The 144,179-nt window shown below is 36.5% G+C and overlaps 6 protein-coding genes and 1 long non-coding RNA gene across 11 annotated transcripts; 5 read left to right on the top strand and 2 right to left on the bottom strand.

The window, feature by feature from the left end:
• Positions 1-3,474: 3,474 nt before the first annotated feature.
• Positions 3,475-16,046, top strand: gng2 (guanine nucleotide binding protein (G protein), gamma 2). Of its 2 annotated transcripts, none has more exons than XM_058794934.1 (4): positions 3,475-3,638; positions 10,886-10,967; positions 14,927-15,039; positions 15,156-16,046. In XM_058794934.1, the coding sequence occupies exons 3-4, from the start codon at positions 14,953-14,955 to the stop codon at positions 15,282-15,284; spliced, it is 216 nt and encodes a 71-aa protein (XP_058650917.1). In that variant the 5' UTR covers positions 3,475-3,638; positions 10,886-10,967; positions 14,927-14,952; the 3' UTR covers positions 15,285-16,046. The 2 variants fall into 2 exon arrangements, with proteins under 2 accessions (XP_058650917.1, XP_058650916.1); XM_058794933.1 differs by lacking the exon at positions 3,475-3,638 and adding an exon at positions 3,759-3,911.
• A 3,754-nt stretch (positions 16,047-19,800) lies between these two features.
• gabra2a (gamma-aminobutyric acid type A receptor subunit alpha2a) lies at positions 19,801-36,792 on the top strand. The gene is made up of 10 exons (XM_058796533.1): positions 19,801-20,096; positions 20,507-20,591; positions 21,837-21,952; positions 22,878-22,945; positions 28,331-28,551; positions 29,784-29,866; positions 29,963-30,106; positions 30,200-30,352; positions 34,058-34,260; positions 35,171-36,792. The coding sequence occupies exons 2-10, from the start codon at positions 20,521-20,523 to the stop codon at positions 35,465-35,467; spliced, it is 1,356 nt and encodes a 451-aa protein (XP_058652516.1). The 5' UTR covers positions 19,801-20,096; positions 20,507-20,520; the 3' UTR covers positions 35,468-36,792.
• An 8,310-nt stretch (positions 36,793-45,102) lies between these two features.
• On the top strand, positions 45,103-54,835 carry gabrg1 (gamma-aminobutyric acid type A receptor subunit gamma1). The gene is made up of 9 exons (XM_058795212.1): positions 45,103-45,569; positions 47,745-47,905; positions 49,326-49,393; positions 49,580-49,800; positions 50,073-50,155; positions 50,613-50,750; positions 51,418-51,570; positions 51,724-51,923; positions 54,127-54,835. The coding sequence occupies exons 1-9, from the start codon at positions 45,499-45,501 to the stop codon at positions 54,400-54,402; spliced, it is 1,371 nt and encodes a 456-aa protein (XP_058651195.1). The 5' UTR covers positions 45,103-45,498; the 3' UTR covers positions 54,403-54,835.
• Positions 54,836-80,316: 25,481 nt separating this feature from the next.
• Positions 80,317-108,161, top strand: gabrb1 (gamma-aminobutyric acid type A receptor subunit beta1). Of its 3 annotated transcripts, none has more exons than XM_058795211.1 (10): positions 80,317-81,016; positions 81,356-81,447; positions 81,571-81,638; positions 91,108-91,328; positions 97,602-97,684; positions 102,349-102,483; positions 103,228-103,380; positions 103,522-103,772; positions 104,975-105,208; positions 106,592-108,161. In XM_058795211.1, exons 1-10 carry the CDS (start codon positions 80,913-80,915, stop codon positions 106,637-106,639), a joined length of 1,389 nt encoding a protein of 462 aa, XP_058651194.1. In that variant the 5' UTR covers positions 80,317-80,912; the 3' UTR covers positions 106,640-108,161. The 3 variants fall into 3 exon arrangements, with proteins under 3 accessions (XP_058651194.1, XP_058651193.1, XP_058651192.1); XM_058795210.1 differs by having other exon boundaries at positions 104,975-105,360; XM_058795209.1 differs by having other exon boundaries at positions 104,975-108,161.
• Positions 108,162-108,310: 149 nt separating this feature from the next.
• commd8 (COMM domain containing 8) lies at positions 108,311-112,208 on the bottom strand. Of its 2 annotated transcripts, none has more exons than XM_058795215.1 (6): positions 112,069-112,208; positions 111,275-111,422; positions 109,957-110,112; positions 109,693-109,845; positions 109,421-109,576; positions 108,311-108,711 (listed from the first exon to the last, which is right to left on the bottom strand). In XM_058795215.1, exons 2-6 carry the CDS (start codon positions 111,386-111,388, stop codon positions 108,691-108,693), a joined length of 600 nt encoding a protein of 199 aa, XP_058651198.1. In that variant the 5' UTR covers positions 111,389-111,422; positions 112,069-112,208; the 3' UTR covers positions 108,311-108,690. The 2 variants fall into 2 exon arrangements, with proteins under 2 accessions (XP_058651198.1, XP_058651196.1); XM_058795213.1 differs by having other exon boundaries at positions 111,824-112,094.
• atp10d (ATPase phospholipid transporting 10D) lies at positions 111,960-137,675 on the top strand. Its single transcript, XM_058795208.1, has 23 exons — positions 111,960-112,099; positions 114,483-114,846; positions 114,942-115,136; positions 120,132-120,336; positions 120,889-120,974; positions 121,232-121,338; positions 121,438-121,569; positions 121,675-121,787; positions 122,535-122,787; positions 123,707-123,921; positions 124,092-124,268; positions 125,646-126,279; positions 127,890-127,987; positions 128,111-128,237; positions 128,330-128,514; positions 129,622-129,889; positions 129,980-130,056; positions 132,361-132,486; positions 132,584-132,784; positions 132,895-132,975; positions 133,080-133,184; positions 134,337-134,524; positions 136,178-137,675. The coding sequence occupies exons 2-23, from the start codon at positions 114,557-114,559 to the stop codon at positions 136,404-136,406; spliced, it is 4,092 nt and encodes a 1,363-aa protein (XP_058651191.1). The 5' UTR covers positions 111,960-112,099; positions 114,483-114,556; the 3' UTR covers positions 136,407-137,675.
• Positions 137,676-138,165: 490 nt separating this feature from the next.
• Positions 138,166-142,146, bottom strand: LOC131552629 (uncharacterized). Its single transcript, XR_009274022.1, has 5 exons — positions 142,033-142,146; positions 141,885-141,948; positions 141,338-141,407; positions 140,278-140,448; positions 138,166-138,689 (listed from the first exon to the last, which is right to left on the bottom strand). It is a non-coding gene; the product is annotated as an uncharacterized LOC131552629 (long non-coding RNA).
• Positions 142,147-144,179: the final 2,033 nt, after the last annotated feature.

The raw sequence follows: 144,179 nt of genomic DNA, 5'->3' as shown, positions 1-144,179 counted from the left end.
TTTTCTTTTTTTTAAATCTTTCACTGTAGGCCAATAGAGTTTTGCTCAGTTAAAAAGAATCTGGGTCAGTAATTGCTGTTTCTCCCATCATATGTTATGCTTAACTTTCTCTTTCTAGCTAGTAAATTAGCATTTATTTTCCAGGTAGAAATGCTGTGGGCTCCATTTTTTGCTGTTAGCCACTAGATGGCGCCATTAAATATTAGTTTGCCTTTGGTGTCCACCGCTTACCTTCCCCTTTCGTAAACTACTAATTTAACAAAATGTATATTTTGTTCTTGTCACTCTTTTAAAGTTTCACTGTTTTTATGTTAATGCTTATGTTATTGAAGCTGCTTCTCAAAGACCCATGTTCAGTTTTTAGATCTAACCTCAGAATTGTGAGATGTAAACAGAATATTCTTGTTAATAATTGTTTTTGTCTCCCTGGTAACTATCAATATGTGCAGTATGTCATCTTTTTCTTATACTTTTGGTGTGTCGTGAATTTTGTTCCTCACAGACATTTAAGAGCAGACACCAATGGCCTTAATAATGAACTGTTTCAAGAGAATGTCTGTATGAGCATTCAAAAGGTCACTGCATCATCTTGAGGGTTTTGTTTGAGTAAGCAGTGTTTGTGGGTTGCTTTAGAAAAAAAACAAATTGCTCAGCATCGTTCACCCGCAATTATACAGTCTCTTAGTACAGCTGTCTGTCCCACTGTGGGTGGACGGCAGCAATTACAATGAACATTTTCAGGCAGAAGAAAATGCTGCTCTGTGCTGTGCTGTCCTCCTTCTATTCCTCCTTTATTCCTCGCAGCTACCCGACTGTACTGAAAATCATTCATCCACTACCACTGTTGCCATGGCAACAAGAGGGGAAATCCATTTCATCAGCCTCTTCGTCACACTGCCTCCTTCCATCCCTTCTCTCTCTCCCTCTCGATCCCATTCCCTCCCTGCCATCATTTTCTTTATCTCTCTGTGCCATCTCTTGTTAGTCTTCTTTCTTCCTGTCTTAGTAAGAGGGAGGACAGGCAGCAGAGGATGCAGCACCTTCCTCAATAAACAGAGCACAGCTATATGGCATCAAGCTGTTATGATAATTCAAATTCTGCTTTGTTTTTGGTTGAATCATACTGTGTCATCTGTTGTATTGACCGCAGTATTTCTAGTCTTTGTGACACTTTTGTACTAAGTACTAGTTAATAATCATGTGACAAATCTATAGCTCTTTGCACATCTGAATATTTCGCAATGCAGTCTGTATTTAGTAAAGGTATAATTGCAGTTTAATTACAATGATTATGCGTTTATAACCTTTTTAGATTTTCATTATAATATTTTATATTGTCTTATAATATTTTATTTGACTAAGTGGACAATCTGCAAAGAGCATATTTCACTAGATTTATGAGTGACAAATAAACTTTACTTTTTCAAAAGAAACATACATTCCCGTTCAAAAGTTTGGGGACAGTAAGATTTTTTTTTTTTTTTGTCTTTTTAAGAAATTAATGCATGTATGCAGGAAGGATGCATTAAATTGCTCTAGACATTTATTATGTTGATAATAAAAACTAAATGTTTCTTAAGCAGCAAATCAGTACATTAGAATGATTTCTGAAGGATCATGTGACACTGAAAACTGGAGTAACGATGCTGTAAATTCAGCTTTGCTTTCACAGGAATAAATTACATGTTAAAATATATTCAAATTATTTGAATTTGTAATATTATTTCACACTATTACTGTTTTTACTTTCTATTTGTCCACTAGGAACATTACAAGCAATCATGTCAAATTCAGCCTTTGTTGAATGCACAAACAAAACATCTGTATAAATGATTGATTACCATCTTTGTGCAGGGAGCTTGTGTTGAGATCAGGGTGAGCGTGGCTTCACTGACATCCTCATGGTAATCCCATGGGGCAGTGGGGCAGGCCAGCAGCTACTGGAGATACCAGATGGCCTCAAATTAGAATTGAAATCATGCACACTCACACACATACACATATTCTCGCTCAGTCTCAGACGCATCTTAAACTCTAAATAATAATTTGTTATTTCACTGAACGCAGCCTTTCGTGATGATGTTGATGGATGGGAGTATTAATGTAATTATGTTTTAGTGAGTAATCCGAAGGGTTAACTCTGTGAGATGATTCCATTAGTACACATAATGAATCTCTGTAATCAGATCACTGATAAATTAATCACATTATATTCCTCTAAAGCTGATCGGCCCAACAAATGCTCTACTCTGCTCACAACAGCTGACCAAAAATCACTCCACTTTTAACTGACATTTTGTTTTTAAATTATTATACCCATCCATCTACTGAAAAAGTATCTTTCTTAAAGCATGAATCAAAATATACTGCACATCCCCACAAAAATATTGAGCAGCACAACTGTTTTCAACATCGATAATAATAAGAAATGTTTCTTGAGCAGTAAATCAGCATATCAGAATGATTTCTTAAGGATCATGTGACACTGAAGACTGGAGCAATGGGTGCTGAAAATTCAGCTTTGCCATCAAAGGAATAAATTATATTTTAAAAAGTATTCAAATAGAATACAATTATTTTAAACTGTAATATTTCATAATATTGCCATCTTGGTAAGAGACTTCATTAAAAAAAAAACATTTAAAAAAACATAATGGCTCCAAACAAAAAAAAAGTTTAAACTAAGAAATAAAAATTAGAGAAAAAAAAGTGAAATACAGACAAATTGCAAACCCACAATTATGAAAAATAAAGTTATAAATGAGATATAAAGTTGTGAGATATGAATTTAATTTAATTTAATTTTATTTTATTTTTACTCAGAGGCAAATGCAAGGGTCCATAGAAAAGAACAGCTCAGACCATTATGCATTTCCATGCTGGTTTAACCCAGAAAATACTGGTTTAATGCTATTCTAGCTGCAGGGCCAGCATTCTCACCGGTGAATAGTCTGTTGAACCAGCATTGACTTTGGCTGAACAAGGAAGCCAAGCACATCAAACTAGTTAGGAACATTGGTGACTAGCACAGCAGCATCCCAACGCTGAAGACCAGCATCCAAAACACAACATATGATGGTGACCTGCAATGCTCAGCTTGCAATTAGCCTATTGGGATCTCAAAGTGCCAAACCTAAGCTCAGTGATCTCAAGAGACACACCAGACAGAGTAACTGTTTTACTTTTCAAATATAGACTAACAACAGCTACACACACATCTGTAATCCTCTAACACCTTATCACCTCAACCTCCACTGCAACCGTGTGTATGTGTGTGTTTACTGAAGGGTTGCCAGTTGCAATTCCTTTTTTAATCTTCTGTTGCTCTAATATCGTGAGACTGAAGATTAAGCTTTTGATTACAGGAGCTCGGGCTGTGTGTGTGTATGAGTGCACAATGACTCTAAGAGGGAGGGTTTCTCTCTCTCTTTCTTTCTTTTAGACACACATACACATGCTTTGGGGGAGGGGCAGTTGTGGATATTTATCTGTGTTCCTTGTCAGCTCGGTGCAAGAACCTCTGTGCTGAAGTGCACATGCATGCACAGGAGCCAAAGAGCAGAGAGCAGAAACAACACACTTCTGCACATCAGCACTGACTCAAAGCCATGGAAATGGTCTGACTGGGGAGGCAGCAGGTAAATAATCTCATTTTTCTTTTTAAACAATGTCTTTGTGAGTGTTTGGGAGCAAGAGGAAGTGGCTTTCAGCTGGCTTCCTGAGCGATTCCACTAGTTGATGGGCGGAGCGAGAGGAAGGCTGTCAGCTGGGGTGGTGTAGCAGGCGGCGAGTGCGTGCGTGTGTGTGTGTGTGTGTGTGTGTGGGTGCCAGAGTGTCAGAACAAGGAGTGTATGTGTGGTACTGTTACATACAGCTCTTGTGTCATTGAAGATTATACACACATTGAGAAGGTGAGTGGAGAATCTTTTCATGAGCTCATTTCCATCAGAAAGACAAGAGGTTTGTGTAGACAGGCATGAAGATGTGTCAGTGGGGCAAGCTGTCTAAATAAAATCATATGTTACTATTTGGAAAAAATGAAAAACTGTTTTATCATATACGTGTGTGTTTGCTTGTGTTTTCAGTGCACACCTGCACTAGATTATTGTCAGTTTTTTTTTTTCTGCTGTGTGGATGGGTGTGTTTGTTCTATCTGAGTAGTCTTGCATGGACATAAAGCTTGTCCACAGCCGTTTGCTTGTGTGTCAGTCTAAATCTCTGCTCTGGGGACAAATATGTTTGCTTGTGTTTCACCAGAGGATGTGTTTGTTAGCATGTAGTGGGGATTTGTAATTTACGTGGTGTAATGTAGAACAGAAATGCCTTTTTTGGTCAGGTGTGCGTATAAGGAGCACTGAGCATCTGTTTGGGGTAAATGCTGCCGGAGATGGGGGGATGAAAGTGGAGGAGAGTATGGGGGAGGGGAGGGAGAAGATGCTGGAGAGAGAAGAGAGTGATGGAGAAAGGGCAGAGAAGGAGAGAGGGGGTTGAATATTTGAGAGGAATCCCCCAGGAGTCCCCAGAGTATTGTGATGATGACTCTAGAACAGTGCTCGTTCTTGCGGAAGGTTCCGCTCAACAGTACGGCAAACTGAGCTCTGGTTAGCACTCCATATATAACTCACATACATTAAACAGTGTTCACTGCATGGAATGATTCTTGTTAGAGCATAGAACTTTAGTAGTATCTTGTTAGATGGCACAGGATAGAGGAGATACATATTGAATTTATGTGTCATACTTGATGCTTCCTGGTTTGGTGGGTCCTTCTTTATTTTAATTTAGTTATTTTTTTATTAAGGCAATCTGGATAAACTCGTATTATGTAATGTTGAACCTTTATCATGAAGATATCAGTAGTTAATAAGTTAATAGTCAGGCCATTAGATTAGTACTTGCCCTGCCCAAACTTTTTACTTGCCACACCACAAAACATTTGCTACATATCACACACACACACACACACACACATACACATGTCTGGTTTGCTATCCTTGTGGGGACTCTCCATAGGCATAATGGTTTTTCTACTGTACAGACCGTATATTCTATTGCCCTACACCTAAACCTACCCCTTACAGGAAACTTTCTGCACTTTTAGATTTTCAAAAAACTTAATTCTGTGTGATTTATTAGCTTGTTTATCCGTGGGGACCTCAATTTAGGTCCCCACCGTGACACAAGTCCCCATGAGTCTGTGTGTATTCAGGTTTAAGTCCCCACCTGAATAGAAAAACAGGTACACACACACACACACACACACGCATTCTCTCTCTCTCTCTCTCTCACTCTCTCTCCCATATGTGGTTTATGGGTTTTTATACTGTATATTCTATCCCCCTACCCTTACCCTAACCCTACACCTAAACCTACCACTTACAGAAAACTATTGGCACTAGTATGTTTTGTAGGCCATTCGGTTTAAGAGGACACAGGAACTCATGTCAGTATACACATTTCCTCATAAACCATATATACCAGAAAACACACACACACACACCTACATATGCGTGTGGATATATGTTGTAAACTGTTAATGGTGCAAAATATGATCATTTTAAGACTAGTAAAATGTCATATTGTACATAAACTATATTAGCCTCCTTGACTAATATATTAAGCTATATTACTCGCATTCAAATAATCAAAATTCACGCCACACAAAACCAATGTTTTAATTAAAACAATAATTGATTTATCCATGTATTTATTAGTATGTGTGTGTGTGTATGTGTGTGGGAACACAAATACAAGTGTTTGCCCTCAATAAACTGGTCCCACTTTATATTAGGTGGCTTAACTACTATGTCCTTACATAAAAATAAGTACAGTGTACTTCTTGTGTTCATATTGTATTGCCAAACACTTGCTGCTATTGAGGTGGGATACATGTAATGTTAGGGACAGGTTTGGTGGTATGGGTAGGTTTAAGGGTGGGTTAAGGTGTAAGGGATGGGTCAACAGTGTAATTATAAATGTAATTACAGAAATTAATTACAGTATAGATGCAGGTATTTTTTAAAATATTTGTACATTGTAAAAACATGTATGTACACAATAAGTGCATTGTATCAAATTATTAATTTAAATGTAAGTACATAGTAGTTAAGGCCACCTAATATAAAATGAGGGCCAATAAACTCCTAATTACCACATACTGATAGTAAATAGTTGTTATGGTATACATGCTTAGACATTAGGTATGGTTAAGGGATCTAGATTATGGCCATTCTGAAGTAGGCTTTAATATGTGCTTTATAAGTAATAATAAACAGCTAGTATGCTAGTAATATGCATACTAATAAGCAACTAATTAATAGTGATTGTTCCCTAATCTAAAGTTTTTTTTCTTTTTTTTTTTTTAAGTTTTATATACGACATATTCCATACATCTGTATAAATATCTTCTAAGATCTAATTATATATTTTTTTCAGTGTTTCCTTGGGTTGTTGGGGATAGACTGAACTTAGAAAATGTAAAAAGTATTGTCTCTGTACATATGATTATATTTATTCTATATTACATATATATAGAAGACATAAAAACACATGTACAGTATATGACCAAAAAAATTTAGCTTAGTGATATTTTCCAAACAACCTGAGCCATCTTTATTGCTGAGCCCTGTGTTTATGATATGTTCTTCTGAAGTATGTGTGTGATTTTGTAAAGAATAAGAACATTACTACGCATAAGTGTTTTTGTTCAAAGAGAAAGAATAGGGGGTGGAGAGGCCCTTGAATAGATGTGAATAATATAAGAGCAACCCCAGCACACATCTTGTTCACTGTTGAGAGTGGGTGGATCTGGTGCTGTCTGGCGTGTGTATTGGTGCGGGTGTGTGTATAAGTATGAACAGCTGTGAGAGACAATGGTCTTTGTTAAAAGCCAAACTAAATTTCTTCCATGTATTATTTTTCCACTTTTTCCTAAGAAGCATAACCAAACTTTTGTCCTTTTACTCCATTCTAAGAGAGACAGTGAGGGAATGTGTGGACAGAGAGACAGAGGGAGAGATTCTCATGAAGGAGAAAATGACTTCATGCTCTGTTTGTAGACTCAGCCTCTCTGACTAATACTCACACCAGGCATCTTTTCTCCACCTTGTTTCAGACTACAACTGAAAGTTGTTTGCTGTCGTGTTTTTATATGAGTGTGTGCCTGTGTGTGCTACATTGGGGGAAAAAATCTGACAAAATCTCACTATGTGGAACTCCTTACAGGTAAAAAATCATGCAAATGATTTAATTATATATATATATTAAACATTAAAACACAACACAAATATATACCTTAGAATAAAAATCTACATGTTTACTTTATATAAAAAATAAGAATGTTTGTAATATGAAGTTGAAGTTTTCAGTGAAACTGAAGATTCTGAATTAGTGATTAATGCGGTATGGCAAGGGAAAAGCCTTGTATTTGTTGATAAGGGGACATCAAGAACTCTGTGTGAGTACATTTTAGTATATACACATGACTTTGTTGAAAGTAGAGAATACAGCCCCGGATGTTTGGAATATTGTTAACTCTCCGGGAACCTTGGGTGTTGTTCTTGGCTAAGTGGCAGATTCTGCAGGAAGTCATTTGACAAACAAGCTCCTGTTTCATTAAAAACCACACATCTTGATAATTATGAATGATCTCATCCTTTATCTAAATCAATTTTAATTTAGATTTATAATGTTTTATGACCTATTTGAATATTGTATGAAGGTTAGCCTATTGCTAAATTCATAGAGAATTGCCAGTAGCTTTTCTAACTCATAACACGTGAGGGGAAGCTAGTCTTATGTTTATAAGACTGAAGCTTACATGAGAACAGCCTGTTTTTTACAGTCTGATAAGCCACCCGGACACCACAGGAAATCAACCATTTTTTTTACTGATATTTCAGAGTCACAGACATTTCATATTTAAACGTGAAGGGTGGTAGCTTGTATCAAATTTACGTGGGAGGTTTTTGAGACTGCAGGATGTGCTGATCGAATCTCTAGTGTGTGGCAGATGTTAGAAACAGAGTGACAGGCATGGTTTGAGTCTTGAGATCTGGTGTCAGGGTCGGTGCCTACTAGGGGACCCCTGAAGTGAAACCAGAAAAGCATTATAAATCGGTCTCTTCACTCACATTCAGACACACACTCTCTGTATCTGTGGCTCAGTGGATAAATTATTAAACTGACTAGTGTCTGCTGAGGCCTGGCGCAAATGTTGCAACATAGGTTCACTGGAAAAATGGGACTCTATCTTCATTGTTGTAAAACTCCAAAAGGCAATTCACTGCAGTTTACAGCTGAAATGAACACTAGTGGCAGTTAAAAACCATGCACCTTTATTCCTTTTCAGATAGTTTTTTACTATTAAGTTTGTTTGCAGGTGCAGATTATTAAAGGCTTATTTTACTAGAATGTCATCTCAAAAACACTTTGTTAGTGTAAGATTTGTAAACTAATATATTTTGCATCACATAACCAGCTCCGTATGCATGGCTTACCTTACTTAGTAAATGCGATCAGTAGCTCACCTGGTACAGCTTTGCCCTTATGGTGTGGATTACTTAAACACAAGTCCCGTAAAACATGAGTTACAATAAAAGAACGTAAAGAGTTTGTCAAAACCAGCTAAAGCATTAACCATGTGTGATTTATCTAAATTTGGTGCAATGTCAACATGACATAAATGCACATTAATTAATGCACATAATGCTCTTAATGCACATTCTTGGGCTTTATTGTGTTTTTATAATCTTTCATCAAAATCACTTGTTATTTAGGCCATGCAGACTATTGGATAATGTTAAACAATATAAATATCTAAGCATTTTTAAAAATGTGCATTTATTGAAGTATCTAAATGTAAGCCCACTTTTTACAATTCAGTCAATTCACCAATTCACAATGAATAAAATCAAGGTCTGCTCTACATTCCTTCTTGTTGAATATCCTGTTTCACAAGGAAATGTGCCACATTACAGAAGTAAAATTGGTTGTGAACACAATTAGCCTAACATTGAATGTAATGCTGGTGGTGGGGTTGGCCAAGCAATAGTTGAAAACATTTGAAATCTTCTTACAAAAGCCTGATATTGTTTTGGGTCTTATATAGTTAAGGTGGTTTTGTTGGTTTAAGATGTTCTCTCTACCTGTCCAACAGGCAAACTAAGACAAGCAAACCAGTTTAAGATGTTTTCAATTTGGCATGAAATGGAAATTCATCATACCTATTTTCTAAATGTGATTCATTGATCTAATTGTGACCTTGTAATCCCCCCCCCCCCCTCCCCCCGAATTATTTAGTCCACCTTTCTTACAGTTGACTGCAAGCTGGCATTCAGATCTCCCTCCATCCAATCAATAACCAATGAATTTGAACCAAGTTTTTTGCTTTTGATAATTTCATTCGGATACACATCACAGTACTGAAGAATAATTTTTTTCCATTACATCATGGCTCAAATATGTTTTTTTTTTCAGCAGGGTTATGGATACAAATTATGCACAAGTTGAATAAGTTTAAGTATTAGCACCCTGTCATTTATGTGATATTCACCACCATTAAACATTAGAGACCAAAATCATTCATAAATTATTTTCATATGGTTATTTATTAAGATTATTATTTTTTTCTTTGTTGTCAAGAGACATTAGACAGCTAAACCATTTAGAAAAAATATAAGTAGGCCCTACGCCTTTGCACAAGCAGTGAGCTGGTGGCTTTGTCCTGTGAGTAGGTGGATATGTGACTGGTGTTTTATATTAAATTGTGAGGCTACTTCTCTTGTTCCTCATTCCTGCGTTATCATAGTCATTTCACCTTCAGTAAAACTATGTGCGAGAGTTCGTTCAGTTCAAAAACAAAGTATTACAGCAATAGGGTGACTCAGTTCCTACCAACTTGTGGTGGACCCTGATGTTGTTTAAATATTTTGGTGGTGCTGTCCACTGAAACAGAAGAGACGTGGAGAGATTAAATGTTGCTGGAACGTTCTGTGTGGAAGTGATTCACAATAGTGGAATTCCCTGCTGCTGCAGAGCTGCTCTAGCAAAGTAATTGGCCCATTTATCACATTGACATAGACAGACAGAGGAAGAGAAACGAGGAAGGTGGGGTAGAAATACAGGAAGGCCAATCTGTACTCTGAAAAGTTCTTTTTAACTCTGCTGTATCTTTACAAAAAAAAATCATAGCGATCAACTAAATGTGTTATCATCACACTCGTGTCAGTTGTTCAGTTGTTTTTGTTCTGATAGTGCAGCCTGGGCTTTTGTATAGGCGCATAAGATAAACTTCATTCAGGTCTGGAATGTTTCTCAGTGCAAACAGTCTGGGAAAGGTGTGACATTCTAAACCCCTCGACCAGCACATGCTCACACACACACACACACACACACACACACACACACACACACACACATGTTCGTTTTTTGTGAAAAGTGGGGACTCTCCATAGGCGTAATGGTTTTTATACTGTACTTACTGTATGTGCTATTGCCCTACACCAACCCTACATCTAACCTACCCCTTACAGGAGACTGTGCATTTCAACTTTCCCCAAAAAAACCTAATTCTGTGTGATTTATAAGCGTTTTGAAAAGTGGGGACATGGGTCAATGTCCTGAAAAGTCACCTTCACCTTGTAATACCTATGTCATACCTTTGTCATTATACAAATCTATGTCCTGACTTTTCACAAAAACGCGCACACACACATACAGACACACACACACACACACACACACACACACACACACATACACACACACACACACACACACACGCACACTCACACTCACTCACTCACACATGCACACAAATGGCCTTGAGCTGCAGCCGGGATATAGAACATATGGACTCTAACTGCATGGCTTCCTTTCTCAACAGAGGCTGAAGACACACCAGAGGAGGCCAACTCACTTTTGAAGGCCAACAAAACAGGCAGAAGGCAAGAAGAGTAAAAAATAAGGTGAGGAAAATATGTAAAAAGAGAAAAGGAGAAACAAACGCACTCCTAACACCCACTGTATGCAGTGCTAAAAAATATTACTAATCTACAAGTGTAACAGAGCATTACTTGCTATCAGACAGCTGCACTGATAAGTTTGTGGGTTTATCAATGATCATGCCATTTTTCAAATTTCATAGCACTATGTATTTTTTTTGCGGTAAAGCCGAGGGCGTCCATTTTCACATGCTGCAGTTCTTCTTTAGAATGTTCCATTAAGAGGAAGCTTTTCTGCCCAGGGAGACTCGATACTACACCTTGATTATTCTTGTTGTGTTGCATTATAACAGACTCTTCAAATGGCCCCTGCAGTGGCACTTCCATTTCCCTGCTGGCCTTCCTGCCCCTGTAGAAATGTGGCAGGGTTGGGTAAATGGCACACATATGGCCCTCTCTCTGGGGATAGAGACTAAATGAGCTCCCCCTGTACGTCTTCAAATATACATGCTGCTTTATAGACCCCTAACAGATTAACAGATCAGTCTTCTGATGGACAAATCAATAGAGATACTGAAAGAGAGTGCTTGAAGTTACAAACAGTGAAGATTGGCTATTGCATAGATCGGCTCACTTTAATTTTCATTGTGAAGGACCCCCAAATATGTTGAGGGACTCCACGAGGGACTGTCTTCCTAAAATATAAAGGCAGCCATTTATAATGTGCAAACATCATTTAAACACGGTTTTATAAAGAAAAGTTGACCTATAATTATATAAACACCCCTTTATATTGTACTACATATTATACTAAATTAACTCGTTGTTTGAAGCAAATTGTTAAAATGTAATCTTGAGTTAAATTGACAACAAATCTTGTTTATTTTTTTTCCTCCTCGGTAGAGTAATATTAGATGTATAATCCTGAAAGGAGACATTTTTAATCAAATTCAATTTATGGAGTTTTATAGAGATTAGAAAATTTGATGGAGATTTTTTTCCACAAAATGATATGCAGATTTATATATTATTATATTTATTATATATTATTTCCTGTTAAAAACTAGAGCTGTCAGTAGAATAAAATAATTGCAATATTTTCCATGAGTTCTGACTTTAGGCATTGAGTAATATTCAGGAATTTTAAAAGAAATCTCTAAATAATTTGAAGTTAACCTTGTTGCTATTAGAATTATATTAGTTTGAATTATATTGAATTATAAAAAAGTTTTTCTTTTGACCCTTTTTTTTTTTTTTTACAGATACTTTTTTTTTTATTAGTGAAATGCAATGCAGATATATTTATTTCCTGTTATAAACTATGACTGTTAATAGAATAAAATAGACTTGACTTACAGGGATAGTTCACCAAAAATTAATTACTCACTCTCGTGTCATACAGTTACATTTATTTTGTAATTAAATGATGTAATTCCATTACATGTACATAGTTACTCCCCAAGACTGGTTGCAGTAAAGGGTTAATTGGCGATAGATGGCTCATCACGTTCCACACGGACTGCACATCTGCAGGCTCTACACTCTTAAAGTTACTGGCACTATTCTTTTTCCTATCGCTGACATTCTCCTTCAGTCTCCTGTGTCTTAATCCCCCCTCTCTCTGACCCCCTATAAGGTAAAGTTCTGAGCTCCCGGAAGACGAATAGAGACTGTAATCTAAAATGGCTTTTAAACACAGACTCCACCCTGGATTTGTGTCGATGTTCCTTGTCTGGCTGTAAATGTCTCTTTAGGCCTGATTTGCAGAGCTAGGCAGTGTGCTGAAGCTGTCCCCTCTCTGAACTCTTCAGATGTATGGGGTCCCCCGTCTAACGTTGCCTTTGGTGAGCTCCATCCTTGATTTTAGGAGTGGAACATTTCATTGCTGTCAGATTGCTCTGTATCTCAGTTGCCTAGCAACTGAGGTCCATTGCTAAGATGCCTGGGATGGTCACTAGGTTTAATGAAACAGTCTTTGCGACGGATTACCAGGAGCTGAGGATGAAGATGCTGCTCTTTTCAGAAAAACGTTTTTACTGGAGTCGGGTTTCTCATACAAAATGCGTCGTCTTTAACTAAACATAATTGTATTTATTCCCTTGTTTATCTAATGATGTTATTTTCAGTGGCATACAACATGACGCATTAACGGCTGAATCATAATGTAATCATATCGGGAAATAGAATTGTAGATAATATGATCAAAGTGAGGACATTATCCATAAACATTTGGATGTCAAGTTACTGACTACATTTGCAAGCTTTATTGGTTTACAAGTGGAAAGTTAATAGGCCGTGATGAAACTGTTTCCTTCAGGCCAAGTTGGAGTTTCCTCTCATTTTCAATTTCATTAATGACTAAACCTTGAATATTGAATTAGATTCACATTATAAACACTCAAGGGAAGGTGTGTCTTGTGTAGTAGTAATAGAGGAGTAAATATGTGGAGTAAATAATGCTGGATGTTGTTTAAGGAAGTTTCCGGGTTGGGCTCATTACCTAGAGTTGGTAACCTAGAATGAGGTCAGTATGACAGCTGATAGTCTAGCGACCCCTGCTGTTTGCTCTCAGCAGCAGGCCTTTGTGTTTAACCTCTCGGCAGGAGAGCCGGCTGAGATTAAAAACTCTGATACACCACAGACCTTTGAGCTCACAGTCATGACAGGTGTGTCGCAGTGTGCTATCAATACCCATATGGCAGAGCCACATGAATATGAAAGAAGCACACACACACACACGCATTTGCTTTTTTATGTTGTGGTGGCCTGGTGGGGACTATCCATTGATGTCTATCGGTTTTATACTAAACTAATTATATTTTATACTTCCTACTCCTTCATATTCATAGATTACATTGGAATTAAATTACGTATCGCTAACTGAACAACTGTGAGGGAAGCAAAAACCAAAAAAAACCAAAAGATTTATATGGCTTTTTTTGCTATTAACCGTGTTGTGGCCTTCTGTGAGAGACTTTAAATTATTGTGTAGTTTTTAGAGTCTAAATAGGTCAAAGAAGACAATGTGGTAAGAAGTGAGGTACAGTATCAGTTCTTTTGATGCTGTTCTCCAGCATGGGATGATCGTATGAAGGTGTCCCCACCCTTCCTTTGTCAACAGATTCAGACCAGTAGCAAACCATGACTTACCAGCCTAAACATTGATCTGTCACTGTACTGCCATAATACTCTAGAGCAAGGATTTCTGAATTATTATATTTATTTATTTATTTGATGGTATTGAAATACAATGACCCCTTCTGAGGGAATCATTGTCTTAAGAATATATTAAAATATGCTGTGAAAAAACATCATTTACAGTGCTTAACAAATTTATTAGACCACCACCACCCAATGTAAGGTTTTTGCAACAGCTGCCCTAAACTATAACAGTGAATACCAAAACAATTTTTTATGTTTCATTAATGGTTAATCCACCAGTGTATGTAAGCTCTTTAGTCACAGTAGTGTTTCTAAATCTAAAATATAATTATTGTTGTTATCCATGAGTTTCTGAATGTACTGTTTTACAAGAAAAGCAGAAAAAATAATAAAGCACTTTATTAATTTTTATTTTTTTATTCAGACACTTATTTACAGTCAATAGCAACAGATACAGTGTAAAATAAAATAAAAACAATGCCAGAAGCTGTTATCAAGGCCAAAGGAGGATTTTATTTTATTTTTTATTTTTTATTTTTTTACACACAGACCCCCTAGAACCAATTTACAGAAATGACACCTAAAAAATGTTGTCTATGTAGGCCGCTTGAGGCCCACTGGGGGTCCTGAACCCTTTTTTGAAAACCCTTGCATTAGAGAGCGTTACAACTGTTTTTCTCAAATCAAATTGTTGAAAGATAATGCACACTGGCACATAACTAAACACATAGTTCCTCCTTATCAATTTTTACATTTCTTAATCTTTTATCCATATACGTCAAGTCAAATTTGCTGAATTTGTTCTTCCATGTGTGTTACAGTGCAGCAGGCCTCAACCGGCAGCCTCATGGCCACCAACAACACTGCTAGCATTGCTCAGGCTCGCAAACTGGTGGAGCAGCTCAAGATGGAGGCCAATATTGACAGGATAAAGGTAAGAAGAATATCAACACATCATTTCATCCAGATTAAACATATTAACTTGGTTAGGAGTGAAAATGAGTGAGCATTGTTTGGTGACTGTTTGTGATTTTTATGAATCAACATCAGGTCTCCAAAGCAGCAGCAGATCTGACATCGTACTGCGAAGCCCACGCTAAAGAGGATCCCCTGCTCTCCCCCGTGCCTGCGTCCGAGAACCCCTTCAGGGAGAAGAAGTTCTTCTGTGCCATCCTGTAACCAGCGCTGCCCAGCCATGGACTCGCCTGCTCCCTCTGGGATACACTCATGGACATAAAACATGATCTTTTACAAGGGCTGGAGAGATGCAGTGGAGAACCCTTAAATTCTCTCAGCTCTCTACGAGCCCCAATTAAAGCCACTGACTCCACCTAGTGGCCTTGAGATCCAAAGCTGAGCATAGTTACAAGAATCTGTTGAAATTCGGGAGGGAGTGCAGCAAAAAACAGGAGTGACTGTCATTGTAGCAGATCAGCCAGAATGTGTTGTGAAAATATTCAAGTATTCAAAGGTTTCTGTGGTTCTGATGAAGTATTCAAATATTTTTCTTTATTGATTTTTAGTGGGCTGTGATCTGATCACTGATCTTAGAACCAATGGGTTACTCAAGTTGCTGTGTTATTTCTTTATTTTCTTTTTAATGATCTTGTTTTGCTATATGCCTACCATTTAGGTAGCTTTCTGTAGCCATTTGTGGGTACAACAAAAAATGTTTCTTTTTTAATTTAATGAATGACAGTTTAGTGAACTTTTCTAATGAATTCACGCTTGGACAAATATTCCTAAAATGAAATACTTATCTTTTAGATGCTGATAAAAATATTCGTCTGTACAGCAAACAAAGTTTCTTTCTTTTTTTGGTCTTAAGCATAGTTCTCTTTTTACTCTTTGTACAAAAATGTTAGCAAGTTGAGCTGTGTTGTGCTATATGTTTTGAATATTTGTGGTGAAATCAATAATAACTGCATGAAGCCTGACAAAGTGCTGTCTTTTTTCTTTCAAACTGTTACCACCAATCAAATTAAATCCCCCCCCCCCCCCCACAAAAAAAACAGAAACATCAGTTTTTCTTAAATTGATCAAATGTTTACCTTCTCTGTTAATCATGGTTTGTTATTTCTTGCCCATGGAGGAGCCCTTGTTTCATAACAAAGGTTATGATAAGGCTGTTCATTCTAAATAATAATAATAAAAAATAATAATACAAAAACAGTAAAAAAATAAATATATAAATAATTATTTATATTATTTATATTTATATATAAATATTATTTATAATAATATTTAAATGAATAATATATATTTTTTAAATAATAAAAAAATAATAATAATAACTACTGTTTATATACACTGCTGTTAAAAAGTTTGGGATCAGTAAGATTTTTATGTTTTTAATGCAGTCTTTTATGCTCTTCAAGACTGGATTTATTTGATCAAAATACAGAAAAAACAGTAATATTGTGAAATATTATTGCAATTTCTAACACTGGTTTCCTATTTTAATATACTTTAAAATATAATTTATTTCTCTGACGCAACACTGAATTTTCATCAGCCATTGCTCCAGTCTTCAGTGTCACATGATCCTTCAGAAATAATTCTAATATGCTGATCTATTATCAGTGTTGAAACTATTATACTGCTTAATATTTTTCGATACTTTTTTCTTTGATAAATAAATAGTTAAATAGTCAAAAGTTAAATAGTCAAAATATAAACCTTTTATAACAATATAAGTCACTATTGATAAAAGTCAATAAGTAAACATTAGGCAAATACATAAATACACATTGACAAAATACTGCATAAATAAAGACAGCATGACATAAGCACATTCGATCAGAAAATTCCCTTTATTGCTGTTCTCTGCTTTCTGTCATTAATGCATCACTCGGATGTAGGCTATATTTATCCTTGCATCTGATTAATCAGTGATCAGGCACATACAGTGACATGGTGACTCAGAGCCTGACCCAGACACCTACACAAACACAAACATTTTTAGGGAAATAACGAACTCATCACGTCAGCTTCCTGCAAATGCGTCTCGCGGTGTGTGATGTATTGCCATGGAGACCGTGCTGACGACAGTCTGCTAACACATGCAGGTATGAGAGACTCACTTCTCTGTTCTACACAAAATAAGATCAAATGTCCAGGCGATTGCTTCTCCATGTGTGCCAAACATTACACTTACCGGGGGTTATTTGTGATGTTTCAGGTGCATACATAAATAGGCCTACTTGTTCTCTGTGTTTTTCTGAATCCCCTCTTTTGCTTTTCAACAATCAGTCAAATAAATATGATTATACAGATTTTTTACTCACATGAAACACTAAATGTAGACATTATTTATTTATGGTCCCACTTTATATTAGGTGGCCTTAACTACAATGTACTTACATTTGAATTAATCATTTGGTACAATGCACTTATTGTGTACATACATGTTTTTACATTGTACTTGTATTTTTAAAAATACCTATATGTAATTACATCTGTAATTAATTTCAGTAATTACATTTATAATTACACCCCTTACACCTTAACCCACCCTTAAACCTACCCATACCACCAAACCTGTCCCTAACATTACATGTATCCCACCTCAATAGCAGCAATGGTGTTTTGCATTTAAAGTATGAACACAATAAGTACATTGTACTTATTTTTTGATGTAAGTACATAGTAGTTAAGGCCACCTAATATAAAGTATGACCTTATTTATTTATTAAAATGTTTTCCTTTATTAATTTACTTAATGCATGTCTTATGGCATAGGCCTATCTACTGAAGAAACCCTCTTTAGAGCTACTTTATGTGTTTAACAAAAGAAATTCTGATTCTGGTTTTAATTCTATTCCCGCGGAAGCACATTCTGTCCTGGGCAGCAGGTGGCAGTATAATCTCACAGTTTCTTGGGTTTGGCCCGATGGAGGTCATTAACATACTTCACTCATGCAGGTAATCTTTTGGAACCTACAATGGCATTAAAAAGCTTTTGTGCCTCTAAAGGGGGTAAAAATAAATAAATGTATCCTATTACAAATACATATTCCCCTGTTTATCTGTGGTTGTGAAATAAACCTACATTTTTTAAAAATCATTCTGGCCTGTGTATAAAGTCACAAATTAACACTTGAGAATGTCAATATATTGCAACCAATATGGTTTGGTCTTGAAAGATAGAATAGGCACTTATTTGTAACAATATGTTGTCTGTTCTTTGGTTTAGAATATGATTTTTTTCAGGGTCTTACAGTTCACTTATTAAAAAAAAAAAAAAGTTTCCCAAGAGTATCCTGAGTTTAAAGCAATAGCTTGTTTTTCTGAAAATTTGCTCACCCTCAGGCCATCCAAGATGTAGACGAGTTTGTTTTGAAATGATTGTTTCTTACACACAGCTTTTCACTTCACAACACGTTAATTGATAGACTGCAGTTGGGTTGTGGATTATTGTGATGTCTTTATCTGCTGTTGGTCTCTCATTCTGATGGCACTGATTCACCGCAGAGGATCCATGGTGAGCAAGTGAAAAAATGCTAAATTTCTCTAATTCTGTTCTGATGAAGAAGCAATCTCATATATATGGGATGACCTGAGTAAATTTGAAACCAAAGAGCACAGTGCTGAAAGACTACTGGGCTACAGCTCCACAGGTAACCTGTTATACATCCATCCTAAACTGGCAACTCCAGGAGAAACAGGATAATTTTGAGCAATATAGGAAAATGTTCATATGAGCTGAAGTTTTATGAAAAGACTGAGACTAAACGATATGGGCGATAACAAAAAATGCACGTTATCTTTCTCTCAGTAATCAGTGAGCTGTGTGTATGTGTTTGTCTGTAGACACATACAGGTTTAAGTATGCTGTATATATGCATCTTATGTGCTTGGGTCTTGCCATATTGCTTATGTTCCCTGTCAGTGTTTAGCTTTCTGTACATTCTGCCTGAACAGCTTGTCTGGATCTCTGGCCATAAATTTCATATGTCAGAAAATGTCAACAAAATAAGATTGATAGTTCCTTCTTAGAGTATTATCCATGGCAACAGACACAATTAAATGATAAATAAAGCTGTTTATGTGTGTAAACAGACAAGTAAAAATACTGTACATATAGGCCTAAGTTTTTCTATAACAAGTTAATAGCTTTAATGTTGGCTGCTTGTTGGTTTTCATAAACAAGAATTGCTTATTTGGTCCTGCACTTGTCTACATTGTAAACCGCTTTGACAGAATGTTTTTTACATTATAATTTGATAAGGACTAAATGGATGCAAGAACCTTATCTTCAGAAGTGAAGTAATTGAGGGGATTATGTTGGACTGAACCGAGACATGATAGAGATGTCTTCCACACTTCAAATGTGGTCTCTATAGATTGTGATTACCTGTACATATATAAAGTAAATTGTATTCAGCAAGTACACATGAATTTGATAAAATATAATGTTATAATGTTTATGACATTTTTCCAAAATACTATCTTTTTTTTTTTTTTTTTAAAGAAACAAAGTCATGCAGGTCTGGAACGACATAAGGGTGATAAATTATGATAGAATTTATTTATTACTATTATTTATTTAACCCAACAGGTGGAATAAATGAAACTGATGTGTAGTCCATATGTCCATGCGCTCTCCAGTGGGCAAAAGTGTGAGCTGTGCTGGCTCTAGGACCCGGTGTCCTCTTGCGTCTTTTGGCTACTTGATGCTCTCCGGGCTCACGCCTAGGCTATATGGATTTCATACAAGCCGCTTCAACTCTCACATGAGCAGCTTAGGCTATACAGACGGATTGTGTGTCTTGGTGACCAGGGGACGCCTGTGGATTGTTTCCGGAAAGATTCATAGAAGAAGGCATATCTCACTTGTCAGTAAACTCACGTGCCAGTCTATATGCCTCTGCTCGCGCCCTGGGAGTTTCCGTGAATCTACGGATGAGACGCCTCTGGAAGCTTGAGCTCGAGGGGCACAACTTTTATTATTTCTTTGTCTCAAAGGAGCTGCGCTTTGGTGAAACGAAGGTAATTTGTTGTGTATTTTACATTTTTGTTTGGTTTTGTAAATTATCGATCAGTTTCCTGGGGCTGTGAACATTTTGAACATCTAAACTTAGCCGAAGAGACAGCGACAGTTTTAGGCATGATTCTTCTTCTGTTTGGACAGTTTTAATTGATCTCCTTTAAAATTTAAAGACACTGTAGGTATGGCTGTTACATTTGCAACAGTTTCAAAATGTAAAACTTTTGAAACACAAAGGCTCGCTGTCTGGCTCCAGTTTATGACCATTAGTGCGCGCTCTGGAAATATGCGTGCGCGCAAACGCAAAACGCTTACAAGCAGAAATAAATGTCACTGGAAGTTTTTCCTTGATTCATTCTCATATAAATAATTTTTAAGACTGACTTGAAGACTGAAATAACTTCTTTGGCAGGGAATAACTCAACAATGAATCGGCTGTGGGGTCATTCGCATGGATTTCTAATCTACCTGTTTTTGCTAGCTTTATGGCGTGCATGGTAAGCAAAACAAAATACTCTTTTTTTTTTTTTTCTCAAGGGAGCGCGCGGTTTTTTCAAGATAAAGCCCAATAAAGGTGTGGTTATTATAACCGCTCTCTCCCTCTTTTTTGTGCTTTCAGTCAAAAAGCTTTATTGGTATGATCGTCTCCATTTACAATATTACCAAAAATAAACAGTACCTATTAAAATAGGCATAAATAAATAGCCTAGTGTGAAGTTAATATCACATCACCCAAAAATCTAATTCTGTCATCATTTACTCACCCTCATGTTGTTCCAAATATGTATACTTTCTTTTCATTTGGAGAAATGTCGTTTATGTTTTATGTCCATACAATGGAAGTCAATGGTCACCAATACTGTTTGGTTACCAACATTTCTCAAAAAATCTTGCACAGAAGAACATCAATCATACATGTTTGGAAGGACATGAGGGTGAGTAAATGATGACAGAATTTTTATTTTTAGGTGAGCTGTCCCTTATATACACAATTAAATCACGATTTAAAGGAATGTCCTGAGTTCAGTGCAGTTAATCTTAATAGACAGCATGTTGAATCACCACTACAGATACTCATTTTGATAATATTTAAAGCACAAATCATAATTAAGGCAACTTGGAATAAAAGTAAACAAGACAATAGGCAACCAATGCACACAGTTTTTTCCATAAGTGTATTTTATATACATATAGGTTAGACTAATGTGATAAAATCAACAGAAATATGAGTAAAATATTTCTGCACACTGACACCACTTGCATTGTGTCTTACACTAACCCTGATATCGTAATGAGAAACTCAGTTATTTTTTAAAATATTACTTTGATTGATTCTGTGGTAACTGACATTGAAAATACTTGTGACTGACCTTCATTTATACTGAACATTTCTGTAATGCTAGTCAGTTGCAACTACATTATGACAGTTTGCCAATTTCAACTTTTTTTTTTTTTTTTGAAAAAGTCAATATTTTCGTACATACTTATGGTCACAAAATAAATAATTACAAAAAAAAGCAAATTATACAAACTTATATGTTAATATGCACGCACCTAGACGGAATCAGTTTGCTAAGATGAGGTCTCAGGTGTTTTGGTACAGCTGTCATGTTTGTGCTTTTACCAGATGGTCGTCCTCTCATAACTTAATGGGACAAGGTTTGTAGAGAACAGCTTTCTCTGCATGCAACTCTGTATATGTTTATGTAACAGACTTTTGAGATGCCAGATGTATCTTGTAGTTCTGAGACAGATGTATCCGGCTCAGATGCCTTTAAAAACAACATTACCCTCTTCACACGGATCTTGGACCGACTGCTTGATGGCTACGACAACAGGCTGAGACCTGGTCTTGGAGGTAAGAACGCCTAGGAATTAGTGCTGTGTCACATTTCCCGAAGTTGATATTACAGTTATATGCACTTTATGATGTATTAATAAACAAAATGACTATGATTGTGTTGTTTCTGTTTAGGAATTTCATAAATAGCAGAACAAGAAAAAAAATAATGGCTGAATTCAGTAAAATATGTCATTATGTATAAAACATTTAAGTGTCTCATTGTTTATGTGCATTGTCACTGATTTTACTACTGATAAACTAATTATAACGAGGTGTTGATGACCTGAGAAATTTCGAGCCACGCCTGACTGAATAAGCCAGCAATCTCATCTCCACTTAACAATCAACAGCCCCTGCCTGTGTAGTCTGTCAGTGTTAATATGTATTTATGTGGCCCTTGTTATTGTTTGGAAGCTCTGAGCTTGGCAATATAAAAGACATCATGGATCGAGCGACGCCCACCATGAGGCAAATAGATTTCTTGCGAGCGTTTCCTTTTTGAGATTTAGAGAGACTAGCACACAAAAACGCATTCACAGGAGTCAGTGGATATGCGGTCGAGCCAAGAGCCAGAATGAAGTGTTGCCATGGTTCCACTAAAGATAAGCTAAAGTAATGGTGCACTCAGATGTGAAAAAATTGTCATCTTTTTTTCACCTCTATGTCATTTGAACCTCAAATTAGTTTCCCTTCATGTGTGAAACACAAAGGAGATCTCAGGCAGAATATCCGAGCTTCCGTTTTCTATCCAGGAAAGTGGATGCTGATTTATCAAGCTTAAAAAAACACCGTCATAAAAGTACACATGACTCATCTGCTATATTCCAAGTCTTCAGTAGTTTTATGTGTGGCGCAGGCTGAAATTTAAGTTGTTCACAACCATGTAGCACATTATAATTGAGTAAACTTATTTGGAGTTTCCTTTTGCTGTGTAACATAGATCGAGTGACGGAGGTGAAGACCAATATCTATGTGACCAGTTTTGGACCAGTATCAGATACGGACATGGTAAGACATTCCTCTTCTCACGTCAGATGATTTGTGTGCTGTATAGTGAGAGTCAAATACTGTTTATCAGAAATATTTTATATTTTCCTGTTGGAAAATATAAATCTGTTTATATCTCATTTTTTCTCCTTTTATACCACATTATCTCTCTCCCTCAATACTTGTTTTCCATCTGTTGTCTATTCATAGCATTTGGTACCTGCTGCTGACTAAAAGCTTTTCTCAGTACTCTTCTTTTCCCCCACTTCACACTGTCTGCTCTCAAATATTTAGAATAGAGAAAAAGATGGAAGAAAAGGGATTTTTCATTCATTCATTCATTCATTCATTATGTATCATCTTTTACTGGCCAGTGGTGTGTTTTCTAAACCCCACTGAACACTCTCATTACCCTGTACTTGAAAAATCTCTGTTCGTAAAGAACGTATTATGTCAGGACGATCATCACACTGGGTATTTCTGTCATGTTTTTTTTGGGTGCTCTTGGGAAATCATGATTCTTGAATCTGCAATGTATCTCCAGTTCTCCAGTCACCACCTGTGATGAGTAACCTGTCAGACTCTAGTGAGAGATTTGCATTATTTTGTAAATAATATCAAACACAACACTGCTCTATTACTTTATACATGTTTCCACAGTATTAATTTGTGAAAGTTGTGCATCCTATATAATGTTTAAATGTACGGTACCATTCAAAAGTAAGTGGTCAGTAAGATAAGTCTCTTACACTCATCAAGGCTGCATTTATTTGATCAAAAACATAATAAAACAGAAATATTGTTAACTAGTATTACAAGTTCAAATACCTGTTTTCTATTATTTCAGTATGTTTTATAATATATTAATACATTTTAATATATTTTAAAATGTAATTTGTTCCTGTGATAGCAAGGCTGAATTGATTTTAGATCAAAAGAGCTAAGATTTTAGACTGAAGTAAAGGCCCACTGCTATGATTGGCTAACAGTTGTATAAGTTTGACAGTACATCCTTCATAGATGAACGCTGCTGTCATTTGGATCAAAAACGCATAAATACTCATATCAAATGATGTGTGAAAAGAGACAAAACAATAGTGACCACGTAATAAAAACAGTGAAACTTGAGTGTTGTGACATTACTGTCGGATCAAATATAGTTGGCGCAGCCTCGTCTTTAAGTTTTAATCTTTCTGAAAATCCTGCATCAAATTGTGCCTTGTTTGTAAACTAATCCAGGGTAAAATTAAGTGTACAAAGGACCAAGTTCACGGTGACGCTGTGACACTTGCCTCTCTCGTCATTTACCCTCTACATGCGTGAATCGGTGGGCGGGGCTAAACAGGCAGTGATGTAGAAGCACGCGTTGATCTTCTTCTGCAGAGGCAGTGTTTATCCACACTTTTATGTCATAAATTGGCACATTCCACAAGCTGTCGTTTTTGGCAGACTGGCTTCAATATAAGCTCATTTTAGACTAACGAGAAAGTTTTGAGTTCTGAAACTTACAGAATGTTTTTAATTGCACAATTACCTCTTATATATCAAACGATCAAGAGAATTTTGATTTCTCAGTTCACGAGAAACTTTTGAACGGCAGTGTATTTTACTGTAAAGAAAAAAAAAAGTTTTCTCAGTTAACCTAAAATGTACATCATTTAGTCAAGGGTCAAATCAAATATAAATAGCACATTAAAGTTAAAAGTTACACACTTTTTTGTGTGTGCGCTGTACAGGTATGGTAAGAATGTTTTTGCTCAGTTGGCCGAAATAACTGCCCAATAGAGAAAAGTTTTGCTCAGCAAGAAAAACAATTAGAGGGAACATTGGCTGTAACTGATCCTGATATGGTCACAGATATACTAAATCTTCAGTATTATATCTAGTGTTGTTTCACATAAATCTTGCTTTTTGCCCTCTTTCTTTTGAATGATCAGTCTTTAGTTTTAGTGTTCCACAATTTAATGTTCCTTTGAACATTATACTATGGAGGATCACCGAAGCAGGTTATTTTTATCAGTCTTACTATGCCACTCCCTTCAGGCCATGTGGATATGATATGACAGAATGGAAAGTGACAAGCATTGTCTTTTTGCTTGAGGAGTTCGGGACTCCTGCATAATGTAGGGTAATGTTCAGGCCCGGTGCTGGGGGCGGGAGGGGGGTTTGATTTGTCAGAAAGAATTCTCAGAAAGAATTTGTGCCCTCTCAGTTTTCTTAACGAACGTATTTATTTAAACCATTCATGGATGATTAAGTGCCCCCTGTCAACAAGCTTGGCCCCTTTGGCCCCCTAAATTTAGAATCATATCACACCAAACAATTTGGGGTGAAATGCAGTTTGTCCTCTAAACTATATATATATATATATATATATATATATATATATATATATATATATATATATATATATATATATGAAAAACCCACCAGCTGCTAAATTCAAATCTGCGTTTGCTGGCTGGCACAGAGCCAGAGACACACACGTTTTTAAAGCACTGCGCATTATAACCAATCATATACGATTCTGTTGAGTTTATGAACGCAATGACCAATCAGGGGAGTTCAGATGAGTCACCGTTAAAACACGCTGTTTCGTCACCGCGCGCGCTGGCTGACTGAATTTTCTGGCTAATTCTTTCATCAGAAACAACGAAGTGAAGATGTACGAATGTAAGTAAGATATTAATTTCACAGTGTAAACTGCTTTAGAGATTATTATGTGAGTTTTTGAGAGTGCTTGAACTCGCTGGATTGAAGTGAAAATGTTTTTTGATAATGCAAATGTTCTTTGCTCTCTTTTTGTACAATGAAAGTGTTAGGCTAATTAACTTACAAAGTTTTTATTAAATTCACATTAAATACAAGGTCAGTCGTATTAAAAATATTTTATGGTATGATACCTATATCTGGTACTTAAGTAAAATGGGACTTGTATTGGTTTTACTGAAAACTGTAATGGACCCTGTTGGTCTCTGTTGGTAATTGGTTGCCGGGTGGCTTGTTAAAACTAATAAATCTTAAAGGAATATGTCCCAAAACACACTACAGAAAACCATTTTTAATGGTTTTAATGGTTAAAAGTTGATGGTTTGTGATGTTTGTAATGGTATTTGTAGTGGAAACCAATACAATTTTCTGAGATGGTTTTATTGTTTTTTTTTCTTTTCAGTAGGGACATAAGCCTATATCAGTTATACAGTGGTATTGTGGCTTCTGTGTCACATGACAAGCATGCCCCGACCCTGACTTGAGTTACTGTGGTCTAGAACCGCCCCTGCTTTCCATCCTCTCCTTGCTGAACCTGTTCGAAAGTGAAAGTGAAATTGGAAAAAATAGTGCGCATACGAAAGCCATTGCACGCTTTCGCGAGTGTCAGCAAAAGTGTCCTGAAATGTAAATGCCCCCCCGACTGCGGTGCCCTGGCGCCGGCCCTGGTAATGTTGCAAGATGTTAGCAAGAATATCAAATGACCAGGCAAGCTTTCCTGAAAGTTTGTTTGAGATGAAGGTTTTAGATTTTATAATAGTACTGGAATTAACTTAGTATGGACCCCATAATAGGTTTGTTCCTACAGTATGATTGTGACATTGTGAAAACTGATGGAAGATAGATAGAAGAATGAGAAGGAAATGAAGCATTACAGATGGGCTCTGTGAGTGCTGGGGAGCCCTGGCGCTCCAGTGACAGCATGTACTGTCACACAATATTATCTTTCCTGTATGAGTGTGGGAGTGAATAAGTATTATCTCTTACGTACATAACATTGTGTTTTCTGTCTCTGTGCTGCCATGGAAACTGGATGCCCGCCTTCACCCCGGGGGTCGGCGCATGGCAGCGCAGTGCCCGAGGGATTGGGATATAATGCAGTGATGTGAAGCGCTTCTGACACTTTGCCACTTTCTATTACTATAGAGACGAAGATGAAACACACATTATACACAGACAATGAACATATTGAGTGAACTGAAAAGTTGCTGGCACTTACTGAAGGAGCCCATTCAGTCTTACTTTTAATACTTTCCTTTTAGCTGTCTTTGAAAGGTTTACAGTGACATCCAAAGTTCTGAGACCACATTGAATATCTGAGATTTAAAATCAAATTCCAATTGCATTTGTACAAACTTCACTCTAAAAACAATTCTGTAGTTTTTACAAAATAATTATGGCAGCTGTGGTTGCCAGAATAATTTTGTAAAAAATACAGAAAAACTGTAAACACATTTACGGCCCAAAACTGTACATTTTACAGTATAAAACTGTACTGTATTTACAAACAAGACAATTTGAATGTAAACCAGTAAATTCAACAACGCACACTGTTATTAAAATCTGTTTTGAACCTTTAACATACTGACAACCACCATAATAATGCAGGTGGTAAAAGAGAAAGCCACATGAAGAATCAAAGATCATCACAAGTAGCTTCGCCACAAGCAGAAGTGTATACTAATACATAGAAGGTGCGCAGAGTCATTTATGCAAACACAAAACACCATCATGGTAACACACATGATACTTAAATAATGCAATGAATTTTCATTAAACAACATAAAGCCCAAATGTACATAACTGATAACAAAAACTATTAAAAAAACATGATTATTTAAACAAAATACTTTCAAATGTGGAGTGTCACGCAGGGAATTCTGGGAATATCAGTTTACAGTTTTTGACTGTAAATTATACATTGATTTGTTCTTTTTTACTTCTAAAAACTGTACAATTAACAGCATTTGAAATTACATACTGTGAAATTACATGAAATGTCTAGTTAGGTCTTTTACAGTTTTTCCCTGTATATTGTACGGAAACTTACTGTTAACCTTTTATATTTAAATAATTAAAATGTATTTAAAATGTAATTTATTTAAAATTTATTTAAAAACATTAAAATGTAATTTATTGTTGTGATGGCAAACCTGAATTTTCAGCAGCCGTTATTTCATTATCACATGATCCCTCAGAAATCATTCTAATATGCTGATTTTCTGCACAAGAAACATTTCTTATTATTGTGAATGTTGAAAACAACTTAATATTTTTGTGGAAACTTTGATACAATTTTATCAGGATTCTTTGATGAATAGAAAGCTAAAAAATAGAAATCTTTTGTAACATTATAAATGTCTGTACTGTCTCTTTTGATCAATTAAATGCATCGATGATGAATGAAATCTTTGTTTTAATAAATTAAACTCATACCTGATAACATATTTTTTAATAAAACATACAATTGAAATAGACTAACAGCAGAATTAGCATTTAGACCTTGGATCCCACATTGAATGAAAACATATTTTCTGTGTCATGTACTGTATATATTGTCTGATGCACACATCAGCACTGAAGAATGTCTTGCACTCTTGCACTCTCATCTCCCCTGATATGTCACTCCGTTCTCAGGAATACACAGTGGATGTGTTTTTCCGTCAGCACTGGACAGACGAGCGGCTGAAGTTTAACGGGCCAATGAACATCCTGCGTCTCAACAACCTGATGGCCAGTAAAATCTGGACTCCAGACACTTTCTTTCACAACGGCAAGAAATCTGTGGCTCACAACATGACCATGCCTAACAAACTACTGCGGATTATGGAGAACGGCACTCTACTGTACACCATGAGGTACCCCTGAACTAGAGTCATCAAAATAATTACATGATATGCTGATTAATTCATCAAACTATTCACAATCAATCACATATATCAATATTTGTTAAGAAAAGTCCCCATAATCAAGATAATAGAAAGACATTACAAAAAGTGGCTTTAGAAGTCAAAATATGATTGTGTAGCCTAGTGAACCAAACTGAGAGACCATTTTGAAGGCTCAGGAAAACTTTGCAGGTGTTTTGAGTTGATTAGCTGATTGGCGTGTCACCATATTCTAATTTGCCACGCCGAATTGAGGCAGTAATTAAAGCAAAAGGAGCCCCTACCAAATATTGAGTACATATACAGTAAATGAACATACTTTCCAGAAGGCCAACAATTCACTAAAAATGTTTTTTTATTGGTCTTATGAAGTATTCTAATTTGTTGAGATAGTGAATTGGTGGGTTTTTGTTAAATGTGAGCCAAAATCATCAAAATTATAAGAACCAAAGACTTAAACTACTTCAGTCTGTGTGCATTGAATTTATTTAATACACGAGTTTCACAATTTGAGTTGAATTACTGAAATAAATGAACTTTTCCACGACATTCTAATTAATTGAGATGCACCTGTATATTATACACACACATATAAACATAATATGTATTATATATAAATATATACATGTATACATGCATGTATTTGTATACACATAATAAATATACAAAGTACACACACATGTATTATGTAAACACAAACATTTTGGGTTCCATTAATCGCAATTGATTGTTTGACAGTCAAAACTAATTTGTTTTTAATGTTTTTGACATCTGTTATGCTCATCATGGTTGAATTTATTTGATCAAAAATACAATAAAACAACAATATTGTGAAATATTATAATTTAAAATAGCTTTCTATTTTAATATATTTTAAAATGTAAATTATTTCTTTGAATTTGCAGAAGATATCACTCATTTATTTGAAATAGACATTTTTGTAACATTATAAATGTCTTTACTGTCACATTGGATCAGTTTAATGCATCCTTGCTGAATGGAAGTATTTATTTCTTCAAAAAAATCGTATATGTTGTATAATTAACGGTAAGCTTGAATTGCTCTGATGGTGTGAAAATTCCTTTTTATACATTTTATGATTTTCATAACTAAATGTACTAAATTTGATGAATTAAATTGACAGCCCTAGTAAGAACATAATTTTGAGGGGTGACTGTTGTATAATGTTTGTATTTGTGCAGGTTGACAGTGCAAGCCGAATGCCCAATGCATCTTGAGGACTTTCCAATGGACTTCCATTCATGTCCGCTTAAATTTGGCAGCTGTAAGCAAAAATGCTAATCATTTGCTTTATTTCCCATGATGCTTAGTGTCTGTCTATTCTGTGGGTTTTATTAAAATATATTGTGTTTGTGTGTAGATGCTTACACTCTGACAGAGGTGACGTATGTTTGGACACGTGATGCCACCTTATCGGTGGAAGTAGCTCCAGATGGATCTAGACTTAACCAGTATGACTTAACGGGACAGACTGTTGGCAAGGAAACCATCAAGTCCAGTACTGGTAAGACATTCGCAAGCAGTCACAAAATGATCTGGATCTATATGCTCCTATCCTTTGTTCTTCCCTCTCTCATGTTTCTTTCCTGCTGTGTAGGTGAATATACAGTGATGACTGCCCATTTCCATCTGAAGAGGAAGATTGGGTACTTTGTGATCCAGACGTACCTGCCTTGCATAATGACCGTCATCTTATCCCAAGTCTCTTTTTGGCTCAACCGAGAGTCTGTCCCCGCACGTACAGTTTTTGGTGGGTGAGCATGTGTTGTGTAATCAGAACATAATGTGGAAAGATTTTTAATTCAGTTTACTACGGCACATATTTATTTGTTGGCTGTGTGCATCTTTTTGATGGAAAATCATGTTAGCATGCTGATTTTGTTGTTCTGATTAAATTACTGATGCAGTCATGGATAAAGCTGATGTAGAACATGTACATTTTTTTATTTTCTCTGGCAATTTCAATTTCCTTCTGAACTCCAGGGATGAATTTGAAATGGCTGCGAGCAAAGGCAAACAGCTATAAAAATTGGCCTCCGTGTGTATTTCTGTGTTTTTGTAGGTGAAAAATTTGCCCAGTTATGTGCATGAATGTGTGTATTTTTGTTCATTCAGAGGGAGGAAGTCTTGGCATCCAAAATCACATTTAAATTAAACACAGACTCGCAGGGGGAATTCGCTAAGAATGAAACGCTGATAGCGTCTTTTATTCACACGCTTTGTTGTTTTAGTGGCCAATTCACTAAAGGAATTATGCAAATGAGGTAAACACTCATGAATTGCTGAACGTAATTTGCACACCACAATTCTACATCTTGCATCAGTGCTCAGTTGCAGGGGGGATGCAGTAAACTACCCGTGTATGGTACACTTTACTGGGACTGTACAACATCACTCCACCACTGTGATTCTGGCACCTACTGTAAATTGGCTCTTTAAAATGCTGGTTATATGATCATTTGGTCATCATTTGATTAGTTAATGCTGCCATGATGAAATTTAAAAAAAATCACAATGGCAAAATTGAATTATGCATGGTGCAGCGCAAGTACCAGCACAGATAGCAAATGGCTGAAACAGATTGCATGTTTATTTATTTGCAGGAAAACATTTGAAAATAAAGAAATTGTGTTGTGGTTTTACAGTTGTAAACTCTATATATTTTTTTATTTTATAGTGTAAGTACAGGTGCATCTCAATAAATTAGAATGTTGTGGAAAAGTTCATTTATTTCAGTAATTCAACTCAAATTGTGAAACTCGTGTATTAAATAAATTCAATGCACATAGACTGAAGTAGTTTAAGTCTTTGGTTCTTTTAATTGTGATGATTTTGGCTCACATTTAACAAAAACCCACCAATTCACTATCTCAACAAATTAGAATATGGTGACATGCCAATCAGCTAATCAACTCAAAACACCTGCAAAGGTTTCCTGAGCTTTCAAAATGGTCTCTCAGTTTGGTTTCAACATTTCAACATTCATTGCCAAAGAAGCTGGCTGTTCACAGAGTGCTGTATCCAAGCATGTTAACAGAAAGTTGAGTGGAAGGAAAAAGTGTGGAAGAAAAAGATGCACAACCAACCGAGAGAAGCCTTATGAGGATTGTCAAGCAAAATTGATTCAAGAATTTGGGTGAACTTCACAAGGAATGGACTGAGGCTGGGGTCAAGGCATCAAGAGCCACCACACACAGACGTGTCAAGGAATTTGACTACAGTTGTCGTATTCCTCTTGTTAAGCCACTCCTGAACCACAGACAACATCAGAGGCGTCTTACCTGGGCTAAGGAGAAGAAGAACTGAACTGTTGCCCAGTGGTCCAAAGTCCTCTTTTCAGATGAGAGCAAGTTTTGTATTTCATTTGGAAACCAAGAGTCTGGAGGAAGGGTGGAGAAGCTCATAGCCCAAGTTGCTTGAAGTCCAGTTCAGTCCAATTTTGGAGCACTTCAAGCTTCCTTCTGCTGACCAGCTTTTTAAAGATGCTGATTTCATTTTCCAGCAGGATTTGGCACCTGCCCACACTGCCAAAAGCACCAATAGTTGGTTAAATGACCATGGTGTTGGTGTGCTTGACTGGCCAGCAGACTTACCAGACCTGAACCCCACAGAGAATCTATGGGGTAAAATGAGAAACAAGAGACCAAAAAATGCAGATGAGCTGAAGGCCACTGTCAAAGAAACCTGGGCTTCCATACCACCTCAACAGTGCCACAAACTGATCACCTCCATGCCACGCCGAATTGAGGCAGTAATTAAAGCAAAAGGAGCCCCTACCAAGTATTGAGTACACATACAGTAAATAAACATACTTTCCAGAAGGCCAACAATTCACTAAAAATGTTTTTTTATTGGTCTTATGAAGTATTCTAATTTGTTGAGATAGTGAATTGGTGGGTTTTTGTTAAATGTGAGCCAAAATCATCACAATTAAAAGAACCAAAGACTTAAACTACTTCAGTCTGTGCGCATTGAATTTATTTAATATACGAGTTTCACAATTTGAGTTGAATTACTGAAATAAATGAACTTTTCCACGACATTCTAATTTATTGAGATGCACCTGTATAACACTATTACAATATCTCTCTCTCACTGTGACTGAATTTATTTATTTAAAAATATAATAATAACAATATTGTGAATACTATTAGAATTTAAAATAACTGTTTTGTATTTTAATGTATTTTAAAATGTAATCTATTAAAGGAGCCATTATCCATTTATTTGAAATAAAAATCTTACATAAGATTTAATGCATCCTTGCTAAATGAAAGTATTAATTTCTTTAAAAAAAATCTTACTGACAACAAACTTTTATTTTATAGTATAATAACATTACATAATATTACACATAATTCATACAAATTATTACGGTAACACTTTACAATAAGGTTCATTAGTTAACATTAGTTAACAACATTAGTTAACATTAACTAAGAATGAACAATACTTCTACAGCATTTCTTAATCTCAGTTAATGTTAATTTCAGCATTTACTAATGCATTATTAAAATCACAAGTTGTGTTTGTTAACATTAGTTAATGCACTGTGAGCTAACATGAACTAACAATGAACAACTCTATTTTTATTAACTAACGTTAACAAAGATGAATAAATAGTGTAATAAATGTATTGATCATTGTTTGTTCATGTTAGTTAATACATTAACTAATGTTAACAAATGACACCTTATTGTAAAGTGTTACCATTATTACTATATTATAGTTGTCACGGTGCTGCTACTGTGTTGGAACGAGGAGAACATTCTTGTAATGAGTAAACTCAAAATTTCTTCCCCAAATCATTCTGCCATAATGGTATGTATTGCATTTAAACAGATCTTCAGAGTAAAAAGTCATTGTGTTGTGTATAAAGTATAACTATAAAAGTCAATTTTGTCATTATTTTTATTTTCCTTGCAGATGCACTCCTGTATAAAATCACCCCAGTCATTCTAGAATGATTAACTTTTTCCAAACAGAGCTATTCAAATCATTTAGTGAAAATTCCTTTATTTATCAAACTGAAAGAAATGTCTTGAGTCGATTGAAAAGATAAAAGTGAGATAAAGAAAAGAATAGCATTTTTGTGCATTTTCCTATGTTTTCTCCCTAATATCTCTTATAATGATGAATATATTTGGATTGATTTATTTTCCCAGAGGAAGCAAAAATTCATTAAAATTGTTTACAAAAAACAGAAGATCATCTATATAAAATGAGGACAGGAGGTCCACTTAGGGCATATGACTGACTGCTGAAATGAACACAACTTCATTAGCCCAGGGCATTTGTGATTACACGTGTACATCTGTGCTGTCTCTTCCACAAATGAGTGAACGGCATAAATTCTGGTAATTATCTGCAGTGAGGCATGCTGCACTAATGCGGTATATACTGTTCTCACTGAGTCTTTTTTGTTGTTGTTGTTTTTGTTGATATTTTTCTCTAGGTGTGACTACAGTGCTAACGATGACCACTCTGAGTATCAGCGCTCGGAACTCTTTACCAAAAGTGGCCTACGCCACAGCCATGGACTGGTTCATCGCTGTGTGCTACGCATTTGTTTTCTCTGCTCTCATCGAGTTTGCCACAGTAAACTATTTCACCAAGCGCGGCTGGGCCTGGGATGGCAAGAGCATTGTCAATGATAAGGTAACCATGACGACACAGACTAGGCTTTGATTTTGGAGTGGAGCACATCTGGTAGCTTTGATTATTGTCATTGAGAAGAGGGGTTATTTAGATGAGGGAAATCAACACTGTTAATTAAATTCACCCAAAAAATTAAAAAAAATTGCTGAAATTGTACTCACCCTTAGGCCATCCAAGATGTAGATGAATTCATTCCTCTGAACATTGGAGAAATGTAGCATTACATCACTTGCCCACCAATGGATCCTCTGCAGTGAATGGGTGCCGTCAGAAAGAGAGTCCAAACAGCTGATAAAATCATTACAATAATCCACACGACTCCATAATCCAAAAGTCCACTTTATGTTGTCCTCTCACATTAAAGCCAAATTTGTTTAGAACAGTTTTCGCTTGTAAACAGTGTTTGATCTGTGCATATTTCTCTCCTGATTCACTCGAGACAACTGTTTCACTGGAAAAAGCAATATGGACAGAGGACTAGTTTTAACCGGAAGCAATGGTTTGAAGTTAAAAATGATGGATTTATTACAAACATAGCTTTTCACTTCACAAGATGTTAATTGATGGATTGGAGTGGTGGAATACTTGTGAATTATTGTGATGTTTTCACGACTCTCATTCTGGCGGCACCCATTCACTGCAGAGCATCCACTGGTGAGCAAGTGATGTAACATTACATTTCTCCAAATCTGTTCCGATGAATAAATAAATTCATCTATATCTTGTATGGCGTGAGGGTGAGTACATTTTCTGCAAATTTTCTTTTTTGAGTGAACTGTACCTTTAAACTCCCATCATTTTGAACGCTGTCTGACATTGTGTGTTTCTTTTTTAATCCTATTATAACATTTAGCTTAATATCATTGACTGATCATGTAGCATTGTGTTAACAAATTTCTTCTGACTTCAGAAAAAGGAGACGTCCGTTATTAAAAAGAATAACGCATATGCAGTCGCTGTGGCAAACTACGCGCCCCACATTGCAAAGGACTCAGCTCTGCCCACTGTCTCAAAGAGCGCCACGGCGGAGCCCAGTAAAGCTCAGCCAGTGGCTAAAGAGGCACTGAAGACCTTCAACAGCGTCAGCAAGATTGACCGTATGTCCCGCATCATCTTTCCAGTGCTTTTTGGCAGTTTTAACCTGGTTTATTGGGCCACGTATCTCAACAGAGAGCCTGGTGGTAAGAACATGGTGCCCTCCCAGTGAGCCATTAGCTATTGCGCATACAATCATTCCTCTATATTACAAAATTAAAATAGCAGTTTTTGTACAAATTCTTCAGTGTACTTTTGACATGTCTGTATGGCAGCATTCTGAAATGAACGCTTTTTACAGCCTCCTTACAATCTTACCACTGCCAGGACAATTCAAAGAGCATCTTATCATACTTTAAAATAAATTATAAATTAACTTATTTCCACAGCTTTATTTTTGTATGTCGTTGTGATTTCTGAGTATTTAACTGATTTTTCCTTGCCTTTTTATGCAGTGTTTACTGGCATTTTCATACAGACCTCTGTTTTTTATTTAACTACATTTGTGTATTATATATTTATAAAATATCAACCTCCATTTAATGTGTTTGTCAATGTCAGTATTTTGGCTAAATTATGAATTAAGCTCACAGGTACTGTGCATTAACGACATACTGTTTAAAATGAAAGCGCATAAATTCTAAATGTGATAGCTGTGTTGTTTTGTTATAACTGCACTACAGTATCTGTACGACAGATCACTGCACCTTTATATTGACTGATGTAGCATTTCAAGTTCAAATTAAATATGGCACTTTATTTTCTGATTGCATATTAGCTTTCACGTACATCACGCAGCTGTGCATCTAATTCTCAGCCATAAGCAATGCACCATCAATGAAAGCGCACACCCACACATGGTTTAAAGGTAAATGATTCAATGAGTTTGTTTGAAGCACCACAGTGCTTTGTATTTTTGTGGACACTTTGATCCATGAGCACTGTCTCAAGTGGAATTAGCACTGCATTTAAGCCACTGCTGTTTCTTTGGTTTACAGTGAATGGAAAATGCTGGTGAGATTTTCCCAAATAGTTTGGGCAGATATACATTTTTAATTTGCTTGGGTTGAAATGAGAGCAATTCGTTGGTCTTCTGTATATGTTACTCAAACGGTGACAATTAGGTCCAGGCCACTGATACTTGCATTAGCTTAATGTTGCAACAGTGACATGATGTTGTTTATATGGTATTTTCAATATATGTCTATTGTATCTTCATGATTAATGCAGATAATGGTTGTAATGGGCTTCTCAGTATGATATATTCGCCTAATGACGCTATGAAAATGGGAATCAAAATGTACTGTTCACTCAATATATCATCTGTCAAACATTTTCAGAGTTTTCATTACTAACATCAACAATTCTGACAAGTGTAAACGCTTGAATGAACTACTGTGGGCTTACTTCTAACAGCTTTTCAATTTGCCATATACTGTTCTCAGTTTTCTGCCTGGGCAACGAAACAGCTCCCCTGTTGACTGAAATAAAGTGTTGTCAAAGCGAACATGGCTCAGTTACTCTCTTTTTGTGTGGGTGGTCGTGTTTGTACCCCCCTCCTTTTGCACCGTGCACCTCAAAAATGTCAAGGCCCTTATTGCTAAAAAAAACCAACTCTCAGTTTCACATCCAAACAGCACAAACCGGTGTTATTTTAGTGTCATTGAAATCCCTTTGTAGATTTTTATTTATTTATTTATTTTTGACAAATTTTGAATAAAAAAAGTTTGGTACATAAAGTTAAAGGAATAATTCAGCCAAAAATTCAGGCCATCCAAGATGTAGATGAGTTTGTTTCTTCATCAGAACTGCAGTGAATGGGTGCCGTCAGAATGAGAGTTTAAACAGCTGAGAAAAACATCACAATAATCCACATGACTCAAGTCCATCAATTAATGTCTTGTGAAGTGAAAAGCTGCATGTTTGTAAGAAACAAATCCATCATCTAAGTGTTAAACCATCGTTTTTGGACAAAATAATAGTCCATAATCCCATAATAACGCACCTTCCAGTGAAAAAGTCCATCCCCTATTGTCCTTTCACATCACAATCAACCAAAATACACTCTTAAAAATAAAGGTGCTTCACGATGCCATAGAAGACATTTTAAAGAACCTTTAACATCTGAAGAACCTTTCTGTTTCACAAAAGGTTCTTTGTGGTGAAGGTTCTTCAGATTATAAAAAGGTAAGAAAGAGATGGTTCTTTAAATAACCTTTGACTGAGCGGTTCTTTGTGGAACCAAAAAAAGGTTCTTCTATGGCATCGCTGTGAAGAACCTTTTAAGCACCTTTATTTTTAAGAGTGTATTTGTTTTTAACTGTTTTGGAGTTTTTGTGGTTTTAAAAAGTGCTTGATCTGTGCATATTTTTCTCCTTATTGGAAAAGATGAAATTTTCTCTGGAAAAAGCAATATGGATAGAGTATTTGTATTTTGAAGCAACAGTTTGAAGCTAAAAACATCTTGATAACAGGCTTGTTTTTTGTTATTTGATGGAATGGAGTCGCATGGATTACTTGATTACTTGTGTTTGAAGTCTGATTCTGATGGCACCCATTCACTATAGAGGATCCATGTGACATGGTGAGGACATGGTGACCATGTGATGTAATGCTATGTTTCTCCAAATCTGTTTTGATGAACGAACAAACATCCACAGTATATCTTAAACTATTATTTTAAACTAAAAACAGAGAATCTGGCTGAAATAAAATAAGTTTAAGGGTTTTTCAGTTAACATTCATTTTAGTCAACAAAATGTAACAGAAATGCTTTTACGGTTTTAGTTTAATTAACTATAATAACCCTGGCACAAACCTAACTGCAATTTAAATTTCACTCAGTGGAATGGCATTGTGAGCTGACGTAGTGTTAGTCAATTACACATTGATAAGTTCACCGTGTGCCGGCTGCTGCTTTTATTTACCTGCACTTAAAAGCCTACATCTGGTTCAGTCCACTAGACTCCCAATCCATACTGTCTTTCTGCATTTCATTGCCTTTTTCATCCGTCTCTCCATTCTGTCTGAGAGCTTTATGTGTAGCTGACTCTGCTTTGACTAACCAGCAGAATTTGAGATTAGCAGCGCTGAATGGAGAACCGGGAATCTGAGCGCTTTTATCTAAGATCTTGCTTTAATAGCACTCCTAGCTCATTTCTTTTGGTTATGGAATCAGTATCTGCCTGAATGAGATACAGCTATCAATGCCCACACAAGGCTAAACAGAGAAAGACAGTACTCCATTAACCTCCCCTCACTCCTTTGCACCTTCTGGAAAAGCATACCTTTGGGTACAAACAAGCATCTGTCAGAACAGATGTGTCCACTTGTGCGCACAATCATCGCACACACAAACTTGACCAGAGGGAAGACTCAAAATCTAAGCTGGATTTCATTTATTGGCCCCTTTTAAGGTGGAACTGATGCTGACTCCTTGTCAGGTGGCATTAACAAAGCATTCTGCCTTAAGCGACGTCTGTGAGGATGTCGTGAGGGTTTATCGGATGTGAAAGATCACAGAGGCAGAGCATCCAACCAAGTGTGTGCTTACTTGTGTCTGGTAACAGGCTGAAGCCATTTGAAGCCTTCACAAACCCTGCCTAACATTTACAATGGATTCCTCAGCTAACAATGCACGTTGTGATGAAAGAGAAACAATATGAGAACAAAACAAAATCATTTATTCTTCCAAATAAAGGGAACTAATATGGTATTTACTTCACCACTGGCACCTGTTGAGAATGTTTGAACATCTCTGATATGTATGGAGAGCTGCTGCTCCAAATTATAATTGTTTGTTTAATGACAGTGTATTTCATTGTTTCCTAATTGCCTTCCTCCCCTCCAACAGACTATAGCAATGTCACAGCGCTTTCCTTTCAAGATTTGATTTGTTGTCACTTATGATAAATGAACAATCAGAGAGAACAAACAACACGGTGGAATTAATGGCCGTTCAATGGGAATATATTGCAGCTATTGTTTTCTTTAGTGCATGGACATGCTCTCTTTACAGTGCCTTGCTTTAACATTGTTTTCTATATTTGAAATAAAATAAAATGAAATAAAATTTCAGTTAGTTGCCAAGGTAACATTTCTACATTTAAACATTTTTGTGTACATTTTTTAAATGTTTTTTTTTTTTTTCCAGTCAAATATTTGACTTTATTTTTATTACAGAAAGCAATTTTTAATACTGGCAATTCAATGGGAAAATAGTTATTGCTTTATTTAGCACATGGACATGCTTTCTTTACAGTACTTTACTGTAATCTTTAATGCCTGTAACCATTTACCTAAACTATTTAAAAATGTTTTGTATTTGAAATACAATAAAATATGTGACGAAAAAATGCCTTGGTCAGTTTAAGCTAAAGTACTAAAATTGCTACTAAAACTAAAATATTTAAAACTAAAATAAAAGTAAGTTAATGCTAAATAGAAATTTTCAAAAAAGTAAAGGCAAAAGGGTAACAAAATTACCAAAATCTGATTATCAAAATGAAAACAAAATAAAATCTAATTCCACATAAGAATAAATACTAATGCAGTAGTAATACTAAAATAACACTGATATATGGCATTAACAGACAGAAAATCCGATTTCATCAGCGCCCATGTTTATGCATGCATGTTCATGTGTGCGCTGAAAAAAAAAAGACAGAGATAAAAGGTTGCTAGATGGCAGATAAAAAATAGGGGAAAGCGGGGAGAAATGGGGTTGGGATTCCTCTACAGAGATACCAGCCGAGCATGAATAAGGAGTTGGTTGAGTTGCCTGGCAACAGAGGGGACATGCACAGGGCTTTGATGCTTAAAGTGTGTGACAGAACTTAACTGTTTGTTCTCTGTGTTCACATAGTATGTGTACTATATATATAGCATTTTAGGAAACTTTGTGCATATAGTAGATAAATATAATTTATTATTGTATTAAAACTTTATACCACTACAAATATTAAGGTTTTTTTTCAATATTACACTAAAGATCACTAAAAACTAATTTACACAGATGATATATGAGTATTTCAAACATTACAAATCCTGATTAGGTTATTGTGCTTGTAAAAGACCTCATCATACTGTTATTAAAATGTGCTTGCGTGTGTGTGTGTGTGTGTGTAGTCCAGCAGAGAATATCTCGGGCACGTCTAGGGCCCTCACCATTTTGTCTTACGATGTTAATGGCTGACAAATTAATAGAGATTTTTCCCATTCCTTTCATTTGTGTCAGAGCATCAGAGCACATCTGAATACAAAGTACTTCACCATGAAGAGAGGCTGCAACTGAGCACTGGCCTTTATACTGAAATCATTACAGAATTTCAAATGTTTTGTGAGAAATGTATAATCAAATATAAATCGAAAAATATCCAACATATCATTATAGAAGAATATTACTATGAACTGAATTCATGTGATACACATCTGCTATTTCAAACTTTTGAATGACTTTTTGAATGATGTTATTCAAGGAATGATGGCAAAGAAAAGAGGAAATTGTCTTGAGGATGAGGATTCTGGAAAGTGTCTATTTCTGCTCTTCTTGCTGCATGGAGCTCTCCATGGTGCTGACAATAATGGAGTATAAAGCTGAATGAACAGCCAGTTAGCCTATATATATCAGGAGGTGAATGTCTTCCAGATCACGAAGCCATATATGGCCATTAATATTGCAAAGGTGTCTTAAAATGGAGCAGCAATGGCTGTGTGTTGTAAAGGTCTGATGCTTTGAAATTTGTTCATCTGCCATGTATTGTACACCATATGCGCCTGGCTGGTCAAAATAACATTTAGGATTTAATGTTTTTTAGTGGATTTGATCTTTTTTTTGTTTTATTTTCAATGTAATGAAATCATCTAAGAATTTGATAAATGTTGTTTCAGTCATGTTCATTTGTTCACTGTAGATCTTCTTGCAAAAGCAAACACACCTGAACCAGCTAATTAAGTTCTTCAGGAACACTTGAAAATTCCAAACAATTGTGTTGGGGGAGGAAGGCAGATCTCTAAGAACAAGCGCTTCTAGGCTTTGTCTGAAAGCTGAAAAATGCTGCCTCCGCAGGTAGCATACGGAGGTCGGATTGTATCTTTCGTTGCTTATAATATCCCACAATCCTGTGCGTTCGATTTCCTTTGACAGTTGAGCTAACAAATAAAGATAGCATCTGAAAGTTGCGGTTGGTGGTGAGTTTGCTTGTAAATGACCAACTTTTACCACTTTTGAAGTTATTTTTTTGCGAGAAATTACACAGAGAAAAAAAAGGGTTTAAAATTGTACCTTTTGGGGTACAACAGCTTGTCGCTGGAGCAGTACCCTTAAAAGGACATATTTGTACCTTTTTTACCCCTGATAGGTACATATTAGTACCTTAGATTAGTAATACGCACCTATAAGGTACTGATATGTACCTGTTAGGGATAAAAAAGGTACAAATATGTCCTTTTAAGGGTACTGCTCCAGCGACAAGCTGTTGTACCCCAAAAGGTACAATTTTAAACCCCTTTTGTTGTATAGTATTGTAGTAATTAAATGGTTGCTTGGTGATCACCAAAGCGCTCTCTGTTGTGCGATAGTAGATCATTAAACTGTCATACTGCCTCAGAAGTCCATTCAAAATCAGTTTTGTGAGGTACCTTTGTGTGAAAATCCTGCCTGCAAAGCCACCGCCTGATAAGGCGGAATCATGTCAGCTTTCAGACGCAGCACACACAAACACGCATGTTTACATATCAATCTAATTGGAAGCATTTAGACTTTTATCCATTGTTTCTTATATAAATACTACAACTGTCACAATACAGAAGGAGACCACAAAACGAGCAACACACTCTAAAAAAAATGGCGCTATATAGCACTAAAAGTGGTTCTTGGCTCATAATCATAGGGGAGACACTTTTGGTGCTATATAGCACCATATCTTTAAAGGTGCTGTACAGCACCTTTGTCAAATGGTGCTATGTAGAACCATAAGAGGTGCCATATTGCACCATATTTCTTCAACAAAAATGGTGCTAAACAGCACCAACAGTGGTTCTTTGGCTTGTAAAGAACCTTTAAAGGGGCTTAACAGGTTCTTAGTACGGCAGTGGTGCTATATTAGCACCTTAATCACCCCAAAGAACCACTGAAGAAAAAATATTTATTGTTGGTTTCCTGTATCCCTTCTAGCCACAACCGCGAATCTAACACATGTATATCCAGACGAATGGCCCGCGTGGCCCACAAAAATCTAATTAATTTAGCGTGCTCCGACTCAAAAGCGTTCATCAATGTCAAAATGTTTGAAATAGCCAATAAAATCGAAGAAGGCGGGTTTTACTGTTCACAGATGCTGAGCTGCGCGCGACTTGAATGCAAGCTGAGGTAAGATGCTAAACCAGTGGTTTTCAAACTTGTTCCTGGGGACCCACAGCTCTGCACATTTTGCATGTCTTCCTAATTTACACCTGATACAGATCATCAGCTCATTAGGAAAGAGCTCCATAACCTCAAATGAGTGTGTCAGATAAGGGAGACATGCAAAATGTGCAGAGCTGTGGGTCCCCAGGAACAAGTTTGAAAACCACTGTGCTAAACATGACGAGACAATTCAGCAAAATTTGCCAACTGTTTACGGTTTTTTAAAAATAAAAAATTATGTTAAACGAAAGACATTAATTTTCAGGAATGCAAACTACTACTGGCCTTTTCAAATTTCTCAGATTTTAATGCCATTTACGTTATTCGTCACAATGTATAATATAGCAGTTTTCAGCAGACATGAGATAAGAGTTAATATATATCTCGATAGGGTTTCTTCCGTGATTTCACGTGTCTAAGAAAGTGTTTAAAAATCTATAAAAATCATTCTCAGTCTAGAACATTGAAAATCTGAAGACTTTTGCTTTAGAGTGCTGTGGAAAGTGATTAATATTATAGGCCTAATAAAAATATAATTTGCTTATTAATTCACACATGCATTATTTTAGGTGGTTAAAAGGCTTTTTATTTATTTTTATACTTTTGTATACTCTTTTCCACAATTGGAGCTCTATTCCTTAAAATGATAGATGTCAAGCTCCTATAAAAGGACAAATATGATGACCAGTAGAAAGGCCCATAAAAACAGTCCTCATTCTGCACTATTCAAGTCTTAGATGATACCAGAGTATTGTGTCATATGGACTGATAATATATGTATTTAACTTTAGCGATATTAAACTGTCCCTCGTAAAAATTCTTAAAAATTATTTACTATTTGCCACATACACCAAGACAAATTATAATGTAAAGAAGTATGCCAGTCATTTATTGTGTGGTGAGGTGTGTTGTGGACCGGGTTTGGTGTGCCGCTCTGTGCCAAAAAGTCTTTTGGCCCCAGTCCGCCCCTGAAAGTCAGGTAAGTCTATGGTTATGACTTTAAGAGCAGACAAAGTGAGGAGTGAAGGTGGCTTTAGGTCTTGATTACGTGGGGAATCAGAACTCAGGTGACTCTGATCGTGCAGGATGAGTGCTGGGACCTGACAAGGCTGATGTTTCCCTGACAACAACCAAACCCACTCCCTAATGTACAAATTTTTACTATAAAAAAAATATTTTTTATAGTTTTTACCAGTGAGCATATTCCCCAAAAGAGGTCCTGTCAGATTTAGCTCACTTTACAAATTTGTTCTCAAAATATGGTTAAGTAGGTACACACACACACACACACATGTCTGGTTTGCTATCCTTGTGGGGACTCTCCATATAGGCGTAATGGTTTTTATACCGTACAAACTGTATGTGCTATTGCCCTACACCAACCCTACACCTAACCTACCCCTTACAGGAGACTGTCTGCATTTTTAGATAAAAAAAACAACAACACCATTTAGTATGTTTTTTAAGCCTTTTGTTTTACGGGGACATAGGCAGTGTCCTCATAAACCACCTTCAAATTGTAATACCTCTGTCATACCCATGTCATTATACAAATTTTGTCCTCGTAAACCGCAAAAACCAGTACACACACACACACACACACACACACACACACACACGAGTAGGCTATTGTGTTTTATGAGGACACTCCATAGACAATGATTTTTATACTGTAAAAACTTTCAATTCTATATATCCTCTAAACCTAACCCTTACAGAAAACATTCAGAAAACATAATTTTTATGATGTATAAGCCGTTTCTTCATGGGGACCAGATTTATGGCCCCAAAACATCATAAATTTCAGGTTTTACAATCATTGTGGGGACATCTCTAAGTTTCCAATGAAAAATTTGAACAACAAACAAACCAAATTCTGATTCTTCCTCTCCAATTAATTATTAAAAAAGGTATTATTTTTACATATAGGCTAAGAGTAGGCTACACGCTTCAGCTGCGATTCAGTAACCACAAAAGTTACACAAAAAACATCATAAAAGCTCGCGAAAAGAAATCGCGTCAGAAGGTTACCATAGCAACAGTACGCCGCTCGAGCTCTTCCCGTACATTGTGGGCCAAGGGCCCTAGGCTATATTTCCATTATCACTTTATCATACATTATTAAATGATTAAAACTGTTATAAACAACAACAACAAAACCTTAGTGGACTGTTTGCCATCTTTAAGATTAGTCACCCTATTCAATGGCAAAATACCAATCTGGTTAAACAAGACTGACAGTAATTAGGCTACTGACAGAAATTCCTTTAAAATTACACACCATCAAAAACAACACTGCATGAGATAAATTTGATCTTCTTTATAAATTCTAAGGTTAAGTTTGGTCACACTTTGCCCATCTTGGTGCAGCGCCATTGGAAATGTCGCATTTGTCACTTTATTAGTCCCGAACAACAGCAAAACTAAGTGAAGGTCTCATAAATCACAGCTTGATGTAAAGTCTCTGAGGTAGAGCAGTCAGCTGTTTTGTCCACAGGCAGTTTCTAATAATTCCCGGAACATCGAGAGCGTCTCACTCAGCAGATCGCTGGATGAACGCAGCGGTGCCGCAATCAGCGAAATCCCGCATTCACCATTCACATCCACACCGCCTCTGCTGCCTGACATACACACTATAGGCTCAAGCTATGTGCATTTGTCTAGACAGCAACTGACAGCATATGCTGACGCTTTCAACCACCGTGTTAAGAATCGCTCAAATCTCTCGAAGGTTTGATCGTCTTTAAGCTCTTAATTCATTTCGGAGATCGTTTGGTTATAAACCGAGCTTTCGCACGATGGTTCTGCTGCATCGCCGCCGGAGAAAAGAGACGCTGGTTTGGCTGTTGCCGGGTCTGCTTGGAGTCTGGTAAGTTTTCGCTTCATAGGGGGCAAAAGAAACAAGGGGTGCAATCAATGTGACTGCTAAAATAGCCCTTGACCGAAACGCACACACTTGGACAGTCCAGGACGCGAACAGCTGGCGTGATTCTGTAACGCGAAGTGCTGCAGAACGATTTACTTTTACATTTTTCGTGTAGTAGGCTACATCAAATTTATCAGCCTAAACATTTCCACCTATAACTGTCAATCACGACACGTGCTGTTGTCTGTACACTTAAAACATTTGAGATAATAATACAGATTGTAAGTGACAGTTTTGCTCAGGGCATTCGTCTTGTCTTTTTAGCGTGGACGTGCAATGTCTCCAGTCTCCAAACAAACAACCTTGAGGATACTTTAGCCAGCAATCAGCTACAATTCATCAAACAGCACCAGAACTACATTGCTCACACACTATTAGATTTTGCATAATCACATCAGATGAAAAGGGTATTTCACAATTTCTCCGTTGTAAATGTAAATGTTATGCATAAGCTGTAGTCCACAGTAACACTTATGTTGGCTCGCGCTACTTTGCTTTGCTTCGTCTAATTTTTTTCCAGCTCATTCAACTGGTAGCCTATATGCAAAGGCTTAATAGAATATGCATAGGTTACTTGGTTTGCAATATTTACAATTATCTCATTTACTTACATCATGTAAATGTAATTGGCATTAACCATTTCTAAATGTCTCATCTATACCCCAAAACACTTTTTCAGGCATTTGTTTGTCTTCTGTGTATTCATCATGGTTATTAGCACTTGCCTCTGAGGCCCACAAAGGTCATTCAGAGGCTACTGTTGTGTCCAGACAATATAAACTGCATTTGAGGAAAATATTCTGTCTGTATTTTCCATTGACAGCCTGCTTTTCAGCTGCTCAGCACTGTGCCTACGGGGATCAATAACCCACATTCTCTCCACCCACCTGGGTCTCATCCACAGGGATGCTTCATATTGATTTTTCTGTCTTTCATTATTTGCATATGCATGGGAATGTACCATTTACATTTCTTGTTTATAGACAAAACTAAAGTATATAATCACATTTATACATTTTTAGACCATTCAGATATGAACACATTTGAATGTTTTATTGTGTCACATCTAGATAAATGACAGTACACTTCATTAATTGAGCAAGTATAATTTTGCTGTAGTTGGCTGTGTCTACTATTTAAACTTTTTTTTTACTCCTCAAAATAACAGACATTAAATAGATTTGAATCTTGGGACCCACTTTATATTACTATGTACTAACATTTAAGTTAATAATTTGATACAATTCACTTATTGTGTACATGTTTTTACATCATTACAATTAAAAATACCTGCAGGAATTACATCTGTAATTAATTAATATCTATAATTATACTGCTGACCCTTTATCCCACCCTTAACCGTATCTCATCTCAATAACAAAGCAGAATGAACATAATAAATACACTGTACCTGACAATTGTTGTACATAGAGACTAAAGACACCTAATATAAAGTAGAACCGAATCTTGTTTTATATATTTTGCAAATTACCCAAGAGGCGGTCTTTTGCGCTGTTAGCAGCTTTAATGCGCATCACCTTCATTTCTCCAAAGGCAGCAAAAGAGGAGACTCAGTCTAGACTGAGTGGGAATGGCGCACATTTCAGTTAGAAGTGATACCCAATATGTCTGTTCCTACAGAGCATAAATTTAGAAGCTCTTTCACCATATACTGCAAGAGAGCGAGTGCGAGAGGGAGTTGCGGGTGATAATTTAAACCCCTCACCTTCAGCTGTTCCCTCCCTCCACTGCCAGAACACATCTTCATTAATCACTGCATTCTTTTATTAGAACCTCCTCTTTGTATCTCCAGCACTGCACTCATTTAAAAGACTCCTCTCTCCTGCTGTCAAGGCGGACCATACATTTACAGTCACTGATGACTTCTTTTATCTGTTCTTCCTGTAAAACTCATCATACGAATTCTCTCTTTCTCCCTCTGTCTGTCAAATTTAGCTCTCAAAACCAGTCGCTCGCTCTTTAGAGTTTAAGCTCCTAATATAAACTGACTCCTCTTTTAACTATACTCTCAATTTGAAATCTAATATTGCTCTATTATTCATCTTGCTGCTGTCTGTCTACTTATATTGCCTTTGTTTGTTTCTGTTTTTATGACAGCATGGCATTTGGCCCGAGCAAAGCAGAGGAGGAAGATTACGAGGATGTCCCCATAAATAAAACTTGGGTTTTATCACCAAAGGTCTACGAGAGCGACGTCACCCTTATCCTAAACAAATTACTGCAAGGTTATGACAACAAACTGAGACCAGATATCGGAGGCAAGTTCAATTTTTTGAAAAGGTTGAATGCTTACATTGCACACAAATTGCCTCCAGATACTGTCTAGGGATGTTTATGACCCTCAAACACAGTGTTACAGCTTATGGGTAACTGAAATATGTTAATAATTATAAGATAATGCCATCATTATTATGAAGCCACATGAAGAGGAACACACTGTGACAATTAAACCCTCCAAGCAATTCAGAGTTTTTCTGTAATCATCATTTTTACTTTACCATCAGCATTATTGCAGGGTTAAATGAAAAAGTGCTAGGCTTTAGGATTTTGCTGATGTTTTTCTCTACACCAGGTCACTTTATTCTCAGTACATCAGCGTTCTGGAAGCAACGCAGCTGACTAGAGTTCAGTTATTTAAGAGGATTTATCTCAGTGGTGTTCGGGTACAATAGACCCAAATCACTATTGATCTTCCTTCTTTATCTGTGTTTCATGTGTCTGAGATAGAGGGAGAGAGTGTAAGTAGGAGCAGTACTCAGTTAATCAGATTGCAGAGCAAGTGCTGAGGGATTGCAGGTCAACTTGCCGAGTTTTTGTGATTTGTCACGTCTCTGTGACTGGATTTCCTGTGACAGGAATATTTTTGAAACTGCAAGGATGAGGATTCAGGGAGCTTTGAGTAATTTGTGTGGCTGTTATGGGAAACATGAATCGGTTTGCAGCCCATTTCACTTCTGTAATTCCATGCATTTCTGAGTGAAACAGGATATTTAGTAAGAAAATTTGATTGTATCTACTGATTGGGAATTAATTGGATGGTTACACACCAGGATGAAGCCAGACTGAATGCGACTTTGCTAAAAATAGCTGGCTATTGGTTTTGCTATTGGCTACTGGTTAACATTATTCAATAGCCCACACTAAGTGATGCAGAAGAAAGGAAAAAGAAGAATGATTAGATGATTAAAGCTTATGAAAACAAAACACATTTTTCTATGGAAGCCCATTTCTGCCTCAGAATTATGTGACATATAAACTTGCATCTGCAAAATATAAATGGCCAATTCTGAGAAGAAAAGTCCAAATTGTGAGATATAAACCCGCAACTGCAAGAAAAAAGTCAGAATCGTGAGATAAAAAGTCTTATTTATTTCGTGGCGGAAACAAAAACACAGAATTCAGAGAAAAAAATGCCAGAATACCGAGATTTAATCTTGAAATTGCAAGAATTTTTCCAATATTTTTCCTATAACATGAAAAAGGTGCAATAATTAACTATGGTCAGTTTTGATTTTATGAATATATTAGAAATGAAATGGATGCTAAATACAGACTCTATAATATACACTTTGTTATTGTATTGTTTTGATATTATAACTGTGCTTTATATTTATATATATTTTTTGATTGTTATGATTAATAATTATTGCAATTTGAATATTTGAAATTATATTCTAGTGAGACCGACTGTGATTGAGACGGCAGTGTACATCAACAGCATAGGTCCAGTTGATCCCATCAATATGGTGAGCAGAAATGTACAATAACACATTATGTTCAGAGCTGTAAATAAAACACTCTAAGCAACCGTTTAGATCCATTTCACAACCATCATATCCACTGTCACAACCAATAGCCACATAATTTCACAGTTACAAAAACAACCGTAAAGCTTTTACGGCTAGACCTCTCATTGTTTGGTGTTTTTTTAGGAGTACACCATAGACATCTTCTTTGCTCAGACGTGGTACGACAGCAGGCTCAAATTCAACAGCTCAATGAAACTCCTCATGCTCAACAGCAACATGGTCGGAAAAATCTGGATCCCTGACACCTTTTTCCGCAACTCGCGCAAATCTGACGCCCATTGGATCACGACACCCAATCGCCTTCTGCGGCTCTGGAGCAATGGAAGAGTGATGTATACTCTAAGGTGTTAATAGAATGTTTGTACGACAAAATTACATGTCCTCGTATTCCTGTCCCGTAGCATTTGCTTTCGTACCAAATGACACCCGCTGTCCGTTGCAGCACATGTTTAAGCCATTACATCTGATTCACATTTATTTATGTCAAGGACTGTTAAATCAGACTGAGTGTGTTCATAATACAAATATCAAAGCCTGCACAAATGCACTACCTCTTAAATGTCACAATCAACATTTTTTTGTTTGTTTTGCTATTGTCTATGATTCTTTTTGTTAGGTTGACAATTAATGCGGAATGCTACCTTAAGCTGCATAACTTTCCCATGGATGAACATTCGTGCCCTCTGGAGTTTTCAAGCTGTAGGTGTTAAATTCTTATGTCAATCTGTCACTCAGCCTCAGTCCTGTCCTGAACGCTGCCGGGCAGCCAATCCCCATACATTGCCTCTGTCAGCCAACCATGCATTGCCAATATTGGCCAACCAAACCTTAACATTGCAGAAGGTCTGCACCAGCTACCATCCTCTAACCTTGCAATGAGTGAGGACAGGCATCATCCTTCTCCAGCTCTCTCTCCATCCCCTCTTTCCTCTTCTCAGTCTGTGTGACCCCTCCATCCGTTATTAGCATCATGCCTCAGCTTCTCATGTGTCATCATCCTCTGTGGGCACGGGAAGGGCATGCTGCGCTTCAGTCTAACAGAGTACTGCTGTGTGAAGCCTCAGTGACATTCTGCCATCACTGTAACTTCTTATTTACATACCGAAATAAAAGGTCACATGTAATCTGGTGGATGTGATTTTTTTTCCATTTGCAGATGGGTATCCAAAGAATGAGATCCAGTATAGATGGCAGCGCCGTTCGGTTGAGGTTGCAGACCAACGATACTGGAGGCTTTACCAATTTGCCTTTGTGGGTCTACGGAACACTTCTGATGTGGCACACACTCAGTCTGGTATGACAAAAAAAAAAGAAAAGAAAAAACACATACACAATGAATAATAATAGCAGACAATAATTTCAGTAATTAATAATAATAACAACAACAACAATAAATGAGCAGATATTATAATTATTATTGTTAATATAAAAAAATACTTAAAAAACGTTAATACATGAGCAGTTATTATTAATAATAATAATAATAATAATACATTAGCACTATTGTTATTATTAATCTTTTTTATATTATTAATAGTAGATTTGGAGCTATTTTTATTATTACAATGATGACTACTACTACTAATGATTATGCCAAGGAGATTAATAATAACAGTGTATTTATATATAATAATCAAAATAACAATAGCAATAAATGAGCAGATATTATAATGAATTTTCTTGTTGTTATTATTATGAATAATACATTGGGAGTAATTATTATAATTACTACGTAGCATTAATAATAATAGCAGATTATAATAGCATAATAGTAGATCATAATAAATGAGCTGTTATTATTAATAAAATTGAATAATAATAGTAGATGGTTGTTATTGTTATTATTACTATTTTATTGTTATTAATAGCATATTTGGAGTCATTGATTATATTTTGATAATTAAGTTGCTTAATTGCTGTCAAAAAATTGTCTGAAATGCCTTGATGTCTTGTATTATTAGGGGATTATGTGGTTATGACCATTTTCTTTGACCTGAGCCGGAGAATGGGTTACTTCACCATCCAGACCTACATTCCCTGCAGCATGATTGTGGTTTTGTCCTGGGTCTCTTTCTGGATTAACAAGGATGCTGTGCCTGCCAGAACATCTTTAGGTAATTTAAAAAGCTTTTGAATGAATACAAATCAATAGGAACAACAATAGCATTTCATTATATTACGTGAATGCATTACAGAAGAGCATGTGATAATGAAAAGGAAATGCTTCAGTGGGGGTGCTCAATTACTATGCATCTTGATTGGCTTAGGTATCACAACTGTGCTCACCATGACAACCCTAAGCACTATATCGAGGAAGTCCTTGCCAAAGGTGTCGTACGTGACAGCCATGGATCTGTTTGTGTCTGTCTGCTTCATCTTCACCTTTGCTGCTCTTATGGAATACGGGACTCTGCATTATTTCACAAGCAATCGACAGAATAAGAAGACCAAGTCAAGCCATGCACAGGTGAATGATCTTCATTCTGTTATTAAAGGGCCAGTTCACCTAAAAAAGACGATTCTTTCATTTATTCAGATTCATGTCATTCAAAACGTGTACAACTTGCTGTGCTCTTTTCCATATAATTACAGTGAATGGGAATCAGCACTTTTAAACTTATAAAAACCATGTCCACGTGACTAGTGTGGTACATTCCAGGTTTGTGAAGAGAGCAAACCTATGTGATTCATAAGCAAATCATACAGGCCACTTATAGCAAATATCCCATTCAAAAGCTACTTCCACATGCTAAGGACAGCTCAAATGTCAGGATTTTCTGCGAATTACCATATAATTATGAGCTGCTCCTAACACAAAGCTATCATATCAACCACTTTTCTGACACTTGTATGTTTTTGCTATTTACTTTCAACATTATATTGAAAAAATGGCCAGGATATTCTTTAAAAATATATGTAATAATTAATATAAAGTCACATGAGGATGATTAAATAATGACAAAATGTTAAGCTTTAGCCTATGTTGCTTAGAACACAGAACAAGTAAGCACCTAGTGGATCAATGATATGTAAAATTGAAAAGAATTGAAAATTGAAAAGGTAGTTTTTAATCAGCTGAACAACTACTTAAACTAAAATGGATACCTGGACAATTTTCAATCTGGTTTCCGAACGCATCACAGCACAGAGACAGCGCTTATTAAGATAATAAATGATATTCGCTGCAATTCTGATTCTAGCAAAATATCAGTGCTAGATTTTAGTGCTGCGTTTTTGACACTGATGATCATAACATACTTCTAGAGAGACTGGAAAACTGGGTCGGGCTTTCTGGGATGGTACTCAAATGGTTCAGGTCATACTTAGAAGGAAGAGGTTATTATGTGAGTATAGGAGAGCATAAGTCTAAGTGGACGTCCATGACATGCGGAGTCCCACAAGGCTCAATTCTTGCACCACTCTTGTTTTGCCTGTACATGCTCCCACTGAGTCAAATAATGAGAAAGAACCAAATTGCCTATCACAGCTATGCTGATGATACCCAGATTTACCTAGCCTTATCTCCAAATGACTACAGCCCCATCGACTCCCTCTGCCTATGCATTGATGAAATTAACAGCTGGATGTGCCAGAACTTTCTTCAGTTAAACAAGGAGAAAACTGAAGTCATTGCATTTGGAAACAAAGATGAAGTTCTCAAGGTGAATGCATACCTTGACTCTAGGGGTCAAATAACTAAAAATCACGTCAAAATTCTTGGGGTGATTCTGGAGACATCATCTCAAAAACATTACAAGACTTAGATGTTTTGTGTCCAGTCAAGACTTGGAGAAACTTGTTCATGCCTTTATCACCAGCAGGGTGGATTATTGTAATGGTATCTTCCCAAGACGACCATTAGACAGCTGCAGCTCATCCAGAACACTGCTGCCAGGATTCTGACTAGAACCAGAAAATCTGAGCATATCACACCAATCCTCAGGTCCTTACACTGGCTTCCAGTTACATTTAGGATTGATTTTAAAGTACTTTTACTCGTTTATAAATCACTCAATGGCCTAAGACCTAAATACATTGCAGATATGCTCACTGAATATAAACCTAACAGACCGCTCAGATCATTAGGATCGAGTCAGTTAGAAATACCAAGGGTTCACACAAAACAAGGGGAGTCTGCTTTTAGCTATTATGCTGCCCGCAGTTGGATCCAGCTTCCAGGAGAGATCAGATGTGCTAAAACACTAGCCACATTTAAATCCAGACTCAAAACTCATCTGTTTAGCCGTGCATTTGTTAAATGAGCACTGTGCTACGTCCGAACTGATTGCACCATGTATAATCATTTTCTATTCTTAACTGTTTTAAATTCTTTTAAAATAAATTTTTATATCATTTTGTTTTTATTGTTGTGATTATTATTATTATTATTATTATTTAAATTCCTTGTTTTTATTATTATTTTGAATGACTATTTCACGTCCTTTTATGTAAAGCACTTTGAATTACCACTGTGTATGAAATGTGCTATATAAATAAATTAATTAACTTACTGCAAAGCTTACTAATTCACAGCTCAGTTTAGAATAGGCCACATTGTACTTTTGTTTGCAGTTAATTGAGTGTGCTGTGCAGCAGCTCTGGCATTTGCTATTGTACTGCACACTGTTTTAGCAATGAAGCGGTAGTGACCTTGCTGTTCCTCTGTGTAGAAACCCAGCATGGTTAACATCAGACCAGGGACATCTCTGCTGCAGATGAACAATATTGCTCCCTACCACGAGGATGACGATTATGTGTATGAATGTCTGGACGGCAAAGACTGCACCAGTTTCTTCTGCTGCTTTGATGATTGTCGCTCTGGAGCTTGGCGTGAGAACAGAATGCATGTCCACGTCTCCAAAATCGACTCCTACTCCCGAATATTCTTCCCAACTGCCTTTGGCCTCTTCAACCTTGTCTACTGGATTGGATATCTGTATCTTTAAAGATGTTGGGACTCAGTTCTAGTAATATTTGCAAATCATCTGTAAATTCTCCATCTGCTAAATCTGGCAGCATAAACTGTTGCGAGAAGGGGACATGTGAGGCTTGATTTGGATGTATTAGTACTTAATGTATCTTTAATTGTACCTGGTATTTAATTTATTGAAGTATCTGAATGTTCGGAGGACGATTACTGTGATTCTGCATTGATGCCAACTGAATATTACCAGCAGTCTCGGTTTTTGAGAGGGAAATGTTTGGTTTTTCATCAATTACGTAGGCCATATCAAACCTTGCCTAGTTTAAAATGATCTCTTAAAAACAGCAAACCACCTGCATTTTTTTTTTTTACTGCAATATTAGCATCATGTTAGCATCACTATAGCAGCTATGATAAAACTTCAGGTTAGTATCTCTCTTGCTGAAGCAAAATATTATTATTTTTAAAGGAAAAGTAGATATTTACATTTACATTTATGCATTTAGCAGACGCTTTTATCCAAAGCGACTTACGTTGCATTCAAGTTACAGTTTTTACATTTGATCAGCTCTTGCTTTCCTGGGAATCGAACCCATGATCTTGGCGTTGCTAGCGCCATGCTCTACTATTTGAGCTACAGGAAAGCATATTAGTCGCTTCTGATACTAATTTCCAAGATAAAAGAAAACAGCTAGCTACATGTCAGAAAACTAATATTTACATATTAATCTCTCAGAATGTTTTTATTTCAAACTTAAAATAGCTACATTTCTGTGTGAATAACCTGCATTCAGTCATGTCCTAAACAAACCAAAGCATAGATGTCTGAAGGTTACGTGAATAGAATTTTGTTCAGCTCAAGAATTACCCAGAAGCCATTTACTTGGAATTAGCCAATAATGATACTGTGAAATGTTCTTGACTTGAATTAATAAGCTGTCTCCGCAATAGATGACACAATGAAATGTCAGTGTGCCCAAGATAAAAGGGTTCACATGTAATTTTTTATATATCCAACAAAAGGAATAGAGCAGCCTTTACAATTCACAAATGTTCAGTGTCCTTTAGTACAAATTAGAGTCCATCACTCTCTTCCGTATTCAAGACAGCATTTTGTCTCTCCTCGCGAATGGCTAGATATTTGTCAGCGTAATTGCATGACTCATCTGAGCTCCTACAGCTAATCAACTCATATTTGGAAACGGGTCTGATGGACTTTCTTCAGCAGAAGAGCTCTAGACAGTCCCATCGCACACAGTCTCAAAACTATGACATCTGAAAATGAACAGTCTTCATAACACAAACCATGGATGCCTTCTATTTTGGTAACCGTCTAAATCAAAAGGTCATTTAATATGCATTTGCCTTACATTAGGTTAAATCTGATCTCAGAATCCTATTCGATTTGAGAAACAGATGAACAGAGCGTGCGAGCGAGAGTGTCATGTCTTGACCCGACTCTCTAAACATCTGTACACCAAATGTACAAGTGTTTTTCTCAATCTCCTGTTGTGCTTTCGGCTGTTGCTTGTTTTATTTCATGCTTCCATGTGGTTTGTCTTTTGCTGGGTGTTATCTTGATCATAGACTGCTCTGTTGTCTCCCTTTCTGAACATCTGTTATATACTGTGTTGTGCCCTGTAGCTTAATATATTCTGTACTGTTATCTTTTTTAATGACAGCCTCACAGTTTCAGACTCATGCTACAACCAGATGATAGTACAAATACAAATATTCTTGTCAATCTATTTATATGCAAAAATATAAATAGATTATCTTTCGATATATCTATTTAACGTCATCTGTTTCAGACCTTTAATAATGCAGATCAGTGACCTTCATGTATCTGTGTGAGCGTGTGCATGTGTGTCTGTACGTGAATGTGTATTCAAACAGACTCCTTCTCTCACCGTACATCTCTTCGCTCTGCTCTCGACTCGTTCTAGGTGTTGTCGTAGTGTCTTCTGTAAGTGCTAACCTTCATGCTTTTAACGTGTTCATATGTTTTTGTAGCTCTGAACACTGTGAGTAATAAAACAGTGCCTGCAAAACATTAATAAAATTCTATGCTCTCTCAAACTCTGCTGGTAATTTCACATCTTATCAAAATCCCAAAGCGCTGGATAAAAAGGATGAATGTATTTTCCCTCAGGCGGATTTTCTTATAATAATGCTTTGTTAATATCGCAATTAGTTTTATAATTATTGCCACAAGTGAATGAGCAACAGCATTTTCATACACATAAATTAAATTTCAGTCATTTATGGATCTTAATTGTTATTTCACACATGAATGAGGAATATGAGTTACTCTATCTTAGGGACCACATGAGTAAACACATCATACATGATACATCTACAAAATCAAACGTTTAAAGTGATTTAAAGGGATAGTTCACCCAAAAATGAAAATGATGGCATCTTTTACTCACCCTTGTGTCAGTATGACTTTCTTTCATTTGTAAAACAAAGGGAGGAATTCAATACATTACACAAATGTTTCTTTGTGGGTTCTATGGAACAATGAAATTGGTACAGAATGGCACAAGGGTGAATAAATGATGACAATCTTTTCATTTTTGGGTGAACTACCAATTTATTCACTTTCTTCATCAAAACAGATTTGGAGAAATTTTGCATTACATCACTTGCTCATCAATGAATCCTCTGCAGTGAATGGGTGCCGTCAGAACGTGAGTCTAAACAGCTGATAAAAACATCACAATAAAGTAATCTCCAGTCCATCATTTAATATCTTGCTAAGTGAAAAGCTGTATGTTTGTAAAAAATAAATCTATCGAGATAACTTCAAACTGTTGCTTCCAGCTAAAATAGCAGTCCTCTAACCATAATGCTGCTTTCTCCAGTGAAAATTGTTTCTTACAAACACACAGCTTTTCACTTCACAAGACAATAATTGATGGATAGGAGTCATGTTGTGGATTATTGTGATGTTTTTATCAGCTGTCTGGACTCTCATTCTGACGGCACCCATTCACTGCATCTTAGATGATCTGAGGGTGAGTTTTCATTCGTGGGTGAACTATTCCTTAAAATTAAGTTCTGGAGCACATAAATATACACCTCCTTCACTGAGTGATTGTTTGTGAAATGTTTCTACTTCTCCCACATTTGCTAACATGTGTGTATTAGACCCATGACTCAAATGTCACAAAAATAGAGAGCCTTTATTTGTGGGAGACAGCCTTTTCTCTCTCCCACCCTAACTTCACTTCCTCTTCTCTTTTCTTTAAGTTCACTCCCTTCTTGACAGTTTAAACACTCTATATACTTTCCTTCCATTACCAGGTAGCCATTACAGGCCTCTGTGATTATCATACTTTAGAACGAAGACTGTTGTTTAACTGTGTGGGAAAAGAATACAAGCCAGCCGTCCGTCTCGAGGATAGCAGTGGGCTGAAAGATGAAGAGAGAAATAAAAGATCATTTTTTCCTGAGCGTTTGAAACGACACAGACCATATTTAGGCAGGTCTCTTCTCTATATGCTTGGCTCTGATAAGTACTATCCTTATCACTGCACTGCGAGACGGCTTTGGTTTAATAGTGTTGCTCTTCCCTTGCTGAGTAATTGTTTTGTAGCCTCTCTATGTTAGGACTGAATGATGTGCTGCCTTGTGTACAGTACTGCGAATGACTGAAAATGAAAAGATACACAGAACACAAATATGAGAAAAATATGCTTGAAGAAAAGAAAAATGTTGCAGCTGAGTGGGATATTTACATAAGAACCTTCACAAATCAATATATCCTTCTAGAAACAGTAGTTAAAGCAGCATGAATAAACCAGCTTGAACAAGGTGTTGTTAAGTACATACTGCAGATGGTCAGGTTATGAATTTTTCATATCTCAAACTGTCCTGTTGCCGCTTAAAAGGATGTGCTTGTTTCTACCATACATGAGATCATAAATGCATTCTCAGTCTAAGCAAATGTTCACCAATATTTCATGAAGAAATCACAGATGGAGAATATTTGTAGCCACGAAAACAAATAACTTTGACAAAAGATAAAAAGGAACAGAAACTCAAGATTTAACATTTCTAAAAATCGTCGCTCGTTTACTAGCACTAAAAACATACCGAGAAGCTGCATCACGGTAAAAGATGTCCGCATGTTTATGGGTGATTCTTAGACTATGGGCACTTTTATGTTCTTTGGTCATATTTTTAAAAATACATATAATTTTGGACAAATTCCTCTTTCTTTGTCAAACTAACAATACAACCACCTTAAAAACTTTTTACTACCTTTCCATTATGATTTTTTCATACTTTTCAACCTCCGTATAGGTGTCAAAATCACTGTTTTCTCCTTGTCGCACACCCAGACTTTTAAACTTCAACAATGAAAATACAGTTTAAAAATATGACTTATCTGGTAACTATTAATGTTCCTGAATTAAGCACTAGTAAAATAATTAAAATACATTATAGTATTAAATGTGAGACCACTATCAATATTACTTTTTATACAAAATATAGCTGTCGCACAGTATTGGTGTCATTTCCACCACAACACTGTAATGTCCCTTTAAAAAGTTTGTGTGAAAGATTGTTTAGGTGGTTTCTATGGAAATGTTCAGTGACATCAGAGCACATGTTGGACATGGAGGAAATTTAAATTTTCATCAACAACAAATGGAAGAAAAATCGAGGTAAATATTGCTTGATCAGTTAATATATTTATTCTACGTCATTTCCAAGCATGCTGTACCTTCAAGGGTGTTTTTAAAAAGCTAAAAGTTTTAAGTTAAATAAGAGTATTTTTCATACATGAAATGCTAAGTATTACTTCAAAACTAATCAGTGGAGCTATCTTCCATTTGCCTCTGTGGTGGAAATGACATTTATGGTTACAAAGTACAATTGATATGTTTAATGACTTTGTGAATTGAGTTTAATGAGTGTGATGAGTTTAAGACTTTTTCTAATAAATACATCTGCTGTTTCTCTACATTCACGTTATTTCATTGTCATTTGCACAACACCCTGTCATTTCCATCACCACACATTTTTAAAAATATTGAAAAAGTTCTCATCACACATTAAAACTGTATCCACAATTTATGAGATCATGCTCTACTTAATATAAAAATTCAAGTTATTTATTTTCTAATAAGCTCTAACCCAAACCAATATTACATTTCAGAGTGTGACAGGTGTACAGTTCAGCATTTGGTCCTTAGGGCAGTTAATTTATCTCATTGACAAATGTATAATTATTGTACAACTAGTTACAAAAATGATCTTAGACAATTCTTGAGTGGCATAAGTTATTCTATATTTAAATAACAGCTGTATATTGAGATGTGGTGGAAATGACATTTGTTCATTGCAGGTCAGAAAAATGTAAAATATTAACAATTTCTCTTGTAATCTAAGTTTGTCCTCTTACAGACCTTAACACTAGACAAATTATTTAAACTTATGAGACTGTGTTACGTGACTTTTGAACAAGTTTTTTAATTCAACTTCACAAGGCTAAAAGTGCCCCTAGTTGAAGAAACGCCCTTATATAGAACGAAAGGAACACAATAAAATAACGCACGTTCTGTGTGAACCTTGTTTAAACCTCAGTAAACCCATAGAAAACTTACCACTTTTTATTTTAAGTGATACTTGGGTCCTGAAGGACCTGCACGTATCTGTCCACACCCACTAGGTACACACAAAGCAATTTGAAAAAAATTAAATCTGATTGGATTGAAGTCTGAACTTTTCGCCACTATTTTTAGGCTAGCTACTATATACAATACTATAGCTACTGTATTATTGGCTACTATACAGAAAAATAGCAAATAGAAATTATACTGATTCAGCTGTATGCAAGGAGGGACGTTTTCTTTGTCAGTTGCTGAGGGGTCTGAGGCTTTGGAGGCCTCTGAGAGTCTGAGGCCTCAGATCATTAGCCTCGCTGGCCAAATTTTCAAATAACAGAGACGATGGAACATCAAAGAAGCAAAACTTTAACTTTCAATAAAATGTTTCAAACCATGCAAAGCAAATCTCAGGAGTCCTTACCACCAACACAAGCATGAAGTGAGACTGTTTATGTGATAGGCCTCCCTTGATGAAAGCTTTGTTTGGCTGAATTCCACTTGCTTGCCCCCACACATCTGTGCGCCTATCGCACACACACTGAGCTCTGTAGGTGGGCTTTCCCTTTCCACTTTACTCTGCTCATCCTTTTGAAGATGGTACACAGAAATGCTTGATGAGAGGGAAGAGAAGGGAGTTTTAACAGTTGTGACAGCAGATCAGATAAGCGGAGCGATGCAGACTAATGAAGGAGAGGATGAGAAGGATGTTATTTAGGGAATAACTAATCATACCATGCCAAGTCTGTTTTAATGGGAGATTGTAATTGATAAGTAGCTATACCTATGCAGCTTTTTGTCCAACATATGGACCTAACAACAATTTTCGGTTACACTTTATTTTGATAGTCCACTTTAGACATTCTACTAACTATAAGTAACTTTGTAACTACATGTCAACCAATTCTCATTCATTTGCCATTACATGTCTACTAACTCTCAGTAGGGTAGGTGTAGAGTTAGTAGAATAAGTTGACATATACTTGCAAAGTTTCTGATAGTCAGTATGTTGTGGACCCATCAAAATAAACTGCTAGTTGACATGTACTTGCAAAGTTACTTACTGTTAGTATAATGTCTAAAGTGGACTATCGAAATAAAGTGTTAATTTTCTGTTGTTTGCAAGTATACATTGCAAGTGCTTATTAATGTTTATGTTTGTTTATGCACATTCACCCCAATGTGAATCTCATTCAGTCTCATGAGGGCAAGCAGCACTCACTTTAGGGAGTACAGGCCTAGAGCTTTACAATAAAGGTGATACGTGATCTATGTTATGTTTTACTAGCACAGAGCATAAAACGCACTTGTAAAAAAATAATAGTTAACCTTAATGCTTGTTAAGTGTGTTAGCTAAATAAACGCACGATGAAGGAGTGTAAACCAAAACAGAGTCTTTTTAATAAAATTCCAAACAGAGATAATCCAGGAGCGAGGGGTAGCAAAACACAATGAGCAAATAATAGCAGACAAAGAAACAAGGATGAACACAGGCTTTAAATACAAAACGTAATCAAGGGGAAACAGAAACAGGTGAGGAGCTAATTAACTAATGAGGAGAACTAAGGAAACTGGGTCAACATGTGACAATGCTAGCACATAACCATAGCTTTATTTCCTATAATCTTTGCTGAATCCCACAAATAATTATGATACTGGCGGGAGTTTGCAGTAAAATTGCTGGGGACTTTACCTGCTGAAATCTGGATATTGATATTGGAAAAGAAGTTAAATAAAAGTGTAATACAGTTTGGAATAATTAGAATTTTTGAATGTTTTTGAAAGGTCTCTTATGCTCACCGAGGCTGTATTTATTTGATCAAAAATACAGTAAAAGAGTAGTATTATGAAAAGTTAATATAATTTAAAATAACTGTTATCTAACAGCTTATGTATTTTAAAATGTAATTTATTACTACGATGGTAAAGCTGAATTTTCAGTGTCACATGATCATTCAGAAATCATTCTAATTTGTGATTTGGTGCTGTTATTACTAATTATTACTTCTGCTCAAGTATTAATAATGTTTCCTATTATTTTCAATGTTTTTTTTCTGCTTAACATTTTTGTGGAAACTGTGATACATTCTTTGATGAATAGAAAGTTCAAAAGAGCAGATTTAATTTGGAAAAAGATCTTTTGTAACATTGTAAATGTCTTTACTCTCACTTGATCAATTTAATGCAACCTTGCTGAATAAAAGTATTTTTATTCCTTCAGAAAAAAACAACAACTTACTGACCCAAAACTTTGTATGGTAGTGTATAAAGGTTTCCACAAAAAATATCGTACAGCACAGCTATTCAACACCGATAATAATCAGAAATATCAGAAATATTTCTTAATCACCAAATCAGCGTATTAGAATGATTTCATAAGGATCACGTGACACTGAAGACTGGAGAAATGATACTGAAAATTCAGCTTTTGCAATCACAAAAATAAATTACATTTTAAAATACATTAAAACAGAAAACTATTTATTTTACTATTTATTTACTATTTATTATTATTTTTATTTACTATTTATTTTAAATAGTAATAATATTTCACAACATTTTAGTGTTTTTGCTGATCAAATAAATGCAGCCTGGGTGAGCATAAAAGTAACTTTTAAAGTAACATAAAAAAACAGTAGATATTTAATTTGTTTAAAGCTAGCTACTATACACGGTAATTGAATATTTAACATACATTACTTGATTGGCTCTATGACTCTCTCTCCTCTCCACCTGTAGCTGGTGTGTGGTGAGCGCACTGGCGCCGTTGTCCTGTGGCTGCTGTCGCATCATCCAGGTGGATGCTGCACACTGGTGATGGTTGAGGAGAGACCCCCCCACATGATTGTAAAGCGCTTTGGGCGTATAGCAATAAACAATAAAAGCGCTATATAAATGCTTCATTCATTCATTCATATACAGTATAATTATTCCAATAGCTTCATATTCTTACTAAAATATAGTATGATATGAATATTATGTAAGCATATACACCTAATAGTGTAAACCATGCACACATTTCACCAGCACAGTCTACACACTCACCGCTTCTCATGCACACTTCCCATGTCACAACAGCAGCTCTCATCAGAGCACTTCACTTGCAGAGCAGCCTGTAAAATCATTACAGCAATCTTCATTAACCTTTGACCCTTCAGACAACTCCACAATAAGTTAGACTCAAACCTTGTCACTATTAATTTCATCTTAATACTGAAGATCCTCAATTATCACTTAATTTACATACTGCGCATTCACCTGCTGTGCAAACAGTATGTGAGTGTGTGTGTGTTTTGCAAACCACTTGACTGGGGTTAAAGGAGAATCTTTCTTGTTTTTAGTCCATTATGATAATGCCAACCTGTCACTGTAGTGCTCCCCACAGGCAGCCCACCGGTAATAAAGTCAGCTCTGATTTACTACATGTGAGTCAAACGTGTGTGTGTGTGGAATAGTAAAGGTGTCAGAGGATAAATGCAACGTTCATAAAAGAAAGAGCAGCATATGTGGCAATATAGAGACCAAGGGGTGGTATACGAATGTGGATGTGGATATGAAATCGGGTTAAAACTGAATAATGTGAGTTATTAAGATTCATTGCTGCTCTCTGACATCAGTCTGCACATATACTTTTACATCAAAGCCCTTGGGGTTTTTGGGTCAGAAAGTCTTCTGGCTGGCCTATAAATCTTGATAGGGTTCATCCACAGCACATCCACTCTCAGACTCCATACAGAGCATTAATTATTTATATCCTCAGTTCTGATCACCCAGAACTAATTCATGGCAGAGGTAGTGTGTGTGTGTGTATTTGTATATAAGTGTACGTGTGCATGCATATGTCTGTTTATGTGAGGGTCGCAATGGCTGCATATAAATATTGCATGAGAACGAGCCTTTAAATATGACTCCAATCCAGACAGATGGACTCTTTTCTAGTCATTCATCTGAGGTCCATTTATCACCACACTGCTTTTAGAATGGCGAGAAAGGAAAGAAAAATGGAGAGGAAAAAGATGAAATGGAGGTGGTATAACGATGCTGTTGAAATATAGAGAGAAAGAGTGATATTGTCCAGCATAGCCTTGATTTCTACTGATTTTTAACTGTTTTTCTATCATGGCTAACATGACATGAAAAGGAAGCAGTTTGGAGTGTCATTGTATGGTATATTTGCATAAAGGCAGCACAACTATCTTATGGAAGCACCTCTGCTGTCGGCTGGCCTCCCACCTGTAATTACATGGCAAGTGGGTAGAAAGACTCTCATTTGTATATGTGTGTGTATGTGCATCCATGTAGTTAAGACACTCAGCTAAGACAATTTCTCAGTGAGGATTAGTGAATAGGAGAGGGATGTGGTGGATTTCAAGGTTTATTTACATGCTGACTAGGATACACTATGGCTAAGAGAATTTGCTTAATGAGGATTACTGTAAAATGATGTCTCCTGCACATTAAAATTCATTTTGATGCTTTTCTTTTAATGATCAAAACATAATTTCTACACAAAACAGGTCTGTACTAGTGCTACTTTGTTTTGAACTGAGATCTAATTTATTTATTTAGTTTATATAGTTATTTAAGTACACTGTAAAAAGTGATAAGTTGACTTTTTTTGAATGAATCAGTTGAGTGAATGATTCAAAGACTCACTTATTTCATCCCCGAACGAATCTGTGTGTTCAAACAAATCGGTTTGAAACCATCATTGAAAAATCTTACAACTAATACAGAATGGCAGTCTGTCTGGAGATAACTGGTTGAATGAAAGATTATAAAAACTGTCCCCTGTCACCACCTTTTGGTCACCTATAATTATGTAACCTACAGAAAAGGCACTGACTGAATCAGTGGTTTTAAATAAATCAGCTGAGTAAATGATTCAATGACTCACTACTAGGTAGTTACTTGTTTTGTCCCTGAATGAATCGGTGTGTTCAAATGAATCAGTTAAATGAATGATTCCCTGACTTACTCAGAAAAACAGCCCCTTGTCGCCACCTACTGGCACAACCTTCAGTCACTGAAACATCGCACAACTAATATAGACTGACAGTCTTTCTGGAAAGTGTAAACATAGACAAGTGGAGAGATACAAGCAGGGGAAAAATATATAATATAACATCTAAATGAATATAATATCTATAATATAATAATATCTATAACATAATTTTATAATATATTTTTTAACCAGTCCAGAACAAATCTATAATGTTATGGAGGTTAGAAAGAACCATTGTGATTCTTAGATTGTTAGAATAATAATCTACTTGATGTTTAGAAAATGTTAGCATTATGAGTTATGTGCAGATCAAGTGCTGTCTTTGTATAAATATTTTTAATAAATATTTTTTGATATTTGTTTTTGTGTTGATTCGTAAGGCTGTTCCAAATTAATCTCTTATTATCATTCCTCATAAGCTTCTGGCAGATCTGAAGAAGAGAATGAGAGCATTCATTACAATTCAGGGGGTAACACACAGCATAAAATAATGTCCTGATGTTGCCATGGTGATGCAAGGCTCTGAGATCAAAGGTTTGAGGTATCATTTGGGAAGACTAAATGGTTGATTCAAGGCTGAGATCGGCAAAATACAATATATTAACAAATGTTTTTTAGCTGCCACCATACACTGAATTGAGATATCTCAGGGGATCAAGGTTTATTAAGCACTTAACCAAGAGAGAAAATGAGAGGGAGGATTGATGGGGGTGGAACAGTCTGTGTGTTGTCCTTGAGGTCAGGTCATATCCATGGCACATAATTAGTCAGATCAAATATTGATGAAAGGGACACAGAGAGGACCATTTTAAAAACTGAAATGATCAAGTCCACTGCATAATCATTGGATTAGCATTGAATCTATTTTCATTGACATGTATAAATTAAAGTGATTTTGGTTCCTTTAATCATGTCTTTTCCAGGCACTAATGCCCCTGAATGCACAAAACATATTTATCAACTTATTAAACTGTAATTTTCGGCCACAGCAATAGTGCAAATCAAATAGCCAGGGAAGATCTTCTGTCATCGAGAAACAAGAATCAATAAGACTTTAATTATGATGCATATGTTTTAGAGTTATCACTACAGTACTCTTTATGAATGTAATATGTATATATTAAAAGCAGTTTCATTATATATCACTGTCCCCCTCGCCATAACAGAGGGGAACAGAGTTAAAGAAATTTATTTTTTTCCACTTCCTGTAGCCACCAAAAACAAATTCAAGACCCTTTTCTGAGTGACAACAAGGCTAATGAAACCATTTAAATGCATGTCATCATCCAAGCACACTCTGTGTTAGTCTCTGCAATCTGCTTCATTCACTCGATCAAGTTGCTCTGCACTCTCCCTTTATGAAGGTCACCTGCTCATCTAGATCCAGACACTTGACCTTTCTTGGGCCTAAATAAGGGAACAACGTCAGAGAGAACATTCTGACAAACATTGATTTGTTTATTGTGCTTTATCAAGTAGATTTCCATGTTATATGAACTAGTGTGTCATCCACTGAGACCACTAGTTAAAGTGCTTTATTGGCATTTTTCCAATTTATCACATTTCCTTTGTTACAAAATATTTCATCAGCATAGTTATTTGAGTGAAAAGTTGAGACTGGTCCAAAAAGCATCTTGAGCTTTTTAGTCTGAATAGACTGCACAAAGAGTCTCATGATCACAAATTTGTACTTATTTGATTAGTATAAATATATTTCAAAAATATATTAAATAAATACATTTAATCAGGTTTTTATTCCATTTTTCATTGTATCAGACTTAGCTCACCCAAAAATGAAACACGTAAGACCTTCGTTCATCTTCAGAACACAAATTAAGATATTTTTGCTGAAATCCGAGAGCTTTCTGACCCTGCATAGACAGCAATGTAATTAAAATGTTCCCAAGACATTGTTAAAATCCATATGACATCAATGGTTTAACCGTAATTTTACGAAGCTATGAGAATGCTTTTTGTGTGCAAAGAAAACAACAATAACCACTTTATTCAACAATTCTTATCGACAGTAGCACAGCACATGGATGTGCATTCTTCTGCTCGTAAACAAGGCTCAGCGAATGCAAGTCCTATGTCAGCAGCAGCACGTGCATGCGTCATGCCACTCTCGGTAATGATGTGGAAGAGAAGCATTGTTGAATAAAGTTGTTATTTTTGTTTTCTTTGCGCACAAAAACTAATCTCGTAGTTTTGTAAAATTTTGGTTGAACCACTGATGTCACATGGACCATTTTAACGACATCTGGCAACATTTCAGTTACATTGCTGTCTATGGAGGGCCAGAAAGCTCTTGGATTTCAGCAAAAATATCTTAATTTGCGTTCTGAAGATGAATGAAGGTATTATGGGTTTGGAACAACATGAGGGTGAGTAATTAATGACAGAATTTTCATTTTTGGATGAACTATCCCTTTAAGCTCACTGTAGCTGCCAAAGCTGTTGGAATCTGCTTTGACAGACAGCAAATCTATTTATTATACATAATTAATGTAAAAAAAAGGATGTTAATTTGCAAAGAGTGGTAAAATATAATTTTATCGAATAAGTGAACCTGAACAGTAAACTGATTTTGACAGCCAGCTACACTGTACAAAAAGGGCAGAGCAGGCTCTTCTGTCTGTTGAAAAACAGCATTACAGTGTGATGTAATGTACAGAGCAGATGAGCAGTGATGTGCTGGATGGCTGCAGGGTGTGAATCCGCAAGACTGACAGGTGAGTTGATCTGTGTTAGTGCTTGGGTCATTGATTTGGGGGACAAATAATTCATTTGGGAACAACTTCATTGTGCTGGGCTGTCCAATTGAGTGACTCATATGCTTAGAAGAAACGACCATCAGATCCTCTCACTTCTCTGCTTCTCCTCCCACTCATTCACCCACAAGGACATGGGCATTTTTGCAATTATGACATACATGTGTGGTTTAACTGGTATGCGAGGTTACATTTGAGTGTGTGTGTGTTTGTTTATGTTTATGAATGTTGCTGCATCATTTGTACTCATTATGAATACTATATTTGTGCTTGCTTGTGTATCTTTGTCTTGCCTGGGGAGCGGATACTGAAAGACTCTTATTAGTCATCTCTTTTAATGTCTGATTGGGGCTGACATTTTGGGAACCATAGTGATCAGTACGCCTCACCTGATGAGTCATACACTATCCTCACATACTCCCCATATTCACCATCCACACACTCTCATTGTCATACGAAGACAAGTATACATTATGAAATCCTGCGAAGGTTATTCAGACAATGAATAAGACATGAAAATACACATCAATGAGATCCAAGGATTTTCTTCATCATGTTTATTGCAATGTTCCTTGAATAAATTCTGTCATCTTTTACTCACTCTCATGTTGTTCCAATCCTGCATGACTGACTTTCTTCTGCAAACATAAAAGGAGAAACCAAAAATAGTCTATTCGATTGGTACATTTCACTTCTGAAGCTATACAACTGTGTGAGAGGAACAAAGCAACACTGAATCATACCCTCCGGCATAGTTCTCAAATTTCATTTCGCATTTTGGCTTGTTATGTTCATTTATAAAGCACACAAGAACTAATGACATTTGGTGTCATTGATATGAAACATGTTTTTTGAATATGCTCAGGATTATTGAGATTTGAGAGCTTTTTTAACTAGTTCTTTTGAATTGTGTTGTCCAAGGAGAACTGCTTTGACTTTTTTTTTTTCAGCTGAAGTGAAGTCTGTAAAGATAAGATAATACTTTTCTTTGAAATTAAGACTTAAAAGACTTAAAGTCACATTGTGAGATATACAGTTGCAATCAAGTTATAAAATCGCACTTACAGTCACAATTAAAAGAAATAAAGTTGCATTTGTGAGACATAGTCGCAAGTAAAAGAAATAAATTCATAATTACGAGAAATAACGTCGCAAGTAAAATAAAAAGTTACAAGTGTAAGAAAATTGCAATTAAGAGAAATACAGTCACAACTGGGAGACAGTCACAGTTAAGAGACGTAAAGTCACAACTGTGAGATAATGTTGCAATTTTGAGATGTATAAAGTCGCAGTTAAAAGAAACAAGTCGCAATTGTGATAAAGTTGCAATTGTGAGAAATAAAGTTGCAGTCTTAAAATGTAAAGTCACAATTGTGAGATATAAAGTCGCAATTGTGGGATATCAATTCAAAATTAAAAGAAATAAAGTTGCAGTTGTGAGACATAAAGTCACAAGTAATAGAAATAAAGTCATAATTATGAGAAATAAAGTCCCAAGTAAAATAAAAAGTTGCAAGTGTAAGAAAGTTGCAATTAAGAAGCAGTTAAGAGAAATACAGTCACAACTGTGAGACAGTCACAGTTAAGAGACAAAGTAACAATTGTGAGATAAAGTTGCAATTGTGGGATATATAAAGTCGCAGTTAAAAGAATCAGAATCAGAATGAGCTTTCATTGCCAGGTATGCTTACACATAACAGGAATTTGTTTTTGTGACAGAAGCTTCCACAGTGCAACAGAATGACAGCGACAGAACAAAAAACACAGATAATAAATAGAACAAGTAAATAAGGAATAAAAATATACAAATTGACAATTGTGTGTACAGGTATATAGCAATAGACAGTTGTATGTACAGGTATATTATGTGCAAATTGAAATGTAGACTAAGTATGTGTGTTAGATAAATAAGTGTATAAATAGTGTGTGTTCCACAATTATTGTCAGGTGTTCATGAGATGGATTGCCTGAGGGAAGAAACTGTTCCTGTGCTGGCCGTTCTGGTGCTCAGAGATCTGTAGCATCGACCAGACGGCAACAGTTCAAAGAGGGAGTGTGCTGGATGTGAGGGGTCCAGAGTGATTTTGCCAGCCCTTTTGCTCACTCTGGATGAGTACAGTTCTTGGAGAGTGGGGAGGGTTGTAGCAATGATTCGCTCAGCAGTCCGGACTATCCTCTGTAAGTCTTCAGAGGTCAGATTTGGTAGCTGAGCTGAACCAGACAGTTATTGAAGTGCAGAGGATAGATTCAATGATGGCGGAGTAGAACTGTTTTAGCAGCTCCTGTGGCAGGTTAAACTTCCTCAGCTGGCGAAGGAAGTACAACCTCTGCTGAGCCTTTTTAACAATGGAGTCAATGTGAATGTCTTACTTCAGGTCCTGAGAAATTGTGGTGCCCAGGAACCTGAATGACTCCACTGTCGTTACAGTGCTGTTCATGATGGTGAGTGGGGGGAGAGCAGGGGGGTTTCTCCTGAAGTCCACGATCATCTCCACTGTTTTGAGCGTGTTCAGCTCCAGGTTGTTAAGACTGCACCAGACAGCCAGCTCCTTAACCTCCTGTCTGTAAGCAGACTCGTCACCGTCCTGAATGAGGCCGATAAGCATATGATAAGAAATATGTTGCAATTGTGATAAAGTTGCAATTGCAAGAAATAAAGTTGCAGTTGTAAGATATAAAGTCACAATTGTGAGATATAAATTTGCAATTCAGAGAAATAAAGTTGTAATTGTGGATACAGAATCACAATGAAAAGAAATAGTCAATTGTGATTATTATGCAATTAAGAGAAATACTGTAAAGTTGCAGTTGTAAGATATAAAGTTGCAACTGTGAGATATAAATTTGCAATTAAGAGAAATAAAGTTGCAGTTGTGAGCCATAAAGTCACAATTAAGAGAAATGAAGTTGCAATAAAAATAAAGATGTGAGAAATTCTCACTTGCAAGAAATCACAACCATGATATAAAGTAGCATGAAGTTTCTTATGTGCATTCTGACTGGCTGAATGCTGATGTTATGAAAAAAATAGTTTAATCTCTCACTGTGAAAAACTAAACGATTGTAATATAATTCAGGAAGATTGAAATAAGCACCCAAACTGTCCACCAGTCATTGAAGGTCAGACTGATCAGACAGTGAAAGTGCAAAAAGGACTCCAACACCTCAGATCATAACGGGTGCGGGTGTCTGCAGGGACACCCCGAACACACATACATTACTCTAGTCATGTGTCCATGATGTCACCCCTCTCGAGCGTTATCTTACTAACAGAAAGGGAAAGGTGAGCAAAGGGGCAGTTGGTTGTTTGGTCAGATAAACCTCCTGAAGAGAGTGAAATATTATATGACATTATATTAACATTAATATGACGAGCACAGTGTGAACTCATACAAGCACACTTTAAACATTTGTTCCCCTGCCCATTGTCCCAAGAGAGCTGCGTAGGGGATAAGAGGCACAGATGGCCACTGTCAGGACTGCTGATAAAGTGAAACGTCAAGAAATGTTTCTCATCACACACATAACATTTTCTGATGCTATGGAGTTCACACTGGATTATCAACGCCTGTTTGGACTTATGATGCACATTCAGATCTCCTACTCTGCTGACTGCTTCAGTACTGATAATACCACAGAAATTTAATCTTCTTTAAATAAGTGTACTGTTACAGTACATTGGGCAACAGGGCATATAAATATATAGCTATATCTAGACCTTATTAAAGAAAGAGATAAAGCCTAAAAAGAGCAAATGTTGGGGTAAATTGTGAAAGCATGTCCATATTGCGCCCCCCAGGCTAAAGAAGTAGATCCATATGCACATACACAGATACAGACAAGGAATGTGCTCACACATACTAAACATGCATATATCAACACATCAAACATAATCAACGTACAGCATATTCATAATATTTTTGGTAAAGTCACTCACGTGAAAGACTAGATTCACATCACATCAGATTATAAAAACAGGCCAGAGGGCTACGTGATTCACACTAGACTCAATACTTAGTACTAGGTCAAGACATGAATCATTTACTAGATTAATTCCTTACATTTTCCTTCATTCTTGCTTTTTTAATTTTATTTTACAGATTTCAGTTCGACTCTTAGATTTGTTTTATTCATACATTTAAATATTAAATTCATACAATTATAGGTTTTTTATCAGGATAGATAATTCTTTGAATGCATTGTACTTATCCCTCACAGCCTCGTTTTCAGTCCTGTCAAAAATTAAATATGCCGTTAGTCTATAGACAAATGGAGAAAGAAAATTGATTGGCAGAAGGATAAAGAATTTGGCCAATGTTTTATATTTATTTATTTATTTATATAAATACTATTGAAAAGTTGCTAAATTAATACATATTCTATTGCTTTATTTAACTAACCCTTTATTGTTTAATTTAATAATTAAATAAAAATATTTAAATACATCTATTTATTTGTTATTTGAAAAAACATTTATTTATTTACTTTTTTATTTTTTACTTATTAGAAAATTGATAATTGATTGGTTCATTTTATTTTCAAATGGCACTCCTATAATCTTTCATATTAGTCAGCTGACTGTGTGAGAGAAATGGATGTATATGAACCCCGCAGATGGATGAGTGGAGTCAAGGATTCTTCTATAGATAGAAGTGGTGCCCATTTTGAATGTGGTGAGCCATTTTGAAGCCATCAGCCTAAATAAATGATGGCTTGATGACAGAGGAGTGTGGAGCTGATAAAGATTTCAGCTGAAAATCCACAGTTCTTTTGAAAGTGGGAGAGTGAGAGAGAAGATAATGCATCCACATGCATCTTCATCAGGACAGTTTAATCAACAGTTTCCTCAAGATGTAATTTTATACACGTCTCTCTAAAGCTGATTTGAAAGCGGATATGAACGACTCATCTTGCATTACTTTACTTTGCGCAAACAAACAACTTTAATCGTTACTTCTGTTTATTGCTGCCTCAAATGGATTTTGAATTCCACAGTGGCAAAACACTGCAAAGTCCAGTAATCCAGTGCATCTGACTCATAACAGGAGAGGACTGTAGTGCGTCAGAGCTGAAATTCGGAAGGGAGCTCTGAAGCTCTTTCAATGGTCTCTGATTCACCATGAATATTTGAGAGTGAGAAGTACACTGATTCTTCAGTACTGAAACAAAATTTACCAAAAAAATATCTAGGATGAACCTCTCCAACCTTTTCAGAATTTTTAACACGTGTTTAAGTGTAGTTTTTACAAAATGTGTGTTTTCCCTTGCCTATCGCTCAGTAAAGTTTAAAAAAATTTGTTGGTTGAGTGAACAATTCAATGACTCACTCATAAAGACATTGGCTATGTCTGAAATCACTCAACGAGTAGATACTTCTTTTGAATAATTACTTTATGACATGTACATTCTATATAGGGTGAAAGAGTGCAGTATGAATATAATTCAGACATACATTGATCATGGTGTCACTGTCATGTCCTGTGACCTACCAGCGTTGTCAATTGCAAAATGTTCATATGCTCCACAACTGGAATGTGTACGCTGACACGGCACACTTATAAAAACAGGCTCTCTCTCAGATGCAAGTGGGTTGTTAGTGTAAGTGGTTTGTCTTGTGTGTTCTTGTAGAGGTGTGGGTCTAGCTTTTTGGCCTGACACAGTCCCAGATGTTCTTATGTCTTATTCATGTACCATTTGGTCTTGAATGATGCTTGACTTAAGTGTCTTACAGCAGCCTCAACTTTGCCTGTGTGTGTCTGTGCATGACATCACTTTTTAATCTCACAGGGTAGTTTTTCTACCCAAAATGCACAAACCATGAGTAGTTTGAACAACTTTGTTTGAACATCTTGCATTTGGTGCATCAGGGTCATCAGTTGAAGTGCTTCTTTTCAGAAGCTTTCTTGAACTCCATCCCATCTACCCTCAAGCTCTCCAGTTTCGCCTCGCCATAATTCTACATGTGCTTTAATCCTTGTAAAAGGACACAAAACCAAAAACACTCAAATTACTGAAAATACACACAACAGTCAGGAACATTGGGCTACAGCATGACCTTGAACTGCAGAGAGTGTGTGGTGGATGCTGGGAGTGTAGTGGCTCATAGGTCAGTAAATCTACTGCACTTGTGGCATTTGGAATTGTTTAGTGTTCCTCTTTTTCTCTTTGTTCCTCTCGCCACCCCCCTTTCCATCACTCAGATTGAAACAGAAGTAGTGAAGACCTTTTCCACCCACCCTTAAAGTACACAGTGCTATTCAACGTGGACACCCTAACAGCACAAATGGACAACAGAGATTTATCTAAGCATCACTGGAAGCTTTTCTCTAGCACACACACATGCTTGTTCACAGTGGTGAAAAAAAATGTGTGAATTGCATCATGTCTGATGATCAAAATGGCCTGTGCAAAACACACATAAAAGAGACATAAAAGTGTGTGTCTGAGTGTCAGTGAGGACACATGTCTCATTTGTCAGTTCATTAATATTGATCAAAGCTAATGTACAAGATGTACTCAATGATTTTGCCTTCATTAAGAAGTTTTACACAGAGAGAATTAGGGGTATTTTTCCAAAAATGTTTAAAATGTTATTTACTCACATGAGATGAATCCAGTCAAAACACTCATAAAAGTGGTCCATATGATACACAAGCAATATGTTTTCTAAAGCTAGTAATGGGGAAAATGAAGCTTTTCGAAACTCCGAATCATTTGAACCAACTGCTTCGCAACAAGATACTGTTTTGAAGGGCTTGAATCACCACATGCTAGTCAGAACGTTGCAAATGCAACAAAAACTCAATCACATGTCAATAATTATTCGGTTACAACGGTTAGCGGCTCACTGGAGAGAAAATGAGCAATAAATAACACTGCGAAAGGTTTACACAATTTGTGTAAGAACAATTTGTTTCTTCCACAAATGTATTATTTGAGTCCATTGATTCTTATGATGCATTGCGTCCTTGAAGCTTGAAAGTGCATGGTCTTCACATTTTCTCCTATTGTGTTCAAAGAAAGGAGACTCATACGTGTTTAAAATGACACAGTGGTGAGTAAATGATGACAAAACTGACTCGCGACATATTAATGGCTTTAAGGAGTAATGTACTTTAATTAACAAGTGACACAAGAGTAAAAAACTAAATACGTAATACATTTTTTTTTTGGCTTAGATGTGCAGTTTCATTGCCCTTTGTATGATGTGTCCTCTATGTTTTATTTTTTTGGATGTAACCCAACAAGGCAATATCGCAGCCATCCCATCTGACTAACAACCTCTGGGATCCAGGTCTATATTGCAATAGTCGTCAATTCGTTCTGACCAAGACAGTTTAGTAATTATGCTGGTGTATTTAGAGCGGTGAAAACATGGCAGTGTGTTGCATGAATGATTTCATATTATGTGGCAAGTAATTCATCTTGACTAAGAGTCTCATTTACTTATAATCCACTATTAGGAATGATAAAGCATGCACTCTGATCCTCTATTTGCAGATGGAGATGTTTGACTGAGGGTAAAAAACAGTTTCTATTAAAAACAGGCACAACTATCAATCTGAAGCTTTGGGGAAAGCTCGCAAGCACTCATTTGCCATACCAAATAATGGTTGATTTCCATTTGTTCCAGTCAGGGCACAATTTAATCATATCACATCTATTATTCAAAACATTTTTTGATGTTGGATAACAGCAGCAGTATTAGTGGCATCATACAGATTCATTATTTATGCATGTGCATGCATGTATCTTTATGCGTGTAATAATGGTTTGCAATAGGGTCAGACAACCCCTAAACAGACCACTGGCACTGTCGCCATAGCAACAGCCAGTTCTGCCATCCCCCTGAACTGTTGCCAACAATCTGATGTCTTTCATAAGACACACAAACACGACACGTGTCCTTTAAACTCAACAGGGGAGGTCTAGAATGATGGACAGCACATCCTAACCTCGGTCCAGGCCCTACAAAGTCGGTCACAGGGGGTCTGTGTAGTCATCTATTCAAGCAACACAGGCTTCAGAGGCAAAACATGTACTGAACAGCCAGAGGCCTAATGTCCAGACCCCACCCACTGGGTCTTTATACGGAGTGAATGCCTGAAGAGCTTGAAAAACGGACCTATAACACAAAAACAAGTCTAGTTGACAGCTGTGTTGTGTTTTAAAGGAACATTTTAAGTCTTATTGATAATTTTTCTGTTTGTTACAGTTAAAATGACAACTCTGTCCACATTTACTTGCCCTGATTGCATTGCAAACCCACATGACTTGCTTTAACAAAATATATTTTGAAATAAAAACTTAATTTTTGTCCTTACAATGAAAAAGGGTAAGTAAATGATGACAGAACTATTCCCTATATAGCCAAAGTAAGATAAAACTAGTAAAAATGATCATATTTAGAGATTTACCACTTTTAAAATTAGCACTGTCTGATAATCTTCTAAATTTCCCATCTGTGGCATGTTTAGCTAAAGCATTAAACACAGCTGAGTACACAATTATTTTATAATCTTTCTAAGCTCAACATTCTGCTTATGTATATGAGTACACTACATGGACACCCACTTACGGGTTTGACTATTTCAGCTATGCTGCCACTATGCTCTCAAACTCAATTTTAAGTAGACAAACAATGTTTTAACAATTTTCAGTCTTTGTCAGGTAGATCAGGTAGATCGAAAGGGTCGAAACTTTGTGTGTCTATTATTAAAGTTTATGTAATTCCGGAGATGTCATCTGATACAGAAATGGATACTCGGAGACGAGCAATATTGTCTTTATCTCTGTTATTCAGTCATTGTACAAGTAGATTGTGACGATTGGTGGTACTTTTCCCACCTCTCCTCCACTATTGCAAACGTGCGTCGAAGACTGATACGGAAGAGAAGATATTGTTGAATATAGTTTTCTTTTGTAAAGTTTTTTTGTGCACAAAAAGTATTCTTATCAAAAATTTAATCAAAAATATCTTAATTTGTGTTCCAAAGATGAACGAAGGTCTTACGGGTTTGGAACAACATGAGGGTGAGTAATTAATTACAGAATTTTCATTTTTGAGAGCACTGTAGAAGTGTGTTGTTTTTTCGTTGTATTCTGAAGGCCTTCTTGGTTGATTTGTTTTTTTTTGTTCATGCACCTGCAGTTTTGTGCTCACATATCTTGTTTTGTTTCAGCTATTCCCATTATTATTGACAGGTACATGAAATAAAGCATACAGCCATACAATCCCCTTTGACAAAATGTCAATAGAATGTGGCATACCAAAGAGCTCACTGACGTTCAAAGTATACTGTCCTTGGATGCCAAAGAAATATAGCCTGCACAAAGCCCAGACCTGAACTTTACTGAACACCTCTGGGACAAATTCAAATGTTGACTGGGAGCGAGACCCGACTGCTTGATTTCACTGATGCTCGTGTCTGAAATGGGAGCAAATCCACACATCCATGTTACAACATCTTCCTAGAAGAGTGGAAACTGTTAAGAAAACAAAGGGAGGGCCAGCTATAGTTAGCTATGTAATGTTTGAGTAAAATAATGGAAAAAAAAGAGAGGTAAACAATGTAAATATATATTAAATATATACAGAAAATGCTAATACAGAAATCTTAAAACATCTCTAATTCTGTATATTCGTTTATTTGAACAAACCAGATGGTGCTATAGTTACAACAGTGAAAATAAATAAATATCTTAATTATTTTAGATTTTGCAACTCATTGTCCACAGTGTTTTTTATATTGTCTCCTCCTCTTAGTCTTCGCATCAGTATGAATATTTTTTGTGCGTGTTTTTAAATTGTGCAACAGTTTCCAAGTCATTATTTAGTTAGTAGCGCCCCCTAGTGAAACCATTGCTGTATTAAAATAATCTTCTAGGGCTCAAGCCTTCAGCATTACCGCCATCATCCGGCAAAATATCTCTCTCTCCATTTTTGTATTGATTGTATAATGCATATAAAAACAGTTTTGTCAGGTAATTAGATTACATGATTTGTTATGCACAAATTGTCAGGCCTGCTAGGTTTATCATCCTGTTTTATCAACAGGCAGTGAATTTTTGATTAAAAACCTGCCAATGAAAGTGCTATGAAAACAGATGAAAACTGACTCTGACCTTGGTGTGAACCTTTAGCTTTGTTATAGTGTGAATCCTCCAGTGATCCCTGCAACACAATAGCCTACTGAAAGCCAATGAGGAGAAGCAGCAGGTAAATGATGAGGATGGTATTTTTCACTCACTCACAGGGTGCTGTTATATTTGCGGTCTATGGTTTTCACAGAATGAGAGCCACTTCTCAGTAAGGCGTGATGGACGCACGCTGTGTGGTGTAGGAGGTGAATGTGACTCAATATTGATTCTTTGCTCTTGTTTGGGTTGATGTGATGTCTATGTGTGTGTGTGTGTTTGTATGTGTGTGTACATGCATTCAATTGGTGTGGCTGATCATTCATAATTTTTTTTTGGTGTGACTAAGTACACCACAACTAATTTAGATTGCATTAGAGTCACTCTTTTCACACATCACACATGCTGACTATATATTTTGCTCTAAGTACTAACTTTTTTTTCAAACCAATGGACAGTAATATTCTGTTTATTATAAGCATGCTGCAGTTTTGACCTCTGCCGCTTTAAATGCTCAAGTACTTTAAAACAGAATGGATTCTGATTGACTGTCAATGGTTTTATCATTCATCACTTATCAATTATCAATCATCAAGCACTTCCAACAGTGTCATTCCCCTGTGTCATTACCGTTATAGTTGTGGTGTTAACTGCTATTCTTTTACATTTAAAATAATTTTTAGAAATAAATCTTTATCAATATATTTACCGTCCTTGGTGTGAATAGTAATTTTTTAGCGAGATTTTGAAAGTTGTGATGAAATGGAAGTAGTGACCGATCCTTTCTTTTGTACTGTGACATACATCTGAGTGAAAACGAATATAGAAAAGAAAAAAATGTTGTGTGGTGTTCTGTCCATCAGTTGTTGATTGGATGGAGGCAGATCGCAATGTGAACTTTGGTTGATTGTAAGAAATGGGCAGAGTTTAAGCGGTCTAAATGATTAGAGAAGTCTTGTATACGTCACTAGAGATAAGCCTGCCATTTTACCAGAAGATAAAGTTATGGTTAAAATTCACGAGATCCAAATAAATTACAAATGTAACATGCATGGATGAACAGTTCACAATCAATAAGATGCATTTAGAAAACAAATAGTGTGAATTTCTATTTCATGCCACTCGGGTTACTCTATGGCAGTGGTTCTCAGCCAGATTAGCTTTAAGACCAAGATCTTGCCACGAAGCCTACAAAGCACCAAAAATTGTATCAAACAAAAGTATAATGAATTGTAAGTACAAAATTAAAACATGACTCAATGGAAACTAGTAATGAAACTTTAAAGCCGCAATGAACAATGGTGTCACATCTTGTCAGCATTTCTCTACTTTTAAATCTGTATAGCTTTGAAATCTTGGGCATTTCTGAATATTTTGTTGCAGCTTGATCAAACTGAGCTCCTATTCTGTACTGCTTCGCTTCAGTGACCTCTTACACAGATCCTTCTAATGTTCCAAGACCTAATTCCCATCCGGCCTGAACTTTACGCACTTGAGGATTTAAAGATCCCAAAAACCTACTTTCCTATACCTATTCTCTTTCTCATGGTATCTCAGCTCAGCTCAAAACGGTCTTTTCTGAAGGCACTTTACAAAGCCTATTCACTAGTTTACACCATGGCTGAGCATCCAGGCATACTGCTTAATGTCCAGAGGGCATGAAAATACAGCAGCCTGCCATCGTGTCTCAAACTCTTTGCTCCACTAAACAATAAATCTTCTTCCCAAAGGCCCAGACGTGCAGTTTAGTTCCTGTCAGGCAAAGGATACGATTTGACAGCAGTGTAGTTATTTATATAGTAATTTAGCAGACACTTTCGACTGCAAGTTTACCTGCTACAGAGAATCTCCTCCTGTTGTATCATATTTCAGCCCTATCTCATGAGAAAAGGTGACTATTTTAGAATTTAAATTATGGCGATTTAAATAGATTTTTAGGGGAAAGAAGCATGAAGGTCCACCCCTAAAATGGAGGATTAGTTTTAGGGGTGGACCTTCGTGTTAAATGTTTTCATGATATCTTGTTTTTCTGATACTTTGTTCTTGTTGTTCTGTTCAAAGATGTGAATGAAAATGACAGAATCTTAAAGAGAGACTAAAACCTGAGTAACCTGCCACAGTGTTACACTGCATTAAACACTTCCAAGTGAAATCCACAGGATGCTAAAACAGTACACCATTTCACATTATATGTTAAAGAAGGTGTCTGAAAACAGCATTTCACTGCTAGTGAAAACAAGTTTGTGTGTAAATGGACTTTTGGTATCAGTTTATAATAGATAAAGGATGAAAATACTCTCTAATAATTAGTTATTTTGGCTGCATTTTGAACAGAATATCGCTATAGCTATACTTCAAAGGCACAGTTAGCTTTTTTTTCCTCACATCAGCGGTCACGCGCCCTGTCCGTCTCTGCACATTAATTATTCCCACGGTCTCCAGATAGGCTGTTAATGCGGTTTTTTCGCGGTGCCCGCTGTTTTAATGCGTTTTCCGAGTTTCTAACAAATAATTCACTCTGTCTCGGGCGCGTGATGCACCGCAAATTGAAAGATGCCGCGAAAGAGCTCTTGAGTCAGGTGCACACACCTCCTCCGGCAAAAACTACGCACTCAGCTCTGTCTGCCTCAGACTGAACCGTTTTAGGCTCACGGAAGGAATAGGCGCATAATCTCAACGCGACAGCACGTTCAGCTCCTCGGTATTAACAAGGAAGACACGCGAAGGACTGCCATCCATGAGCTGTCGTGTCCAGTGACCCGCTGGCGATGGGATCTGACCGGCATACTGATCCGCTCCGCCAGCAGCGTCAGCAGCACCGGAGAGCGCGACAGACGCAAGAACGCCTCGCGCGCCACTTTGGTTTTCGTTAGAGTTGCTCTCTTTTTTTTTGCGTTTGTAGTATTTTGATGTTGGTCTCGTCGTCGCGCATGCGTTGCCGTGTAGTTGAATTTTCTGGAGCGCTTCTTCAGACTAAGTTTGGGCTGCTGCTTCTCGGTCGATGATGAGAGGGATGCTGATCGCTCGGGGTCACTGGCGCGCGGGGATCTTGTGTCTCCTTGTGCTCGTGGCTTTGACGGTGGGTCGTAGTCCGCCAGCGCACAGGTAAGACATAACGTGCTTGTGTGTTATCAGTCTGCCTGCATTCTCTGCGGAGCCATGTTAAACCAGCCTAAGATGGTTTGCTGGGCTTAGCTGGTCTCCCAGCCTATTGGCTGGTTTCAGAGAGGTTTGGGCACTTTTCAGACGGTCAGGCTGGAAGCCAGATGAGCATGAGCATGGCTGGGCTGAGGAACTAGCTAGACTAGCTTGGCCAGGCTGGTAGACCAGCTAAGATCAGGTTGGTCAGCCTAGGAGACAGTTTAAACCATCACTGCACTTGCTTCTTCAAGTCCTGGTTTCTTTGAGTCACAGTTTCTCAAGTATCACACTACTCTTCCACAGTGTAAACGAACCAAGCAACATGTCATATGTCAAAGTCACTGTGGATAAACTACTCAAAGGCTATGACATCCGTCTCAGGCCTGACTTTGGAGGTAAAGGCGTTATATTGATTTAAAACACTTTTCCATTCTCACTGATGGATGTGACCATTTTGATGGATCATTGACTGTCATCAGGCCATGTTGGAGAGATTGTGGTGTCTGTTTGCTTTGCAGGTCCTCCGGTTGATGTCGTTATGAGTATCGACATCGCCAGTATCGACATGGTGTCGGAAGTGAACATGGTGAGTCTAAAGGCTGCTCTGATTGTTTAATAGATGGTGGGCTATTAAGGAAGGGGACATCTCTGTCAACACAACCTATTAAGGCAGCAGTGATGGATAAAGTGGGAGAATAGACTAGAGTCTGCTGTTGTAGTCCACTCAGGAAAGAGCTACAGGCTACTGTTTTCTCTCCTGTTCACATACACACAAGCACAGCTGACTTTGAGATTAGAGAGGCATTGTGTTCATTTTGCATTATGATTGTTTTGGCATTGGAACTGAACTGACATAAGCCTTTACTCTGACTCAGCATAGAAGGACAAAATAAGCAGGAGCATGCACACAAGACCCCATATATGCACACCCACAGGTTGGAGTAGGTTGATGCTAAAACACAACAGTGATTTTAATGCCACTCTGAAATAGAAGTAAAGATGATTTTGATGAAGATGATCATGATGGTCAATGGTTCGTAGGTTGTGTAATTAGCTTAAATTTATTGGCCCATGCCCAATGAGTATGCTGTATATAGAGCAGCATTTCTCAACCTTTTTAACTGCTTTGCATTCCCCCCATTGTCCAACACAATATTCAAAGGATCTACCAAGAGCAAAGCTAATTATTGTAGGATCACAAACAAGCAGATCCGATGAAAATCAAGTGTGGGAAAGCTACTATCAACACAGGTGCAAAATGGGTTAAGACATTTTGTAGGGGTGTTAAATAATGGTGCAAATATGAGTAAACTGACTACTGATCTTGCAGCATTCATTTAACCTTGCCGGATTCATTTAAATACTCTCCTCCCATAAATTTTGTATCTGAAAGAAAACCTTGTACAAATGCATATGCAATAAGGCTAGCCTTTTCATTGCTAATGTTTCATTACATGTCTTTAGATTTTAACAGCAAAAGAGGGTTTGCGCAGGCACAATCTGTTAGTAAATCTGGCCCTAGGAGTGTTGATAAAAATAATTAACCACAATTATTTTTTCATAAGACTCTATAAGAGCAAAGATTCTACTTTGGTGTGCTCTTCAATTAAAAAAAAAAATATTGAGGGGAAAAAGGAATATTCTTTCAATGTACATATTGATTTCTTTGTGAATGAATTTTTAAAATAATGTGATTAATTAATCCTGTGACCTCTTTGGGAGTTCTGAAGGCCTCCAATGGGCCCCAGTCCCCTGTTTGAGAACAAACTGCTACAGAGGACATGTGAGCACCCTTTTGTCTCCCGGACGATCGCCCTGAACTGGAGATTAATGCAGATAATTTTCTTTTCAAAATGATAAGATAGTAGTAAGAATAAAATGTGTTCTGTTGTAGCCACTCTGAAGGCTGATGCACTCTGGGGGTTTTCTAGGATACTTCAGGTCTAAGGTTGAGGTTGGCACTTTTGTTGTGACAAGGTGTCACTTTGGCCACACTGGAAAAAGCTTTTTTTGTGAATTATGGATAGTGGGCCTGAACAAAAGCCATTTCTGTGGTGGTTTGTCATACATTAATTATTTTAGCAAGTGGGAGGCCTTTCAGGGATGACACATGATGGCGGGAGTTAGTGAGGCGCAGCAGAAAGATACTTAGCGTTGCAGCAGCTGCTTCAGGACTCACTGTGTCTAGAAATTCTGTTTCTATAGAAATATACATTTAAATAAAACCTAAAATGGTTAGATTAAATGTACAGTATATAGAAATACCACCTGGAGCAGTTTATGTCAGTTGTGGCAAAGTCAGGGTACAAGAAACCGTCCCAAAGGTAATTGTGGAGTTTGAAATGAATGATGAGTTATGAATTATTATGTAGAGTTGATTACATTCACTGTTGAAAGGGCGGAAGGAATCAAAGATCTGGTGTATCTTAAAGTGTTCTTATGCTCTGTTTTGAAGTTCTTTATCTCATCAGTTTCTCATGATTGCTTTTCATACCGGTCAATGGTGAATTTCACAAGAATTAATTTAGATGTGTTTGAATGTGATGTGAACAAAAGTCAAGTTTGGTGTGGAAGTTGCTGTCAGTTTTGTGGAGTATCTGCAGAGACTAGCATTAAAAAGGTGTAGCTTTCAACAATTTGATGTGATTTTAGGGAGGTAGGCTGAAAAAAAATGTGATTCAAAATAAGATTCAGCATCTTAATGGTTATTTTATTTAAAATCGCTGGATCAACATAAATACACCTACAAAACAATTTTAAAGGTTCAATCAGGTAGAAATAGAAATTTCAGGTTAACACTTTTCCAGTGTACCATATTAATTTTTCATTTACCATGTCTCTTACTGATTATTGGTTGAAATTACATATATTTGCAGATATTTGATAATTAATTAGGCCTACCTAATTTTAAAATCTAGATTACCTTTAATATTATGCCCACTTAAACTGTAGAAACACTACTAGTTCAGTAATACTATTTTTTTCTGAATATTATAATTTGATGCCTGAATTCACGTACCATTTAAAAAACTCTTATTTGTTTTTAATTGTAAGCGAATAAGCATATAAATTTAATAACAGTGATTTATTAGTTATCATCCATTAAATGAAAATAATTATCAGTTTATTGCTATCGGCCAGAATTTTAATATCAGTGCATCCCTAGTGCTTTTAGAAAATCAGATATTGAACACTCTTTGCCTCGCTGCAAACTCTCATCCCATTTTCTCCTGTTTGTTTGCTTGAAATGAAGACACACATACACTTCGACATGATTTTCATAACACTTCATGATTGAAGCGTCAGATATCGACAGATGTGTTTTCTTTTTCTTTGCTTTTTATAGCACAGAAAATCACAGGTTCAGAGAGCACTGCAATCCTTATCACAAGAACAGAAAGGTGATTTGGCGGAGAAGTGAGAAAAAGCAGAATTTAAATAGCCAATTTAGAAACTGCGTTAAACTAAAAGATAATCTACTGCAGCTCCCATAAGAATATTGCAGAAGGTCAGCTGTTCTCAGTGCTGTCACAGCTTCATAGCCAGCTCTTGTACGCTCCTGCATTGATTGTTAATGTACACTGCTGGTTACCTCAGTTGCCCTCGCTCACCACGTCGTGACTGCAGTGTGAGGATACATGTTAAGTTTGCAGTAAAAGATGCTCGATGTGAGAAGTGGACTCTTGGCTGCAGCGTGATGCTGGTGTTTTTGTTAACAGCTGGTGCGGACTTCAGCAAAATAGACTTCACTTTTACTTTCTCTGCTCACATTATAGGACTTATTGTAAATTATTAATCAGTGCATTATATTCAAAGAAAAAATTTATAGAGTATTTATAACAACAAATATAATAGGTTCATCTTTCCTTTTCTGATGTCACTTAGACCATGCAAGCTAATGCTCAGCTAACAAAAATATGTTCTAAGAACATTTTGCTAACATTCCCATTAAGTTATGAAAATGTTATTTCTGAATGTTTTAAAAAATGTTTTTTTTTTTTTTTTTTCGTGGTTACTTAAATGTTAGAGAAAACATCAGGATTAGTTCACTTCCAGAATAACATTTTTCTGATAATTTACTCACCCCCATGTCATCCAAGATGTTCATGTCTTTCTGTCTTCAGTTGTTTTTGAGGAAAACATTTCAGTATTTTTCTCCATATAGTGGACTTCAATGGTGGCTAATGGGTTAAAGGTCCAAAATGCAGTTTCAGTGCAGCTTCAAAGGGCTCTACACGATCGCAGCCGTGGAATAAGGATATTATCTAGCGAAATGATTGGTCATTTTCTAAAAAGAATAAAAATGTATATACTTTTTAACCACAAATGCTGGTCTTGCTCTAGCTCTGCAATGCGCATCTGCAACTTCACGCATTACGTAATCACGTTGGAAAGGTCACACACAGTTAGTTCTTCATCTGTGTACTTTGGTTCAAAAAGGTAGAGTAGAGTGAAAAACTCAATCTCATTTTCTCTTCCATCTTCAAAATTGTCAGACATTTTACCTTTTTTTTGTTAAGGACGTTTGACTGACTTTGCATGTTTGCTTTGTTAACACTGGGTCGGTACTTCTGTCACGCATGACCTTTCCAACATGACTACGTAATGTGTGAAGTCGAGCAAGACAAGCATTTGTGGTTAAAAAGTATGTAAATTTGTATATTTTAAAGAAAATGACAAGATTGTTTCACTTGATAAGACCGTTATTCCTCGGCTGGTATCGTGTAGAGCCCTTTGAAGCTGCGACTGAAGAAAGAAAGACATGAACATCTTGGATGATATGGGGGTGAGTAAATTATCAGGAAATTTTTATTCAGGAAGTGAACTAATCCTTTAAGGGAATGTGAAATTTTGCTGACATTATGAGAAATGTAATGTTTCATTTATATGTTCCGTGAACATTGTATGAATAACGTTTTGTTCCAACGTTTCGACATTATCATGACATTCTTAAAGACCAGGGAACTAACTTTCCATCAACATTAGTGGAAGAACATTTGAGACCCTTGCCAGAACATTAGCCAATGTTCTAAGAACATTCTTTGTTAGCTGGGTGGATAATATTAATCAATATACAAATGACTTGTTAAGCAATATTCATAACCAAATAACCTGATAATTGATTTACGTGCATTTGGTCTAGCTTCATTCTAGTTAGGGCTGTGTGTGTCTACCATATTGCATTTACATTCAGGTTTTTGAATAGATTCATATCAATTCCTACACCGTAAAAAAAAAAAGGCTTTTCAATTAATAAAAAAGCAGTTGCCTAAATAAACAAAGTCTGAATTCACATTGACTTTAATTCTGCAGCAACCTGCACCAAACCAAAGCAGATTGTTCTGCAGTGATTTCCTTTCCAGCTGTCCTTGTCCTCAGTCTCATAGTTTATTTTTTCTTTCTTTTTCTTTTATTCGCTACTTTTAATCCTGTTGTGTTCCACTCAAGTGAGTATCTCTCTCAGCCTCTACTCTTCTGTTCCTCTGTGATGTCTTCAGTGTGATGGGCACAGTGAAATGAGTTCATTTTAGACCGCACTGTCAGATAGGGCTGTGATACAGTAAAGTATGGCCTCCATTGTGTGTACATGTGTCTGATGGTGCGTTTCCTTTAGCATTTGCATTTGTATTTTTGTTTGTGTGTGTATCTGTCAGGGTGCTCTGTGAAGAAGTTGAGGTGCTGGAGTGATGATTTTAAGCGGTTGTCAGGGGCAACAGCTGCTTCTAATAATAGAAGCTGAAGGAGGCATTTGTCCTAAGTGAACCTGAGGCACACCCAACCTCTCTCTCTTTCTGTCTTCTGTTTTCTGCCGCACTCACATAAATACACTCAAATGTTGTCATATTCACGGGGCTGCACCCTTTCCGTCTGAAGAGCAGTTATGTGTTTTATTTATAAATAAAGGTTGATATTATTAGAAATATAATTTCCTTGATCTTTTGATGTAAAATTATTCAGAACAGTGAAAAATATTGTAACTTACTCTACTCAAAACTTCTAAAAAAGAACATTTGTAATATCACAGCCTGCAATTATTTATGTGAGAATTGTTTATGAACTGATTACATAGAAATATAGAATAATAACAGTAATCATAGTAATACATTTATTATACATAATTTTATTTTCAACACACAACCGTTCAAAAGTTTGAGGTTGATAAGATTTTTTTAAAGAAATGATACTTTTATTTAGCAAGGATGCATGAAATCGATTGAAAGGGACAGTAAAGACTTTTACGTAAAATATTTCTGATTTAAATAAATGATGTTCTTTTAAACTTTCTATTTATCTAAGAAGACTGAAAAAATATTCCACAAAATAAATATTAAGCAGCACAACTGTTTTCAACACTGATAATAAGAAATGTTTCTTGAGCAGCAAATCAGCATATTAGAATGATTTCTGAAGGATCATGTGACACTGAAAACTGGAGTAATGACTGATGAAAATTCAGCTTTGCATCACAGGAATAAATTACTGTCAGACCTGTGTCCTGTCTTGTCTTGTGGTTTTCTGTCTCATGCTCCTCTTGACTTAGTTTTCCCTCATGTATGCCCATATTTGGTTTTGTTCCTGATCCTGTCTTTATTGGTTCATTAATTCTGTCCCACCTGTGTTTGTTTAATTCCCTCGTTTAGTTGAGTATTTATAGTGTGTTCTGCCCCTTGTTTCCTGTCCGGTATTAACGTCGATGTCGTGTTCCTGTGTGTCTCTGCCTGTTCTGTGTTCCCTGGATTTTGAGTTTGGATTATTAAAGGACTGTTTATGTTAAGTTTATCTTCATCTCCTCGATTCCCTTGTGTGTGTGTGTGTGTGTGTGTGTGTGTGTGCTTATCGTGACAATTACATTTACGTCATTATTAAAATAGAAACATTTTAAATTGTAATAATATTGAAAGGTATTACTGTTTGTTCTGTATTTGTGATCAAATAATGGTAGTGTATGTCATAAGTATTATTCAGTGAGGTGAAAAGAAAAAAAGTATGATAGATACTATTATTCCTAACATCAAATGTGGGCAAATCTGCATGTATCATCTGTCCTTCCTGAAGGATCCCAAAGTTCTTGTCACTTGTTATATTTAACAAGATCTCAGTCATCTTAGTAGCTTTTACAAATTTCAGTTTAAGGTTTATGGATTCATGCAGTACATAGTCTCAGAATAAAAATGTTTTCAGGACGTTTTTTTTTCCCCCCCAAAGGCATGTTATGAAGTGATTGCATAGGCAGTTTTAAATCTGCAAACTGTGCTGGATGATGTGCGTGTGCTCTGTGAGAAGAATCTTAACTGAGACTTTGCAGTACAGATGAGTGTGGAGGAGCAGTAGTGCTGGGACAGGACCTACCTGCACCCCTTTAGGGCAACTGAAACATCTGAAGTGCTTTTAGTACATCACACATATGGAGAATACTAATTAATCAAATTTATTTTCATTTTTAATCATCACTGCTGTTCCTTTTATGTGTTTAATGAAAGATGTTGCATATTCCCTGGGTTAATATTGATAGGATCAAATTTTACTGCATTGCAGCAAACAGCGCCTTGTGCTAAACTGTTACTACACTAAAACACAAGAACATATATCTAGATCTATACTGCACTATTCAAATGCTTATAAAAAAAGGAAAATGAGAGAAATTAAATTGCTTGAAAAACATTTATTCAGTTGGGTATAATGTATTCTCAATATTTTATTTGTAATCACAGCAGGACAGATAGTCTCTTTAATTTGTTGTGTTATATTTTTACACAGTTTGTATCTTAAACTGGGGAAATAAATTGCACAGCATTCAGCACCGATTTCATGCTTTTCAGTTGAACCTAGAACAGCGGGAGATGCAACTGTCCTGTTTTGATCACAGCAATAATGTTAACATGGACTGGAACAAAGAAAATTTAAAAGTAAAAAGTAAACTTTTCACAATTGGTTCTGAATCTCAACTGTATGATTATTAGATGTGATATGGCCACAACAGTAAATGCTGCTTCTCACAAACTCAGTCTCTGCATGCGTTGGGAGTTTAACGTTCATTTGGGAACTTTGTTTACATCTGCATAATTTTCAAAATTTCTATTTTCAACATTTCTATTTTAAATATTATAAGTTGGGGGGTTGAACGTTAGAAAGTGAAGAGTTTAAGACAAACATATGTATTATAACTTGCAGAGTAGAATAAAATAGTTATAATTATCAAATATTTGTTGGTTACTTTGCATGTCACATGAACATAAACCATCATCGGATGTCAAATGTGAATATGCAAATTTGATGTCAAATTAATAAAATCTTAACTTAAAATCTAATTTTTGAGTAAGTATTTTGCGTCTCACAAAAAATTTGAGGAACCTCTGGTCTACAGTAATTAGTTCTCATTTAATACAGTCAGAAGTTGTTGTAATCCCCTCACCTATATCAGTGTTGGTTTTTTAAAGATGCATAAAGTTGATTCTGGACTGCATTAGCTCCGTAAATTAAAACGTGTCTTAAAACAGACACAGACAGATGCTGTGATTGTTTTATAGGGGTTTGTAAGTGTCTGTGAGAGACAGGGAGAATCCACTCTGTCTGTTTAACCTTCACTCTCATTTATCATGTTGGTTTAATGGGATCTCAACTTAATTTGTTTCACCACTTATTCAGCTGAGAAACGTGGTGACTGGGAGATGGAGTTTAAGCAGAAGCTCTGTGCAAATGTGGCTGCGGTTTTCAGCATAACCTTTGACTTTACAGTTAGTCCCAGCACATTTGGGATCTTAAGAGACTCTTTCCTTTTCACAGCAAACCTAAATGAAGTGCACTGTCATGTAAGTGGCAATTACTGAGAGCAGAGCAGTGTCTGAAATATGGATGTACTGTTGGAACGGGATCTAATTTAGTTTCATTTAAGTTGGTGATTTCACAGACTTGATTAACTTGACCTCAAAGCAATGATGAATGAAATCCAGCTTTATGTTATTGTGGAGCATGAAGCACCAGGGCCACGCAGTTGTAATAATTGTGTTGTTTTGTCTGCAAAGGAGAGCTTGTCATCTTGGATGATGCTTTGTGTTTTTACACATCTGGAGGCAGTGGCTGTGTGACCTTCAGCTGAGAAAAACTGGGTTAGCGAGGTCTTGGCTGAAGGGAAGGGAAGCTTAGCCTCGAGGTGGTTGACATCCACTTAGATATGTCAGAAAAGGATGCAGATGTCCTCCCTGAGATTACAAATGCAGATGAAACGGGGAACGAGATGCACAGCAGTGATAAATTTTAGTTTGTGACGTAATTACTTTGTTTGCATGCACGTTTTAACTCTTAAAACCACTGGAAACCCACACAATTTTCATTTAGCATTTTTATTCTTGTATGCACTGTACATACTTTTGCGCATTTTTGACTCTAAATTAACACTTAAAGTCATAAAAATGAATTTTATTGCATTAGATTCACAACACATTAAATCAAGTGAACTGCAAACAAAACAAGCAACTCAAGCTTTTCTCAGAACAATGAATGATTTTGCAAGTTATTTGAATTTTTATATGCTGTATTTGAGTAATTTTGAAGCTGTGATGTACAGAATAGCTGGTAATTAGCATTCGTCTCATGGTTTGCTTTATGTAACACAAACATGTTGTTTGGTTTCATGTATAAATAAGTGATAGAAATGGATAATTTTTATATTGAATTCATTTCATTTTGAATTCAGACGTAGATGGGTTTGTTTTTTCACAATATCAGTCTTTTGTTTTGTTTATGCTATTTCCTTGTTATGTGTCCGACTTGAATGCATGACTTCTTGTAATAATGGATGCCAGACTTGGAGGTCCGAGTTTTCCATGTATACTTAAAGGCAGTGATGCACATGACAACCAGAAAGACATTTTGAACTGTAAATTTAACATTTTATCATTTGAAACCAAATATGTTTTATTTGAAATATGTGCTTATGCTGTCTTTCTTTGCAGTAAATGCCACTTGTTTTTATATATTGTATCTAATGCAGTGACAATCTGGCATTAATGTGTACTTTGGAATTGATGAAATGAACAGTTTTTTGTGTTTTTCAGGACTATACCATCACCATGTATTTCCAGCAGTCTTGGCGTGATAAGCGCCTGTCCTACACAGGGATTCCTCTCAATCTTACTTTGGATAACCGAGTAGCTGATCAACTCTGGGTGCCTGATACTTACTTTATAAATGACAAGAAATCTTTTGTCCATGGGGTCACAGTGAAGAATCGCATGATTCGTCTGCATCCTGATGGGACTGTGCTCTATGGGCTCAGGTCAGTAAGTTTGTGTTTGTGCATCTTTTTTAATATATTTTTTGTGTCACTTCTTCTTTGTCTCATGCATTAGATTAATGTTTGGTTCTTTTGTGTGTGTGCATCTTTACATTAATCTCTGTCTGCATGTGTATGCTGTATTTTTAGCTGACCCTATTCCCTTGGCTGTCCTGATGGTGCTTTTTTCGATTTTAAAGCCCAGTGAGAGATGTGTATCCTGTCTCAGTCAGGGAATATAGGTTCTGTTTACCAAAGAAAGATGAGTGTGTCTTTGTCCTGGTTGAACCAGGCTATTCTGTCAACGTCCTATTCATCTCAATGGCAGTTTGCTTGGCTGGTGTAGAAGCCTTCTGGAAGAACACAATTTGAAATTTGACATCTATGCTCATGGAACCACAAATGTTAGTTTTTTTGTTTTTTTTTGTCTAAAGGCTGGCATAAACTACATGAATTTTGCCCCGATTTTCCTCCAGTTTACAGTTTGGATAAGTCGACGTTAGATGCCAAAGTCAGAGCCAGTCTGCAGATAAGAGTTGACAGAATTCATATAAAATCGTGTAGTGTATGATGGTCACAGACTCCGATTTTTCAGCTTCAGACTTTGATTCCATCCAGTCAGAAGATTCCAAACATGTTTGATATTTTCTGATGATTTTAGAACACATATTTTTTTCATTTGTCATGCATCTCCTAGCAACAGGGCACACATTTTTGTTGTGATTGGAACAACTTTAAAGTCTGGTAGTGTGATATCCTCAGTTGTTTAGTGTATGATGGCTAGTTTTTCCTCTGTGACTATTACAAAGTCAGTAGGTGTATGATGCCCAGTGTTTTAAATTCTGTTCTGATTTTAAAAGTTGCGGAGTGTATTCCAGCCTTAAGATAGATGTCAGCAATAAGCAGAGCAAAGTCTGAATCTGGACCCTGGATTGGACTACCTGGTCTCATGGCATTTACGTACCTGGGTGCACTTTTAAGCGTCACATGAAATACGTACCAATAAGTACATATCACTGCAGTTTCCAAAATAAGTGAACACTTTCACACAAATTTACAGAGTTGCAATTAATAAAGCTTAATTTTCGCACAATTACTTGAAGAATATCATGCTATGACTTCAAAACAATATTAATATGCTGGGAGATTTGAAAACTAATGCTTTTGAACGTTAGCATCGCACACATCCAGCTTCATATCTATGGGTTTTCATAGATGACAAGTTTGTTCGGTAGCTCACTGAGACGGACTTAGAAGACGAGAAGCACCGGTTCGAATCCAGTGTAACTATGATTCGAGAAAGCAGTTAAAATCTGCATAAAAGGAAGTTCAAATGGCACAGTTGCATCAGCTAATACGTTTTTATATCAGTTTTGCATTTGTTAACACTATCGGGTAGGTTTAGGGCTGGATTTGGTGTAGGGCATATTTTCAACACGATAGAGCATTAACCTTTAGCGACAGTCCCCGGATATTTGAATTCTGAACCGCCGCAATACGTATCTGAAGCAACGTAATAAAAAAACAGCAATACGTACCAATATCTACGTAATAAAAACGTGTCAGGGTTCACATATTGAACCTGTGTTTTAGCGCCACTCAGTGGACATTTCTATTTGAAACTGCGGTGAAACGTGCAGCAAGGTATGTAAAACGGTGTCGCACAAAAAGTGCGCAGAGGTACGTATTTTTATGAGACCAGGTTGGGATTGGACCCAGGGAGCAAATCATTTCTCATAAATAGTTATAAATAAATTTGTAAGAGAACAGAAAATGTAAATCATGAGTAAATTATATGTACTATTGTTCAAAAGTTTGGGTGTATTAATGTTTTTGAAAAAGTCAGACAATATAGTAAAAACAATATTACAGTAATATTGTTAAATATTATTATTTACTGTTTTCTTTATTTATATTTTAAAATGTAATTTATTTCTGTGATGGCAAAGCTAAATTTTCAGCAGTCATTACTCCAGTCTTCAGTGTCACATGATCCTTCAGAAATCATTCTAATATGCTGATTTGAGGCTTAAGAAATATTGTTATCAATGTTGAAAACAGTTGTGCTGTTCAATATTTTTGTGGAAACCATGATAATTTTTTTCAAGATGAATAAAAAGATAAAACAGAAAAAATAGAAATCTTTTGTAACTTCATAATTCTTTACTTAATCTTTTTAATCATTTTAATGTTTAATCAGTTTAATTGCTGAATAAAAGTAATAACTTCTGTGTAAAAAATCTGATATATAAGAAAATCATATATATAAAAAAAACATTTTTTAAGAAAAATAAATACGCTTTGATATCTTATGCAACTTTGCTTCTCAAGCTTCTATTACTGCGACTTAAAAAGAAAATAATTCAAAAAGTGTATCAGTTCTGGTATGTTAAAAAACTCTCTAGAAGAGAACTAACTTTCCCTTTCAGTCAGTCACGTTCGACGTTACATCATAGTGACTGACATAAATGGGATCTCGCCCGAGAGCCCAATCACCTTCGAGTGTTAACAAAACAAGCCAATGACAGTTGGCGTGCGTGCTTTGCCACGTGCACCCCGCCCCGCAGCGCGGGTATAAAAGGAGAGCGCGTGCAGACGCACATCAGCTTTTCGCTTCAGAGCCGAGCCTTCTGCGAATCTCCGAGAGTGTCTGCAAGACAGCTTGTGTGTTTCTGGATGTGGTCGTTTCCTGGCTTCATCTGACGGTCACGATCGCTGTGTCTCGTGCTTGGGCTCGTGCTAGCGCTCCCCAGACCATCTCGCTGGCTCACGAGAACCATCAGACTCGGCTATGCGATTCAATTCCCTCCCAAGTTCAGGGGTATTCGGTTAACCTCTGTGCTGAACAATGATGCTCCTGTCATGCGTGCAGAGATCGCGGTCCTGCTGTCGAAGGACGCGATACAGCCGGTCCCTCCAGCCGAGTTGAGGTCAGGGTTTTACAGCTCTTACTTCATCGTACCCAAGAAAGGCGGTGGGTTATGACCAATCTTGGACCTGCCCGTCCTGAACCGGGCCCTTCACAAGCTCCCGTTCAGGATGTTGACACAGAAACGCATCTTTCAATGCATCCGTCCTTGCATTGACTGCTCTCACATCAGCCCGCCCTTCTGGGAGAATGGCGACCCCACTCCGAGACTTGGAGACACTTTGGGGACACCCAGGTAGACCTGTTTGCCTCCCCGGACACGTCCCACTGCCAGCTGTATTACTCCCTGTCCGAGGGGACCCTCGGCACAGACGCGCTGGCACACTGCTGGCCTCGGGGCCTACGCAAATATGCGTTTCCCCCAGTGAGCCTTCTCGCACAGACCCTGTGCAAGGTCAGAGAGGACGAGGAGCAAGTCCTTTTGGTGGCACCATACTGGCCCAATCGGACTTGGTTCCCAGAACTGATGCTCCTTGCGACAGCCCCTCCTTGGCAAATTTCTCTGAGGAGGGATCTCCTTTCTCAGAGAGGGGGCACCCTCTGGCACCCGCGTCCAGACTTGTGGAATCTCCATGTGTGGTCCCTGGATGGGACGCGGAGGTTCTAGGTGGGCTACCTCCAGCGGTAGTAAACACCATCACTTCAACTAGAGCCCCGTCTACAAGACACGCTTACAGGCTGAAGTGGAACCTGTTCGTTGATCGGTGTACTTCCCACTGGGAAGCCCCCCGTAGATGCCTGATTGTGGTCGTGCTGTCTTTCCTGCAAGATGGGTTGGAGCGAAGGCTGTCTCCTTCCACCCTCAAAGTGTATGCTGCTGCTATTGCCGCACATCACGATGCAGTAGATGGCAAGTCCATGGGGAAGCACAATTTGGTCATCAGGTTCCTCAGAGGGGCCAGGAAGGTAAATCCTCCGCGCCCTCATCTGGTACCCTCTTGGGATCTCCCCTACGCAGAGCTTCAGGATCTCAGAACAGCTCTTTGTCTGCTTCGGAGGACAGCAGAAGGGAAAGGTTGTCTCCAAACAAAGACTTGCCCACTGGATAGTGGAGGCTGTAGTCCTAGCTTACCAGGCCCAACGCTCACTGTGTCCCCTCGGAGTAACAGCACACTCTATGAGAGGTGGGCATTTGGGCATTGGCGCGGGGCGCCTCGATAGCAGACATCTGTAGAGCTGCCGACTGGGCAACCCCTAACATGTTTGCGAGATTCGTGTAGAAATCTCCGTGTAGAGCCTGTGTCTTCCTGTGTACTCGCCTCAGGTGGCCAGTAACACCGGACCCGCTCGGTGTCGATCACGCTTGCTTCTGAGTTCAGTTCCCCTTGGCGAATACTGTTGAAGTTCCTCCCACACCCTTGGCAGTCAGGCGTGGATAAGCACCAGACGCCAGGTCCAGCACTCGTGTGTTTGCCCAAGTTCAGCCCTTGTGCTGGGCTAGGTGCCCGTGTGTAGTGATTCCCCTTCGGGTGATCCCACATGTGTATTCTTCCATGGTACGGCTCCCCTCACAGTGAGCCTGTGTCTTTCCCTGCCAGAGACCTTCTGCCGTCTCTGCTGTGTATTGATCTCACCCCAGGCTGGCTGAGTCTACCTCAGAGACTTCCATATGTAGTACTGCCCTTGGCCAGTCAATATGTGTAATCTGCACATGGTACCTCCTTTACGCAGGATGTGGGTTCTGTAGCGTTCCCCTACTTAGGTACGCTTTCCCAGTGTTATCCATACCTACTGTACGGAACAGCAGTGGCTCTCATCTCTGCCTAAGCCCTGTCCTATCTTCCGTCCCAACTGGTGTGGGGGGACTTGCCGGCTTCCGCAGGGCATCGGAGGGGGTCAGCAATAGTGGCCTTTTCATAAGGATCCCATTTACGTCAGTCACTATGACTTAACGTCTAATGTGACTGACTGAAAGGGAACGTCTCGGTTACATATGCAACCCTCGTTCCCTGAAGGAGGGAATGGAGACGTTACGTCCCGTCTCCACAGTTGAGGTACCACCACTGTATGGCTGGGGCACACAGTCTCGGATCCTCAGCGAAAAACTGATGTCCGTCTGCACGCAAAGCACACATGCCAACTGTCATTGGCTTGTTTTGTTAACACTCAAAGGTGATTGGGCTCTCAGGTGAGATCCCATTTATGTCAGTCACTATGACGTAACGTCTCCGTTCCCTCCTTCAGGGAACGAGGGTTACATACGTAACCGAGACGTTCAGTAGTCACTATTAAAAATGCCAAAACATAAAATATTGATTAATTCAAGTCAAGATTCATGTCTTTCTGCAGAGGGAAACTGCTTTCCCTACATAGTGCAGGGTTATATATGCAGGTTTTGTCTGGCCGATATTCCCTCTCTCTCCATCTTGCTCAATACTGTATAATTTATATCTAATGTACTATGCCTGAGGGGTATGGACATGTGCTGCTCTATAGCATTGTGCACCTATGAGTGTGTCTATAAATATATGTGATAACTGAGTAGATAACCATCTCTCTGCCCCTCAGAAAAACAATGCAGTATAATAAGGTAAAAATAAAGTGTGTTTTTAGGGGTGGAAAGGAAACGTGTATTTATCATTTAACAAACGTGTATTTGTTAGGAAAATGTGCTTTATACCAAAACTCATCCAGGACTGCAGATTGAAGAAGCAGTTCCATCATAAGTTGTCTAAAAGTGCAGCAGTCACGCACTGAAAGGCCACCGCGTGTGTGTTTCCGTGTTAATTAAAGCTCAGCGTAATTAAGATCCAGCCAGAGGCATTTCAAAGAGGGGCTGCAGACATGACTGAGACGGCGTTAAGGCAATTACACAGGAGAGGAATAAAAAGGGATGAAACATGAGAGTGGTATAAAGAACGCAGTGTTTCTGCAGTGATGTTTATCCAGCAGCTTGTGAGAGAACATTTCAATGACGTGTGAGAAAACGATAAGCAAATATTAGTGCGTATTATCGGCCAAGTACTTCCATCTATTTCTCTTAACGCTAGTTGATTGGAAGATGATTACATTTGTTATTTTGTTATATGAAGAAGTACACGTGCTTGTCAAATCAATATTAGTTTAGCATGAATTAAAGTTCTGCAAAGCTTTCCTGAGCAGCCAATGCTTTGAATATAAATCTCATTACAGGTGGAAGCAGGTGGCTGTAACACCATCTGCTCTGAAATGTACAGCTTAAATGTTTCACTTGCCTCCTCTGACATCTGGACAGTGTTCACACTTTCTAAAATAATGGAAGTTTGTTTGATCAGTTGGACTCACACTTACTGTAACTGTAGATCCATTAAGCAACTGCATGATTATAATAGTATTGTGTTGTGTTGTTTTTCACCTCATATCTGTAGGATAACTACCACAGCTGCTTGTATGATGGATTTGCGCAGATACCCGCTGGATGAGCAGAACTGCACGCTGGAGATTGAAAGTTGTAAGTGCTGTTTGTGGTTTAACCTTTAACAACCATGAATCAGTTGGCTTAATCACAGTTTATAATATATGTGACCCTGGACCACAAAACCAGTCATAAGGGTCAATTTTTTGAAATTGAGATTTATGCATCATCTGAAAGCTGAATAAATAAGCTTTCTATTGATGTATGGTTTGTTAGGACAATATTTGGCTGAGATACAACTATTTGAAAATCCGGAATCTGAGGGTGTAAAAAAATCTAAATATTGAGAAAATCGCCTTTAAAGTTGTCAAAATTAAGTCCTTAGCAATGCATATTACTAATCAAAAATTAAGTTTTGATATATTTATGGTAGGACATTTACAAAATATCTTCATGGAACATGATTTTTGGCATAATAAAAAAAATCGATAATTTTGACCCATTCAATGTATTGTTAGCTATTGCTACAAATATACCCGTGCTACTTATGACTGGTTTTGTGGTCCAGGGTCACATATGTCAGTAATAACTGTGGAAAAACCCTATATGAAGATTATTCAAATTCATTATAGTTTTGTACCTGATGAAAACATAGAATAGACAAAAAGTGGCTTTTGAATCAGTATTTTGTTTAGTTCCATAGTTCCAAGGAACATTCACAAACAAAGTCGTGAAGTTGTGTGGTTGGAACTACAGCTCTGTGACCTGTGATTAGAAGCATAGTTTCTAGTTAGTACGATGTGGATGTAGATCATGCTCTTGAGCAAAATAAGCAAGCTAACATGCTGTACAATCTATTTCTTTCATATACGCAAATTTCATTTTAAATTTTTAGTTTTGAAAGCTTTGAGAATGAAAGCTTTGTTTTTGAAGAGTGTGCATGGGAAAATATGTTCTACTAACCCGAGGGAACCCTCTGTATGACATAAGAGGAAACTGCGATTGAATCAAACATCTGAAAATAAAGCAAAACAACAGAGAACAAAAATAGCAATTTAGTCTTCCAATGCCATGCTCATTATTTACAGCAATAATCTGACACTAATTAGATCTCAGTTTGCAGAAGTTATTACTCCACCATTATTGACAACAGTTTTATATTGTTGAACCAATGTGGTTCGAACAACTGATGCGTGACCAGAGCTGGGTAGATTACTTACAAATTGTAGTCTGTTACTGATTACAGATTACTTTATGAAAACTTCAGTCAGTAACGTAATCTAGGTTACTTTAGGTAATGTATTCTGACTACTTTTTAGATTACTTTTAGATAGCTTTTTTATTAAAATTGTTTTAAACTTAAAATTAAACATACTATATTGATATAAAAAAGTAAAGAGAAAGAATTCCTTGAAATATTTTTTTCTTTCTGTCTGTCTTTGTGAATATACACAGTAGAAAGGAACATTTTTAGAAAGGGAAATTTCAAAGAAGAAAAAAAGAAGAATTAGGGAGAATCAATAAATTATGAACAATTTACAGCCATTGTGTGAATATGTAATCATGTAATCCATAAAAAAGTAACTAATCTGATTAAGAGAATTTTAAAATGTATTATAATCTAATTACAATTACTTAAATTTTGTAATCTGATTATGTAATCCAGATTACACGTAATACAGTCTGTGAAACAGTCGTGACTAGTTAATTTTTCCAGAGATGCATATACTATGGTGGTTAAGAAGGGAATTACGCCCGTTGTATGGGAAATGCACCCCAGGGCAGACTCTGGCGCCATTCACACAGGACATGTTGTTGTATTCTGTCTGTGTTTTTTTTTTTTTTTTTTTTTTTTAATTATGTACATGCAGCTTTTGCATCACATCTTTTTCAGCGTCTTATGTATTTTAAGACACACACGTCCTGGACTCTGTTACTTGCTGTTCTTAACAATATGAGCATGTCCTGTGTGAATGGCATCACCTCTGAAGAGGTTAATATAGTAATATAGTAAATATAGTAATTCAAGCTTGTATTGCTCCTTAGGTAGGAAAATTGTCTCTTACGTTTTTCACATTATTCTTTTTAATTAACTGCACTAAAAATACTGTATATATAGAATTAATGCAGAAAAATGTTTTTATACAACACACAACTAATACATCCTAGATCCTACCAACAAGATAGTCCAGTTCTCACTGAAAGTATTACATAAAGATGCTGAAATTTCTTTATTGCATGCAATTGCAAGCAACAGTTGCATGACAATGCAGCAAAAATACTGGTGCAATCAGTTGTGTAATCATAATGCATTTATGCATCATCTCATTTATCATGAAAAACACCTGCAGAGAATCTGGCTGTGCTGACTAATCTCTCTGTTTCATCTTTCTAAGTCTCTGCGACTGTCTTACTCTGTCACTCTTTCTTTTTGCTCTTTTTCATCTCCTCTACTCCATCTCTTTTGCACTTTGTCTCTCTCGGTGTGACAGACAGTGTTTGTAATTGGGCGTCTGCTCTGTTGGGCAGACAGCTGTAGCCCTGTGAGGCTGCTGTCATGTCAGAGCTCTGAGATGCTTATCACAGCATGAAATAAAAACCACAACATCACAGCAGACATAAAGCATGTCACTTTCACACGGTAGACATAAACCATGCCACCTTCACCACATACACATCATTCAAGATCAGACTTACTGTAATGTAGGCAAAAATACTTTCCACAAGTAGGGTGTTCTTAAAGAGATAGTTCACCCAAAAAGGAAAATTCTGTCATTTACTCACCCTCATGTTATTTAAAAAAAAATAACTTACTTTCTTCTGAGGAACATAAAATATTTATTAAGAATGAATCTATTTTCAGTGACTTCGCTATACAAAACATTTCTAAAAATATATTCTAGTGATTTTAATAATTGATGACAGTATTATCCTTTTTGGGAGAAATAACCCTTAAAAAAAATCTGGGGCTGTATGTATAAAGCCACTCAGAGTAAAATTTTAGTCCTAAGTGTGTCAAAATTCTAAGAATTACATCATTTTACTGTTATTCCTAAGAATTAGAAGAATAAGAGTGATTCATAAAGGTTCCTAAGAGTTAAGAGTAGATCTCAGCTCCTAAATTATTTAAGAGAGCTGAAGAGGTCTCCTAACCTAGTTAGGAGTAACAAGATGGCAGCAAAGAGGAGGAGACAAACACTTTCCAGCAAAGATATGACATATTGGAGTTATATGATGATATTGTTACACGGATGTGTGGTTGTGGCATAGATTGAGTCGATAAGAGAGAATGATGAGAGAACAAATGGCTTCAACTCACTTTTCCATTTTATTAAACTTAATTACCGACACAAAAGAGGGAGAACTCAGGACTTATAAAGGGGAGCGAACAAAAGAACAAAACAACATAATCAAATTCAGGTGGAGACAATCAAACGATAATTAACTAATGAGGGCAGGAACTAAACCAAATAAGGAAAACGGGGATCACAGACAGGCAGACATGTAACAGATATGGAGTTGATAAAATGATACAAACTTGATTGTCAAGATCAAACATTTTTTTTTTTTTTTTTTAACTGAAAAAGTAAGAAATTTAATAACCTCTTCCACACAACAAGTCAATGCTCTAACTGCAGAAATGAATGTAGTAATTACATTTCTTTTGGCTGGAAAATTGGAAAAATGCTTGAAAGCACCGGTGATAACACTGTAAGCAGGGTCTTGCATATTGTAAGACTAACGCCACCAAACACAACGGTGGTCAAAAGTGATGTGTGGATTTTTTATTTATTATTATTTTTTAATGACCCCACATTTCATTTAAACCATCAAAATACAAAGGACAAAAAAACACTGACCAGTGTTGCCAACTGCTTTCAGTTGAAAGTAACTAAAACTGGTCACTTAACGTTGCTAGATGACCTCATAAAGATGAGTTCACTGATCTATATTTATATTTATATAAAATATTAACTTGCCTTTATGATGTCATGGGAGAGACTTGGAATGTAGATAAGGTTTGTCCAAAAAATTGATTTTGTTGCTAGGCTTTTGAAAAAAAGTCTCTAAAGGGCTGAGGAAGTCATTAATGCAAAATGTGGAACAGCTAAATATTATGGTTTTGTTAGTTGACTTAATATTTAAATAAAGTATTTTTACTACAAGTGATTTGAATATCAATTTAGTTTATGCAATAATACAACACTGTTATTTTGGTACAGTTAACAGGCTAACAATCATTTTGGGACAGTCATGGGACACCCTATTTGTATAAAACAGCGACAATTAATCAAACATCACAAATTTGACATGCAGTTTTAGATTCAAACATTAAAGAGGAGAGGACTTCAAATGACGGAAAAATTCAGAGAGCATTGCAGAGCGGGATGAGTAGACTTCATGAAGATTATCGCTGTGCTTCAGTCACTCAGGACTCTAGGCTGATGTTTTTTTTTTTTTTGATTGAACTTAATGAAGAACAGGGAGAATTGACTATCACAAGACTTCATCCTCTAATTAAGCTTTAATGTTCTGCAGTACTGTGCTCTCTTGGAGATAAGCGCAGAGAGTCTACAGGGACAATCTTGTCAGTTAGACCTGGACCAGACCTCTCACAGAAGTGTTCTCACTGCAATCACATTCTGATTTACACTACTGACAACACAGTCTGTGGGAATGTGAGAGAGGCAGCTTTTCCCATGCTGTTTTGTGACTATAGGTGTATTTATGAATGTTTCTGTCCCTCTTTTGTCTCTCAGATGGCTACACCACAGATGACATTGAGTTCTACTGGCAGGGAGGAAGTTCAGTGACGGGGGTGGACAACATTGAGCTGCCGCAATTCTCTATTATTGATTATAAAACACTGTCTACGAAAGCGGTGTTTGCCACAGGTACAGTGCACTCCCTCCATGTTCATGAGATGAATAGACTTTTTTTGGAGATGAGTCAGCCCTCCTCTGTCCTTCAGAACCACTGATTACCTTCGGTTCATGTCAGTTTAAAAATCAATCTTTCAAATGAAGTTGTTTTTTATTTGTAAGCACAGAAAAATGATATGTGTGTAGTTGTAAAGACATGATGCAGTTTGCTGATACATAAAGTCCGGTCCAATATGCAGCTTGTTCTTGCCAAGACCCACCCAGTTAGACAGGAATCTGACATGTTAAACGGCCAACCACAATGTATACTGTGTATACCCTCAGTAAGATTTTTTTTAACAAAATTAATTCTTTTATTCAGCAAGGATACATTAAAATTCATCAAAAGTGACAGAAAATACAATGTTATAAATGTTTCCTGTTTTAAATCAATGCTGTTTTTTTTTTTTAACTTTCTATTCATTAAAGAATCCTGAAAAAAAGATATTCTTGTTTCTATAAAAAATATTAAGCATCAAATCAGCATATCTTAATAATTTCTGAAGGATCATGTGACTTTGAAGACTGGAGTATCGGCTGCTAAAAATAGTAATGATATTTCACAATATTACTGTATTTTACATCAAATAAATGCCTTGTTGAGTGTAAGAGATACATTAAAATATCTTACTGACTCTTTGAATGCTTGTATTTTAAGGTTTCTCATCTGTGTGTTTCGTGTACTATACTGACAGTACTTTCATTTCTCACTTTCAGGGTCATATCCTCGTCTGTCTCTCAGTTTTAAACTGAAGAGAAACATTGGATATTTCATCCTGCAGACCTACATGCCCTCAACATTGATCACCATCCTGTCTTGGGTCTCTTTCTGGATCAACTATGATGCTTCCGCTGCAAGAGTTGCACTAGGTGTGTGTTTGTGTGTGGACACTTTCATCGCACTTTCTCTTCACCTCAGTTTTTCCAATACTTCTTACTGTAAATTTACTTTTGATGTCAACCAGTTTCTAAATAAGCTTTTTCAAACATTGTAATACTGACTCTCTTTAGGAATCACCACCGTTCTGACTATGACCACAATCAACACTCATCTTAGGGAGACTTTACCTAAGATCCCTTATGTGAAGGCCATAGACATCTATCTGATGGGCTGCTTTGTCTTTGTGTTCCTGGCCTTGCTCGAGTATGCCTTCGTCAACTACATATTCTTCGGCCGTGGTCCACACTTACAGAAGAAAGTGGCAGAAAAAGCTGCAAAAAGCAACAATGAGAAGAGTCGCTTGGAGAGTAACAAAGTTCAGGTGGGTCTAGGGATGCACCGATCCGATACTGGCGTTTTCTGCCGGATTGGGTATCGGTCAGACGAGACCGATCCAAATCCGATATTCTGCGTATACTATTCTGTTATTTTTAAGCCCCACGAAAAAAAAAAAAACATTAAGCACCATAAAGTTCTTGTGCACTATATTCCAAGTGTTCTAAAGCTGTTCCATAGTTCAGTGTTAGGTACAGATGAATATTTAAGTCAAGTTCACATAAACTCTTCTCTCCGCTGCGGCTATCTGTCATTCTCCATTCAGCATTCAAACTGTGTGTCGTGTTTGGTTACGACAGTCAAAGCAATGAAACTCTTTCCAAGAGTGCACAGTAACTGAAGTTTAAAACTGTTAAAAGAAAAGGCTCAATATACCATCACACAGATATAATATACTATGCATCAGTATCTCCTCTCTTTGTGCTTTGAACCCTTCTATGCAGAGTGCTGTGTTATACATTAGCACTTTGTGCCACTCTGTATTGAACCTTTCGTATTATAATACTTTTGCGCAATGAAAGAAGATTAATAGCCTTTCTCGTTCTATCCTATCAGAAGTTGCTGCCTCCATTACTGTGCTATACATTTAAAAGAAATTATAAATAAATATATTTACTTGTTTTTAATGAATGCATTTTACACCAATACAAAGGGCAATGTAACTATTTACCAGATTTATTCCTACACTTATTCAGTTATATTTGTTCCCCGTTAAATAGTGTTATTACGCTAAATGTTTAGATTTTATAAAATTATTGTGATTTTTCTAGAATAACTTTTTCTGCTGAATTATCCACTAACCTAGTTTATAATAGTATTTTTGTCATAGATTTTGATTATATATTTTTCATTTGTTATTTTTCTTTAAAATGAAGTTGTCTATATTTAGTAGATTGTGTTTAACACACAAAACACTGATGTATAGAAATTCTATGTTGATTAAATAAACAGTATCGGCAGAGACTCAGAATTTTTGGTATCGGATCAGATCAATTAGTTTCTGGAAAAATGATATCGGTGGGTCTTTGACCCTTTGACCTGTTCTACATGTACTTCAAAGTGCACCAATTAATTTTTTCATTACACTGTAAAAAATGATTTTTCAAAGTTTTTGTTAGTTTTATCTCTTACCTCCAAGCTTACCTCTTTTCATTGCTTATATACTCTTTTTTTTTTTTTCCATTAAAGGTTGATGTCCATGGAAACATTCCCCTGACAAACCTTGACCTGCGCCTTAGCGGGGCAGAGATGTTAGGTGCTCTTGGGGACCCGAGGAACACCATGTTCTCTTATGATAGTGCCAGCATCCAATACCGTAAGCCCCTTACAGGTCGGGACCTCTACGGCCGGCCCACTGCCCCTGTCGAGAGGCCAATGGCACGAAAAAAGAGTCGTCTAAGGAGGCGAGCCGCTCAGCTAAAGGTGAAGATTCCAAACCTGACAGACGTAAACGCCATCGACAAGTGGTCACGTGTCATCTTTCCCATCACCTACACCTTCTTCAACTTAGTATACTGGTTGTATTATGTCCACTAGGGAGCAGCACTGACTCGACCCAGCCATTCACACATCAGGTCAGGCTCTTACCCTCCTTGTGGTTTTGACTGTCAGTCAGACAGGAGGAGGAGGTGCATTCTGTAGCTAGCACTTCTCTGTAAATTATTAAACTATAAAGAATATATCATATAAATCTATATTATAATTTTTAAATAAGACAAAATAACTTAAAATATCTACCCAACCTTTAAAGCTGTTTATTGTAGATTATGTCACAAATATTAGTTTAAAAATGTCTCAGATTTTTGCACTTTGCTTCTGTAGGATCAGTTTCACTGACTGCAGAAAGTACAGCTTCACAATGGGGAGAAAAAGGCTTTTCTGACCTGCAGCTGTAGACAGGCTTAAATCTTTAAAACAGCATTTGGAAGTTGTTTTCATCGTCCATCTTGCATATATTAGAGGACTGAAGGTCTTAAAGGGATGTTCTTGGTTTGTTACAAGCTCTATTGACAACATTTGTGGTATAAATTTCAATACAACAGAAAATAATTTTAACTAATCCCTCAGGTTTTATAATTGCAATTGGGAAAAGAAATACAAATGACTTTTGTCTGGTACTTTTATACCCAGTAGATTTTTATTAAAATTGTATCCCTTTGTTTTACAACAATGCAAGCATTTGGGTATTTTGTTTTATTTTATTTTTTAGAAAACCAATAGTTATTTAGTATAGTGAAATTGTTTCTGTTTGAGGTCAATATGACCCTGGCAAAAGATTAGGAAAAGTCTAATTCTGCTTGGTATTTGCTGTATTAGTATTTAAATGTGGCTACAGTAAGACACTTTACATAATAATACCACATAACATAAGTTATTCATATTGGCATGCCATGCTTGGAAATATGGACAATATGCTCATGGATACCTGAAATTGATGTGAAAGTTGTACACTGCAAGACTAAATGTGCAGTCTCGTATACTTTTATAGTTACTGAAGATAAGTTCATTTACCTCCAATAGTAATCCCTTAAAAAGTAATTTTATAGTCAATTGTTGGAGCTTAACTTGAACGAAAACCTGGAACATTCCTATAAAATCAAGACCTTCTGCCCCAGTTTAGACACATCACATACTGTAGATTAAACCTGTTTGTCTTAGTAAGATTTTAGCTACTCTGCTACCAAGAAATGGGCAAAAGAGCTCATCATCTGGGTTACACTATTTATAGGGCTTGGTTAAGACTACACTTAAAAAAAATATTATCTGTCTATATGTAACACACTTGTTCTCTATTATCAAATGTAGTCAGCCTGCCAGGAACGGATGTCCTTACATCAGCATGACGACACATGATGACAAGCAGGATATGAGTTTAAAGTCCTCACAGTATGTAAATTTGTACATTAAAACATATCAGGTATTGAAAGATGATGTCATCATGTTTTTCTCTACTCTTTCTTATAAACCAACAAATCCTGCATATTTCATTCATAGCAGCAGTTGAATTTTATACTGTAAAACCCAATATATAAAATCCAAATCCATTAGCAAGAGATTAAAAGACAAAACGGTTTCAGGAAAGTGATATATTAGTTTCTGTTGTTCAGTATTTGACTCAGAATCCTAACATTATTGCAATCTAACTGTAGCTATGATTTTATATATATGCATTGTTTTAGGGATGTAGTTATAACTATTTATATAGGAAGTGACTTCACAGTATTTACCTTACACATTTGCATTTAGCTTTAAACTGTGCTATTCACTGTGAGTTATATATTATCCAAGCTCACCAAAATGGCTAATAGGACTTAATAACAAATTAGATTTTTCTTCTTTATGGCTAAACTTGTGCCTTTTAAGAAAAAAACAAACAAACATGTATTTTACAGGGTTTAACATACAACAACAGAGTAGAAATATTCTGAATGGATTTCCACTTTTCTATAGAACAAATATAACTTAAGGGTGCCACACATAATCAAAATTAAAGGTACTTTCAAGGGCTTTTCCAATGCCCTGCATTAATATTCAGTATAATATTAGAAATAAATCAAATGCGTTTGGCATGTAAATAAATTGCTTGCATTGCAGCACTCTTTTTGTTTCAGTGACAATCTGACTGGGACATGAGCTGCTCAGTTTGTTGTCCAGGAGTGAATTAACTTTATGAAATTCTCCATTAATTCTAATCAAATACTGGCAATGTAAAAAACAAAGCATATTCACACGCTCCAGCCAGAATCAGCATGAATACACAAACACGTGCACATAAAAGTGAAGTTATATTTAACTTTTGATAGGCCATCTATCATTCATACATGGTGTTTTGGCTTGAGATGCCTACAACAGCAAATGCCAAAAAAAGAAGAAAAAAAAAGAAAAGAAAAAGTATTTTTAAAAACAGTATCCTATTATCTGTGTATGATTTCTGTAATTTCACTCATGCTATTGGCCAGTGCACTTTCGAGCAGATGTGGAGTGTGTCGAAGGAGAATTTACGGTCACTGAATAAGACAGGGTGTTTGTATTTGAGTTTATGTATTTAAGCCTAGGACTGCAACCACAGTTGTTCTTAAGGATACTTTATTTTAAATCATAGACATTTAAATAAAATATCTCACCAAACATAATGTGAAGAGCTGATTTTTGTACTCGATTGCTTTGTTGTTGCATTACCACATGGCATTGGTGTTTTGTGAGCTGGGAAGTCTAATAATCAATGATGGACACTGAATTAACTGGGAAATAAATAAAAAAAGGGTTAATTGTTCTCATAAACCAATCACCCTTGGCTCTTCAGGGAATGGACCTATTAAGATGATCTGACAGTAATGAAGACAAAATTCCATTCATACAACACACTTGATTTAATCCACTTCAACATGTGCACAGCAAACCTATTAATCAGGATTACAAGTGAATCGTGTCACATGATCTTGTGGAAAAAGTCTGGGGGTTTCTGCCTATTAGTCATTATGTTGACTTGCATTGGCAAAAAAGGAACAACTCACCACTCAAATGTTGACATTTAATGTTTTTAGTTACTTTATTTAGAAAGGCAACCTTTTGGGGTGTGAAATCAAAATGCATTTGCATTTCATGGAGAAATCATGGAGATTTCTGTGGCAGGCATTTGGCTTTTCATGGTACAAAATACTCAGCCTCAAAATACCCTGCCACCATTACTTAGGCAACTTCAATTCAACTGTGGTCCATACTGATGGAGCTTGAACAATAATATTCAGTCTTTCATGAACACCTCATGTAGAGACACCGACAGGTTCCCGGTTCTGTCCGTAAGGTTTCTGTTTGCCCACATGCAGGCATTGTCTCATAATACAGACCTTAGAAATCCTCTCTATGGAAGTATGATGGCACAGAACCATCTTTGGTTGGTATCTTCATTTCAACTGCAAAACAACCTAGAATAGAACACAAAATGCCAGGAGAGTTAAGTGTAAGGTGCCACTATTGTATATTTACAGGCCATTACCTTTCAACATTTCACCTGATTAAACACCCAACTCCAGTCCTTTAATTAACATCTTGTGAAGCAAAAAGCTATGTGTTTGTAATAAAGAAATCCATCATTAAAGTGCTTTAATTTCAAGCTGTTGGCTTCTAGCCAAAATACCAGTCTATATCCATAATCCATAATAATGCTTCCTCCAGTGAAAAAGTCCATCCCCTATCCCGTTTTCACATCAAAATCTACCAATATATTTGCTTAGAACTATTTTCGCCTATAAACAGTGCTTGATCTGCGCATATTAGTCTCCGGATTCAAATTTTTTAACTGAAGAAAACATTGATATGGATGGAGGACACTATCAAAAGCAATGGTTTGAAGATGAAAAATGGTTTAATGATGAGTTAGCTGCTTACAAACACACAGATTGTCACAGACGGAAGACTAGATATTATTTATGAATTATTGTGATGTTTTGTCAGCTGTTTGAACTCTCATTCTAACGGCACCCATTCACTGCAGAGGATCTACTGGTGAGCAAAAGATGTAATGCTAAATTTCTCCGAATCTGTTTTGATTAACAAACAAACTCATCTACACCTTGGATGGCCTGAGGGTGAGTAAATATTAATTTATGGGTGAACTCTTCCTTGAAGCTTTACCTTATTAGCAGCCTCTAGTGCACTGATGAGAGTTTGCAGCTCCTCTTTGTTCATTTCTATATTCACCGACCTCTGAATTCCATTCTCCTTCAGGTCCAGACTGAGATTTAGCAGAGGAGTATTTAAAGCTGACAGCTTGTCGCTGGACAATGCCAGCTAGAGTTGAGACGGAATGAAAGAGAAGAGGAAGTAGGAAAATAACCAACAAATGGAAAAATCAATAGATGATCTTGTCACAATGATTAATGTGCGTATATATGTGTTTGGTGCACCTTTAACTGCCAGTTGAAGTCCTGAAGCTGTGTGCTTGAGATACCATTGGTTCTGTCCACCAAAGCATGTCTGATCTCATCAAACCTGGAGCGCACACACTGGAGAACAGCCTCAGCATGTGCCGTGTCCAAATCACTCAGCAGCTCCTGGATCTTCAGACGTGTGTGCAAAATAGTCAGTCAGTCATGTTTAGTCAACCACTAAATCTGCTTGAACACTGACATGATTCATGTTTATATGTCTGGTCAGATTCATCTACTTGCCTCTTGATCTGAACAGCCCCTTCCTACAGCAAAGCGGATAAAAGAGGAGAGAGTGTTCATTAACTCCACCCATTCTGTCAGACTCCACCGTTCACCGTAATCTGTTCGCCTCGGACCACTTCGGCTGCACACCCCATCCACGACCCTGTGTATGAGCTGACAATACAAAAAGGAGCTGAAGTATGTGAGGTGTAGGCCAAGTATGGTAATCCATACTTGGAATTTGTCCTCTGCGTTCATCCCATCCAAGTGCTCACACACAGTAGTGAGTAGTGAACACACACCCGGAGCAGTGGGCAAACTTTTGCTGTGGCACGCAGGAGCAATTTGGAGCTCGGTGCCTCGCTCAAGGGCACCTCAGTTGTGGGTAATGAGAGTGAAAAAAAGCACTGATCATTCACCTACTTTGGTTAGAGAGTCGGACTTGTAACCTGAAAGTCATGGGTTTGAGTCTCAGTAAAGGCAGGAAACGTAGGTCCAGGGAGTGAATGAACAGCACTCCCTTCCACACTCGATACCATCAATTCCCACACTCAGCTTGACACCACACTCATTAAGGACAAAATTATGGTTGTGTGTTGTTCACTACTCACGGTGTGCACTTGGATGGGTGAAATGCAGAGCTCAGATTTTGAGTATGGGTTACCATACTTCGCTACACCTAGCCACTTTCACTGTTACGCAGTATAAAATTACAATGATTTTTTGCCAATTTTTGATGTGTTGTCAAAGAATGTAATAAGTCATATACTACTAACTGTATTGTAGGTTTGGTAATGTATAATATGGCTAAAAATTTTGTTGAAACTCACAAATATTGAATTGCAAATGCTAAATTGCATTATATATATATATATAATTTTAATTTCGTTTGGGCTGCTTGATATTGCATGCATTAGGGCCGACACATATTTCAAAACTTTATATTATTTCATGCAGCCTAGTACCCAAGATCGTAATACATTAACTTGGGTATGCTTTTAACATTTCAATAATCTCTTATAGATTTACTGCAATTTTAAACCACAGATATCTATTTTTGTGTGTGTAAAAGTTTGACTTCAAGTTGGTTTTTAAGGTAAATAATCCACAAGTCCGAAATGAACTATAGATCTAAATAACAGTATCTGGTTTAAATTTACATTTGTTTCCACCAATTAGACGGTTTAAATTAAACAACAATCTCATGAGTAAAACGCAACATTATTACGAGCAGCATGGCATGTGCTACTGACGTGAGAACAGAACGACTGCATCCAGTTGTGCATATGTATTATTTGCTAAATAGTATTATGTGTAGGAAACTGCTGTTACTTACTTTAGGACATTCTTCAGATGGTAGTTTTTCGAGAAATTTTATCATAATGCTGTCAGTCGTCTTCCTCAGCGTCAAAGAAGTCAGCTGATCGAATGTCACGTGATCGAATGTCATCTTCTGTGGCGTCTTCAGGATGTTGAGCTGCACACTGGTGGGATCAGAGATATAAGATACATATCTATGTTTGGGATTTATTAATGAAACGTTTTACATATTAATTACATTTACGTGTTATAGTCTTAACTATTTAAATGTTTTCACATTTACACAACTTAAAAAAACCCGGATGTAGTCGTTCATACAATTTCAAAATAAAAGTTTAAAATTATAAATTAACAGTAAACATTTGAAACTATAACCAGATTTAAAATAAATGTATTTTTACACAATTTAACTAAAATTTTCAAAAGACAGATTTTTTGCAAACTTTTCCCACATCATAAAACAAAAAGACTAAATTTAGTCTTAGTTACAAGATGTACTATTCAGAAATTATATATTTTACTTAAAATCCTTTGGAAATGCTGTTAGTTAATTACGGTTACATACATTTTACGTACAAATAAAAAGGATTCCGTTTTATTTCGATTGACCAAGCATGATAATACGTGTTGCGCAAAGAGAAAATAGTAGCGCCTGCGGGTGATGATGATGATGATGATCAGAGCACAGGATCCTCGCGCGCGAGACGAGCTCATGCACTGGAAAAGTTCTCCGATGTAGGTTACTGTAAGCCATATAACGGTTAAATATAATAACTGAAAAGTTGATGCGTGATTTGTCCAGGAGCTTACTCTGAAATGTGGCCAAGTCCATGACTCGACGGTAAGTTTAATGCTTTGTTATCTTAAATATGCTTTGGCCGCTGCCTTGTTTCCCATCCAGACGCCTCACAGTCTTTATTGGGTCCTTTAAGTGCATGCACATACTGGGCCATAAAGCCGACATAAACGTTTTATGATTTTACACTCTTTTTTTAACCTGCATTCACTCGAGGTCACATGCACATTTATTGTACACGCATCATATGTGTCTGTGAATGTTTTTCCCGGATGTGTAAAAACAGGACTTTTCTATGATATACCATGATATATTTTCATCACGATCTTTTCTCGTCTTATGAGTAGCACGTGATTCACTGCTGTACAAATGTTAAATAGTATTATTATTATTGTAAGACAAACACGTCCACATTAACAACGAAACAAATAATTATTGTGAAAAAAAAAATAAAAAATTTGCTTGTATGACATTTAATAATACAGGTATTGTACACTGTATAATTAATTAATTAATTAATCAATAGCGAACAAAGCATTATTTATTTAATTTATTTATTTATTTTTGCCAAAACTGATTTATCAGTGTGAATAAATTAAATCTAATGTGCATATTTTGCTGTTTCACGAATTGTTTTAATTCATATAATGTAATAATATTGTTTTTCTATTAAAATCTGCTCATTTTGATGAAAAACTGATAATAGACTGTTAAATACCAGGTTTAGTTGTGACAACTTACCCCACATGCGTGTAACATGTTCTCGTTTCATGAGTAATGAATGTGTAATTTGTGACTTGTCCTTTCATAGGCCTGTGAGAGCTTCTAATAGTGTTTTGCCAATTTAATGTGAAACCATATAAAGCCTGCAGTGTTATATTTTAACACACAAATTTATAAGGCCCCAAATAATCAGCATGATGAAATTTTGCTGGGGGGAAAAAAAACCTGTTTTACTCAACTTACTACATGCTTTCTGCCATATGAATGACAGTTCATACTGTTTTAGTATGTGAAAGGTTGTGGTTCAACTGTCTTTTTTACAGTGGAATCTTTAATTACTTTAGGTTTCAACTTAGGTTTACTTGATTATACAGTCGTATTTAGAAACATCATGTTAAAATGTATGTGTCAAATATCATACAAGCTTTTAAGAAACATTTGTACATCTCGCAGTCATTATTGTATTGCATTGCACTATATGTTTCCCCCACAATTAAAAAACAACTGCAGAAACTGCACAAATCTAAGCATATTATCTCACTGAAGACATATTATTTGAACATATAGAGCGACAATTGATATTTATGTACATTTTTGTAAGTACTCTGCTATACTATTACAAAGATCTCATTGTTTTACATTACAAGAATTCAGAATTTTATCGTACTTGTAAGCCATGTAAATAACAGGAAAAGGGATTTTTCTGACTTTTACTTAATATGCCAAACTTTACAGGGTTGAAGAATTGATTGTATTAATTATAATTTAGATTTTGCAGCAGGTAGCAGAAGAGTTGGCATAGAACGATGTGGTTAGTCACCATTGAATGCTGGGTAGAGGATAGAATATACTAGTTCTTGGTTAGTTAAGCTGGATAAAGTCTTCATCTAATGATTTTTTTTACATTTATTGTTTTGTTGTTTTTATTTTGTTTAGAAAACCAGTTAAATAAAATATATCCATGTCACCTGTTATCTGCTTAATGTTTTTATTAGTGTTGTCAAATGATTAATCGTGATTAATCGCATCCAGAATAAACTTTTTTTTTTACATAATATATGTATGTGTACTGTGTATGTTTATTATGTATATATAATTACACACACATGCATGTATATATTTCAGAAAAATGTCATTTTATATATTAAATATATTTATTTATAATATAAATGATATGAATATAAATATAGACATGTAAACACATGTAAATATTTTCAAAATATATACTGTATGTGTGTGTATTTATATATACATAATAAATATACACAGTACACACATATTATTCAAACAAAAACTTTTATTTTGGATGCGATTAATCGCGATTAATTGTTTGACAGCATTAGTTTTTATGTAGTCTTTTTTTTTTCTTTTTTTTTTAGGGAGACATTTTTCTCCTTCCTCATTTCGGGTCATGTCACTCTTGCAGTATGTCTGCCACAGAGCGAAACCTCTTGTATTTTGGCCTGTGTGAAATATAAGATGGTTTATTTAAAACTAGTCAAACACTTCTTCCTCTTCCCTTGTTATAGGGAAGTATGAGGTTAACTTGAAAATGGTATTAGCTGCAGGTACAACTTCTGCGTTTTGCTTTGCTTTGTCACAAGTTAAGCCTGTTGAACAGGATACAAAAAAAGAAGAAATGGCAGGTTGCAAGTCATTTACTGTATGGATTTATGTTAATTTGTACATGTGTTTACGTGTTCAGGAGGAGGGCTGTTTATAGCGTACACGGGTACTTCACCATTTTGTCTCCTCTGGCTCCGTGATCTCTTCGTCCTCATGGAGCGACTCTACTGGGTTCGTCACAGATGTCTGCAGCTGATATCCACAGACAGAAGGAGGGGCTGGTACTCTCCTTCTTCAACACTTCCTGCTAAGAGTAGTCTGGACGCTCAGGACCCTCTGGTTCAGCGGTTCACTGGAAAGAGAAGAGTGGTGGTGTCACGATGTGGTCCACACCAAGCGGAGTACCACAGCTTCTCCAAGGGCTTTCAAGACAACAGCATACGGACCACCAAGTACACCCTCATCAGCTTCATCCCCATGAATCTGTTCCAGCAGTTTCACAGGTCAGATATTGAGCTGAATATATCATGTATTGTCTAAATGATTTATTTAGGTTTTTTTTGTGTGAGTTACTGACATATTTGATTTCTGACAATAGAGCAGCAAATCTGTACTTCCTGTTCTTGGTGTTGCTGAATTGGGTCCCAGTGGTGGAAGCATTTCAGAAGGAGATTACCATGATCCCATTAGCGGTGGTGCTCACAGTCATTGCCTTCAAAGACGCCATGGAGGACTACAGGCGTTACCGCTATGACAAGAAAATTAACAACACACTGACACATGTCTACAGCGGGTCAGTATGTGTTCGTCCCTGTTAATATGATGTGGTCGATGATAAGACTTTCATGATCATGTGACTGTGTGGGTGTTTTGGGTGAGTTTTGTAACTTCCTTTCTTGTGTGATTTGAGGAATACACATAGTAACTTTTATTTGGTTATTTCCCTGTATTCTCCCTATATTGCATTATGACCTGTTTCAAGGTAAATGTCTAGTGAGGGTTGCGTGTGTTCTACCAGGCAAAGACGGATGAATAACTATGAGGCCCATAAAATGATACAGATTGCAAGACCACTGTCTGTTGTCTTTTCACATTGCAATTAAAAACGACTATTTTACTGATGGATAAAAGCAACGCAATGCGGTCTGCCATGCAAATTGTTACAAAGTGATTTATAATTTGTTAAAATATTCAACATTGTGAGACCACTCAGCCATCAGTTAATTTTTTTTTCATTTTGTTACTTTGACCACAATCCATTCAAAATAAAGTGATGAGGCTATTTAGAATAGGTTTTATTCAGTGTTATTTATACATTATAACAGCATTTATTCATATTTTGAATTAGCATTAATTTTTATATTTTCAGTTTTCGTTATAACTATAGTTTTAGTAATTTGATGTTGTTTTGTAATTTTTGTCATTATCTTTTTATATTTTTATTTAGGCTTAATTAATTAATTTTTTGTTTTACCTTCAATAATTTTTGTATTTTAAACTTATTTAATTCCAGTTGGTTACCAAGGTGACATTTGTAATTCTGTAAAGTTTTCCACAATTACATTTTATTTTATTTAAGCTTTATTTCAATTCATGATTTTATTTATTTATTTTGCTTAATTTTAGTTTTATTTTCATTTTAGTCTTACCAATAACACTTTTTGGAAATGAGCTTTATCATGAAAAAAATAAAATAAATAAATAAATATATATGAAGTTTACAGCTCAAGGCAACTTTGAGTTACAGTTCATTTATCCTATTCTTAATCTGTCGCTGTTCTTTGAGCCTTTAGCTTTGGATAAAATGCAATGGCTTCTTCTTTGTTCTGCATCTTGTGACTGTGGCATATTAAAAGGGTCATACCATGAGGAACAAATTTTCCTTCACCTTTAGAAATAAATGACTTCATTATACTCCTAAAATATGCTGTAACTTTTAGCCCAAATTTCCCCACCAGCTTTAAAGACCTTTTATAGAAGCTGAGCTGTAAAAATGTTCTGAGATCAAAAACAGAAACCCATAACATGACCATCCATGTACATGTCACTTAACGTCTATCCAGTCTCTCCAAAAACCTGACCCATCAAGTAACGATTAGAAAGGACAGATGGTGTTATTCATAAGCACCAGAAAAGCGTAAAAGAGTAAAAAAGATTTGGAACATAGTGTTGTTCCTGGCCCGGTGTATCACCTGCATCTCTGCATATCCTTTAGAAGGATCCCAGTGTTAGAAAGCCCTACGTTTAGCTTAACTGCTGTCTATGGCCTCTTGACTTTGTCAGTTGCTTTCATCACTTTCGCTTTCTTTTCTGTGCGCTGGTTTGCTAAACTGAACAGCCAGTCAGAGTGATCTCTCTCACCATAGGCTCAGACACCAAATCAACATGCTAAAATCAGCCACCACCGATGTGATTTTTTTATTTATTTATTTTTTTACCATAAACAGGAACCCCTCACTGTTACTATCATTAAAAAGTGTTGACTGTTGACAGATTCACTAACCAAACAGTGCACCTCCTAGAGGAGCAGTTCATTTCCAAGAAATAGCATTGCATAATTTCCATATTGTGCAAAACTTCCTTCTAGGCTCTCAAGGACTTTAGCCATTAAAATGAATGATTTTCCTTTGTTCTTTCTTCAGTCTTTTATGTAAAGACATTAGCTGATAAAGGGTCTATTTCTAAAACAATTCTTCAGTATTTCCTTGAAGGGATATTTTAATGAACTCTAGTGTCTTGATGTGAAACTTCAAATGTAGTTGTGAATGTGCCACCCCTATAGCCAGTGCTCATTTCTTGTAACAAGACACAGCACACTTTGCTTTGCCTTCATCTGTGTTTGACTATAGCCACAGTAAAACACTAAAAATATCTTATATCATATCTACAACATGCAATTAAAAAATAGCCTTGATAAAGGAATGCTTGTAATTGCATCCAGTCCTCATTAAGCTTTATAGTAATAATAATAATAATAGCCTTGGCTTCAAAAGTCCAGAGCTCCTTAGATGATAAATTACTTGTGTTCTCTGTCCGAGATAAACGTCACACTGCAAACAGGCTGCATATTTACCAGCCCTCAGTTTTCCCTGTCTAAAAACTGCCTCCAAGTCATAAAAAGATCTACGTCTATTTTGTTTATGATGCCTGGGAGTGTTTCCTGGATAAAGAGCAGCCCGGTCTATATGTTGTAGATTATTACAGGTTTCTGAGCCACATGCACTACTGTTGAAACAAAGGTTTTGAAGAGCATAAGGCTTCTCAGGTGTCAGATCTTGCTTGTGTTGTTCTTGGCTGGGACAGAATCAGAGACATGAATCTGACTAGTGATGGTGAGACCTGTTGGACATGTTTGGGATAGAGAATCTTCCTAAATTGGCTGGACCGTTCTTAAAGACTGAGCGGAAGAGTCCGGCTGCAATGATTCAGCAGTTGGAGCAAGATCAAGGAGGTGGCATGGCAAAAGATCTGGCCAAAAACAGAAGGGTTGTCATGCCAAATTGGACTGAACATGAAGAAATACTGGAATTACAGCAGAAGTACAGCAGGAATAAGGTCCGGACGACCAAGTACACCTTCCTGTCTTTCATTCCCAAGAATCTTTTCGAGCAACTTCATCGTTTGGCCAATGTATACTTTGTCTTTTTGGGCGCATTGAACTTTGTGCCTATTGTAAATGCATTCCAGCCAGAGATCTCGATCATTCCTATTGTCTTCGTGATGTCCATTACTGCTGTTAAAGACCTTTGGGAGGACCAGCGTCGGAGGAAGTCTGACCAAAAGGTCAATAATGGCTTATGTGACGTTTATGACAGGTAAACATATGAAACTTTCTGAATGTGAGAATTAAAATATACATATAACACACTGTCTACAGGTGCATATGTCATTTCGTGCTTTAACCATATGTGGTATGGCAGCTGATATCTGCTATCAGTGGATTATAGCATAGCACATATATGTGTTCAGTATATACATGCATTTTTGTTTTTTCAAAAGCATGTTTACTATAAGTTAAGGTATTATTTAACCTTACTGTGAGGTGACTTGGCCCAGATATTTCACTTTTGACAGTTTCTTGATCCCAACACCGACTTGTTTCTCAAACAGTCGGAGGTGTGGCTTCATAACTTCATTGGATGTGTCAAATCCTATAAACTTTGGTTTTTCCAAATACAGTCATTTGGATTTGCATGGTAAAGTGTCACAGTTACAATGTTGCTTTGAATTTCCAATCTTCCAAGCTTCTGTGTCTATGTCCAATCTGTATCCTGTGCTGTAACCCATGTGCGTCATTTGTTTTTTATTATTAGCGTATCTGTTAGTTAATGGTTAACTTGAAGTATAGTTAGTATCGAACTGTTTGTCTTTTATAATTTGAGCGAATATCTCTTGATCAGAGGTTTGTTCTTTGTATCACGTGTGTGTGTGTGTGTGTGTGTGTGTGTGTGTGTGTGTGTGTGTGAGAGAGAGAACAATGGCAATGGTATGATTTCTCAGAGTCGACAAAAGCTTATAAGGTAACACTTTAGTATAGGGACCAATTCTCACTATTAACTAGTTGCTTATTAGCATGCTTATTATTAACATATTGGCTGTTTATTAGTACTTATAAAGCACTTATTCTTATTGGAATTTAAAATAAAGTATTACTGCTAATTATTCAAATGCTGTTGCTGAATTGATAATGTATTTTGAAAGAGTTATGGGTGTATTTGTAGCATGTTGCTACTATATACAGCAGGTATGAAGACGCTGTTTATATTTTGCCTTCTCGCACTAATGACCTGACAAATATTGTACCAAAACGTTGAATTATCCAACATTTGGCTGTAGCTAAGCTGTTAATGCTGCTGAGTTTAAAAAGGCTCCCTTGTGATTGTCTTGCCGCAGGGGGTCATATTAGTTTTCCTGTTATGGAACTGTTGCTGTGGGTGACAATGAAGCGCAGTGTTTGCTTGATTACTATGGCATTGAGGCTGGTGTGTTTAGTTCAGTAGGCATAAAGCAGTAATGCTTGAATCTCTGTGTTGTGCTTTAATCATATGGCACATCAATGCACAGAAACAAAGCATCATTGGAAATGCATATACTTGTATGTTTTTGTCATGTGGGATGGTGCAGGTATATACTGAATGCTTTGTTTCACAGTGGTTCTGCAAATATTCAGTTATACCACCTGTAAGACTGGTTTTGAGTGTCATCAATACTGTGAGGGCTGTTTTAACTAATAATAAATACATTTATACACGCCTCAGGAATACTGTATTCAGATTGTTCAGTCTGCAGTCAAATATTTTTGTTTAATGAGCAATAAATAGTATATTTGCATTTGTTGTTCCTGGCAACCAACAAATAGTTTTTGCCTTTCGTGATCATCTTGTATAATGAAAAGAATTCAGCATTAGGAACAAGTAGAATAATGTTCAGGCAGACAGTCATTATCACAGATTAAACCTGCTCAGGAATTTACACGACCCCATTGCTATACATATATATATATATATATATATATATATATATATATATATATATATAACAAAACCATGCATAAAACATGGTCATTATTACACATATTTTAATACCAAATATTTGGGAAAAAATATGTTTAAATTTTGAAATGTGCCTTATTTCCTTTTTTTACAGAGACTTGCTTATGTGATTTATCTTATTTATTGTCTCAAATACTGACAATGAAATCAATATTTGAATCCTGTTGTTTATCCAATTTTAATAGTGAATCCAAATAAAGAGTGTGTGTGTGTGTGTGTGTGTGTGTGTGTTGAAGGGAGCAGAAGAGGTATGTGGAGCGGCGTTGGGCAGAGGTGTGTGTCGGTGATCTGGTCAGTCTCTGCTGTAATGAGATCATTCCTGCTGACATGGTGCTGCTGCACTCGTCTGATCCTAACGGAGTGTGTCACATTGAGACGGCCAACCTGGATGGAGAAACCAACCTCAAACAAAGGCAGGTGGTCCGTGACCTGCTACAGCAGGTGAGTGACCAGTCTATACATTTCGTTATCATCTTCATCACTATTGTCTTCGTTTTGCCTCCATTTCATATATATATATATATATATATATATATATACAGTATATGAGGTGAAATAGGTTTTGCTAAAAAGGGACAATGTATTTTGTAATTAAAATCTTTTTAAAAGAAATAAAATGCAGTTTATATAAAGAATAACTTTAATTTGCATCATCAGTGATTCTGTGTTTCTGAATTTTCGAATTCTGAACAATGCCTGATGAAGGTTCACGTGACTGAAACATTGTATGTTTTGCAAGCTATAGCAGTGTGTGGAATTCATTTATTTTTGTTGGACTGTTAGCTTTTCTTTTTAACTGTGCACCTGCTTTTATGATTTTTTTAGGAGTTGTGGTGGTATTTAATTAATATTTTGAATTTGTGAATTTAAATATTCTCATGAAATGCTGAAGTTCTTTACTTTGTTTAATGATTTTTTCTTCAAATCTTTATTAAAAAATGAATGCAGTTTGAATGCAGTATGTTTAAAAATGTGATGTGATCTTCCTTTTAGGGATCTGAATTTGTTCCAGAAAACTACAGCAGTCACATTGAGTGTGAAAATCCCAACAATGACTTGAGACGGTTCAGAGGCTTCATGTGAGTAAAGTAAACTTCTTCTGTAAATGACAAACAAAAGGCTGGAGACTTTTTTTTTTTTGAATGAAAATGATAGTGACTTTGTTTTTGTTTGTGTTTAACGCCATTCCAGCTTCTGTGGCTATTTTCATGGAGAGAAATATTATGGCTGAATTATATCATGTCTTTACAATTTATTTTTATTTTAAAACTGTATTTGGCTTAACTCTGTTAAACATCTCTTCAAAAGAGTTAACTGAGACTTTGACTTTGCACAGGGAGCATCCTGGTAAAATGCGGGTTGGACTCCACAGTGAAAACCTGCTCCTGAGGAGCTGCACTGTGAGGAACACAGAGACTGTGATTGGCATTGTGGTCTATGCAGGTCAGTTTCACATCTTTGCACTTCAGATATGACAAGATCATTGTATCATTAAAAAAGAGCTTGATTGAGCAATAGAAATGTTTGTGTGTGTGTCTGCAGGTCATGAGACAAAAGCAATGCAGAATAACAGTGGACCACGCTACAAACGAAGTAAACTGGAGCGCAGACTCAATATGGACGTCCTCTGGTGTGTCGTTTTACTGCTGCTCATGTGCCTTATTGCTGCTGTAGGTTAGTATCATGGTCATTGACATACTTGTGACAGGATTTAAACTTTTAAGTACTAAGTTAATGCTGTTTTTGTGGGTTTAGTGAAAATGTGGTTGTGATCTACAGGTCATGGTTTTTGGTTGAGTGAACTGCAGAATACCATTTATATGATCCCTGATGACACACACCCTGCTCTCGCTGCCTTTTACATGTTCTGGACTATGATCATTGTTCTGCAGGTGAGTGATAGTGAGCGGAAACATGTGATATCTACACATACATGTGAACTACCGGTCAAAAGGTTGGAATAAGGTCTCTTTTGTTCACCTAGGCTGTGTTTATTTAATTAAATATACAGAAAAGAAACTAATATTGTGAAATGTTTTTGCATTTTTAAACTGTTTTCTATTTGAATTTATATTACAATGTAATTTATTCCTGTCATGGCAACGCTGAATTTGCAGCAAGCATTGCTTTAGTCTTCAGTGTCACATGATCATTCAGAAATCATTCTAATTTGCTGATTGCACTTTTTTTTTTTTTTTTAATTATTGTCAGTGTTGGAAACAGTTGTGATTTTAATAATTTTGTGAAAATCATAAAAAAAAACTCTAAATCTAAAATTAAGGATTCTTTGACTAATAAAAAACAGCACTGATTTTAAATAGAAATCTTTTGTAACATTATGATTGTATTTACTGTCACTTTTGATCAGTTTAATGCACTCTTGCTAATTAAAAGTATACTTTTTTTTTTTAAATCTTGGAATTGTATGATGGTTTCCACAAAATTATTAAGCAGCAAAAGCTGTTTTCAACATTGATCATAACAAAAAATGTTTCTTAAGCAGCAAATTAGCATATTAGAATGATTTCTGAAGGCCCATGTGACACTGAAGACTGGAGAAATGAAGCTCATTAAAATACATAGTGCCTACAATATCTGACATTGCTGTCCTTCTCTGTCTCCTCTTCCCTCTGTTGCAGGTGCTGATTCCCATCTCCCTCTATGTGTCAATAGAGATTGTGAAGCTGGGACAGATTTATTTTATTCAGAATGATTTAGATCTGTATAACCCAGTACTGGACACGGGAGTGCAGTGCAGAGCGTTGAACATCACAGAAGATCTTGGACAGATCCAGTACCTGTTCTCTGACAAGACGGGAACCCTTACAGAGAACCGCATGCTGTTCCGCCGCTGCACTGTTGCAGGAACTGAGTACCCTCACTGTGAGAATGGTCAGTTTACTTCACAACAGCCTTCAAAATATACCCGATTGATTCTTTGGGCATGCCATTCATAAGGATAAGAGTGGTTAAAAATACAGTTGATTTATGATCTAAAAAGATTTTACAGAATGCTTTTTAAAGCTGTCACGCTTAACATGCTAACTTAAGATATTCATAAATTGATTATGGTTTACTTTTTAACTCCGCTCTCTAAAAACCGGTAATAAATCATAGGATTAGTTGTGTGTGTGTGTGTGTGTGTGTGCGTTTTGTGACAAAAGAGGACATAAATTCGTATAATGACAAGGGTATGACAGGTATTACAAGGAGAAGGTGACTTTTCAGGACATTACCCCATGTCCCCACTTTTCAAAACGCTTATAAATCACACAGAATGGAGTGTATAGCACAAAGTATGCTGTAAGGGGTAGGTTTAGGTGTAGGGTTGGTGTAGGCAATAGCAAATACAGTTTGTACAGTATAAAAACCATTACGCTTATGGGATGTCCCCACTTTTCACAAAAACAAACGTGTGTGTGTGTGTGTGTACAGTGCCTTGCAAATGTATTCACGCCCCTTCGTATTTTGCCGTTTGTTAAAATGTTTTAAATTACTTTTTTCCGCATCATTTCTTAAAATATTAAAATTTTCTGTTTTTTGAATAAAATTATTTGATTTTGTCTTTTATATTATCCAGCTTACTATCACTAGTTTTTTTGTAGCTATTATTACTGATTAGCTTTACTATTTCTCAAAGTATAAATAGGTGCTCATTCAGTTTGACCTTCCTTCATGATATTTAGGGTGTTTGGAACACTCCCTCTTAATAACTTGTGCTGTATATATAAGATATTGATAGTGTTCTATGATAATGATTGAACGTTTGATAGTCCCCTGCTTATGATCATGTTTACTTGTTACTCCTCAGCGATTTCTCTGGAACGGTATGAGGAGCAGGGCTGTGGCGATGCAGATCACTCTCTCACCCTGAGGTCACGCACTAGCAGGAAGTCACTGAGCTGTAAATCGCTCAGCTGCAACCGGAGTTCAGTGTCCCTCAATACCCTCACTGCAGAGTCTGACACACACTCAGTCCACGACACACTCCGCAGACACACACCCGGAGCCTTCAGCAGCGCCATGGTGAGACAAGAACAGACTTATCTGTAATATTTACTGTACATGTGTACTTTTCCATGTCTTTATTACTTTATTCCCTGTATTAGTTATCTATTAATTTTTACAGTAACACACGCCTCAAGTATTTATTGTCACGTATATGACGTTGTGTTATTTTGTCAATTGTCATCTAGGAATGTGCCGTTGTTCCAGACCCTCAGCTTCAGGCGAAGCTGAACACACTGTCTTCACCCATGCGTTCCCCTCTCCGACAGCAAGCCGTTGAAATCTCTCACATACTCGACTTCTTTCTCGCCCTCACTGTCTGCAACACTGTAGTAGTTTCCTCACCCACTCAGCCAAGACATGTGGTATGAATTATTGCAACTGATAGTCTCAAACTCGTGCTGTCATTTTTTGGTCACACTCTATTTTAAGGTCCAAATTCTCACTATTAACAAACCATTAACTATGAATTTTGCCTCAATAAACTCCTAATTTGCTGCTTATTAATAGTTAGTAAGGTAGTTGTTAAGTTTAGGTATTGGGTAGGATTAGGGATATAGAATATGGTCATGCAGAATATGTGTTTTAAAAGTATTAATAAACAGTCAATATGTTAATAATAGGCATGCTAATAAGCAACTAATTAATAGTGAGAATTGGTCCCTATACTAAAGTGTTACCCATTTTTCATATTCACCAATTAATATTTTTAAATAATACAGTGGTGCTTTATTATTATTAATAATAATACTATAATGCTTTAATTGGTATTTTTACAGACTTCTGTACATTTACGTAACTACAAGTTTGCATGATAAATCCCTTTCAGGAAAGCTTCTTTCAATTCATCCCCCATAAAGCTCTGGTGCTACAGGCTCCGAAACGTTCAGACGGCATCACAAGTGTCACATATTGCCATCGTTTTGTGTTTTTAAAACAACTGTTCTGATACAAGCATTTTATATGAAAAGAAAAATTGTATGAACTGTACATATTAGTATGGCAAGTGCTAAATCACTTAGCAAAATTTCAGTAAAGGCAAATTGAGGGCAAAAGAGATCCATTACAGACAAAAAGATCCATTGTCTATTGTCAATAGTGTAGGGATGCATGAAGCACCACTCACAATAAAGTCACTTTCAAACCAAGCAGTTTTATCGTCAACACTGCAAATCTGCATGTCCAACTTGAACCCATTGGGGTGGATTTCCATTTCACCCGTGAAAACTGATAAAACAGTGGTAAATGTGACCATACTTTTAAAATGTCCAGTTGTTTGTTTGTTTGTTTTGCTATGTTTTACGATTAAGCATTTAATTCACAATAAATATGCTGTAAAAAAAAAAAAAGATTAAATATGCAGGGTAAACAGAGTGATTTTCCTATTATTAGAATCACAGTTAAATTTGCTGAACAATCTGATATAGATTTTCAAAATTTCAATATTTATCTTAATCAGTGGCAGTTTTTAATGGATGTGTTTCATTGAACATCATTCATTGAATGTCACCTTGCAGGAATAAACTGGCCTTAGCAATCAATTTAGCATTGCTGGGACTTTTCCCAGTGGGCCAGTAAGTTTTTAGTCTGGCTGTCAAACTGTTCGGTCTTGGCAGAAATTACTATCTTTTCTTATTGCTGAAAGCATAATCAAATTAGGCAAAATATTAAATAAACCCAGATTCCGTGTGGGCATTTATGTGTGTTGCATACATGAGATTAATATTCATTTGTAATATCAGGTTCAGATGCCCATGGTTCGCACACCCCTGCGCTCTCTAGAGGAGATGAAGGCTATGTTTCAGAAGCTGAGTCTGCCTCGCTTTCCCTCATCACCTAGTCAAAACACAGACACTCTTCCCAGCCTAACCAAGAAACTCTTCACCCGGGGTCGTTCGGCTTCCTACTTCCCTAACAACAGCCCGCAAACACCCATCATGACACTACAGTCACCCATCACACCCTCTGGCACCCCTTCAAACACTCCAACCACCCCCGTCACACCAGCGCTGTCCAGTGGGGCGTGGAGCAAGGACGTGGACGACATAAAGAAGGCCAAAGATAACTCTGCTGATGAGTCAGGGAGCGATGATGAAGATGAGGCAGAAGAGTTGCTGTACGAGGCGGAGAGCCCGGATGAGGCGGCATTGGTGCAAGCAGCGAAGGCCTATGGGTGTACTCTGCTGGGCCGGTCCCCAGAGCAAGTCCTTGTGGCTGTTCCAGGCACTGGGCCGCTGTCCATCCCTCTGCTTCACGTACTGCCATTTCATTCTGCCCGCAAGAGGATGTCTGTGGTGGTGCGCCATCCGCTCACTGGAGAGGTGGTCGTTTACACTAAAGGAGCTGATAATGTCATTATGGAGCTGGCTGAAGCAGGTATGTGAGGTGACGTCTTTTAACATTTATTAAGGTTGGTTCACACTGTCCCAAACAATGCAAATGCTTTAGATATTGTACAGTCAGTTTTTGGACTTAGTTAATTGATAAACACAGCATTCTTAAAGCAAGATAGATTTACTTCAGAAGCAAAATGACATGACAGTTTTAAAGTTAAAGGAATAGTTTTTTTGACAAATTTTGTCATCATTTACTCACCCTCATGTTGTTCCAATCCTGTATAAGTTTCTTTCTCATGTTGAACACAAAAGAAGATATTTTGAAATATTATGAAGAACCAAACCGTTGTTGGTCCCCATTGACTTCCATAGTAGATTCTTAAAAATATCTTCTTTTTATGTTCAGCATAAGAAAGAAACTCATACAGGTTTGGAACAACATAAGGGTAAATAAATGATTACAAATTTAAATTTTTGGGAAAACTATCCCTTTAAACCTTAAAATTCATTTAAAGTGATGGTTCAACCAAAAATGAAAATTCTCTCATCATTTACTCACTCAAGTTGTTCCAAACCAGTACGAGTTTCTTTTGTGGAATGTAAGAGAAGACATTTTGAAGAATGTGGGTAACCATCAAGCAGTTGCTTGTCTCCACTGACTTAATAGTATGTATGGAAAAAATACTACAGAAGTCAATGGGGACCAGAAACTGCAGAAAAAAGAAATTAATACAGGTTTGGAACAAGTAAATGATGACAGAATTTTAATTATTACTGAACTATCCCTGTGGAAGTTTTTTTTTAAGAATAATTAAAAATGAAGTTACTATTTTTCTTTCCCATATTGCAGATATTTTTGTAACATCTCATACTGCTGTCATCCCATATTACTTCTGCTTAGATATTAAAGATTTAAAAAGGCCTCTTTCTGTTGGTTCAAATGAGTGAAGCACCCTAAGGGTGCGGTCAAATTTAACCATTGTACGCCAAAATGCTTTGGCCAAAATGCAGTTATCTCAATAGGAATCTGTGCAATTGGAAATTCTTTGCCTATTAAATTTAATCAAAGTGTCTGCAATGTGACCGTGCCTTGAGACCTCTGAAAAGAATCAAATGTTAAAACAACTGAGTCATGATCCCCTCAAGTGTGTGAAGTACTGTATGTTTAGTAGATTACAGACAAAACCAAGTGTTTGCAAACTTTGTATTTATTTAAATTATATTATAGTCTTTTAAAGTTAAAAAATCGCATTTTATTTTAATTCCAGTAAAAGGGATAGGAAAAATGAAAAGTTGCTGTTAATTTACTCACCCTGAGGCCATCTGAGATGTAGGTGACTGTCTTTCTAAAGTAGAACATTAAAGATGATGGTCCCTAGTGATGGTCAATGGGTGCCGTCACTTTGCCAGTCAGATACAGGAAAGACCAAATTAATACATGTGGCTCCTGATGATATATTGAGGCCTTATGAAGTAAAATGATCAGTCTATGCAAAAAAACTAAACATTTTTACAACATTATTACCTGTAATCCATAGCCTTAGGCAATGAAGTGTTCCATTGTGCAGCCCTTCATGTTGTAGATTTGGATGCTTGTTGTCCCTATAAACTCATGTCTGTGTTTTGACTGTGTGTGGATGTGGGGTGCAGCTGAAGATGGTTTCTCTAGGGAGATCATGGAACGGACGCAGAGACAACTGGACCAGTATGCAAGAGAGGGACTGCGCACTCTCTGTGTTGCTAAAAAAGTAAGTCTTTATCTCTCACTTCCCTTATTTGCAACATTTATTACCTTCTGTTAGCACACAGCACTGAAATGCCTCTGCATGGAGGTTGAGTCTTGAAACAAATTGTTGGCATATGATTGACAGGTATTGGAAGAGCAGGAATACAAAGCCTGGTTGAAGAGACATGAGTATGCAGAAACCAGCATTGAAAACAGAGAAGAGCTTCTGCTTGAATCTGCCGAGAGACTGGAAACTAATCTCACATTACTGGGTGAGATACTAAGACAGTGAAAACAAAAGTAAATTGTCTGGAAATTTTATTTTGTGTTGGTTGTCCTAGCCTAATTTTGTCTTGGCTTCCAGGGGCGACGGGTATAGTAGACCGCCTGCAGGAGGAAGTACCTGAGACCATTGAGGCTCTGCAAGAAGCTGGGATTAAAGTATGGGTCCTCACTGGGGACAAACAAGAGACGGCTATTAATATTGCTTTTGCTTGCAAACTCCTCAGACCTACAGACCACATATTGATGGCCAATTGTGATAGCAAGGTAAGTAGATGTGGTGGAGGAAGGAGAGTGAAGATAATATAAGATAATAGACAGAAGATAAAAGACAATATACTCCCTGATAGTGCTGGCCATTCAATGCAGCTGTTGACCATAGAAGTCTGTTTACAACAGAGAATAAAAAACAAAATAAAACTTTTAGTTGCCAGATGTGGCTAGACATCTCAAAAAATGTGGCTTGGAGAATAAAGCACATGCTCTAAATATTTTGTGTGGTGATGCTTATGTGCAGGCAAACATGTTCCATATAGTTGTGACATTTTCCATATGCTACATAATACAGGGGTCAATATCACCATAGAGTGCGTTTCAACCCTCACAATACTCAAAAATTTTGGTTTTCCCATTCACTTTATGTCATATCATAAACAGTAGACACTCAAGTACTACAGAAACATATTAGCTGAGCTCCCACACATTTTTTTTTAGATAATTATGGGCCATTATTCAAAGCATAAACCATAAGATGCATACAGTGATATTGACCCACAGAATACTATATAATATACAGTATAATAAATAGAAAAAAATATATACACACCATTCTGATTTATATTCACATTCCTTATCTTAATCCTAAATTAATAGTGAGATAACAATTGTACAAATAAATGTATAAATATAAATTATTTATCAAGTATTTAAATATTTTTCTCTGTCAATTTAATATTTTGTGTATAATATGCAGTAAGCTAAACCACACTTGACTGTAAAATTCCAAAATTTGGGATTTTTCTTCATATTAGACTATCTGTTCTTGTGTCCAAAACATCTACATATTTCTGTAGCTCAAACAGTAGAGCATGATGCTAACAGCGGCAAGATTATAGGTTTGATTCCCAGGGAATTTGTGAACTAATAAAAAATAAATGTGCACTTCAATAGAATGTAAGCATTTTGCATAAAAGCTTCTGCCAAATGCAAAAAAATCTAGGTAGATCAGAAAGACTTTTTCTGTCTCTTCTGGTTTTTGGGATTCCCCTTAATTTATATCACAAAAACAAAGGCAGAGAAAGTTCAGGCTTTTATGTTGAAATTGATATATAACTGGAATCTAAATTTCTTTTCTGTGTGTGCTTTATCCCTCAGGAGACATGTGAGGCTCGACTTCATGAGTTACAACATGAGATCAGACAGGTCACAAAGGAAGGCGTGTCTGAAGATGATAGCTCTGACTGTGTGCTGGTCATTGACGGCCGTACGCTGGACTACGCTCTGCAGAAGGAGCTACAGGGGTCATTCCTGGAGCTCACATGCTGCTGTCGCTCAGTCATATGCTGTAGATCCACCCCTCTGCAGAAGAGCCAAGTGGTGCGGCTCGTCAGAGACAAGCTGAAGGTCATGACCCTGGCTATAGGTAAGGGCAGTGAAAGGTCTGATGAAGGTGTGTGGTTGAATGTCAGTGCAGAATGTTGTTCAAACTGAAATGTGTGATGCTTATATTCAGGTGATGGAGCCAATGATGTCAGTATGATTCAAATGGCAGATGTTGGCATCGGCATCTCAGGCCAGGAGGGCATGCAGGTACAGTACAAGCAGAAACTAGGGTTGGGCAAATGTCAGCAATTAAGAATTTACTACCTTGCGATTAATCAGGGTGAATTAAACTGGATTGACCACATTTCATAGGATGTTAAATTGGAAAGGTATAAGGAGGGATTCACTCAACAAAAACAACACAAGATATGTAATTGCATTATACATTTTGAATAATTATGTCAAATTTTGGCTAATTACACTGCTGTTCAAAAGTTTGTCTCCTATGCTCATCAAGTCTACATTTATTTGTTCAAAAATACAATGAAATGCTAATATTATTACACTTTAAATTTATTACAATTTAAATATTTTAATATATAATTTATTCCTGTGATGGCGTTTTCAGCTGTCTTCAGTGTCACATGATCCTTCAGAAATCATTCTAATATGCTGATTTGCTGGTCAAGAAATATTTATTATTATTATCAATGTTGAAAACAGTTGTGCTGCTTAATATTTTTTGGAAACAGTGATGCATGTTTTCGGGAAATAGAATGATAAATATAATTTGTTTGTAAAATTATAAATGTCTTTACTGTCACTGTTGATCATATTAATGTACTCTTGCTAAATAAAAGTATTAATTTCTTTCTAAAAAAAAAAAAAAATCTGGCTGACCTGACCACAAACCTTTTAACAGTAGTGTATGTCAAAATTAATATTTATTTAAAGCTGCAGTCCGTAACTTTTTTTGGTTAAAAATTATCCGAAATCCATATTTGAGCAAGTACATAACCAGCCAGTGTTCAAAACTGTCGCCTTACTTTATCCCGATTCACAACAGTTAGCTTATAATAATGTTTTCTAATTTGAGTGGTACGGGTAGGTTTTCGCGGGAAATTCGCGCATGGCACTGCGTCATTACGTCACGTCTGTAAACATAAAGAAGTTGTCCCGGCTAGTAGGCGATCGCATGTGAGGATCCTGCGGGTGACGGATCGTTTATAGCCTTTTCTCACAGCAGCTAGAATAATTAAATGTATCATTTTGATGGTGGATTGTAATTCAGAAAGGATTATGTGTTTATAAAACACATGTGAATGAAATTAAATTATATTTCAGTTTTAAATGTGCTTTTAAGTACAGATAGCCTGAGATTACACAAGATTTGTATTTTAAAGAAAACCAGTTCGAAGGGAGAATAATTTGCTTTTTGGGTTAAAAGAATTTCTTAATATGAAATTCGAATGGCATGACAATTAGATATTAGACTGAACAGAAATTGAAATCTACACGCTAAAACACTCATAGTCACACAATGCTGATGTTGTTAACATTAATAATTTGAGAATAAAGTATAACAATAATAATAATTTGCACAGTTTGATGTGATATGAGCTAACTGATCGTTAGATTAAATCACCATTGGTAGCGCGATTTATGGTAATACTTTTTTCCTCAGTTGGTCAGAACAAATGTGGCAGACTTGTTACTTACTTGTTCAGATGACAATATACGGTGAAAATTCTTATTTGGGTCATATATTCCAAGACGTAGGCTAGAATCTGTGATTGCGAAGTACAGTAAACATCCACACCGGTGCTGTGACTGACAGCCACACATTCACTTCAAAACATTAGATTCATCCGCGCTGTAGCCGTGCCAACTCACAACCCATGCAAGCGAGATAATTCCACAAGCAGCTTGCAATTCCAGGTTTTCAAACAGAGATGGCGACAAAGAGGCAAAATTTACGGACTGCAGCTTTATTTAATTTCTCTACTCTAAGCTCAAAGTCAAAACCATTAACACCACAATCTAAACCATAAAATGTCCACTACATTGTTTTCACATAGCTTTATAAAAGAAATATTGACATCAAAATTTGAATTTTCTAATTATGTAATATATTGAACTCTAACCACGCTAATGTACCAACAGTACACTAGTTCAGATTGATGCACAACCCTGAAACACATGCAACTTTTCCTTTCATCACTGTCTTGTTTGTTTTATCTCACGCGTACTTGGAGAAAAGAAAAATAATGCTCAGTAGAATCCACTCTGAAAATATGTTTACACATGTTGGATAATTCATTTGTATAGATTAATATAGAATCAATGAGAAAGAACAACTATGTAAAAGGATATAATTTTTCCAGTCCCACTTTTACTGATTGTGTGTGTGTATGAATATATACTGTGTGTGTGTGTGTATATATATATATATATATATATATATATATGTATGTGTGTGTGTGTGTATATATTTTTTCCCCCTCCAATTTCTCTTTATAGTTAAAACCTTGTTGTTCATCTGATAAAACAGATTCTCTTTTCCATATATAGGCGGTGATGTCCAGTGACTTTGCTATCTCTAGATTTAAGTTCCTGAGAAAGGTCATTTTGGTACACGGTCATTGGTGTTACGCTCGTTTGGCTAACATGATCCTCTATTTCTTCTACAAGAATGTGGTGAGTAATACACACATTTACACAGTTCCTCATGCAGCCTTATCTTCTGAATCAATGCAGTCCTGACTTGTTCCTCTTCTTTTCTCTTCTCATGTAGATGTACGTGAACCTTTTGTTCTGGTACCAGATTTTCTGTGGATTTTCAGGCAGCACAATGACCAACTCATGGGTTTTAATCTTCTTCAACCTGCTCTTCACCTCTGTCCCTCCAATCATATACGGCGTGCTGGACAAAGATGTGTCCGGTGAGACGCTCCTAGACCTGCCTGATCTCTACAAGTCTGGACAAAACTCGCAGGTGGACATCCTGTCTCACACTCCATTGCACTGTGTTGTTCTGCAATGTGTTGTACATGGTTATGAACATAGTGATGGCTTATGTGTAGTTATGTGATGCTTGATTTTCAGGCCTATCTTCCGTCAACATTCTGGATGAATATTCTCGATGCATTTTACCAAAGCCTAGTGTGTTTCTTCATACCTTACTTTGTAAGTCATTCTAAAATTCACTTCACTTTACTGAGTATCATAATGTTTAATTGTCAGAGTAGTGCTCACATTTTAACAATTTATATTGTTGTTTTGTTTTGAAGGCATATGCAGGGTCTGATATAGGGGTATTTACCTTTGGCTCTCCAATCAATGGCTCCGCTCTCCTCATTATCCTCCTGCATCAGGTTATAGAGAGTCGCACATTGGTGAGTCAATCACAGTTGCTCAGTGCTATATTTTGTTTCTCATCTATAATGCTGTGTAATATGTAAAGTAAATCTTTAGAATAGTTATTGCATTCCAGGACAAATGTAACATCAAGAGCCAGATTTACAAACAGCTTGCACCAGCGCAAACCGTTTTTTTTGGCATTAAAATAGTACTGTTAGGATTTACTAAAGATGTGCAGGTGTGCACAAAAAGGTGTGGACACAGTTATTTTTGCATCTGACCTTATTGAATATGCATTTGTAGGAGTTTCCCTTTCAGACGCAAAATTTATGGGAGGAGAGTATTAAAATCAATCATGCAAAGTGATGTTTGTTCTTGTCAACTTACTGGTATTTGCCCCATTATTTAAGGCCCCCAAAAAGTTTTAAATGTGTCTCAAAGCAGGCACTAATTTGCGCTGCTCTTGGTTGATTGCGCTGGACATTATGGAAATGAAATATGTTCTTTAATGTGCGCATTGTCAGTAAATCAAATGCAGAATTTTCCCCTCCCATCGGCGCTTTTATGGAATTGTACTCTAACGCTAATTTGCCCTGTTTAGTAAATCTGGCCCCAAGTGTGACAACAAAATCTCTTAAACACCTAACAGTCAAAAGATTGGAATCATTGAAATTTCTTAATATTTTTGGAAGACATCTGTTATGCTCACCAATGCTGAATTTTGTGAAAAATAACAATTTAAAAGAAGAGCACTCTATCACCAATTTAATATATTTTAAAATTAAATTTAAAAATGTAAAATGTTTTTTCTGTTTTCTCTAAATTAAATTTCCAACAGTCTAATATGCTAATTTGAATTTAAACAAAAACAAAAACGATTTATTCTAAACGTTTGATTGGAGGTTTTGCCCCACCCATGGTACAATCCTGTTGGCCCAAGATACAGCTTCACAAAACTGTAAATTAAAGATAACATATCATTTGATTGGCTGTATACATGATGTCACATCATCATTCAGTGCAGATAAACAAATTGCAAAAAAAACACCACAGTAACAACACAATATTGAGTTATTCTTGTCACAAAATGTGCATACATACCAGGATATTATTTTATCCCTTTATTTATGGGTGACTGTCTCTGTATCTTATGCTAATGCTGGTCTTATGTTATTTATTTTTTTCAGACATGGATACATACTACATTGCTGCTCTTCAGTGCCTTGTTCTATTATGCCTTTGTTCTGTTGTTCAGTCTTACGTGTGTGACATGCAATTCTCCCACAAACCCCTTGGGCATTGAGACAAAAATGATGTCTGAGCCACTCTACTACCTAGTATGTGGACTTACCACAGTCCTGGCCCTGCTACCTAGGTATTACACACGCACACACACACACACACACACACATCTGAATCATACCAGTCACAGTAACGGACTGTAACACTACTTTTAAATAATAATGTGATTATTATTAAGATGTTTGCATGTCACAAGCGAACCTCTTCACTCCTGTTTACATGCAATTATTCTGATTATTCGCAGTAACTAGTAGTGTAACTAATTACTAATAATATTTCAGTAATAATATTAGTTACTTTCCATAAAACAGCTTAGTTACTTAGTTACTTTTGATGCCTCAACCCCGCTGATTTAAAATCCAACAATCAAATAATTCCTGGATTTATTTTCATAATTTTCACGACTCGCACATGCTCCCTTTGGTCAGTGCAGTAATAATGTGATTAAGGTGTTTATATGCCTGTTTATTGCCATTAAAATTGGCGCTACATCGTTTAATGTGATTATGGTTTCAACAATTATGAGCTTAATCGCATTAGTTTGATCAAAGTATTATGTTTATGTGAAGTAAAGTTTAATTGCGATATTGGCAAAATCCCATTTATAATCGCATTATGAGGGTGTATGTAAATGTAGCGCTGTTGCAAAATCCAGTGACCTGACTACCAAGATGGCATGTTAAAGGCTGGAATACACTACATGACTTTTAAAATCTGAACAGATTTTAGGCATCATACACTTTTTAAATGGCTACAGAAAAAAACGGCATCATACACTTAATAAATGTATGCGCTGCATGTTTCGGAGTGAAGCATGGCACTGTTTTCAGAGCATCTTATGATCTGCCAGTGTTTGTAGAGTCTCAGAGTGGATACATATCTGCATCTGCTCTGAGTTTGGGTCACTTCAGAGGGATAGTTCACCCAGAAATGAAAATTCTGTCATTAATTACTCACCCTCACGTCGTTCCAAACCCGTAAGACCTTCGTTAACATGTGCCAACCATCTTCCCATAATTCTAATGAGAAGCGCTTATCAATATAACCTTTAAGGTCTCCCTGACATTACTGTACAATAAATACAAATTAATTATAATCATTATTTTGTAGTCATACTGATACATAATCAAAATTATGGCGAAATTGGGCAGCCCTACAAACAAGCATAGCAAACAATATATAAAAAAATGTAAAAAACAAACAAACAAAAAAACGTTTGATATCCTCCAAGTGAACAGAATCAAAGTCTGTGCAAAATCTGTCAACTCCATCTGCTAAAAATATGCAGACTGACTCTGACGGTCGACTCTTTCGGACTGCAAATCTGGGCAAAAGTCGTGTTGTGTGTTTCAGCCTTTAAACTCATTTCCGACACAAAGATTACTTCTAGTTTTTTTCCTATTTCTAAGGCAATGCTGTATATATCTTTCACAGTGAAGGCAAGAACCTGCATGTACAAAATTTTATAGCATGATTTAAGCTAAAGAAGCAACATTATTTACACTGTTGTTGAAATCCAGTCTTGACAAACTAGTTTTCAGTTGTTCCCAATTCAAGTAGATAGGATCTATGTTGTATTACTTTTACCTGCATAGAAAAGATGCCTGTGGGTGTTACCACAATGGCTGGTAAAAAAAAAAAAAGACTTCTGGAAAACTTTATTGGAATCAGTGTCTCGTGGTTTTATCTTGTCATGAATTAACTCTTGGCTCTTTCTGTGTAACAGGATCCTGTGTCGTGCCTTTTGTAACACTATCTGTCCATCTGACCTGGTGAGAGCACAGAAAATGGAGAGACTCTCAGCACAAGACTATTTCATGAGTTTACGGCAGTGGAAGGAGAACAAAGCTGCTCAAAGACCGTCTTCAAGACACGTCCCTCAGAACCTCAGTGTGAATGTTGACATGCCCCATTTAACAGACTGTATCGCTGAAGCAGGCGCTGTTCTCTCATGACCAATAAGGAAGTTGCCCTTGATCATATAAACATGGTCATTAGTTCAAAGAGTGACCATATATTCTTGCACTTTAATGATCGGCGGATACTCTGACCAGTCAGACGTCAGATCTGGCTTTTCTCTGCCCAGAAAGTGTTTTCACAGTGATGTACAGTACCTTGGCTCTGTGGAGCTTACAGATGAACTGCATCGCAAACTCATTCCAGTCCAGTGATCGCAGAATAGACTTGGAGTCTGGCTTTTGTAGACAAAAGATATAAAGAGAATTGTTTACATTTCACAAGGCTGTGCCTGTGACATTTATAATTACACATGCACTCCAGAATTATGCAAGAACCTCAAGAGTTGTGAGGATGAATTTTGGGTTAGGATGTGGTTAGTGTTTGCCAACATAGTGTGGCTACTTTGCTCCTACTTTAATGCAATACTCTATTTTTGCTATTGAGGGTAAAAATATCACAACTTCACTACTGCATAGACCATGAGACCATGAGAAAATGAGCTTGCACACTTCCCTTAACACAAATTCCCACAGTCATGTTTATTCTAGCAAACTGCAAATGACGGGTCTTACTCTTTGAGACTATAGGAATGATCAAATGAAATTTTTTTTTTTTTTTCTGGTAACCTCTTAATAATTAGGAGAAGCATGACTCTGTCTGTTTGATACTGTATCTGATCATGGAGAAGTTCAATACCATGAGGCCTTTACATTAAATGAACTTTCCCTGCTCAGGAATAAAATGAGATGAACATAAACAGGAGCTAATGTATTTGTGACCCGAGGTCCTTGATGTCCATTTGTGTGTTCAGTCTGACAGTGAACGTGCTGACTGCATGCATTACAAATGGACAAGCCCAGTATTTCGTGATGAATGCTAGATTGCTTTTTATACTTCAATGCAATTTTATTTTCACTGCAAAAGTGAATGCTTGAATTTTGAAAATGTGAATTAATAATCCAGAATGATCATCTAAGATGATTTTGAGTCATTGACTAGAAAACATTATTTATAGTCATTATTTTACACCTTATGTGAGCCATTAGTAAATTTGCAATAAAATACTCAAAACTTTAAAACTTGACCACTGCTTGAATATGAACATATACACAACAGGTATAAACAACAGAGGAAAGATGTCCAGACTACAAAATAAAAGTCTTTGTGAACCACTATAGTTGTATAACTGGGATAAAGGGTGATAATAATGTACACTCAATAGCAGCTAAGACATGATTGCTTTATTTTAAGTTCTCTTACATCCAGCTCCATGTGTCTCTCATTTTCTTGCTTTTTTCCTGGGGACTTGAATGTCAAAATTTAAGATGAAGTCACCCATAGTCATTTTTACTACTGTCAGCAGTCGTTTTGAGTCACAAGATGGCTTGGTTACTACAAAGTAAGTTTTTTGTTATGGAATAGAAATGAATAGAATATAAATATGGAATATATATATATATATATATATTTTTTTTTTTATTAAACTTTTGAAGATTTTTTCATATAGCTGTTAAATTACAGTTGTCTACTGTAGCTGAAAAAAACGGTATTTAGCTGTTAATTTTAAAAACAGTAGTGCTCCGTATTTTTACGGTATCATGCTGGCAACCACAGCTGCCAGTAGATTAACGTTTTTTTACAGGGAAATGTTTTACAGTGTTTAATTAGATACTAGTCACAACCCAATAATTCAAATTTTAAATGCTATAATAACCCTGCACTTTATATTTATCCATGGGTAACAAAAAGGAATAAAGCCAAGTTAGGATTTTTTTTTTTTTATTATGATAAAAATGTAAAAGTATTCAAGTAATATTCAGTGCACATAAAAAAATAAACACCCATCAACATATCAAAATACAAAAATGGCTTACGAAAAAGCAAACAAACAAACAAAAACAAACAATATATCGAATCAGGCTTCAAACATTACTCCAAAAACAATTGCACTGAAACAAACAAATTATTAAAAATAATCAAATAAACAACATGCTTTAACAAAGCATCAGCATTTTTAATACCTAAATAACTTGGTATAAACAAAGTGCAACTCACCAGGCCAGCACATTTTTCAAAAACCAACCTGCATGGGTGTGGGGTTGTCAACTACATTTTTTAAAATGAAGTCCCACTCAAAGTCCATAAGTCTCTTTAAGAGGTTTGACACTTTGGTGTTGACGGTTATGGTTTTCTTTTGCACCGTTTTCACAGTTTTTTTGGATGTAACTTTTCCTCTGGCAGCCTTGGTCCCCTTTTCAGGATTTATTCCAACAAAACGTCTAAAAAAATATAAGAAAGGAATATTTTCAGTAAACAATGATTTTAAATGGTATGATTTTGATTATCAAAATTTTGGTAACATAAAATTTCATTCGTTAACATGAACTAAGAATGAACAATACTTCTACAGCATGTATTAATCTTAATTATTTTCAACATTTGCATTGTTGTTAAAATCAAAAGGGTGTATATGTTAACATTAGTTAATGCACTGAACTAACATAATCAATGAACTATATTAAATACTGTAACAAATTTATATATTTTTGTTAGTTCATGTTAGTTAATGCATTCACAAATGTTGAGAAATTATATATTATTGTATTGTGTTACTGTGGCCTTCAAAGAAAAAAAAAAGTCACAAGTTTGTGATAAAGTTAAGTAAATGAGATCATTATTTTAGGGGGAACTATATTTTTAAGGGTTAGTTCACTCAAATAAAATTTCTGACATTAATTACTCGCCCGTAAGACCTTTGTTCATCTTCGGAACACAAATTAAGATATTTTTCCTGTCAACATCACATGCATGCATGCATGCATGTCTGCTCAAGTTTTCAGCTTCAGCCAATACTGAGTTGGCATTCGGATGTAAATAAGGAAGCCTGCACTGAATTCACTACGTATGACAACGGTTCATTTTGTTAAATAAAATCTTTTTTTTTTGTTTTGTTTTTTGGTGCACAAAAAGTTCTTGTCACTTCATAAAATTAAGGTTGAACCACTGCAGTAACGTTGACTATTTTAAACCATGTTTTCAACTACCTTTCTGGAGGTCAAAAGGTGCAATGACATGGCTGCCTATGTGTGGATCAGATACCCTCGGATTTCATCAAAAATATCTACGTTTGTGTCCTGAAGATGAAAGAAGGTCTTACGGGTGTGGAACGGCATGAGGGTGAATCCCTCATGACAGAATTAATGACAGAATTTCTTTTCTTTCAGCTGAACGCAATCAGAGTTATATTATATAATTTTCTGGCTCTTCCCAGCTTTGGAATGGCATTGAGTAGTGTTTTTAAAGCTCCAAAAAGCACATTCATACATCATAAAAGATATCCATACAACTAAATTAGAAAAAAATAAAAAAATAAAAAAAATATTGTAAGAGAAGGGGAGCTACGTCCTACATCGGGTCAGAGATCACCCTTCTGCCAGAACTCGACTCTCTCATGAACGTGCGTACAGCCGTTGCCAGAAGCCAGTGATTATAGTTTATAAAGCTATAAATACGGATATTTTTCTTACAAAACACATCACTTCACTTCGAAAACATTTATTAACCCCAGGAGTTGTATGGATTATTTTTATGATGGATGAATACACTTTTTGGGCATCAAAAACTTGATGTGAACAAACTTGAAAAACAAAATGTAATGCCATTACAATGCTGGGAGAAGCCAGGATATTATTTAATATAACTCTGATTGTGTTCGGCTGAGAGAAGAATGTCATATACACCTAAGGTGGCTTGAGGGTGAGTAAATCATGGGATGATAAATTTCATTGTTGGGTGAACTGTTCCATTAAGTCACCATACAAATACTAACATATTAATTAGAAATAAATAATATAAGTGCAAATTTACCTTTGAAGGAATTCCTGTGTGGATGCTGCTTCCTCCTGGTACTGCAGATTAAAGATGTAATACAAAGAGAACAATGCAGCAAGTCCAGTGAGAAAAGTTGGCTGCACACCGAGATTATTCAGCCTTCCAGGCTGATCATCCACCGTTTCATCCATTGCCCCGGATTTTCACCTAGATCATAAAGGAATGGATAGAACAATGTTTATTCTATGATCTCTAGAAAGTGTAGAAAAGGCAGTGAGAAAATTCTTTCATAACCTGACAACGGCACACAATGTCATGTCTTTGAATGGTAACTGACACTGCTGACCCATAGACAAAAAATGTTATACCGATTTGTAACAACCTGACTGCGTGTACAGGATGACAACATCGAACCTTGTTCTAGTCTTTTTTACTTAAAGAGATAGTTTAACCAAAAATTCTGTCATTAATTCCTCACCCTCGTATCGTTCCACAACCATAAGACCTTCGTTCATCTTCAGAACACAAATTAAGATATTTTTGATGAAATCCGAGAGCTCTCAGTCAAAAATATCTTAATTTGTGTTCTGAAGATGAATGAAGGTCTTACGGGTTTGGAATGTCATGAGGGTGAGAAATTAATGACAGAATTTAAATTTTGGGGTGAACTAACCCTTTAATGCCAAGCCAGATTTCGAGATGGGGAAAAAAGGTTAAATACAATAAAGTGTATAGTGATTGTATAGTGATAAAAAAAAAACTATGAGGTTTCTATAAGTGAACTAAATTCTCAAACCAAGAATCAGACTTGGCTTAGTTGAATAAATATTTTAAAATCAAATCTGGGCTGCGTTTCTCAAAAGCATATTATGCCTAAGTTGATCATAGACACCATTGGTGGCAATGATTATCTAGGTAAGATAAATCTAGGCTTATGATGCTTTTGAGAAACGCAGCCCAGCCCAGTGCAATAAAACATTCAAAGACAGTGGATTCTAGTATAAGGCACATAAATGTAGATCTTCTAATAGTAAAACTTGTGTGAGCCTTGTTTTAGTAAAATAAATTTCAGACATGTCTAATATGATATACTTACCAAGCAGGATCAAACGAGGAGTCACAGGCAGGTTACCAGTCTTCTCGAGGTCAGCAGAAATGGCAGACATCTATTGTCAAAGAGAACAATTTATGTAATTTATGTCAAGTTCAAGTTTGCTTGCATTGTATAGGCAAACAGACATAATTTCTTCATTAAAGATTAGCACATGAAATTGGGTGTTTCATAAACTTCACTTGTATGATTGATGCATCGCCGACAAACAGTGTGTGTAGGCTATGTGCAAATCAGCTCACGACTCACGAACAAATGGATTCCTAGCGTAGCCTATACCCGTTCACTAACGGGCTTCTAATTAAAATTACAAAGGCTTCACTTTAGCTTTATAATATTATTTTTAGAAGTACTTGATAAAAAGGTAAAATCGGACGTAGTGGCAAACAACACTGGCAGATACAAAATGACCGGCGCACGTAAAAAGTTATCACACAACAAAAAAACAATCGATTTTGTTCACTCCCACCGAGTCCCACTCATATTTTACGTGAAGTAAAATATCCATTTTGGATGAAAATGAGGGATTTACCTGATGTGATGTCAGTCTGACTCTGAACTCCATCGATCGGTCGGTCGCTCAATCATCCCTTTACCTATAATAGTTTAAGATGTAATATTTTTAAGTAATAAGTAATTTAAAGAGAGGCAAATACAATCATAAATAGTTGCAATCTTACCTCATGCAGATAATCCAAAATGCTGTCTTGTTCACGTTGGAAAAAAATATGGTATAATTCTGTTAAATAACGGTGGCATGCTGTCGTTGGTCGACCACGCAACCCGAAGTGAACAAGTCTTCCCATAATGCACTGCAAATAACAGCAACTTACTGCTATTACTTGAAAACATAATTTTACTGTTAAATTTCCATGTAAATTTACAGGAATTTTTTACAGTGTGTAGTAAAGTGTTGCAAATCCTGTTTGTGTACCACTGTTCTTATAAAAGTTACTTATACTGGCTATGAACAAGTAGCCTTGTTACGAAATACTGGACTTGTCCATTTGTAATGCATGCAGTCAGCATGTCATACTGCATTTACTTAGTGAACTGACAACTTCAGTCATGTGGCAGCTATCGCGGCGAATCAGGCCAGTCAGCAAAAACGATCTTATCGTTAAATTCCTGAGGGGAGCTCGGAGATTGAATTCACCTCGTCCTCATTCTGTGCCGACTTGGGAGTTATCCATAATCCTTAGAGCCTTACAAGGCCCTCCCTTTTTATCTCCCTTATTTGAGCCACTCCAGTTGGCTGACTTTCGGCCCCTGGAGCTTACAACCACCCTCCTTTTGACTTTAGCATCGGTCAAGCAAGTGGGCAACCTACAAGCAATGTCAGTCAGTGCGTCATGAGCAGGGGCGGATTTAGTGAATTGGGGGCCCCTGACAAATATAGGAATGGGGCCCTATACATTTGCACGCATTTACCTATAGATCAACCTTGAGGTTCCTTTTTTGTCGTGATGCTTGCTGCTGCACAGTGGTGCCCCATAGTTGTGTCCAATGTTTCTACATTTTTCATGTACATGTTATAATGGGATCCTTTCATTTACATTTACTCATTTACCAGATCACGAAATAGCAATTGATTTACCGTTTTAAGTTTTAACAAAAAACAAAAATTATAAAATGATAAACCTCACAACTTGAACCTTTAAACCATTTTTTTAAGAAAAGGGATGAGTCAGGAGTATAAATTATTATATTATTTAAAACGGATTTATGTGGGTGAATTTTGGCATTGGTCTGAACAAAAACTGTAGACTGTCACTGGATTATTGAAAATGCAATGACAATGATTCTCCCGTGATATGTGTGTGTACATGGAGAAGACATGCATGAAGAGAATTAAGGGAGCTGTTGTCAGTGAGAGGACCTGCTGCGTTGCCTGGTAACCAATTGACCATATGCACAGAGTGCTCTTTAGAACTTCTGCATAGTTTTAGTTTAGTTTATTTTTGCACAAGAGTAACATTGATGCAAAAAAATACAATCCATATACTGTGCAGGGAGAGGCAGAAAACCCAAAGGGCTTATTTAGAGCCTCCACCTAAACAATGGAGAAAAAACAAACAAAAAAAAAAAAAAACTCAGAAAACTGAAAGAAAAAGTTTGATTACAATAACAAATATATAAATACAAATGACTACAAATTAATTACAACATATGTTGAAAAAATAAAACCCAGAAATAATATACTCAAAAAACAAACCATATATGGTACATAAAATAAATTAAAAAAGACAAGATAGATTATTGCAGAGCAGCATTTAAATGATCCTTTATACATCTTTTATAACAAGCCAGCTCGTAAACACCCATAAAAGCTGATTTAATGTGGTTTATATAGGTAGAGACTCTTGAGACCCTTACAGAAAGCTCTCATGCCTCTTTCTTGTCAGAAATCGAAAAATAATAATTGCAACATCGTAAATAATCATAGCATAACAATAATGATAGATGATGCCTTTAACATTAGGTAGCTAGAGATGCTATCTCCCAAATGACATCATAATGGTATTATTGATAATCAATAACTTACCTTCATAGTTATGAACACATTTTAAACACTTATAATATTTGCCTTCTCAACTCTATGGCTGTGCATTAAAATTCACTTTAAAGATAGACTTTTCATTCATGAAGATGACATGAAAAAAATGTGTCTCCTAGCGAAAAACAAAGACTTTTAAGATGAAAATGTTATTAAATTATCATTATAACTAGTAGATGGCAGCAGAGGATCACTCATTAGCTCAGCTGCCATTTCAACTCCAAATTTGTGTGCTTTTATTGTACTGAAGTATAAAGTATAGCAAGTGCA

The sequence above is a fragment of the Onychostoma macrolepis genome, chromosome 13 (genome assembly GCF_012432095.1).
Source record: "Onychostoma macrolepis isolate SWU-2019 chromosome 13, ASM1243209v1, whole genome shotgun sequence".
In the NCBI taxonomy this organism is placed as follows: domain Eukaryota; kingdom Metazoa; phylum Chordata; class Actinopteri; order Cypriniformes; family Cyprinidae; genus Onychostoma; species Onychostoma macrolepis.
This window is presented reverse-complemented; position numbering and strand designations above follow the sequence as displayed.

Coding starts and splice junctions, on each gene's coding strand:
- gng2 (XM_058794934.1), top strand. CDS start 14,953: ATGGCCACCAACAACACTGCTAGCATTGCTCAGGCTCGCAAACTGGTG. Junction 15,040..15,155: donor CCAATATTGACAGGATAAAG/GTAAGAAGAATA, acceptor AATCAACATCAG/GTCTCCAAAGCAGCAGCAGA.
- gabra2a (XM_058796533.1), top strand. CDS start 20,521: ATGAATCGGCTGTGGGGTCATTCGCATGGATTTCTAATCTACCTGTTT. Junction 21,953..22,877: donor GCTGAGACCTGGTCTTGGAG/GTAAGAACGCCT, acceptor TGTGTAACATAG/ATCGAGTGACGGAGGTGAAG. Junction 30,353..34,057: donor CCCCGCACGTACAGTTTTTG/GTGGGTGAGCAT, acceptor ATTTTTCTCTAG/GTGTGACTACAGTGCTAACG.
- gabrg1 (XM_058795212.1), top strand. CDS start 45,499: ATGGTTCTGCTGCATCGCCGCCGGAGAAAAGAGACGCTGGTTTGGCTG. Junction 50,156..50,612: donor CCCTCTGGAGTTTTCAAGCT/GTAGGTGTTAAA, acceptor TTCCATTTGCAG/ATGGGTATCCAAAGAATGAG. Junction 51,924..54,126: donor CCAAGTCAAGCCATGCACAG/GTGAATGATCTT, acceptor TCCTCTGTGTAG/AAACCCAGCATGGTTAACAT.
- gabrb1 (XM_058795210.1), top strand. CDS start 80,913: ATGATGAGAGGGATGCTGATCGCTCGGGGTCACTGGCGCGCGGGGATC. Junction 81,448..81,570: donor TCTCAGGCCTGACTTTGGAG/GTAAAGGCGTTA, acceptor TTTGCTTTGCAG/GTCCTCCGGTTGATGTCGTT. Junction 97,685..102,348: donor CACGCTGGAGATTGAAAGTT/GTAAGTGCTGTT, acceptor TTTGTCTCTCAG/ATGGCTACACCACAGATGAC.
- commd8 (XM_058795213.1), bottom strand. CDS start 111,972: ATGAGCTCGTCTCGCGCGCGAGGATCCTGTGCTCTGATCATCATCATC. Junction 111,423..111,823: donor TTTTTATTTGTACGTAAAAT/GTATGTAACCGT, acceptor TGATCCCACCAG/TGTGCAGCTCAACATCCTGA. Junction 109,846..109,956: donor GGGGCTGTTCAGATCAAGAG/GCAAGTAGATGA, acceptor ACACGTCTGAAG/ATCCAGGAGCTGCTGAGTGA.
- atp10d (XM_058795208.1), top strand. CDS start 114,557: ATGGAGCGACTCTACTGGGTTCGTCACAGATGTCTGCAGCTGATATCC. Junction 122,788..123,706: donor GTACCCTCACTGTGAGAATG/GTCAGTTTACTT, acceptor GTTACTCCTCAG/CGATTTCTCTGGAACGGTAT. Junction 132,785..132,894: donor AGTCTGGACAAAACTCGCAG/GTGGACATCCTG, acceptor CTTGATTTTCAG/GCCTATCTTCCGTCAACATT.